Genomic DNA, 144,179 nt, shown 5'->3' on the forward strand with positions numbered 1-144,179 from the left:
GTGGAGTTACGGAATTTTGATTATTCTCGGCCTATGTTGCATACTTAAACATTGGCTGTATTCCTTCGGGGAACGCGGCTGAGAAGTTTAAATCCATCATATTTTAATGTGCCCACTCGAGTAGGGAATGCTGTCTGTGTTGATTTCTTATGTCATTTTAGTATTTTCCGTCGTTAAGGGATTTTGGGAGTTCATTGATGTTTCTTGTTGTTATCAACTTTTACTGAATATAATGATTATAAGGGGTTCGAGTGTTCCTTAGTTTTCTATGTTGTGTTATGTGTTCTATTGTTGTCTTTTTTATTTTTAGCCATGGCGTTGTCAGTTTATTTTCGATTTATGAGTTTGACTGTCCCTCTTGTATCTTTTGTCCCTCTTTTATACCATAACTAATTCATAGGCTCCTGTCTCCTGCTCTATACCGACGGTATATTGCTATCAAGGTCTGTTCTCGTCATTTTTTTCGTAATGCTATTCTTATTGGTGTTGACCCTATATTTCCCTTTTTAATACATTCTGTGTGTTTGTGCCTGTCCCATCCCGAGAGCATGTAATTCAGTGGTTGTTGTTTGTTGCTGTGATACATATTCTTGTTTCGTTCATATTTTTGAACATAAAATTAATAAGGCCTTTAGTTTCTTTGTTTGAATTGTTTTACATTTGTCGTTTCGGGGTCTTTTACAGCTGACTATGCGGTATGTGCTTTGTTCCGTGTTGTCCACCGTTCAGTGACCTAACTTCTGTGTAATTTGGTCTTTTGTGAAGAGTTGTCTCATTGGCAATCACACAAGCAACTTTTTAGAAAAGCCTGTATATGAAAATGAATCTCTTTGTTGACACAAAAATCCAGTTATAGCGGATAGCAGCTAAAAGGAAGCTACTGAACAAAAGTTTCCATTTGGTAAGATTGAGGGTCATCCATTCAAATGTTTACGAACACCATTACTAATTCGTTGATCGTTATTGAATATATGTACCACAGATAACCAGCCACACAATGTTTCAATTGGTCTAATCACTCTCCAGTCCAATGGCGTAGTTAGTTTTTCTTCGATATATATCTTTAAATATTTCATCGGTATGTTCAACACCGTTTCATTCGTAGAATTACTGAATTTTGATAATTCTCTGCCTATGTAGCATACTCAAACCTTGGCTGTATTCCTTCGGGGAACACGGCAGAGGTGTTTAAATCCATCATATTATAAATGCCGACTCGATTAGGAAATCTTGTCTGTATTGATTTCTTATGTCATTTTAGTATTTGTCGTCATTTGTGTGTGGATTTATTATGTCATTTTAGTATTTGTCGTCATTTGTGTGTGGATTTATGATGTCATTTTAGTATTTGTCGTCATTTGTGTGTGGATTTCTTATGTCATTTTAGTATTTGTCGTCATTTGTGTGTGGATTTCTTATGTCATTTTAGTATTTGTCGTCATTTGTGTGTGGATTTCTTATGTCATTTTAGTATTTGTCGTCATTTGTGTGTGGATTTCTTATGTCTTTTTAGTATTTGTCGTCATTTGTGTGTGGATTTAATTTCTTATGTCATTTTAGTATTTGTAGTCATTTGTTTATTGATTTCTTATGTCAGTTTAGTTTTTGCCGTCGTTAAGGGTTTTGAGAGATCTTTGATAATCTCTTGTTGTAACCATCTTTTACTGAATATAAAGACTCATATTATAACTTATTCATAGGCACCTGTGTTTTGCTCTAACCAACGGTATATTGCTATCAAGGTGTTGGTGTTTACCCTATATTTCCCTATTTAATTTTTTATTCGTGGAATGAAAGTATTAAATGTTAATAGCCTTATTTGTAATTTTTATAAACACAATACCTTTAAATATTGCAGTCATTCAATTAGAAGTAAACATAAACCAGGTGTTTTACAGTTGGGATACTTACAGGTACTTTTTAAATTTTCTTTTTTCATCTCATGGTCTTAATAAAAAAAAATGTTATCGCAATAACAATCATGAATAGCTTACAACAGCACAACTAGTACTACAAACTTATTTTTTTGTTGTATTTTTAAGGGAAATGTTGCGTCCTATATATTATCTCATATAAAAAAGAAGATGTGGTATGATTGTCAATGAGACAACTATCCACAAAAGACCAAAATGACACAAACATTAACAGCTATAGGTCACCGTACGGCCTTCAACAATGAGCAAAGCCCATACCGCATAGTCAGCTATAAAAGGCCCTGATAAGACAATGTAAAACAATTGGAATGGAATATCCTTTCTTATATAATGTTGTTACCTAAAAAAAAGGCTCTTAACATCCCATAAACAAGAACTTAAATGCAAAATGTATGAACTCCCTATTCACAAATCCAGAGAAGTACCTCTCAAACAAAAAGTGCATCTGTTGCTTTTTTGGCTTCGATTTCCAACAGACCAGATTGATATAATAAAGTATTACATACATATGTGTTGGAAAAAATATAACACTCTTTAATAGATAAATAGATATAGCAATATTATGAATATAAGTATGTTTCAAAAATAGGTCACAATAATTAATAAATATTTACAATTCGATATATCACATTTTGCATATAGCTGAAGGACATGTACAGTGATGCATTCAAGGTCAATCCTATTTAAACACATTTAGAGGAAAAACAGAAGGGTAATATAAAACATTTAATTATCAGAAATATTCGATTTCGCAGATATAATATATACAACGAGTGACATGTCATATTTCGTCAATTGAAAAAAAATTGCATAGCTTCCGAAGTCTCTTCATGAAGGAAATTTAAAGTATACTTACTGTGATGAAAATTAAATAATGTTTAATTCTATATAAAATACAAGAGAGCAGCAATGATATATGTAAGCTACTCTCAGCTTCATGTGTTCCTTTGAAAACTATTTCTTTCTTATTTTAATATTTAAATATTTACACGAGGAATTACAAATATAACAAGTTAGAAATAAGGGACAATAATGTTTCATTTGAAAAATATCTCAAATACATGTAATATATATTCATATATATGCATGGGTGTCGTTTTTAAGCAACTAGACAAACACACAAGAACAATAAAATCATTTAAGAATCAATTACAATTTTAAAACTTTTAAAATACTATACAAACACAGCCCAACCTCCAAACAAAAATACACAACGTGATTAGAGCAAATAAACCTAAATATTTTACCACACATTCCTGGATTAGGAAAGAGGACACACTAGACAACGTTATAGGAGAGGAACCATAAGGGGTCTCGTTCACCCATATCCCACAGTTGTCTTTCCATTAATTCGCCTCTGTAATACACGGATAATCACATAGTTGTAATGGAACTGTGGCTTAGATATGTGAATCTTTTACCTTTCCCAAAGTCATTTTTATAAATCTTATGTCTCTAAATCAACTTTGCTAAAAATGTAGATGTTGTTAAACTAAATTTGCGCAGTTATGTATTATGTATATAAGGTTCTTATGCAAAAGGTTAATGGATTGATATGTCCTGTGGCAGATATAGCACATATCAATACTTTTTTATATAAATTTTAAACCTTGCTTTGTATAGGAAACGATATGATTAATCGAAGTGTTTTAAACTACTAAGATGGAATATGTTGTCCACTCCCATTGATACAATATAAGCTGAATGATTCCGTACGTTCATTAAACAGTGATAAAACACGGGTGTCAATCGGTTTATCGAGAGAAATGATCGTGAAAGAATATCTAACGGTGGTCAAGTATTGAGAGACGATCGTGAAAGTTCTAGTAACAGATCGTGAAAGACATTTAATCGAGAAGACATATGAAAGGTCAGTAAATATTCTAATTTAATTAATTACACAGACACATTTACGACAAAATAAAACTGTCTGTCAAAATGGTTCAACATTATGATTAGTATGTCAGAATATCAAGTTTCAAAAGTACATAGTTATTACAAAACGACAAAAGGCAGATTGCTTCTCGACATTTCAATGACATAAAAATTGTAAACAAACACGATTTTTTTTACAAATTCGACTAGATAAACTACGTTTATCAGAATAAGGGCATTGTATTTGAATTAATTAAACGGTTCTCATAGTTATTTTGTATAAATATAATCTGAAACTTGGTAAATAAAGAACTATTTACACAAAATTGATTTTTTGGATCTTGAAAGATCACGTACCGCATTTTTGAAGATCGTGAAAAGGATCGTGAAAGATCTGATGCTACGAAGACGTTCAAATCATTATTCCATTATATGATAATTGATATTTGTTATTGATATTGAGAAAGGCTAGTTAGGTCAACATCCTCAATAGGTTTAAGCATTTCAAAGTATTAATATTTTCAGAAAATGAAAAGAACACATTTATTTGGTGTACGGGATATTTGTTGAGATCTGTATGGCATGGTTCATCTGACCTTGACCTTTTTTTATGAAACATTGACAATCTTAAGCGCATTTGACACTTCTAGTGAAACCCTTGATATTATAGACGTTCAACACATATACTATCATATGTAAAGCAAACACGACATTATAGCATTTGCGCTTTGGTATTCTATAGTATGTTGTTTATAAAGAACTTAAAAAGTTCTGTTGCACAAAATGTTGGTTATCGTTCAATCCCAAATTACACATGAAATGTGCTGTTTTTGCTATGATTTTTTGTTTGATGGATAACATTTTGGTTTATATCCATATTATTGGTTAACTAGTGTCAGTCTGCCTGAAGTGCACTAGACCGATTCACAGAGCTGAATCTTTCACACTTATTTAGACACGTTATTAGTTTGTTTTTTTTAACTTTGAGGTAAAGTATGAATAGAAAAAAAGATAATAGCTTTAATGTTCATCCTTGTCAAAATAGTTACAGGCTTCAACCACTTGCAGAAGTTATCAAATGGTAAAAGAAATGCTGATTTCTGATTACTAGTATTAAGTCTGGTCACGCATTTTCTTTCACGATCGAATTAATAAGTTGCCTGATCTTTCACGATCACGTTTGATTGATATTCAACAAATTCAAGGTTTCCATAAACAAATTAACGCTTTTAATGGAAGAACATACTTTAATTTTACTGTACTATCAGATACACCAAAGATTAAATTTCAAATATTTCATGATATTCTGAAATATGACCATTATAGGTACAAAAAGCGTGTTATTTGTAATTAATTTCATAGACATGCATTGCGCCTTTTGTGTTTTTTCAAAAAGTGCTTCATATTTTCTTTATCTTCTTTCACAGTTATGTTGAGGAAGTTAAACCATTTTGACAGACATGTTTTTTTTGTTCAGATTTGTTCCGCGTTTTGAAAATTAAACGATTTTTTCAAAGATTATGAACTAGAATGTACATTAAATGTCTTTCACGATCCGTTACCAGAACTTTCACGATCGTCTCTCAATACTTGACCACCGTTAGATATTCTTTCACGATCATTTCTCTCGATAAACCGAATGATACCCGTGTAAAAGGTACATATATTTCTAATGTTATTATATAACTTAATTTTCTGTCGGCTTTCACTAAATGAGTTACAGTTACCATTACGATAATCTTTGTTATAAATACTGTTTACCTATTACATGAATATTTTTACTAACAAAAATATGTGAAGCACGTTATTTTTTAAATATTATTACTATTTAAAAGCAGTTAATTTCTTTAAACCATTCACAGTGATGATATATACAAATATATAGATAAACGAGTTATTAGATATAGATATATATATATATATAGATAAATGATGTACGGAATATTTCGAGATGGGTAAAGAAAAGAAGACATGTTGGAGTTTAAAAATACAGCATGCGGTTTGAGAAAGGGAATCACTGATTTAAAAAAAAACGGCGAATATTTTGTCGAAAGTTTGCTCGCTAAAATTGTCTTTCAACTTTTTCTACCGTCTAATATATCGAGTTTGGTTTATTTGATTCATTTTACGAGACTATTCTAAGATAATGATGTTATCAGTTTCAGTCTCTTGCTCGGATTGATTCAGATCTTCAATGTCTACCTTAGTCAATGCAAATTGAACCTTCCACCATTTATGTCGGATTTCAAATCTACTTGTTCCTGGTTGATATTTTCTAAAATCCACAAGACAAGATCTTCGTACATATGATTTTCACATGCTTTATTTATAGCTGTTTTGACGTCTATCATGTTATTGTCTACCTTCCGCAGTATTGCTTGAACAACATCTATTTCCCCATGTTTACACGCCTCAATAAGGGCGTTCCCGATATCTAATCGTGGGTGTTCGACTTTATCTAATAGCAATAAAGCTATTTCATCCCAACCTTTAACAGCAACAGCGTGCATTGCTTTGTCAACAGCGATAAGAGTACGAGTGTCAACTTTTTCTAACAAAAGTTGTGCGATTTCTAGTTCTCCATTGTCACAAGCTGCATTAAATCCAAGAGATAGATCACACAGACTAGTTAAGTCATTATCTACAATAAAAGTTGCTACGTCTTTCCAGCCAAATAAACATGCATTTGTCATAATTGTGGCTATATCTATGCTTCTGTGATCAATATTGTGCAATAAAAAAATAACTACATCTTCTTTATTTGCGCCGGCATATGTGTTCTCTGACAACGAGGAAAAACGAAAACAGTCTTTGCCAACTTTGGATATAACCTGCTTAGCTATCTCCAGATGACCATTTTCTAGAGCTTGACTTGTTGCAATTTGCATGTCAGATTCATCAAAATTGAAATGGTGAAGAAGAGAGCCAAAAATTTTAATCCATCCATTCCGACCTGCCTCCTGTAAAAGCATCGGAATATTAAAAAGTTGATAATGCACGTTTTGTAGGATCCACTCAGCTATATGAAGGCGACCGTAAGAACAAGCTTCGGTCATTGCTTCTTGCAATTTGTATTGGTTACAGTGTTTCAAAATTAAAACCAAACACTCAAGCCACCCAAAGCCACATGATTCAACCAGAACATTATCAACATCTACAAGCTGCATATCAATATTTTCTAGTGACCACTTTACGATTTTAAAAGCTCCAAATCGACAAGCGACATTTATGATTTCACCAATATTAAGACGAGCATGGTCTACCTTTTCCAGTATCCATTGGAAAATTTCTACCCAGTCATTTTCACATGTTTCTGCTAAGAGTGTGTAAATATGAATTGTACTTGAATCGGATTGTTTGATGATCATTATTAAAAGCTGTTTTTTAGTTTTATTTACATGGTCTTTTTTCTGCGCAGGGTAATCCATATCAAGTATACAGGTGACTGCCTGGTCCATGTCGACACGATGTTTGTCAAAACTTTTAATGAAATGCTTGTGTCCGTCACTTGTTTTAAAAACAGTTATATTTTTATCACATGTTTCAATTATCCATTGTATAAAATCAGTCCTATAGTATTTACATGCTTCTGATAATACAGCATTCATATCTAAATTTGATTTATTCGCGCGTCTGTATAACAGTTTTGCATTGCGTAAACAACTGTGATCATTCCGGCACGATAGAGTTAATGCAGATTGAATATCAAGCATGTTTATACCAGCTTGATTCAATAACATCTGTAATGTATCTTCGTTTCCATGTTCAGAAGCACAGAGCACTGCAGCATCAATATCATATAATTCCGTGTCAACATCTGTAAGGATCCATTTCACATTTTCAGTATTGTCATATTTACTTGCATTATTTAGGGCTGCCTTTATATCGAACATACTACGGTCGATGTTTCTCCATAACCATTTACAAACATCTAATGTGTTGCACTGTGCATGTCGACAAGCCTTTATCATTGCAGTTTTATAATCAAAATCTACTGCACTGTATTTTTGAAAAAGATAATCGACAAGTTCAAGATCACCATGAAAGCAGGCATTGTTCATGACTTTTCTAATATCGAAGACAAATGAAGGTTTATTTTCAAGTAACCACTGAATTGCTGGTGAATGACCAATATGACATACGTCATTCATAATACTGTTTAAATCAATGAGTTTTGTGTTATTCTTTTGTAAAAGTAACAAAAGTATCTTTCCATGGTCGCTTTCAAATATTTTAAAACCATGACTAAGCTGTTGATGCCGCAATTTATCTAAGGTAATATCAAGAAGATAAGAAATATTGTCCACTTTTTTTAACAATAGTTCTTCGACAACACTATGACATCCAACATCAACTGCTTTCTCCATCAGAATATTAACATTAATATAATCTAGATAGTATTTCATTATATGTCGAATAGTTTTCTCACAATGCATACCATTGCCCAATAGTTTCAATATATGTTCCCTTACTTTATCTTTATGAAACGATTTGTCAACGTCATGTTTAAATAATAAATCTAAAACATTTAGCCATCCACTCTCAGAGGCCACACATACAAGTTGGTTTAAATCGTGATATTGTATCCCATTTGTCTGTAACAATTGTTCAACAATTTTTTCATTTTTTTCTTCTTGTTCTCCATGCATGTATATGTATCTCTTCTGTTTATTATTATCAATCATTATGTCGATTAGTTCTTCTTCATCCAATATTTTATTATCAACATCCTGCAGCACCCGTTGAACTATCTCTGTCCCCCTATAAATGCACCACATTTGTACTGCTTTGCTGACGTCAAACAATTTTCTGTTTACCTTATTTCGAATATACAGGATCAAGTTAAAGTATTCCTCTAAATCGAAACCTTCAGTAAATATGACGCTTTTAAACAGGGTATCATTATTTATTAAAGAATTATTGATATTGTCCATCATCCAATCTAGTATATGATTTTCTTTATTGAAACAATATATGCATACGTACGAGAGTAAAGTCGTCATATCAAACTGATCATGATCAAAATTCTGTAATAGCAACAATAAAGGTTCTATACAAGTATCAATAATGTATTCATTCACCACCATTTCAAGAGCGAGTAAGGAATGGTCGGTATTTTTTGCCAACCAGATAATAATTTGTTCATTTTTCTCCTGCAATGCACATAACAGAGATTCACATGGGTCTACGACAAAGGGAATAGTTTGGTCTTCAATGACCATTGATATTAACAATTGATCTTGAGTATGATTTGCAGTCAATTTATTATCATCAAGTTTTCCTATGTTTTGTAGTAAACATAAAGGAAAGTAATGTAATAACTCATGATTAATTGATTTAAGCAACAGTGAAGTCTCACTTTTATCATTAAAACAAAGAAGCAATTGGTATATAAAGTCTATATCGTTTTTTGCAAATGTGCTGCAGTCCATCAGTTTAATACCATATTTATGACATAATGAAATGAAGTGTATAGCAAGATCATAATAATACTTTTTTTGTATTTTTACAAATATCTCATTTTCTTGTTCAATGTAATCGTGTAGTCTAACTAGATCCATCATATGGTCGAAACTCAGCAACGGTATGATTGCTTTTGTGTTTATCTTGCTATACGAAACGAGGATGGTGTCCTCTAAAGCAGGGTGTTGAAAGTAGTACGTTCCATTTTTCTTAACCAGATAACAACCTGCCATTAGTTCGTCCAAAGCATATTTTATTTTATGCTCATACACTTCTGAGTTTTTGTTGCAACATTCTTTTAAAATTTCTTTACACACCTTCACATCAATATTCTTTTCCTGTAACGAACAAATAGGTTCAGAATTATACGCCAGGTTATATTCGTTAATACCATCGGATCTTCCAATTGTTAGAATATAAACCAATGCTACGTACTTAAGTCCTTTAGTAAAATCATGTTCACCTTCAAATCTCCATTTCTCAATATCTTTAACTAAATTAGGAGACGGCCATTTAAAAATTGTGGCATCTAACGTAGTATTGTTTCTATTCTCGGTAAAAAGCCGACAGCATTCTGGATATCCAAGAAAGGGGTCTGTTTTTATGATTTCATTTTTTATTTCTATATTGACAAATACAGAAACTTGATCAGATACTGTTTGAATAGTCTCTTTATCATCAATTCCAGCCTCATGGAACACCGACTGATTCGTTTTGTCCCCAACCCTGTCACATATTTTAATTTTGTTTATGTCGCAATAATTTGTAAGAATTTTTTCTTTTTCTACCTTAGTCAGCTTAAATTTTTCTGAATTTAGGTCAATATCAAGCAAATCATGAAATAGTCTGTGAGTTGACAATAACCTATGGCATGCATGTCTCACAGTATTTCTCATTGTGAAAATTAACTTGACCTTATTAAGTGTCATGTAAGAGTATAAGTGATCAAGAATATGTTTATCGTTAGAAAATGGTTCAAAGGTTTTATCAAAAGCATTGTCAAAAAGTACAATACTTGTCACATTATTTTTAACAATGTCAGATACATAAGTTAGTCCGATCAATTTAAAAACATCAACGTCTTTTCTGTTTTCCTTGACCTGTCTCAGTATTTCTAACCCATTTCTACTTTTACCGCTACCCTCTCTGCCAGACAATATCACAACATTTCTGCTTTGTAATAACTGGATACAGTGTCTAACTGCTTCTATCTCTACGTATGTGACGTCTTTTTCGTGGGTCTCAATCTCAGCAGAAGTTTGATCTAAATCAAGAACGTCACATTTAATAAAGTATAATTTTTCATTATGTACATAAAAGTAAGCGGTGTTGTAATGCATGATATGATATCCATATTACACTGAAGAAGCATAAGACGTATAATTGGTTATTGTATAATAATTAAACACAGGATTACACATTTATATGTTTTTAAATCATCTATTTTGAACATTGACATTAATATGTCAATAGTCTTACTTAATTACCTTAACAAGATTTGATAAAAATGATAGACTGCAGCACGTGATAATAATTATGTTTCAGGAATTTGTCTCAATCGTGATTAAATGTATAGCTTATCGGTATTTAAAAATAACCATTTCCAACAGAGAAGAAAATGGATATAAAGAAAAACACTATTTCCTATATCAACGACAGTGTTTATTCTATAGACAGAATCAACAAACCCTTCCAAAGGTAAGAAGGTTTCCACCTTAATTATTTTATCAATCAATCAAATAAATCACACTACACCCTTTTGTATTTAATTTTTGACACATGATGTCGCAGAACTACAACGAAAAGTATCTTCATAGCAAAATCTGTAATTTCAGAAAAGGCCTACGCAACCGTCAATACGCATTAGCTTACTTATATGTAGGAATTGATATATTTATCCTGATTTCGGTTCATTAAAAATTAAGCACATTGAGGTTATATCTTCCGATGTCTTACAACTGTGATGATGGGGAAACCACATTCTTATCACACAGAAGAAACTATCATTAAAAAGGAAAATCGAAAGTCATCAGACAAATAAAAACTGACTGATCTATGGCAAAGAAGAATGAAATGTTGTGGGGCACAGGATGATACTATCGCGGAAGTAGAACCTTGAACAATTGGAGGAAATATATGGACATTACATACAAACTTGATACAGCTGAGAATGTGGATTGTGATTAATCATTTTACACAACATAAGTTTCGGATACATAATGAAAAAGGTCAAATAATTTACGAATTTTAGAAACTAAATAATAATAGGTAGCATACCTATAATAGGACCCCAAGAATTCAATTTGTAATAAAATCTATCGAGTTGAGTTTCGGAATCTTAGAATTTTAATGCTAACCAATATGGTAGTGGTGACCAACATTCAAAATCTAAATACAAAGTTAGAATCAGGATATAACAAAACCTTCAATTTACCTCTTGTTAAAAGCAAAAAAGTGTGTTGGGGACAATTTTGATTTTAACCATGGTCAATTAAAAAACGGGAATCAAAATCCAAAATATAAATCCATGGAAGGATTGAGCATATTAAGGACCTCCAAATATTCAAGACTTTAAATCAAAACACGTTGAAATTTGTCATGAAATAAGCAATTTATAGAAAGTATTGGAAAAGTACTGTTTGTTGATTCTTTTTCCAAATGAGTAAGAGTCATAACCCCAAAATTAGTTCCGACCTTCCTGTTTTGGTATGTAACATGGTGTGGTTTTATTTCAAAGCAATCGATTGACTTAGACCCACACTATTACCTAGCTAATATTTTTTTATTTGCCCCTCATTAATAAACTATTCCTCCGAAAATCTCCAAAATCAATTACATTTTTTTCTTATGAGGTATTTAACGTTGTTGGACATTTTCATAGAGATCCATATATTTATTCTCAATTATAATTGTCTGAACACCAAATGTCTTCGAACGACGACGACGTCATCGTGACTGAAAACGACATTACCAAATTTTGCGGTCGTATGAATTCGACGATAAAACCAACTCCAGTAACAAACAACAAACCAGAAAAACCGCATTTTTACCACCACACAACAAACCAGGTACTCCGGAAAGGTGAACAGTTGTTGCAGATGTCGTAACAAATAAGTACAAGCTATTAAGTTGAATCGAATAAACCGTGACGGGATTGGGGTTACGACAAATCGTATTGACTGATACATGGTCATCTGTGACACAAATATTTCTTAACTATCAATCAAATTATAGTCCAGCAAAAGTCTAATATTTTGGGACAATTGATCACTTTAGTGTAAAAGCATGAAACTTTGTACTGTGTTTGTTATGATGCTTATAAACATTTTTGGATATGGAGCCAAATAAAAAATATCAACAATGGCCGCCAATTTCAAAATGGCCGCCAACAGTCATGAGGCATAGTCCAAAAAAAATGGTCTGATTGATCATTTGGATATAAAGGCACGCAACTTTACATATTGCTATTTATGATACTAATTAATCTTTTCCGAATATGGAACAATAAAAAATAATTCCATATTGGCCGACAAATTCAAAAGGGCCGCAAAAAATCCAAAGGAAGAGTCCAAAAATATGTTATAACTGATCACTTTATAAAGTCTAGCTGACAATATGACGAAGTTTCATGAATTACGATTTATGCCTGAAGGCATTTATGTGTTTATTGAAAACTTAGTTGAGGGATCTGGAATAGCACAGTCTTTTATTGATGACAAAGTATGTTGGCACAAATCTTGCAACTTTAATAAAAATCAACAAGACAAAGTTGAATAGAGTTGAAAAACTAACTTCACATGAGAGAATAGATGATAAAGCAACGTCATCTAAAACGAAAGATATAGACATAGATTTTTGCGTTCAGTCCACCAATAACCCGTCTGTGTGCGTCTTCTTTAATGAAAATGAGCAAGAAGCCCTTCATGAGTCTTCAACGTTTGGACAAGATACACGTGTGAAAGAATGAGCACTTAATAAAATGACACGTTGCTACTTGCAAAGTAAATGCACTGGTGATCTAATTGGACAGGAAGCAAAGTATCACTCTAAATGTTTAGTTTCCTTATATAATCGAGCATCTCGAATTGAAATTAAAAATGATATTGTCGAATCTAAGAAGGAAAGGCAAATCCATGGTATTGCATTTTCAGAACTAGTCTCTTATATAAATGAAACAAGGTCATGCGATGAGACCATAAGTGTTTACAAGTTGTCAGATCTATGTAAACTGTATATGGAAAGAATAACATGTCTAGGTGCAGATGTTTCATTTCAAGTTTATAGTTCTCGACTAAAAGACAGAATTGTATCTAATTTCCTTGCTAACAAACAAAGCCGTGAAAACATTCTTACTTTCAAAGATGACATTGGTCCTGCATTGAAGAGAATCAGTTCAATCCACCATTTTCTATATTTGAGAATGCCTGTACCAAGTCAGGAATATGACAGTTGTTGTCCATTTGTTTGATGTGTTTTATCATTTGATTTTGCCGTTTGGTTAGGCACTTTCCGTTTGAATTTTCCTCGGAGTTAAGTATTTTTGTTATTTTACTCTAAGAAGACTTTGATAATGAGTTTGTCAACATATCAAAAGCAGGTACGTTTATTCGTAAATATGTTTTCGAAATAAATTCGGAATTTAAAGGAACTTTTCCAAAGGAATGTCAGGAACCTTCTGTACCTCAGTCATTGCTTTCTTTATTCAGTATGATTCAGTTTAGACCCAACATCCAGGATCGTTCATATTCTCAGTCACATGAAAGATCATGAACCTCCAGATTGTGCTTACTAGTATTTGGGAATCATGATCCACTTTAAGACTAGAAAACGTGATTTAGTAGATACTTTCTTCAAACTTGGACTATTTGTCTCCTACGATCGAGTTTCAGAAATGTCTACTTCCATGGCCAATGAGGTATTGTTTGCCCTGTCAATCTACTACGAAATATATTTACGTCATCTGCTGAAGACATCTTTGACCAAGCAGTAGCCAGCACTTCGGTGTTGACATGAGTATCAATTATCAATAAATTTCCGTAGAAATATTGATGTGCTATCCCGTTTGAAATAAGTTTTCTACAGGTACAAACAAACTTCGAAACCAAATCTAAATATCTATGGAAAACATAGTAAAGGTTTTAAGTAATTTATGGTAGTGATATCCCTGGTTTAATAATTTACCATTTATACATAGATTACGTTCGATAAGATAATAAAAAACACGTCACAACAGACACAAGCATAGCGAACGAGCTGTGAAATATAATCACCGTAAGATGGTGACAAAGGAACATCACTATCTAAAAATGGAAAAATTAACAATAGGGAACGAAAAATCGTCCCTTTTGTCGTTAATTTTAGTGCTGAGTTTCCCGTTTAAAATCGAAATATCTAAATCTAGGAAAGGACAGTTTGAAGGAGTAGGTTCGGTAAGGTCCTAAAATGGCCTCTCTTTTTAGCTAAAATTTCAAATTAGGATTTATTGTACAATATCACAATGAATCATAGCTTATACATGTATAGTGACTAGATAGGAAATAAGCCCCGTTTGCTGAAAAGTTAAGTGCCTGTGTTTACTCTTTGACGTCATAAATTTTTCATTTTGAAGAAAATGTCAATGAAAATGGGTAAATTTCCACCGATTATTCAACAGGAAACATAGAGCGCATACGTCGACAACAAAGATCTTTTAAAATAATGTTTGTAAAGACATTTCACATGTCCTAAATGTTGTTGAAATTCGGCCGATTTTGTCAAATTTTTCAAAAATCTCTTATCTAGACCTATTTTGGATGTAAAAATCAACGTTTTAGAATAAAAGTTAGACAAAAATAGTTCTATTTAAAATTCTCAAAAGTTTTAAAGTCAACTTAAAACACTTTTCATATTGTTGCAATTAACTTTATAATCGGAGCCAAATATGGGCCTTAATGAACTTACGCCTTTGATTTCTGTAAAGTAAATTCTTTGGGGTAAATATCAGCAGTATTCAGCACCTGTTGTCAGAAAAACTAAACATTCAAAGTCAATTGTTTTGGCAACACATATTACATGTATTAAAAATGTTTCTTGGCTTATAATGAATCCCACCGAAAACTTTTGGCATTTCAAAGCATGAAGCTATAAGTATGGAGTATACAACTACAGTAAGTTTTCAGGTCAAAAGAATGCATGTAAATAAATGTAAGTATAATGAAGATTCGGAAGACTGGTGGATATGTAGACAGAATAGTAGACATTAAACCGTACTGGTGAATATGAAGTCAGACTAGTGGACACATAGGCAGCTATTGAAAATGTAGACGGACTAGTGGACAAATACAAACTTATGGAAACATATCCAGAATGTTGAGAATGTAGACAGACTATTATAAACGCTTTGTGAAAAAAGACAAACTATTTGACACACAGACAGAATTATGAACATGTAAAGACAAAAAATGTTTGTCAGCGTAAACATCTAATTCTAACTATGTTGGGTTTAATGTTCAGACTTGTATTAATATGTTGAAATATATACTATAAGGGGAGGGGGGAGATTGGCATAGGGGAAAAGTGACTATATGTATAATTATTGCCAATTTAAATTTCTGCGGGGGAAGAATAACAATGATCCAAAATTTCCCCGGGGGGAAAGATTGGCACATGCTTGTTCCCCGTGGGGACTGGTATGGGGGAAGAATAGCTGTAACAGGAGACCATACGTTCCTCTATTTTAATGTATAGTTCATCGTGGGACTTTTCTATGAAATTAAAAATACGTCATATGTTTTATTTTCCCCTTGCTTCAACTATTATGTTTAGGATTATTGATATCAAATTTGCAGATATATGTTTTGTAAATGCGTGAAATCAGTTGATATGGAGGTATTGTAAGATTTAAATAATGCAAGGGCGACTATAGATACAATTGCAAGATTTACTGGTTGATTTTCAAAGACTCCGAGAGAAAACGTTACGCAACATATGTTACCGTTAAAATCGACCTAAATTAATATATAGAATGATAGAAATATATTTTCCCAGCAGTAAGTCAGTATTCCTATAGTTTTGTTTTGTTTCGTTTTTGCATTTGTTTTGACTCGATGTTTCTACTGGAAGTATCCTTGAAATAAAATTGCCCCATGACATTTGATCCTGATTAAAAAAAATTGCACCATAATTTCTTTTGACGACCGGGATATTTAGAATGTACACATTCTTAGCTTTCCAGTGATATATAATTCAGCCGTAGGTAGGTGCTTTAAAAATGTAAATTTGCCTCTCATTTAACTCGCCTATAGGCTAGTCAAAAGACAATTGCTGACTCTCATGCATCGCCGAGCTCGACATTAGTGGTCACGTCACACCGCAATTGGACTTTAAGTCAGTGGCGTCGAGTCCATTGGTCTGACGAGAGCTGATTTATCCTGTTTCATATTGATGGGCGCATGCGCGTATGGCGTCTTCGGAATACAGTATATAGGGAACAGCACATCCTTGGAACTACATCATTTGGTGGTTGGGGTTTGATAGTTTGGGGATGCTTTTCATTTGACTGCAAAATGGACCTCTATGTTCTGGTTGGGACGTGTACAAAATATCGCGATAACATCCGGGATATCGTTGTGCCACATTTTGACAATCATAATATAGCAACTAATCCAATATTCATTGACGATAATGCTAGGCCACACAGAGCACGCACTGTTGCAGATTCTTTACGTCAGGTCACAAATAACACTCTTCCTTGGCCACCCATGTCACCGAATATAAATACAATCGAGCATGTCTGGGATGATATGGCACAGGCACTTGTTTCTATCCATACGAAGGTCGACTATCCATATAAATAGAAGAAGGTGGCTAACGAAATTTTGTTTAGGTCACGACAGTCTCCGCTTGGGACGCTTTTTCTACCCTTCAACTTAATGCTAAAAATCTCTACCTTATATGAACCGATTCAGTGAATATTTTCCTTTAACACTAAACTAATTTCATAATCCCCACAGTGTTCCTCTTCACGGTAATCTACTCTCAATTCACTAAACCATGCCCAAAAGTTAAACTACCATCTTTTCAATGTATCTACATTACGACTACTACCCAACTACGCTTCCACTACGACTTTACCACGCTGTTCACGACCATAGTACGATTCTAGCACGCCCTTGCCGTCCTCATCACGCTCGTCTGACAACCTTACTACGTTCACACTACGACCATCATTTTTATTGTCATTTTCACATAAAATATATAAAAATAACTCTGTATTTTGTTTGTCTGAATGTATTTATCCATTTGCTCTAACGGCTCAACCATGCCTCTCGTTTTTATATAGATTAGACCGTTGAAATGGTTCAACATTAGTATTTTTTTGGGCCCTTTATAGCGTGCTGTTCGGTGTGAGCCAAGGCTCCGTATTGAAGGCCGTACCTTGGCCTATAATGGTTTACCTTTATAGATTTTTACGTTGATGGAGAGTTGTCTCATTTGCACTCATACCACATCTTCCTATATATATTGACACATCTGTGTCATCTCTGCTATCATGCACTAAAATATCGTCATTTGAGCTTTATGGACCAGCAATAGGTTGTAATTTAGGTTTGATTGGTCGTTCCGACATCTCTTGGTGACAAAGTATTATACTACTTATGTGTAAAGTATCAGTTTAATTGAAGTCTGGAGCTGGCATGTCAGTTAACTGCTAGTAGTCATTGTTGTTATTTATGTATTATTGTCATTTTGTTTATTTTCTTTTGTCATATCTTCTGACATCAGACTTGGACTTCTCTTGAACTGGATTGTAATGTGCGTATTGTTATGCGTTTACTTTTCATCATTGGATAGAGGTATAGGGGGAGGGTTGAGATCTCACAAACATGTTTACCCCACTATTTTTGCGCCTGTCCCAAGTCAGGAGCCTCTGGCCTTTGTTAGTCTTGTACTATTTTTAATTTTAGTTTCTTGTGTACTATTTGGAGTTTAGTATTGCGTTCATACTTTGCTCCCTCTGCCTCTACATCAACCCCTACCACCCTATTTGGGTGGCATGACTGTATTGTTTCCGAGAAATCTCCGTTTTAATCAGAAATAGAAGGAATGGAACTATATTGATATGAAACACGATATTGACGGTATTGCTGAGAACGTAGTAAGATCGCGGTATGAACGTAGTAAAATCGTGGTAAGAACGTGCTATAATCGCAGTAAGATCGTGTTGCAATCGGATAACTCGTGGTATGGTCGTAGTGAGAACGTAAAGAGCGTAGAAAGATCTTTATAAGTGTAGTGAGGTCGCAGAATAAGCGCGGTGAGAACGTGGTTTAATCGTAGTGGGATCGTTGTAGAAGCGTAATAAGAACGTAGTAGCATCGTGAAAGTAACGAAAATTAACATTTTCATGCCGCTTATACCGCGACCTCACCACGATCTAAATTTATTTTAGATCGCGATGAGCGTGGTGCGATCGTGGTCTAGTGGGACTGGGGCTTTAGTTTCATAACGTTTGGTTGAGGCAACAAGAATCAAACGTGATCTGTGATTTGGAATGATAAGCATTTTGAATAACATGTATACTATGAATGGACGGACATTTATTAACCTAATGATCTCCTCTACGGTGGGGGCATGAAAAAAAGGGGAGGGGAGAATTCTAACAAATAAAAAAAAAATCCGTCTTCGTTTTGTTCATCCTTTTGATAATTTCAATAAGAATCTATCACACACCCTTCCCCCTCCCAAACACACACCTTTTATTGATATTTCAGGACAAAGGTAACTGTTATTTCGATCGTTTGCTCATTATCAAATATCATTTAAATTCTGTGCTGACCAGTCTTTGCAGTTACCTAAATTATTTGTGCTTAGAAGCAGTAAATACAAATATTATTTGTATTGACTTGGGAACCAACCACCTTGTACCCTATTTGAATCTAAACGTCCAGAGTCAAAATTACATTATTCAGCCGAAGTGTTACATAAATCACCTGTAAATGCCCTAGATATAACCTTTATAGAAAAAATAGTTTTGACTCCATGAAAATTCATTCTGAGTGGAATGATAATGCTATAGATGACATGCTAAAACTTAAACTATTACTAAACCACAAATCTCACAGTCAAATTAAAAATACAGTTTCCTTAAAAAGAAGGTCAGTATAGAACTGGTTCTTATGTGGGCCGGATTGCAAAACGGCACAAAATCAAAATTAGAAACACTGTTAGATCGCACACATTAAAGAACACCAATGATTTGATTATTAAAAAAATCAAACAAATCATAATTTTGATCGCACATTTGAACCAACTTAGAAAACCAAGCACATAATCTTTTTTTTATATAAATGTTCCAGACCATATGAGTATTTGGACCGTACGTGTACGGTCCGACCATACGTACAGTCGGACCGTATTAGTACACGCGTATGGTCCAGTACGAGCTGACCATACATGTTATTGAATCATATGAGTTAAACATTTATCACAATCTTTATTTTTAGTTTTACAAATGTTTATTTTACAATTAGATGAATTAAATGAACAAAATAACCAATAAAATTAAACGTGTGTTTACTTATAAAAAAGAAGATGTGGTATGATTGCAAATAAGACAACTGTCCACAAGAGACCAAAATGACACAGACGTTAACAATTATAGGTTACTTTTTTTTATCTGAATCCTATTTTGGTACTCTCGCTCAAGGCGACACTTACGACCACAAGTAACGTAATATTTGTTTTACATTTACATGTTGCAGTTCATGTATGTTCATTGCTTTTGCAATATTTTTTGTAAAGTTGCTAATTATTCTAAAACAATTGTCATCCCAAATTATGTTTACTTCCGATATCTTCAATTTCAGTAAGCATAATTCTCATATTTCAATTAATGTATTAGTGATCGACATGCTAAATACAAGTGATTAACATATTTAATGAGCTTTTATTTTATTTTAAATTTAGAATATAAAGTTTTTATTTCAATTGCAATTAAACTTTTTAACTATTAATTTGAGTAAAGTTATGTAGATCTGTTTTATGCATTTGTATCTAGTAAACTTGACCAACTTCTTAATACTAGTCAGACCATACCGCGTACGGTCCGACCGTATGAGTATTTTGAAAAAGTACACATACGGTTCAGAGCGTATGCGCACGGTCTAAATACTCATACGGTCTAAAACATAAACACTGTTTGATTGACCATATCACATAATCAATTAAATTTGTGATTAAATAAAAAAATGTTCAATTTTGGACCCCGATATACATGTAGTCCATCTTGAATACTGTGAATTCCTTGCCATATGTACCTCTGGGCATAATAAGGACTAGGAAGGCAGGTAGGTTGAATACTGTGCCCAAAATCAAATATCTCAATACACGCTTATATTCAGCAGCCATCCTTTTGTCTTAAAAATCACACTCAGTTTGATTTTGACCCATTGTGCCTTAATGTTGACCGACCATACTCCTAATTAAAATTTTGGTACACTCTTTTATTCAGCTGTATATCAAGGAACTATAAGAATTATTTTTATTTTAAATAAAAATTATATTGTATTTAGGACCCTTTTTACCTTTATGTAGACCAATTTGAAGGTAAGCCTCAGTTGCAAAAAAATACACAATTGAATTCAGCTTATTCACGGAAGCCATCACGAGTTGGTTGATCGTTATGGAATGTCTGTTTCACATATTATATCGGATACGATCCTTATGTCGTATTAACAATCCCGCTCCCTTTTTGTGAATATGGACTACCGAATAAGACATTTTACCGGGTTTGTAACAACATGAGCAACAAGACAAGTGCAACATGTGGAGCAGAAACTGCTTACCTTTTCGGAACACCTTAGATCGTTCCGAGTTTTTTGTTGGGTTCGTATTGCTTAGTCTTGATAAAAATAATATATCATACTTCACTGCTGGTGGACGTTTCGTCCCCGAGGGTATCACCAGCCCAGTAGTCAACACTTCGGTGTTGACATGAATATCAATAATGTGGTCATTTAAATAAATTTCCTGTTTACCAAACTTTGAAATTTTCGAAAAACTAAGGATTTTCTTATTCCAGGCATAGATTACCTTAGCCGTATTTGGCACAACTTTTTGGAATTTTGGATCCTCAATGCTCTTCAACTTTGTACTTGTTTGGCTGTATAAATATTTTGATATGAGCGTCACTGATGAGTCTTATGTAGACGAAACGCGCGTCTGGCGTACTAAATTATAATCCTGGTACCTTTGATAACTATTTACACCACTGGGTCGATGCCACTGCTGGTGGACGTTTCGTCCCCGAGGGTATCACCAGCCCAGTAGTCAACACTTTGGTGTTGACATGAATATCAATAATGTGGTCATTTAAATAAATTTCCTGTTTACCAAACTTTGAAATTTTCGAAAAACTAAGGATTTTCTTATTCCAGGCATAGATTACCTTAGCCGTATTTGGCACAACTTTTTGGAATTTTGGATCCTCAATGCTCTTCAACTTTGTACTTGTTTGGCTTTATAAATATTTTGATATGAGCGTCACTGATGAGTCTTATGTAGACGAAACGCGCGTCTGGCGTACTAAATTATAATCCTGGTACCTTTGATAACTAATTACAACAAAAAGAAAATTCAATATGTCAAAAACCTTTTTGATAATCTTAGGTAAATAGATATTTCTTGTGCTATATTTAAAGTATATATACAATAATACAAGGTAAAATCCATATCGCATGATATATTACCACGAGAAACCAATATTAATCCCGAGGTGTGTTTCCAAGGGCTGATATTGGTCGATTTGTGATACAGCATGCGAGAAGGATTTTTCCATGTAGTGATCTTTTTATCATATATTTATTTAAAAATCAGATTCATGATATGCAAGATGACAATTCTTTGATTCTGAGATGGGGGCCTGCCAGATTTAAGAAATGAATAATCAGGCCCCTATTTAGATGAAAATAGATAAAAGTGTTATTAGACAAGTAAATTATATGTTCTGCTTCTAAATATACTTTTGTAATCATTTACAAAGAGATCACAGAATACCCAGAAAGAGGTATAATTAGTTGTTGTTTTATTAAGATGTGCAGTGAACCTTTTCAACTAAATAAATATAATTTCGTTCTTAAAATCTATTATAACTTGAATCGCTAATTTTACCATTTGGGATGATGATATTCCTCTTTTTGGTGGACCCACCTTCAATTGTAATGATATATATATATACTTCGAAGAACAAAAACTAGTGGAGAGAGAATGGATATAATGATCATTCCCAAAATTTTGTAGTCTGAATCGGTGTCATAAATGACCCATTCTGTTTAGGGACTACTATTCAGAAATGCCAGCTAAATAAGGTTACATCTTGAATCATACCGTGAAATACAGCAACTGAACGTCATATGTCAAACTCTGTCGTCATTCGATATATGACGTCTTGCCAGGTAAGCGATACGGGTTAAGCTTTGCGATACAGGATATGCGATACATGTATAGCTATGCGATGCGGGTTTAGCTATGCAATACCGGATATGCGATACAGGTTTATCTTTGAGATACGGGGTATACGATACGGGTTTAGCTATACGTTACGGGATATGCGATACAAGGTAGGTGATACAGATTTGAATAAAATGCCCTTACTAGATATGCAAAATTGCTGTACATTAGTATTTAGTACAAGATATATAAAAAATCCAATTATAAAAGTTACAAATAAACTTTATAAAATCAATTTCAGAAATATTGAATCATAGATTGTATTGAACTATAATAAAAAGCTTCCTCTTACAGGCTCATATAAGCTCTCGACATTAAGCATTGTGTTTACTTATCTTTTAAATTTAAGAAAGCACATATTAATTTCAGTATGCATTACCGTATTTCCATGTTAAAAGACCAAAAAAAAAAAAAGAAGGTACGTTGTTCAAAATAAATAGAAACCTTCCGGAGCACCTGCGATCACCCCTAGTTTTTGGTGGGGTTCGTGTTTTTTATTCTTAAGTTTTCTATGTTATGTCATGTGTACTATTGTTTGTCTGTTTGTCTTTTTCATTTTAAGCCATGGCGTTGTCAGTTTAATTTTAGATTTATGAGTTTGACTGTCCCTTTGGTATCTTTCGTCCCTCTTTTATATCACCAAAAATTAAAAATCAAATTTTAATTAAAAAATCTTTTTTCAAATTTTTTTAATGTAAATAAAACCAATTTAAACAAAGCTGTTTACCTATATTGCTGATGCCTTAAATAAAAATTTAACGTCAGATATATCTACCAATTGGATGAAAAAATAAAATTGTTTTAGTGAACCAAATCTCATTTCAGGGCACAATATAGTGATAAACATACCGATAAGCCTCTGTCTGTTCGGTCCCTCTAGAAAAATAAAAAATAAATGAATGTTATTCAAACAATTACAAAAAAAGAGATTAAAACGAAACGGGAAAGATTTAAAGTAAATGTTATCAAACATAAATAAGATAAAGACTGATTAAACAGACACCAACAGTTAAGCAAACCTGCATGGCGTTTTACAAAATTTTGACAGAGATAGTTTTGAGACAAAATCAGGTATATAAATTTTACCATATTTTAAAGAATAAATGAATTGTTTTGCAGTTTAAATTTAGAAACAGTTTTTAAGATATAATAAAACTTTGGCAAACCGTCATTTAATTTTTTAAAGGGACAAACATTTTTTTAACCTAGAGGTAGCACCGTGAAAAAAAAATAATCGATAATTTTTCTTTTCTTTTCTTTTAATGATAATCAGGTCTTTCTTAGACCTTTTGTTTTTCTTCTGATTAGTTTTTTTTTTTTTTGCCGTCTGAGATGCTTTTTTGTCTTACAACATATCGAATGGATTTTTGGCCAATAAAGTTGTAGTAATGCAGGTTTCAAAACTCACCCTGTTTGACCGAACACTTATTCTTATAGGAGTTATCTTCCCGCGTCCCCTTTTTCTTGTTATATCTTCGCTATATCTCTTAAACCATAAAAGATTTTAGCAAACTGTTTTCACCAAATTATTTGTCTACTCTTAAGAATGATTTGATTAATTTTGACTTGAGTGATCAGAAGACATCTTATGGGAGTTATTTCCCTTTGAAAATTTAAGATAGGCGATTTGTTGGATAAATTCATACGTTATAAGTCGTAGAGGCCTACAGTTTTTTGATATGAAGTTCTTGGTTCATTTGAAGGAAATTGAGGTCAAGGTCAAAGGTCAATGTCATGTAATAAATTTTGAATTTTGCTTGTTATCGTTATTCCATAGAAACTGACAGTAAATGATATGATGTGTTTGCCAAATAACTGTTTACAAAAAGGCGCAACGTCAACCTATTTAAGTCGAAGATGCTCTTCAACTTTGTACTTGTTTGGCTTTATAAATATTTTGATATGAGCGTCACTGATGAGATTTATGTAGACGAAACGCGCGTCTGGCGTACTAAATTAACTATTTGGTTAACCCTTATAAGAGTTTTCTCCCCTTTTGTATTTGAAATCAGTATTTCTCCACAACCATACAAGTGATTGACCTGGGGTCTTTTGATTTGAGATCACTGACCTATGACCTCAAAATTGAGGTCAAGGTCAAAGGTCTTTTTGACGTCCTAGATCTTGATCTTTGCTAAAAATTCTTTCTGGTTCATTATAAAACAATTAAGTCTTCTGCATAAACCTATTAATCTTAATTGTTTTTATATCAGTTTAATTTACCACATAACATCAACACAGAGTGACATTTTCTAACATCGTTTTTTGAATTTCATTCTTATTATCGAGATGGAAAGACTTTCAATCGTTCTTTGAAGAATTGGTTTTTAATTGATATTATATCTTTGTCATCGACAATTTAGTTGAACAGCATTCATATTGCGAAACCATATACATTTGGTTTTTTTTATTATTTCGATTTCGACAACGATTCTATATTTTGTAGAAATATTGATAAATGAAAGGTGATGGCTATCCTTCGATTAATATGATGCATAGTCGTAAGTAAGGGTAGAGTGTAGCAAAACATATACATGTATGTTTGTCCAATTGATACATAACTTTAAATGTTTGTAATTGACTCAAGGATTTAAAGGCTTTGAAACCACATCTTGTTCGCACTACTGTTCAAGCATACATTTGCCAAATAATGTTAAAGGCCATCTGGTTCGATTAGAATATACTGAGAGCAAAATCGAAACCGTATGTTGGTGAAAACCTAACAACATAATACACAAGAGAAAAAGAATGAAACAGATACCAATCGATATTAAGTAAAATTACCGTTACCGTTAAGTGTCTTACAGTAAAATCATAGAACTACGTTACTTTTGATATATAACCAAGCCAGTTATATATCGTTCGTATACTGACTTTTATTAATTTACGTTATCTAATATATACTAAAGTCGACTAAAACTTTCATTCAAGGTTCTCTAAATGGCATATAGTATATTGATTCATGACTGTGTGATGGGTTCAAACATACTATATCCAACTTTCATGTCAATGTATCATGATGAATAACCGCTGTTTTCACAGCCACCTTATGATAGATCGTTGTTACATAATTAAGAATATGTATACCTTTGACTAGTTTATGAATATCGTGTATGTCCTTTTTAATCTTAGCATTTGATGCTTCTAGATCATCTATGCGTTTTTCCATTTTTCTCATCTTCAATGATTTGTCCACAAGTCCCGGAATTGATTTCCTAGTAGTTCTGTGTTGTAAATCTATATTCTGAAATTGAAATATATTTAACATAAAGATGCATATATAAAAAAATAAATGGGAAATGTGCCCATGTGACACAGTTGTTGCCTCCGTTTGCATCTAACGATGCAAAGGCACATTACTCAAGAACTGTAAGATTGACATTACCCAAATATGTACTTGATCTGAGTTTTGTGGTAATAAGCATTGTGCATGAGATTTATAACATTTGGTTGGGGCAAACTAAACATGTTTACATGAGTGTACGAAAACAAAAAATTAGACAATATTTCCATAGTAAACAGACATAATTCTTGGACAGTAACAGTGACGTCATTAAAATTTAATTTTGATTTGAGCTATTTGGTAATAGAACTTTGTATGAGTGTCTTAACATTTAGCAGATATTGGCTAAAAAAATCTTCACGATTGCCTAATTTATACACTTCCACCATATATGTTACTTATACTATCAATTATCAACTCATTGTGCTTTTAAATCTTTAGCAAAATAATAGTGGTTTATCGTGAGCATAAGTCCAACAACTTGTAGCCCAACTTCCAAATAATGATGAATTATTTCGAGGATTATGCCACAGTTCAGTTAAACGCGAGAAAAAAGACGTCTGTTACAATCATATATCCCATCAAACATGTCAAGTTAGCCTCGTATCTTGAATTACATCTTGAAAATGAGGGTCGGTTGAAAAAAAAACTTAACGACAAAAGAAATGATTTCAGTTTCTCTATTGTGCGCTTACCATTTCAATGTAGAAACATTCAAGCAGCGCCTGTATACGGAGTATATATTTCACAATTGATATGATATTCCATGGCTTGTACTTCCTATCATTATTTAAAAGAAAATAGGGGATATGTTCCAAAAATCGTAACTACAATCCCGTCCCCCTTTTTTTTTTATGAATGTTACTCACCGAATTAGGCTCATTACCGGGTTCATACTACCATAAGAAACACGACGAATGCATATGTGGAGCTCAATCTGCTCATTGTTCAAGAGCACATTGAAATTACCCCCAGTTTTTGATGGGTTGGTGTTGCTTAGTCTTTAGTGTTTTGTATTGTGTTCTGCCTGTCTTTTTTTTTAGTCATGGCGTTGTCATTTGCTTTTTACTTATGAGTTTGATTGCTTTCAGCTCTTTTTTGCATATAGTATAAGGAAAAAATGTACGTTAATATACTGTTAAAAATTGACATGAATATCAATAATGTGGTCATTTTATAAAATTCCTGTTTACAAAACGTTGAATGATTCGAAAATCTAAGGATTTTCTTATCCCAGGCATAGATTACCTTAGCCGTATTTGGCACAACTCTTTGGAATTTTGGATCTTCAATGCTCTTCAACTTTGTACTTGTTTGGTTTTAGGAATATTTTGATTTGAGCGTCACTGATGAGTCTTATGTAGACGAAACGCGCGTCTGGAGTACTAAATTATAATCCTGGTACCTTTGATAACTATAAACTGGGCAATCGGATATAAATAATACATTTGAAGTTGCTGCATACGTCAACAAACTGTTACCAGTCGAGGAGAGAAAATCGAACGATGATATCTGTTTGAGGTCCTTGAGGGATTGTTGTTTTATTAAAAATTAAACAAAATGATGTATATCTAAAGAAAAGAACAAATATCAAAAAGGACACGTAAAAATACAAACCATGTATATTAACGGCAAAGTGTTAAGCAATATTTTTTTTTCAAATATTTAGGTATGAAAGAGCAATTTGACAGATATTCTCTCATTTTTTTTTTATTAGTGACGACGTTTAGAAGTTCATTTGAATTTCACTACATCAGCGTGTATGTTTTCTCTTTTTTCCTTAAGATTTTATTATGTTTTGCATCTTTTTAGCTTTTGGTTTCGGATATTTAAATATCGTTCACCATTGAAATGGTCATAATTTAAAGAAAAAAACATCAGAAATTTACAAATGTTTCGAAAAACAAATGGCTGTCCGTCCCAAGGAATAGATGTCTCTGCTGGTGTACTGTTAGTCCCCGAAAGTATCAACAGCCCCGTAGCCAGTACTTCGTTACTGGCGTGAAAATACGGATTTCATTTTGGTGCTATTAAAATTTACTGTTACAAAATGTTAGAAATTATTATAATTTAAGGAACGTATCTCCCAAAGCTCTGATTCCTTTCACGGATTTGGCTTTACTTTTTGGACCTTTTAGATTATAAATCTTTATATAAGCTTTGGATATCAAATATTTTGGCCACGAGCATCGCTGAAGAGAAATGTATTGTCGAAATGCGCATCTAGTGCAGGAAAAGTGGTATCGTTATTGTTATTAGCTATATTTGTCAAAACATTGAGGAATTTTGGATTGTCATTGCTCTTTAACTTTGTACTTTATTTGGCCATGTAAGTTTTCGGATTCAAATGTCACTGGTAAACCTTACGAAGACACTTTCACTTCCCTATATAGGAGATTGCATATCTTGTTTTAAATTTCGAGGAAAGCTACAACACACACAAAGATAAGTCCTGTCAAATTGTTTTTTCGGTCAATTCACCATGAGAAAATTCACCTTGAAAAAATAAGAACTGAGCATATCACTCCCTTCATTTATAGTAAAATAAGTCTAAGACATGTGAAATTAATTTCAGGTGTCACTGGAAGTACGTTATTTGTTTCTTGTATCATTTAATAGAGGAATCATATTCAATTACTAAAGTGCGAACAAGGTTTGTCAAATTTTTCCTGAACCTTACACAACCTCCCAGAAGACAACGACAATTATTCTTAGAAATCAAACAATTATTACAAAGTTATAAAGTCACGAATCTTTCATTCAATTAAATCCAATAGCATGAGCATTAATAATTTGTACCTAATAATATTACCTCATATAAAGCTTCATTTCTGTTGATGTTCTCAAGGAGTACATTTTGATAGTGTGAACATAGTCTAGCATCGATAGGCCTTGAATGAAGATTGGTTAAAACATCTTTCACTATTTTGTCTTTTTTACAATAACTAGCAATATGTAGTATCCACTCCTCGGTCTTTTTAGAAAAATCTTTGAAGTTGGAATCTGACAATGTGGCGTTTGTTACATGACCATAGTTTATATTTCTAAATTCGACTAATTTGTCGACACTGTTTCTCACTGAGCAGCACCACTTTAGAATCAGTCCTTGAATCTGGGGATGGATATCTGTAACATCTATTCCGGGTCTTGCTGCAACAGAACACACACTAGTTGTTCCGGTTGATGTTCTCTTTCTGTCTTTGATACAAGGCAACAAGACGGAGTTGAACATACCCCTCCATTCATTTTCAGTGATAACTTGATAATCACGTGGGAAAATGAATCCTGCTGGACACTGGCAACACTTTTGGTTGTTTTTCCAGAGATGATAAATGATGTGCTTGTTCAAATTGAGGAATTGTTCTAATGTTTGCCCTTGAGCGGTTAAACATGTGAACCAAAATACATCTAAACAACAATTCACTAATAAACATCTTGCAAGTGATATATCTAAAACGTCTGTAGTAATACCAACTTTTGATTTACTGCAGCAGAAATCGTTACAATTTGTTGTTTTATGACATGGTAACTTGTTGTGTTTTTCCAACAACAACTCAAACTGAGAAGGATATATGATTCGTTTTCTTCTAGGTGGTGAAGTGTGACACTGACAACATTTTGAATCATAGCATAAATGGTAGATTTCATGTTGATTTTGGTTTAGGAATTCTTCGAATGAAAGATGTTTGTTTCTTAGATTTAATTCAATCAGATCTTGTAATGCCTCTTTTGAATGATCTACTATCAGGATTGCGTATCGTAAGAAATTGTCCTGCTCTTTAGCTACAGTCGACAAAGCCATATCTAAATGAAACAAATTATGACTAATGAATTATATCTCAGGTTATCATACAAGTTTTCATAGGCCCTTGAATTGGAATAAAAATATCTTTCTCATCTTATCTAACAAATTCACTTTAACATGTAGACATACAACTTTGAAACCAGTTATTTCTTATGTTCACAACATGTTTACCATGAGATGTGGGCGTCTGTTTCAGTGATTTAAAGAGGAACATGGTACGGTTTAAACCAGGTGATATGCGTACAATTAATATGTCACTGCATAGTACATTCTTTCCTGTATTTTGTATTAATGTTCTGATATTAATTCATTGGTATGTATTAAGTATGAAATTAAGATTTAAAAGCGGACAGCATGCATTTAAACATGAAATATAAGGTAATTTGAATGAATCGATTTGCGTTATCTTCATAATAACAGTAGTATAAAGTATTAATATAGTGTATTCTATATCCATTTAAAACAATTCTTTACCATAAAATGTGATTTACTTTAATTAAACTGAAAACAATTAAATGCAACATAATACTTGCTGTCTTAGAAACACTTTCTTATAGATATATTCTGCCTACTGAAATGTCAGAAATCCATAATTGTGTTATTTTTCGATATATGAATGTAAAGGAACGAAACTCACATAGCCCAACAGACCTAAAACGGCCATAACTCTGTTCTGTTTTTATTCAAATTTCAGGGATCTCTTTGGGGTTTATATTGCATATAGATATGAATATGATCAGCGAAATATGGATCGTTGCTTACCTATATTGTGTCTTAGGTGCCGATTCGAATTTAAGTGATGCAATTGACAACTTTCGAGTTCGATGCATTTCTGTCAAAACCTTTGGTTGAGTGAACATCATTCGTGCGTTACTTCCGTTCCAATATTGAGTGAATGGGTGGAAAACTATAACGCTATATTGCACGAATTATCCGGCAAATTGAATTCTCAAAGTTGACAATGAGCACTACTGTCATTAGGGAATTGTGATTAAGTTCCTACAGAGTAAATATGATTTCTATTTCATCCTACACAATGACGATTAATGAGATGCTTGATGAACGTTGATAGTGCAGGGATACAAGCAATCTGGTAAATGACGTCGTAAAGGCGCGCATATAATTAACCAGGTTTTTTTTTCGATGAAAAGAACTCGAAAGTGGTCTTTTGGAGGGAAAAGTTCAATAATGAACCGTAAGAGAAAAGACATATACATAACTGCCTCTCAGAAATCGCAAAACACTTTAAACAAGATCGTTCACAAATAAAAATACTACTGTTGTTACGCACACTAATTTATTTCGTACTGACACAGAGGTAAACAGATGTCCGAATTGAAATCTCAAATATTATATGCATGTATATTATTTCAAATATTGATAACATTCAAAATGTATCCAGACTCAATCGTTACAATGGTCTTCAAACAAGTTATTTCTACCTTTGGCTGTGTCCACAAGTGTACCAACATATAAAATAAACTTACAATTACGATTCATTTTCTCGTTACATTAATAAGGGGCAAGGTGAAAGTGGTGATACCCCTCCAAAAATTCAGTAGCAGTTTTTTTGGTCACAGAAAGGTGTACATTTATAAAAGAAATGCTCTGATTTGTATACTTTACAATGACCAGTTGTATTGAAATACAGTTAGGAAAACAACAGTACATTAGTTGGTTTTTCTCGCCTTTATATTGAATTATTTTTCACTTGCATATATATACCAAACCGAACAGGTTGAAGTTCTGGCAAATTGATCAAATGTCATTAAAACGAAGAATATGAAAATTGCTTACCTTTCCTGTAAGCATTGTCTATTGTGAATATTAAATTTCAATCCGGATTTCAAGGAGATCTTTTCTCTAACATATACCAAGCGACACATATGAAGATTTAATTTTTTTCTGTCTGCTCTCTGTGAACTATTGATTTCTAAACATATATCCTTGTAATCGTTTATTTCTGAAACTGGGGTTTTCCTATAAATATTCAACGATTATAATAGACTGGGTTTTTAAAAATCTTTATTATGTATCTACAAGGACAATCAAAATTGTCTTTAAATGTCTAATCAAATGATAAAAAGTACAGGTATCGAAAGGCAAATAGTATGGCTATTGTTAATAACCGACCGTGCGAGGGCTTAGCAGCCAGTCAAAGGCGTTAAGAATAACCCAGATAGATTGTTAATTGTCATTTTAGGTACTATTACTAAATGTTTACATTACCTTTAAGTCTTAAAAAAGTATGAGGGTAATTATCGCAACGAAATGCTTCTCCGATTATTCAGATATGTATATATGTGTTCCATAGGAAGACAAATTCGAACGCTTCGCTATACATAGAAATGATTAAGAATTAATCTAAAGGAAAGGTTTCAAGAATTTCTGTCCATTTGATTACAATGTGTGTCAAAATAGTCAGAAATATCAGAATGTAAGCTTTTCAGGAGTCTTCAGTAATCGGATGTCTCAATAATTTACATAGAGTTTAACATTTTATTCAATTCAAAACAAGATTTTGACCATACTTTATAAAATAATAGAGATACGAATGATAGTGATACAGAAAATCCAACAGATTGCTAGTATGTTTTCCATGTGAACTTCAAGTAAATAAGTTAGTTGTTTGCGATGACTTCTCTTCTTATACTATGCTTTGTTTTGAAACAAAAATGCCACTTGATTACTTTCAAAAATACATCCACAGTTATTGGAAGTTGTTAAGGAATTAACAAAAATATCGAACTCCAAGATAAATTCAAAAAGAGGAAAGTCAATAAAGCCATATAAATAAAGTTTGATACAAACTACTTGTGATACATCAATATTTTCTATAAAGTTGCAAAACTATCAGTATTTATCAGTTTGACGGCTTTTTTGAGGCCCTGTCCCCAAATTTTTTAATGTTTTAGTTCACAAGATTACAGTCCATATGAAGAGGTGTCACCGAAATTTAGACACATTATTTTTACTACAAGTTTACCATTCTTTGCTCTCACTCCTAAAAGAGGGGCGAAAAATACCAGAGGAACAGTCAAACTCATAAATCGAAAATAAACTGACAACGCCATAGCTAAAAAAGAAAAAAGACAAACAGACAAATTATAGTACAAAAGACACAACATAGAAAATGAAAGACTAAGCTGCTTTGCACCAAATACCAATTTGCTAAGCTGCTCTTTAACCTGGTAAGCAGTATAAACATTAGTAAGCTTTTAAACTAAAAGTTCCAAACTGTAAAGTTGAAATTAACTCTTCGAAAATGTTTCGGACACCATTACGAGTTGATTGACCGTTATGAAATATCTGTTTTACAGATGACGTCGGATATGTTCAACTTATGAGAGAGAACATATCCAGGTTGCAAACTAAAACCGAGGGAATCATACCAACTTAGTAAGGAAAACAAAGGAATAACAGAGACACTGAACTGCAACAAAAACAAATGCCATACCTACGTAGAAACGGACTATTTAATAACATCTGCCATATTCCTGACTTAGAACATGACATTTTAAGAAAAAGCAAAAAACATGTTTATAATTGAGTAAAAATCCTACTGCACCAAATGTCTTTATAACATGAGAATCTTTACTAATTAATATGTATTTTGGTACTTTTTGTATGTTTAGTTTGAGGGATGACCACTTCATTTTCCGGATGAGGACAAGCGAACTTATTAGCAATCAAAATATTCTTTTGCAAACAATTGAAAAGCGTACACAGGTATTATAAGCATGAGATTATATCTTGCAACCTTATACATGATTAACAAAACAGCTAACTTAATCATACGCCTGAAAATAGATCCTTGTAATGTCTATTTAATATAAAGGTTCGTCAATATACCTTTGATAAAATGGTATTTAAACTTTTCAAAAGTAGGTTCTAAGTTCACTTCGTTGTATATGTGTTATATGTGTTATATGAGTCGATGTTAATAAGTTAGGACATACAGTTGAAATCTTCAGCTGACATTGGAATAATTAAAAGTAAAATTATAAGAAAAGAAAACAAAAAAAAACCCAGTTGCAGTACATTCTTTAAAATAAGATAAGTTTAATGTTTCTGCCAAGGACTATCATAGATTATAGGCTCATAAGTGCGCTTCCTTGTGCGACACTTCGTGATGAAGTTTCAACTCCTGGGTGTCAAAAACACCTACCAGCGACTCTTTTAATAAATCAAAATATCAAATAGTTTTGTAACTACATGTAAATGGACGCGTTGACAAGGGGTAACAATCAAATCCATTCAATAGCAGCTAGTAAGAATGTTGGAAAACTAAATAAAATAAAAAGTAAAAAATTTTTTAAAAAAAATACCAAACTTCATTTAAAATTTACGACAACTGTTCACCTACAATACTGCTATTCCATGCGGGACAAATGTCACTACTTCATATGTGAAGGCATACTTTCATTATGAGAGAATAAAATCGATAGACTGCACCAATCCCTTATCGAATAAACTAATAAAACAAACAGCAAAATAAATATAGTGTAAATAAGCTTAAATCAATATGAAAAACCAACCATGGTGATATTTCTTAACTAAATGTCTCAGCTGAAATTGAAGAATGTCATGAAAACTAACTTATTTTCGTGATTGTCTTCTGTTGCGTCGAACCCTTGGTTGCTGAGTTTGCTGTATTTTTGGGATATCTTCTTTATTGTTTTTTTCATATTTAAAGTAGGCAATAGTAGTATACCACTGTTCAGTAGTCATAAATTGATTTACCTGAGTCAAATCTAGATCACAAACCAAAACAAATAAATACACTAACTTTGAGTGGAAAACAACACACAAATACTGAACTGCTTTTCAAAAGCCAACATGCATTGAAATAGACTAATTGATAACAACTGTAATTTTCCCGATGGGTTAAAAAGTCAAAAAAAAATCGAATCATGATATTTCGTGATCTTTCACAACAGTTATCTGAAGATTTTGGTTGCTAAAAGCAGTAGTTTTTTTTCCTAGAAAAATACTTAAATTCAAATTAAGTTTACAATTTAATGCTTCAAATTCTATAATTCGTTGAATTTATTTTTTTATTTTCTAAAGCTGCAAAAATCGTGGATCTGCATTAAAAGAGGAACGAAAGATACCAGAGGGACAGTCAAACTCATCAATCGAAAAAAAATGACAACGCCATGGCTAAAAATGAAAAGGACAAACAGACAAACAATAGTACACATGACACAACATAGAAAACAAAAGAAAAAACAACACGAACCCCACCAAAAACTAGGGGTAATCTCAGGTGCTCCGGAAGGGTAAGCAGATTCTTCTTCACATGTGGCACCCGTAGTGTTGCTTCTGAGATAACAAATCCGGTAAATAGTCTTATTTGGTAGGTCATATTTATGAAAGGGAAGGGGATTGTAGGTACGACGTAAGGAACGATCAACCAACTATGAAAAAGGTCAAACCGAAAAAAGTATTTATAAATATGATAATAAATGTTAAAAAAAAACATAACTTAAAAGCAAGAATACAATTGGTAGAAATAAATTGAAAACAACACGTTTAATAATTTCTTGCGTCCGAAGCGCTATTCTGGATTTACCTTTATCAGGAACGCTCAAAACCAAACATATTGAAATGCGAAGATGTATGAGTACCGAAACCGCCGAAGAGCTATATGTCAAAAATACCTAAGAAAATAGCCAAATTCATTTAAAGCCAACTTTGCCTGATGGAGTTGAAACCTTAGTTTCTAAATAATTTATAAATTGATAAACAGACGACAATATTTGTTAAGTTTGTTAAATCATGTCAGTACCGAAATACTGACTACTGAGCTGGTGATACCCTCGGGGACTGACAGTCCACCAGCAGAGGTATCGACCCAGTGATCTAAAAATTGAAAACAACACGTTTGATAATTTCTTGCGTCCGAAGCGCTTTTCTGGATTTACCTTCATCAGGAATGCTCATAGCCAAACATTTGAAATCCAAAGATGTATAAGTACCGAAACCGTTGAAGAGCTATATGTCAAAAATACATAAAAATAAATAGTCAAATTAATCAAAAGCCAACTTTGCCTAAGGGAGTTGGAACCTTAGTTTCTAAATAATTTCTAAATTGACTATTCTATTTGTATTTGTTTATGTGGTACAACCTTTATATGATTAAGATTATAACACAATGTTGACTGCTGTACCCCTATGTTTGACTTTTTTCTTTTTATGTCTGTTTGTTTTGTTCACACATCGTTGTCAATACAATCTAACACAAAACTCCGGAATTAGTGAAATTTTACAAAATATAGCATTTTTCAATTTGTAGACAACACACACATTAATATGAAATGTCATAAAAATACTGCTGTAGTTAAGCCAACAAATTCCTTTTGATTAGACATGTTAGTCCTTGCCCACATATAAACAAATATAGAAAGTTAATTTGCATCCTATTAAATACTGATAAAATTCAAAACGTATGCCGACTCAATTTTTACAACGCTCTTTATTCAGTACTATCAACTCGGAGCTGTGTACCACAGGTATACAAACCTCGTACAAGCATATAAGGGCCTTTTTAAATAAATGTGGATTTTCTTGTACAATCAATATTTCTAAAAAAGTGTAAACATTTTTATCCAATTTTTAGATACACAATTTAGTTTTTGGTGTGTGTAACAAGTTCCAGCAAATTCAATATGAAATTTAGCTACAGAAATTGCTTCCAGTGGGTTTCAAAGGGTCCAAAAAAAACCAAAATTGCTTGTACGAAATTGAAAAACTAGTCTTTTTTAAATGCTGGTTTTAATACCCAGCTGAAATTAATATTTTTCTTTAGTTATTATAAATATATAGGTATCACTGCAGGTATGTATACACAAATACAGGGAATTATTAGATTTTATTAGCATTTTTTTTTACTTTTCATTTCGTACTTAAAAAAATGTCAACTACATAACACAAATGAAATAATGTTGCCAATAAACAACTGATTATATCCCTTGTAACTAAGGAAGTGCTCTCTACTTACTCTTCATCCTCTGATGACGTGCTTAAAGTTACAGGATGACATCATTGATTCATTTCATTATAGATTAGTTTTGGTGAGTACAAATTACTCCGTAATTTTATTCTATGTCAACTTTGTAACGGCAAAAACATTGATAAATTTTGGCATAAATATTTTTTTTTACATAAATTATTCAAAGTCTGTAATACTGACTCTAATTCAATAAAAACCATTTATCTGGAAGTATTAGGGTCAAGAAAAACATCCAAAAACCACAAATAGGTCAACTACATAACGGTCAACTACATAACGCAGTGAATCGTTATGTAGTTGACAATGCTGAATTAAATTCACTTTAAAATATGTTTCTAAAAGGTGTTATTTTAACCATGTCAACTGTTTTGAAAAAAGTGTGATGATTTTTATGGAAATATATATCAAGCAAAATGTAAATATTATTAAAAAAAAATTAGGGACCGAAACTAAATCCGTTTAATATGTAGTTGACATATGTCCCATACTTGTTTCTATGTTATTTTTTTAAATATTTTTGTAGTAGCATTTAAGATTGCATATTTTTATTTCAGGTTGTATTGTTGTTAAACTATTCAATTTCATATATTAAAGTTGAAAATTGAATATTTTTTTGTATTGTTATTTCACAACTGAAATATCCACATTTTTTGAAAATGACCCATAAATAAACTAACTACGACAATGAATGTTGTCGTTACATCCATAAAGGGCCACGTTGAAAGTACTGATACTCCTCAACTTTGATAGTAGCCTTCCTTTTGAACATGGAAAGGTGTAGTTGTTTATAAGAAAATAAACTGATTTGTATTCTTTACAAGGACCTTTAAATACAGTTTGAAAAAAACCAGTACATTCGTTCATGTCGTTTATCTTGCATATTGACTTCTTTTCACAGGCATATATATATACCAAACTGAACATGTCCGGAGCAACTAGCTGAGATCATCCCTAGTTTTTGGTGGGGTTCGTGTTGTTTATTCTTTAGTTTTCTATGTTGTGTCGGGTGTACTTTTGTTTGTCTGTTTGTCCTTTTCATTTTTAGCCATGGTGTTGTTAGTTTATTTCGATTTATGAGTTTGACTGTCCCTCTGGTATCTTTCGTCCCTCTTTTGAAGTACTGGTAAATTGATTAATCATCACAAAAAAAACTAGGTAAATAGGGCTTACCTTTCTTTTTGGCCTTGTCTTTTGTTGATATTACATTTCAATCTGGATTCCAGAAGGATCTTTATATGCCACCCAACTCGTATTATTTTCTTTTCTGTCTTGTTCCTGTGAACGGTTTATTTCTTAATATATATCCTTGTAATTGTTTATTTTTATAACTGGGTTTTCCTTATTATGGTCTGACTTTAGTTATAAATAGATTTAGTTTTTAAAAAATCTACAATTATTTATTACCAATTGTATTTCAACTGATCGGGCGGAGCTTATGTTTTAATTTGCATAAGGACAGTCTATTTCAAGATGTGTATGATAAGGATGATTGTCATTATAATTATTATTGAATTCTAATTACCTATTAGTGTCACCAAACACATATACAAAAGAACTGAGTGTATTATTTGGGACGAATAACCAGACACTTCATTGATGAGTTTATCCCAAAACCCATATCTATAGATGAACTGGTCTTAAAAACCGAGCTTCTTAAACCCCGCCCAGTCAAGTGAAATAAATTAAGTAATAATTGTCTGACAATGATATAAAATACAGATCAAAAAAGGCAATTAATTAACCATTGCAAAAAGCCATTTAGATAACAAAACAGGTATTAAGTTATCTTTAATTCTTAAGAAATTATAGGGTATAATTGACAATTGACTTGGTACGAATTGTCTAAATCGGGAACGAACTGGTTTGGAACGAATCGGACTTGGAACGAATTGACTAGCATTCTTTAAGAATCATACAGAGTATATTTTTCTCTATAAATCTAATATTTTAGATATTCTATCTCATCATATGGTGTTGGTAATATGTTCTTAAATCTACATTTGTATTCATAGTATTTAAATAAAAAAACAAAATATTATTAACTGTTTTACTGCTAGTAAAATCCCCAGCCACGCATAAAATGACTTCTTTTGTCCTGAATACTAGAACATGTTACAGTTTCTAATCAAGTCTATAATGGATAGCCCGAAATTTTTGTATAACATTACATTATTTCTTAACAATGTGTGTTCCAAGTTGTGAAGTTGAAATTATCCCTTCGTAAATTTTATGTACGCCATCACGAGTTGGTTGACCGATGAACTGATGGATTGTTTTCCCAATAAAGTATTTTGTAATTTAGTAGTTAACGTTCATTTAAATGTAGCATGAGTTTTATTTGACGAGCAACTTTTATATTCAGAATCTACATTACTATTGGAATGGGTTTTTCTTCTGAATACGAAATGGGATAAATGTGATTTAATTCTGTTAAAACAATTATCAGAAAATATCAAGACTTTCATAATAAAAAGCCAACAATTCTAAGGTGAAATCTATCATCATTACGCAAATAAATTAAGTGTATGTTGTGCCTTTTTTAAGAGCAGATTAATTCATTCCTGGGACGGCAAGAATGTTAAGCGAGCATTCATTTTTTAACTGTTGGTTCAAGATTGGATATGCTAGAAAAAAAACTATCTAAGGGAGCTACCATTTGATTTTTTTTTTGGGGGGGGGGGGGGGGGCTAGGATGATATTTGAAAAAAATAGGCAGGACAGGATTTTTGAGTTAAAAAAAAAGGCAGGATATGACACTTGCAAAAAAAAAAAAGTCAGGACGACAATTTAGGTAAAAAAAAGTCAGGATAAACTAAAAAAAAAAGACAGGACCGATTAGAGTGAAAAATAAAAAGGCAGGACAGAGATTACAGCTAAAAAAAATGCAGGACAACATTTTTCATCCTAGCCCCCCCATAAAAATCAAATGGTAGCTCCCTAAATGTAGTCAGAGATAACAAATCACAATAAAAAGCATAACTTATAAGACGATGTTTGGGTAAAAGGTATTGTAATATCAATCTAGGAACCAGTTTATACTTTTTTAAGAGATTGTTGTGTATGTGATGCAACCATTCCAAAGCAATAACTTCTATCCAAAGTTATATGTTCACTTTACACTTAAGAAATTGACAATGAAGGTCGGTTGAAAACAAAACTTTTAAGACAACAGAGAAAATTGCAGTTTCCCATTTGAAAACTTTATGTAGCAACATTCCAGCAGCACCTTCATATGGATTATATATCTCCCAATTGATCCGATATTCCCGTATTTCATATCATCAGTTCCTTGTTACAGGGTTGCTGCTCACAAGGAAGCTATTAATCCAAGAGTTCAAAATGGTGAAGTTGAAATCATTCCTTTGTAAATTTTACGAACGCCATCACAAGTTGCTCGACTGTTAAGGAATATCCATTTCACAGATGATATCGGATATAACTACAATCACGTTCCCTTTTCACAAATGTGACCTACCGAATCAACTATTTACCGGGATTTGTAATAACATGAGCAAAACGATGGGTGCCACAGGTGGTGCAGGATCTTCTTATCCTTCAGAACACCTGAGATCGCCCCAAGTTTTTGGTGGGGTTCGTGTTGCTTAGTCATTAGTTTTCTTTGTTGTGTCATTTGTACTAATATTTATCTATTGGTCTTTTTATTTTTAGCCATGGCATTGTCAGTTTATTTTCAATCTATAATCTCTAGTCCCTCTTTTTATACGCATTGCAAAATCTCACTTTTTTATGGTGTAGCCTTTTCATAAATCAAATTAATCAATCTTAAATTTTCCTAGGTCATTCATCAATTACATCAAAATATTCCTACGATTACATGTTAAAAAGTTTATAACATGTCATGTGTGCTGCATGAAGTTTATTTGTATTATAGTAATCAATGCAACAAAAGAAATGTCAGACATTGCATAGAAGCGCAATTAACGCCCTTTAGTGTTTGTAATTTTTTGTAAAAATAGAAACGAAGAAGAGTTTGATATTTTGAACTTTTTCTCCACTAATATCATCTGTATTTTTCATGGTTTCAAAACTGACATCTCAGAACTATTTTACCTTGACTGAGACTAATAAATATATACAAAATGACAATTTCAATAGACAAATAATATTTTATAAAATTTATTATAAATACTGACATTTGTGAAGCATATGATAAGGTTAGTGATTCAATAACAATTTTGTACCTGACAAGTACATATGCACCAAAAAACTAGAGGCCCTAGAAAGGGTTAATATTTCATTGTTTAGATAATGTTGTTCTTATAATTAAAAGTAGGACATCCATTTGTTTACAACAAATATCCTTGATAACAAAATAGGAATAATAATAAAAGCTTTACCAGAAAGACATTTTAATGGATTTTGAATAAAGTTTAACAATGGCGTAACTTTTTCAGTTTGGGTAGATTCTACCTTCTTTACAAATAAATGTGTGCTCACCAAATTAAAGACAGTGATAGTGAAAACAGTCTAGGTCCAAATGGTTATAAAATTTTACATTGTTTTTAATATTAACAGATTACCATTGATTTGGAAGATGTGACTAATTTTGTTCTAAATTAGAAAGTCAATTTATGTTCTACATAACTTTTGCAGTCGGTCTCATTTTTTGATGACAGTAATTGTGACCTAGTGAACTAATAATCCTTTCCAGTGCCTCTTTAACATTTAACAAGCACAAACAAAAAATATGGACTGTGTATCCATCACCTCTGAAACCATTTGCAGTACTTTCAAACCCACCGAACTGTGTAGTTTAATTAATATGGTGAAAAATAATAATAAAAAGAAAATACCCCAACTTCTCTCTCAAATTTGTCTTTACCGAGTTGGAACAAAGCTTTTACAACAAATCATAATTAGAATTAAATATTTTTCTTACATATATGTCTATTTATCTATCAATACATAAGGTCAAGAGAAAAGGCCATTGGCATTATTTAACTTGCAGTTTAACACATGGATGAGTCATTCATCATTCATTAAGAATTTATTTTGTATTGTAAGAAAACAGGTTACATGATATTATTTTAAATTCTATATGTATTATTAAGTCACAAAACTCATAGACATCTAAGTTTTAAAATAGTGTTCTTGTATTTAACTATAATGATAAGAAGAAAAAAATCCCACAACATTTCCCCTTCAAAATATAAATGATATTCTAAAAACTGTAAAATAAAAAAAAACTTCCATTTTTTTTTTTTATTAAATTGATATAATTTTTTATTAAATTGGTATAGAGATGATTTTGTTAGACCTCTATTTTTTATCACCCATTTTTTCCTAAATAATCCAACAAAAATAACACAATACAGACACATTCTATATTGGAGCTATACCTCAACAATTCAAATAGACTTTACCGTTAAATATAACGTCATTCTAAGATAACCACTACTTTGTTCAACAGAAATTTTTTGATGTGAAGGATTTATATAAACTATTTTATTACATAAACTATTGCAACAAATACCAGTTATACAGAAAAAGGTAAAATATCAAGTTTTGTTCATTTTTAAAATAACAACATTATGATCATCCAAGTAATCAAAGGGAGGCAACTGCCAAATTTTTATAAAACATTGAACATAGTACTGAAAACTACACATGAATTATCATATGTGTAAACATCCGAATACATGCACAGACGAACCTTTTGCTTCTCTTCTTTCAAACTCATGCAAGTCAAGATGAAAGGAAACAAATATTGCATATCCCATACTTAACTATTAGTTTTATGTAGCACTCAATAATTGCATTCTTAAAGGTTTCACATGTTTTATTACAAAAGCTTGACAAGGTATAGGTGCAACGGTAGTTAAGCTATAAAGTATAAAAAAATCTGTAAAAATGTTATCCTTGTGCTCTGGTAATATCAATTTAGTCATGATACTTTTATACATACAAACTTTAGTTTAATACATTTTGTTATCTAGTTAAAGATTTTTGTTTTTCGAAAAAAAAATAAGTAACGTTCACTTTCCCATACGAATTGTTTTTTTAAGGATACTCTCCCGAAAAACGACATCATTAATTAGAATGCTGTTATTATAGTATATTTTATTTTGTGCACTTAAAAATTTCTCATATAAATTAAGTCTTTTAGTTCATAAAGTAAATTAAGTCTTTTAGTTCATAAAGTAAATTAAAACAATGTTGATGTTGAATAATAAATATGCAATAACTAATAATTTTCAGTCTCTCAACATAATAAAGGCTGGAGAAAATAGAGCACAGCTTCTCAACGATAAAACACTTGTTAACCAATTTGACAAGATCTTTAACAAATAGATTGTTTGAAAAAGTTGAATATTTAGGTATAAATATGATTGTCATTTGAAATTTAGATTCAAACAGTGTATAATCAATCTAGACATGCTAGACCAAATGTCTATTAAATGATTCTTTGCAAACTTATGAAAGATGGTTTTTACTTCCCTCAATCTGATATTTTAAAACATAATTTCAGAGTAATATAAATTCTTTAATTTAATTTTGTTGTAATGTTTTCCAATAGATATTCTTATAATTGCATTAATGTGATGGCAGTATACAAACACATTTCTGTCACAAACCTTCTTTTTATGAAGATTCAAAATTATTTTTAATGACCTTGATTATGACCTATGAAAACAGCTTCAAGCTCTCACAATATTATTATAAAAATAATTGACATTGGTTTTTGTTCAGTCATTGTAATAGCTGCTTAATTTCGTCTTTTTCTGCACATTCTAAATAGGACATCCCATCAGGTGAACTACCTTTTTTACTAGCGCCCTGTAAAATAATTATTTCAATTAAAAGTTATCTGAACACAATAATAAACTATATGTATATATATGTAAATATTGAAAATAAATAATATCATAAAATAATAAACATAATCTTAACACCAAATATTTTTACACTTCATCAGACTTTAGTTGACCATAAATATCTTAAGGCTTAAGCTCCTCTTTAATTTTTTTTTTTACCCCATTCTTGAAATTTTCTTGGAAAAACCTTTAATTTTTCTGAATCTCAAATTCATTCTAATACTCCCTTAAATTCCCACTTCCATTTACGGAAACTAACAACAAGAAAGGATGAAGTGTTTTCCCCATGTCCAAACTTCTCCTTTATTATTATTAATTTTTTTCACTATGAATTACATTTAAAGTGTCAAATGTGAAGCATCAATTGGTTTTGATTTGAGGTCCATGCATTGGGATTCTGTGTTACATTGTAAGTTTCTGGTCTGTCACCCAATTGATTTTTCAGCCAATCTCAAATTTGTTTGTGGTATAATATCCTCTCAGTAAACATCTACTTTTATTGGGAGTTATATAAATTCAGTTTACAACATCATAAAGACATTAATCAATAAACATATATGCATTGTTCAGAAGGCTACAAGTAGCTCCTAGAATTTTTCTTGTGTCACATACATATGTAATTGGAAGATTTTGAAGAACTAAAACTTCAGTGATAAGGTTCAAAATAAACTTGCAGTGAGGTGTCAGACTTTGCTCTATATTAATGGCTTTTGTGTTATGCATTTGAGATGAAGAACAACATTAATCCAGTTTTAACTTAGATTTTTTCATGTAGAAACTTTTCTCTCCAAGTGAATCTATCTTATCCTTTATTTCCTATAAAATGAACAATTATCTAAAACTCTTTTGTCATTTAACGTACCTTTTGTAAAAGAATTTTAACACTATTTGTATGACCTTCCCATATTGCTGCTAATATAGGAGTTATTCCATGTTTATCTTTAATCTGAAAATATTAAACAAATCATAAAATTATATCATTGTATATGGTACTGTAAAGTCAGAAATTATTGTGTGCTTTTATTATTGTGATTTTTCAAGAATTGACAAAAATGTGGAGTTCAATTATCTGCAATTTCCAAAAAAAAATGTGCATACAGCATGTACATGATGTATAGGTCTATATGTCTATGTTGCAATTATCTGAATGCAAGTTCTTATTATTGCACTACATGTGCTTACCAAGTCCCATTATTCGCATTGGCCAAAGCCTGGTACATTGTATTAATTTTTCAATTTACAGTAATTATATTGTATCTTTATTTTGTAACATAACATTCATGTACATGACATTATAAGAAACCTGGTTACCATTTGCACAAGGTTTAAAATATTGTGGAACCATTTTTTTCTTTCTAGAATACATACAAATTTTGGTTCATTGAAGAAAACTTGTAACTTCATGGATATTTGATTTTCTGGTTTTGCCAAAGTTTGCATACAAGCCTATGGAGAGTTGTCTCATTGGCACTAACACCACATCTTCCTATATCTATATATAAAAGCTGAACTGTATTGAATTTGAATATTACAATTTTTGACTTTAAAGAACTATCTATAGATTCTATACCATATTGGTGGTCTCATGATAGCTTGCTAGACTAAGTGGGGGATGCCATACAGTATAGATTTGTATTCCTGTCATGTTAAAACCAGACATGACCATTTGTATCTAATCAGCAATAAATACCAATTGTCAAATCTGGTTTGACCATACGGAAGACTGGAAGGCTTTGAGCTAGAAATTCATAACATGTCCAGGTAGAGAGAAAAGACTTTCTGCTAATTGTTCATGTTAAAAATCTGCCTCCGCACTTTGGTCTAGTACAAAGTAGTGTTTATATTCAAATCAAGTTATCATTTTCTGATCCCGAAACAGCTGCATTTAATTTGCCACTGTACATAAAACAGTTGACATCAGCTATCTGTCATTGTCTATCATCATCATGTAATTTATAATGTCATGAATGTAGTTGCCTTCTTTGAAAATTTCCTTCAAATCATAACAGTTTTCAATTTGTGAGCATGTTGTGTGCATGTACCAATTCATATAATTGTATAAATAAACCAATTTTTCAAGACGTTTTGGCCATTGGCCTTCTTCAGTTTTTTACTTTTTCAGTTTTTTCAAATACATTTGTAAGGCCAGAATTTTTTAATTTGTTGGTTTACGGATCCGCCGACCCGATTTTGCCGATTTCCAGAATAAAAATAAAATTGACTTTCATGCTTTTTTATTCCCGCCGACCTTAACAAATGCATTATCCCTGGAAAATAATTAAACAATCTTTTTTTTTTATGAAATGAAATGCTTTAATCACTAACAAAATTGATAACACTTTCTGTAGTGAAAAAATAAAACTTCCAGTTTACGTTTCTAAAAATTGACAAATCAATTATAAATGACCTTGAAATGTCGTTTGCGCATATAATTTTGCGAAACGAAACCTGTGTTTAAAACCAACTACACAATGAGTTCGTTTCCCGTATTTGTAATCAGTCCGTAAGATGCATCATCTGATAGAAATAGACTTGTCCAAATGTACACAGGTGGAAGACATCAAGTTAAAGTACTGAATATTAAATAATCATTTTGAATTTTCTTGTTTTATAGATAATAAAAAAATATCGTCCATTTGGATAAAAAAACGGGAATGCATGACAACAGATTAACCCGATATTCTCGTTTTTCCAGTGGACGAGTCTATTTCGTTTTTGACACGTGTGTTGAAACTTATTTTCGTACGACGTTTTTACATTTTTTTTCTTTATCAGTTTTCGTGCTTGAAGATCATACTTCAACAAGTTTTCTGGAGTTTATAAAGAGCTATGCGAATCTGTTTTTCTTGTTTAATTTCGTCTTTTCCGTGCACCCCCCCCCTTCTTGTACGGAAAATTATTAGAATGTCATGCGATGTTTATGACAGCTGAGCAATACAATTGCATCTAACTAAAATCTAAGAAATGATGACAAAATAGCATAACAAACATATTGTCAGAAAGGTGAAATATATATTTATTTGCATATTTTTCTGTCTTGAAAGATATTTTTTTTCTTTTTTTTTCCTGACCGACCGACCCGACTTTTTCATGGGGAAAATCCGTAAACCAACAAATTAAAAAACCCTGACATAATGTCATGAAAAAAGAAAAGGTTCGAGTTATACATATTCGTGACTATTTAAATTTGCGTTATTTGTCTCCTCCAATATTTTATGTACCAATTCAGGCTGACCATGTGTTGGTTGTTGTTTGATAGTCTAAGGTTGTGCATGTAGGTTTGTGATTTCAAGTGTTATAATGTTTGTTATATGATATAAATATTGCTTGTTTGTACGGTCTGTTGTACTAAGTAATATTTCTTATCTTTTTTCAATGATTTTTTTGTATTATTCATCATGTCCATGTACAATGAACTATACATATACAATGGTCGGGCTGTTGTCTCTTTGACACATTCCCTGGGGTGATTCCCCATTTCCATTCTCAATTTTTTCATTGTTGTTTCTGTAATTTATCAAAGATTTTAAGTTTATATCTAAGAGATGACCTGTTTTGACCTGACAGTGCACCAACAAGTTGCATTGTCTTTTGACATACGTTGTTCAACCCTTATAGAACATAAACATTGGTTCCCTCCCTTATCCAACAGATATCCTATAACCTTTGAACTTACATCAACTTGTCCTCCCTTATCTACCAGAAATCCTATGACCTCTGAATGTCCATAATCTGCAGCATAATGTAATGGTGTTCTTCCTTCTATTTCTTCATTCAAATTGACTCCCTGAAATAAACAAACAAATATAATTGCAAGATAAATCTTTGAGACAGACATAAATGTCATGGAAGCTAAACAAAATAATCCTTTCAAGCCAATATCAAATTGGGTTTTTCACCACCAAGCTCCTTCGTGTATTGTTTTTTTTTATCAACATACATTTTGTACAATGTAGTTACAAGATATTGAATTTAGGCATGTTATAACAAATGACATAATATCAGGCATAGATGCTCACCCCTTTTACCTATGTTTCTTTCATTGTACATGTATATATACATGATATATGATAGCTGTTTTATTTGGTTTATTCACTGTACATTGCATGTCAGTTAATGTGTGTCCGATTTCAACTGTTCTGTCAGTTTTGTATTTTCTCGCAACTTATGTTCTTGATGAAGGTAAATCCAGAAAAGCACTTCGGACGCAACAAATTACTTTTTTTCATATTTTATACATTTTATAAATATAAACTGGTGTCACTACTGGGACAGTAGCTAATTGTCTTTCTAGAGCACATATGATTACCCTTCAGTTTATTTGGGGTAGGCATGGTACATGTACGTACATGTATACATTGTACATGTAGGTGTGGCTTTATTTGTATGTAACAAATTATAAACATAATCATTTATATACATTTCCGGTTTAAATGGTATCCATTGTTTTTCAATGATAATTTTGTCAGTCAGATACGATTTCACTCAGATTTACAAATTACTTGTTCACGATTTTCGGTATAAAGCCAGCGGTTGAACAAAATGAATATCGCTGTCATGAATAATAAAGATAAAAATATATTTTGAGATCGTTATTTGGAAATTGTACTGCACTTGCAAATAAGACAATTATTTTAAGCATACAGAACAATTGAATGTAGACCTTGAAAAAGAAAGAAAGTGGCAAGCTGCTACATATAGGTCAAAACATATTGTGTGTTCAATCATCAACAAAAATGAAAAAAAATATATACTCTTCTACAAAATAAATTTAATTTGTAAACATAAATCAGGGTTTTGTAATTCAGTACACATGCCTAATGAGAACTTTTTTCCGATGCTTTTCAGCTACATAATTGATTTGGCCTTTAATCATGTTCATTAATTTTTAAGGTCTTTCCCCTACATGGGAAAGACCTTATTGTTTTTCTAATGTTTTTTCTTTTTCTTTTTTTTCTTCCAACCTTTTTTGACAGGGCCTTCTCCCCTTTCTGTTGAAGTTATCAAGACCAAATATGGACCATCGATAGACCTCATCATGAACTTTTACCAGATGAACTTTTGTAGGATTTCATCATCCCCTTTAGAAGTTATCTCCCTTTTATTGATTTTTTTTAACATGGCCCCCCTTTAATGTTTTAAAAGATATCATGACCTTATATGGACAATAGGTAGATATCATCATGATGTATTACCACATGAGGCTGCATAGGATTTCATCATCCCCTTTGAGAGTTATATCCCCTTATAGCAATTTTTTATATTTGCATTTTTCTCAAAAAGTATTAAAGAAAGAATGTAATTGAAAATGACAGCATGTACAAGAACAGATGGCAATGTTTATAAACATAAACAATTAATTTGTTACTTACCCTTATAAGGAGTTATTTCCCTTAAAAAATTATAAATAATTTTTGAAAAAATCTATTTTTAGAACCAGAAGTCATAGATACCTTGAACCTTCACCAATAATCTTGAATTCATGTGACCTTCAATATGCACCCAAGGTCAAAGGTCACCGAGTGCAAAAAAATATTTACGCTGCAATTTCAAGCTTACATATTAGGAAAACGATAAGACTTTGCTGCATACATACAGCGTATAAAATGTTCCTCTCGACGAGCTCTACATTTTATATGATAAGTCCAAAAATGTCCGACTGTCTGTTCAAAAGTTACAACGGGATGATTCTTAAAAGTATAGTATTTTGTGTATATCTTTTTAAAGGTAACAGATATCAACCTACTATAAACTGCAAAGATGATCAGTAATTCAAGACCGTCAATTTGAGGTCAATGTCAGGTCATGATGAAATTTCACCTTGACCTTCACAGTATACTATGACCTTGACCTTGTGATATTTGAAAGGTCAAGTGGTCCTGAGTTGAATGGTGGTAGTCTCATGTCTTCACGACTTCCGGTTCTCAAGTTTGGTATTGCATCATATTATATTTGATGATTAATTGTGACCTTAGTAAGCTTTAATATTGTCCCAATTATTTTTCTGTAATGTTGTACTTTAACTGTAGATCATTAACCATTTAACAGATTTGAGATATCTATTGTTGTTTTAGAGATAATGCAGTTTGAAATTTTGCGAGCGGCGGCATGTATTTCTGAATCAACAACAGCTCACCACTTAAAATGTTCAAGAAATTGAAGAGGTTAACATAGTTATATGTTTGACCAAATATCAAAAACATTCCATTTAAAAAAAAACCAAAAAATCATTTTGAAATTTTCATGTTTTGCATTGACTTTGTAAGTTTCATAACTTCTGTTTATATCGTTGATATTGCATCATTTTTGGCACTTTGTCAACTGGGGTCATCTGATATATCAAATTGAAGGTCTCAATAAACTCTACTTAAAAATGAAAATTTTAAACCACTTTTTCATCCCAGGTGGAAAGGTGGGGTCATTTAGTGCAAACATTCAAATTTCTCAGATGGTAAGGTTGTCGCATATCAAATGAAAGAACATAAACATGATAAAGCGTACATTTCAAATTTCAAATTGACGTCCCCTAAAAATTGGTTAGATGGGGTCATTGAGTGCAAAAAATAAACTTTCTTTACGATAGGGTTGTTGTATATTTCTAACTGATTTAGTTCTTGATAAAACCCATGTTTATCGTTGAAAAAATGTTCTCATAATGCCAGACAAACATGCCATGGAGTCACCATTGAAATTGATTGAATGGACCTGTGAGTTTGAAGACTCTGCTGATAACACTAGCTACATGTAGTCTTTTTATCATCATAAATATCCCTCATTCATTGTCATCTATCAAATAGGAGCTGAAAACAAGCTTCTATTCAATATTTTTACCAGAAATTTACTTTTGTTTTATATCCATGATATCACTGCTATACATGTGCATGATGTGAAATGATAAATCTCAAACATTTACAAAAATAATCATGATCACATAACTTCCGCTACTTGAATAAACGCAGAGCAGATAGAAATCTGTTTTCTCCATCATGTGTGTTGAGCAATGGAAAATTCCAACAGGGACCTATTTTAAATGCTTGATTTAACCCTCTAACTTTAGAACGAAAGGGCATTTCAAATTATAAATATTACATAAAAAGATTTACGCAACTATAATGTATTAAATGTAGATACATCAGGGCTGCCAAGTCTAACGCATTTATGCGAGACTCACACATTTAATGTGAGACTCATGAATGTTCATGCTTTTTTGGCGGCATTTTCCTTTGATCTATTGTTTTTTGTCTTTGATTCTTTTCAATTTTGGCCAAATCTCAAGCATTTGCTTCATGAAAAGATGGCAGAACTGGATACATTGTAAGGGCAAATAATGCGTCTAAAAGAGTAAACAACATATGGTTTTGACATGTACTGTATAATTGGGGTTTCCTTTGCATGAATTGAGTTTTTGAACACTGCAATGGGCAATTGAATTGGGTTTTTAATTATTTTTGTTGCGTGGTCACACAAATATGTAGTCCAAATAATTATGACGTCTGGCAAGGCTATTTTTCTTCTTTCTGGGACGCCTTCTTACGACGTCATAACGCTGAAGACATTTTTTACGTCTGGAGTTTGAGAGCACATTTTGGGGGAACTTTGACACCTAATTTTGACAAGAAATTTTCATTGCCGGTTAGAAATTTTACGTAGTTATAAAGTCCTACCTTTTTTGTGCTTATTGATGTAAAATATTTCCGGAAATATCCAAAAGAAAGATTAAATAAGATAGGATTCCATTTCAACAATGTTCATGATGTTCAAGTGGGGAACTTTTGTTTGGAAATGATGTCCCACAATTACCAACAAAACATCACTTCCGTTGAATATAAAATATTAAAATGATTTTTTTTAAATCGGTAAATTTTAATGGATCAGAATTTCCGGAACGTTCGATTTACATTATCTGGAAATTCGGGTCTGTCAAATTTTAAAAGTGTCGTTTCGTTGGTAATTGTGGCCTTGCCTTGGACTTACTAACAAATATGCAGCTTATCTGGAGCTCTGAATTGATTTCTTGTTTTTATTTTACTCCATCACGATTGTAACAACTTCATACTCTCTCCCTTTCTCTGTCCGGAAGGGAAGGGGGAATCTCCCTTAAAACCACATGAAATAAATGCCTTAGTCGTACAAGTTAGCTCAAGCTTTGACCCTGTGCAACAACAAAATTATACTGAAGTAGGAGTGAAAAATTATCCATATCCTATCTTCACTTCACTGAGTTAATTCAAGTCAAGATTTGAAGTAAAAGGCGTATATAATGGCTGCCTTTACCTCTTGTACAAAACTCTGTACCGCGCCAAGGTCGCCATTCTTCACTGCCCACAAAAAATCAGTCATTTCGAATGAGAGATAGTTTTCCCTTTTTTTTTGGTCTGCAACCGGAAATTAATCAGTCACTCCTGATAAGGATGAAATGAGAAGATTGATTTGATTAGTCATTCTATACACAGTAGACCAATCAAAATTAGTCTAAGAAACCGGAACTTTGACATGTTAAACTTTTTATTGCGGAATATTTGAAAAGAAAAAAACATTACATGACTTGTTTTAATACAGTGCCCATGTGGTGCCAAACCCATTTAAAGTATATGTGTTTGCGGAAATAAATCTTGTCTTTGTTTCAGGACAAAAAAAGAAGGAAAAGGGGGAGGGGCGGTCCCATTGCGAGACAACTCGGCCCGGAGACAAGTCGGACCACTATAATAAAATGCTTCGCCGAGTGCAGCCTGATACGAACACAGAGGTCGAACCAGTTAGGGCAAGTTAGGACACAATATTCAAGCTTGATACTGTCTGAGTTTGGATTGAGATCAGTTTTTTTTTTAATAATTTATTATCTAATAATATAATAGATTTCTGAACAAATGTAGTCAAAGATCTACTAAGTAAAAATTTGAAATGAGACATTTGATTTGTCTAGTTTGGCAGTCTGATATCCAAAATCCAACAACATGGTTAGATTTAGGCAGGAACATATATATATTGATATACTTTTCCAAGATTCAGCATATATATATATAAAAAAAATCCAAATCCAACAACATGGTTAGTTTAGGCAGTGCGCACTTAGGAACATATATATTGATATACTGTTCCAAGATTCAGCGTATATATAAAAAAAATCACTCTCACCCCATATGGAATTTACTGACCCCATATATACCGTAGGTCACAATACCATGTAACTAATATTACACACCCTGTTTGATGTGTATCTCCTGTAATATGCATGGCAGTATTTGTTGCTTTTACCCCCCCCCCCCCCCCAAAAAAAAAATGTCAACCCCCCCCCCACACACACACACATTATAATTTGGGAAATTCGAATTATAGAGAAATCACGAAGAAGAAAAGTGAACCCTCCCCCTAAAAAAAATGACGGCCCCCTCTCACCCTTTCTTATTTTATTATGAAGATACTAAGCCCATACCGTATAGTCATCAATAAAAGGTCCCGAAATGACATATATATAATTCAAGCAATTCAATCGAGAAAACTAACGGTAAAAAAAAATGAACGAAAAATAATAACAAGCGGTGTTTTCAACCTATAGCTATGCCCTCATTTGACTACATAAGAATCATCTCGTGTAGTCCTTACTTTGTGATCAACTTTAAAAGATGTCCAACTTTAAGACTACTTTGTGAAACGACCACTTTGGACTAGAATATGTCATTGTGAAGCAAACATAAGACATGACTTACTCCTGAGACAGCTGTGTGAAACTGGCACCAGAGACTCAAGGATGAACAACATGACACCACTGTTGATATTGCAGATGCAGCATAATATCTTACAGTATGACTTTTGAGACAATCATATTAGTGAAATTTGTCTTATTCTATGTATGTGTTGGAACTAAAAGCATGAAAAGCGAACATTTAAAATAGATATTTTACATGAGTCAGCATATTTGAAATACATGAGTTTCCATAATGTTGTATGTCATTGTATTTGTATTAAGGAATCTATTTTACATTAAATCATTTTTTTTGGTCATATATTTTCATATTTACGCTAGGATTAAACTGGTTGTAAATCGATTAGTCCCTAATCAATTAAATTTTTTATAACACTTAATCTATAAAAAATATTTCAACCTATGCCAACATTAATTTTTCATACAATTTCATACATACATTTCAAAATGTTGGTAAAGGTTGAAAGAACCTAACAAACGCCAACCACTGAATAACGACTCCTGACTAGAGACAGGCACATACATACAGATTGTGGTAGGGTTAAACATATTAGCTGGATCCTTGAAAGCTAGTTCAACTTAAAAAAAAAAAAAAGAAGGAAATTACAGAGTGGTATAGACTAGTGTTCTAAAACAACGTGCTGATTTTTGCAATTAGTGAACAGTTTGTGATGGGTGCCTTGACTTGAGAGCTTACTCCAAAAATTGCGTCAGACTCAGTTAAACATGCACCCACCATGCAGCTGCAGTACATACTGGATTTGCAGAAGTTGCCATTGTAAATGAACTATGTAATAATGTTAAATTGTTGAGGTATTTATAATAAAAGTTCCTACAATTAGTGCCCAACTTTAACACTAACTTTTATGGAAACGTTTTTAACGTAATCGTAAAAAGTGCAATCTTGAAAACTATAATAGATATACAGAATCTTTTTAAAAAATCATTAGCAATACAAAATCAGAAAATTAGAGATTTTCACCATGGATGCTATTGTACTCACGCAATAATGTTACAAAGTGTCCATTGTTGAAGATTCAACCTTCAAAATATACCTAGGTGAACGACACCGGCTCTTTAGAATTATAGTAAACTGGTCCAACTCCTGTCGTTGTCTTACCGTGTAGTCCTTTATTGCAACATCCTTGGTTGGTAACTATGTCTTCTCTGGCCTGGACAAACTGATATGTTTCGACTTTCTACAAAACCAATCATTTTTCGGGCAATAACTTGAACAAAAAATCTTCAAAATATACATTGTCATCGAACATTGTTTTGTTTTTTAAATCACATAACATGAATTTCTAAGTAAAGGAAGTGAGGTATACGTATTGACAATAGTTAAATTCATATTTATGATTTGTGTCATTATTGTTTCATTATTGTAACCATTATAACAAGAATGTGACGTACGGATGCCCCACTCGCACTATCCTTTTCCATGTTCCATGGACCGTGAAATTGGATAATTATCTAATTTTGCATTAAATTAAAAAGATCATATCATAAGCAACAAGTGTACTAAGTTTCAAGTTGATTGGACTTCAGCTTCATCAAAAACTACCTTGACCAAAAACTTTAACCTGAAACTCCCACTTTCATTTTCTATGTTCAGTGGACCGTGAAATTGGGGTCAAAAGTCTAATTTGGCTTAAAAATTAGAAAGATCATCTCATAAGCAACAAATGTACTAAGTTTCAAGTTGATTGGACTTCAGCTTCATCAAAAACTACCTTGACCAAAAAAAATTAACCTGGACGGACGAACACGGACGGACGGACGAACGGACGCACAGACCAGAAAACATAATGCCCCTCTACTATCGTAGGTGGGGCATAAAAATCATTGTAATAAATTGCTTTGCTCTTCATGGACCCTTTGATTGGAATAGCAATATTTATCTTATTGACAATTAATGCACTTGGAAATCCGACATATGCTTAACTCAGATAACACTCACCAAAGGGACAATCCTGCATGATCAGCGGCATATGTCTCAGTTAAAACTTGATTACATGTCTCTCAAATCAAATCAAAACAAATCAAAAGTTTTATTTAAAAACGGCATGTCACAAAACAAACACATAATAAGTTCGTTCAACTTTTATATATCCGCGATTATATATACATTAAATGATTTAAACAATAAATATACACTATATATACTGATATTTATAAGCATAATTTAAAACACGACATAACTTAAAAAAAAAAACACATTGTCAATGTCCTGAACACATGGAACAGTTATAGGCAAGGTGAACCCGGCTGGGAACATAATGTCAATCATATGTAGTTCCTGACTGAACTTATATAGATACTATGACACGGTATATGCATACATGTGCATTCAGCTAAAAGAAGCATCACTGAAGCAGCAGCATAAAACAATTATTCATTTCTTTCTTCAAAATTTAGCAATAAATGATATGGGGGAAATCTGGATTCAGAATATTTGATTTTGTCATCGGCTTCAGTGGCGTAGCCAGGGTTGAAATGATGTGGAGCGGAGCGAGGCGAATTTTTTTTTGGACTATTTTATGCAGAAAATTATATTTTTTCAGACATTGTTCCTGTAGGCACATTTGCTCCCATAGAATCCGACACTGGTTATATAGATTTTTGTTTAATTTCAAAATACCCACCAATTCATATAATTATATTTCAAACATAATTCTAATGTTTTCTCGAAATTCTCCAAAAGGAGAAACATTAATTTTTATTAGTTATTGCTCTTGTTCATTGGTTACATAAAATATGTGCAATGCAGGGGACATAGGAACTTTGTTCTTTTATTGAAAATAAAATTAATATGTGGACCTAGATAGGAACTGGAATTTTCTGATAAGCCTAGGAATGGTCACACTCTATTACAGATTAGTTTTTTTCACGTCGTCGTTCATTTCACAGGAAACGATATCAGGATATGGTGGTTTAGTTGTCAGTTATGTTGTTAGTCAGTTGTAGAAGAATGCTCCGCTAGGCTCAATTTCAGATGAAACAATTTCATGTCCGAGGATATGTGCATCATTTTCTGCACTTGCCGTAGCCGACGACGTAGTCTTTTCACGAAAAAAATCGAGAACACTTTTCTGCGATATCTTGTTTTATTACATGAACTAAATTATCCTTAACAAAAGACCACGCACACTTCATCGGAAATAACTGGATGCTATCCTCATATCCTAACCTTTGTTACATACGGATACCTCCGAGTTTAACTGCTGCAAACATATCTTTATTTATATTTTTTTTCCCTGTCAAAATGATGTGGATGCTTGAGCATCTGAGCATACATGCAAGCTACACCACTGGGCTTGACCACAATATTTTTTGTCGTCAAATTTGGGATCAGAATATTTCTTGCCCCCTTTTTTAAAAAGTTAAACAAAGAACTGGATATTCCTTCGATGTACTGGTTAACAATGTACAAGAGTTCTATGATGCAAACAACGGCATAAAACTTGATCTAGACTAACAAACACAGAATACAAAAATAGTGGCACTTTGCCATTACGATTTGGGGAGTTGGGGCGATTAAGCGATTGTGGCGAGCCGTGATTACTTCATAAGATGTCGGTTTTTTCCCGGAATATTTGTTTATGCAGTGATCTCCCTTTGATGAATGTTAGTAAATTTTGTGGCAACTTACCGTGCAGGTACTTTAATAGCTTAAGTATTAATGTTTGGATGATTGAAAATCTATGTGTAAAGTCAGGGAATTTCTTTACTTACACAGAATGGACTGTCCCCGTTTAAGTTGAATTTGCGGAATGAGGACAAAACTTCAAAAGAGGGGCGAAAGTTACCAGAGTGACCACAGGAGGCAGGCCCGTAGCCAGGAATTTCCAAAGGGGGGTTCGTTTGACTCACAAACTCGACTTTAACAGTCACAATTCGAACAGAACATCGACTTTAACAGTGCTTAATAGTTTTCAAGGGGGGGGGTTCGTCCGAACCCCCCGAACCCCCCCTGGCTACGGGTATGGGAGGTTGAAATCCTATCAATGAGGGTCTATAAATATGTCAACTCGACTATCACAGTAGAGCTTCTCTCTACTGTGATAGTCGAGTTGACATAGCTTCTCTCTACTGTGATAGTCGAGTTGACATATTTATAGACCCTCATTGATAGGATTTCAACCTCCTGTGGAGTGACAGAGCCAGGGCAGAGGAACATTCAAACTCATAGATTAAAATAAACTGACACGTTAGTCCTATAACATATGAGACGCAGTGGCGGATCCAGGGGGTGGTCCCACGGCGCACCGGACCACCCCCATGACGAATCTCATTTTTTTTAAAGTGTCTATTTTTTCAATAACTAGCTAATTAACAAATTAACACTTAAGATTAATCCTTTCATCGCACTAATTTGTTATGGATCACCTGGATACCCGGAGGTGTCACAATGATAGAATACGGATCAATGCGTTTCACCTGTATACATGTAATTAAATTGTCAAAACAGCTCGTCAATATGAAGATTAGAAGTTGACTTCTTATTTTGAAAGGTAAATATGAAATTTCCATATTTAATTGCATTGTCCAACTAATGGAGTCTCGGTTTTAAATTTCATTTATGTACATATTGAAAAAACAATCATTATGAATGAATTAAATTTGTTTATCTATCTCTTTGGGCCCCCCCCCCCTTCCCCCTCCCTTCCCCCAACATCAACAGCAATTCAAGCACTGAAGTTGGTACCGGCATTTGTACAAAGCGCAACATTTGATGAAATTAAACATTTTGTAGACTTTTACCATACTGATTTGCCGAGTCCATCTACAATGCCGTCCGAACTGCGTTTGTGGCAAAAGACTTGCGAGTCAATGCTTTCAAAACCAGAAATTGTAGCCGGTGCTCTGAAAATATGGTGCAAAACAAACTTTCCAAATATTTCTGTTATCTTAAAAATCATAGCTACCATGGGGGTGACGAGTTGCGAATGTGAGCGATCCAACAGTGAGTTATGACTTTTAAAAACCTACCTGAGAACAACTATGGGACAACCGCGTTTAAACGGACTTGCGTTGATGCATGTGCACTACAGTTTGGAACTAAACATAAAACAAATTATAGATAACTTTGCAAGGAAACACCCGCGACGCATGATGTTGAATGACCTGATAAACGACTCTTTGTTAAATTAGTAAATTTTGAACAATTTTACGTAGAACTATTTTTACTGATTCGGAACATTTTAGCTAAACTTTTTTTACAGCTTGCCTAATTCAGATGACAGTTGTATGTTGTGCTATTTTAGATTGCAAGATATTGTATAGAGTCTTTAATAAAAATCAGTTTTACATGTCTTTAAATTCCTTTACCTAGGAATATGTGCATTGCATGGTGTTGTCCAAATTCATGATCTTCCATAATGTCGAAGGTATTTTTTAACCTTTTTCATACCATTCAATATTCATTTGGGACCACCCCCAAATTTTTTTCTGGATCCGCCACTGAGACGGGGGCATTATTTACTATTTTTATTTGCTGTTCTGATATCTTATTTTTACTATCAATGTGCCACCCACATTCAAAAAAATAAATAAAATGAAAATATCAGTAGAGTGGGATGCTCATTTTCGGTATCAGGTCCGTTCGCGCCCAATATACTTTCGCACCCTACACGTTCGCACCTCGCACGTTTGCACTCAAGGTCCGTTCGCACTCTACACATTCGCGCCCAATTTTAATTCAAATTCCAGTTGAATAATTGGAAAATCATCATTGTTGTTTTTTGTAAATACTGAATGTATTTATAGCTTGGTATGAGTAAAAGATTGAAGATTATAAATGAAAAACACAAAAGATAATTGTTTTTAACAGCTTGGTCCCTTTGATCTGAAACAATGAAACAATAAAATATAGCAATACACTATTATAACCAAAACATGATAAAATTTATTCAAGGCTAAAAAAAAACGTAGTCAGAATCTCACTTCATTTTGAAACAAGTCAATGAAACAAAGTTATACATGTTATAGTAATACACTAACCAAAACATGATAAAGAGTTATTCAACACAAAATAAAACGTTGACAGAATCCCACTTTATTTAGAACATGTAGAAAGGAATATTATTTTTTTTTAACAAATTACACTATCCAAAACATGATTAAGATTTATTCAACACAAAAAAATGCTGTATCACTTTATTTTGAGACAATGAAACCAATAATACTTATAAGAATACTACTTGATTACAAAGTTAAAATTGGGCGCGAACATGATGGGTGCGAACATGTAGAGTGCGAAAGTGAAAGGGGGCGAACATGAGTGGGTGCGAACGTGAATGGGCGCGAATGGACCCGGATTCCTCATTTTCGCCATCTCTTTCCATGTTTTCCACAGTTTATGTTCAGGTCTATATGTTTTTGAAGTATACTGATATTTCTATATGAAGATAACTTCAAATGCAAAATATTCGTAAGCTTGAAAACATGTTTATTTTAATATAATCATCTGAAAAGTTAGATTAAAGGGTGTTTGAAATTGCCTGATGTTTTGTCAATGGGGGACACATATTCGCCGTTTTTATACATCTATTTAAACCCAAATAACTGCAGCTTTAAACAATATTTTTCAAATCAATTTCATTATAGATGGCAATAGCAGACATTTTAAAGGTGTACAGAACTGAAATTTAGGGCAATCAGTCAAAGATTTACTAAGAAACTTCTTTGAAATCGTGTTATTCATTCAGAAAATTGGCCGAAAATCGTTATCCGTTTTTCGGTCCTTTCCGGTAAGTGCGGCAATTTTGTCGTAGTTTAAAATAAAATCATATTTGTTATAAAAATCTTAGTTACCGGCATATTTCTTCCATTTCAGCAATCTTTTGAAGTATTTACAACTCAAAATTATAAAACGGCGAAATTGTGTCCTCGGCGAATATGCGCACCCCACTCTATATATAGATATAGGAAGATATAAAAAGTTAAAACGTTAAAAATTGAATAAGAATGCGAAGTCATATGTTATAGGACTAACTGACACATCAATGTCATGGATATAAAAGAAAAAGACAGACAAACAAAAGTTAATAAGACACAACATAGAAAATTAAAAACTAAGCAACACGAACCCCACCAAAAAAAGTTAAACTGGGGGTGATCTCATGTGCTCGAGTAAGTACAACAAATGTAGATCTTGCTCTAGTCCAAATATATATAATGTCTTGCAAGGCTTAATTTTTTTTTCTATGACAACTTCCTAACATTGAAAAATGCCATAATTATTTGGACTAATCCTGGCATCCGTCGAGTTCATCATGATATTACAAACCAGGTAAAAAAACTAATTAGGTAGGTCACATTCGTGGAAAGGAAATAGAATTGTAGTTACAACACAAGGAAAATATATCAGATATCAGCCCCCCCCCTCCCCCTGATTGAAACATACCAGCATACCACTAGTCCAAATAACACTGGACGCAGCACCAAACTTTACTAATCCTCACATGTTTACATCTGTAGGTGGCAGTTGCATGGAAGTATCTCCAGGCCGATAGGGCTAATGATAACCTTTTTAGAATAGTCATGATAGTCACCACTTTCTAACACTGCCCAAAATTCCACAAAGTTACAAAAGTTATCTAACATGTCTAAAGTACTGAAGTACTGTAACTTCAGAAATTATTTATTATTGCGATTATGTCATTTTAGACTAAAACACAATTTTAATTTTTGCAATATATTCAAAAAAATCCTGTTTCACAGTTTGATTCAAAGAAACAAAAATAAAGTGCAGTAGTTAGTACTTTTTAAATTATTTATAATATTCAGAAATAAATTTGAATATATATTTTATTGTTTTTTTATCATGCAGCATGTGCAGTATGTGTCATTGTATGTACTCGAGATTCCGTCAATTTAGACGCACCCCTTGATTGACTGCAAGGGTACAGCGGATCCATGTACACTCCCTAAGGATTAATGGAGATGTGTCCTTTACAATATTATCCCACCACCAGAACAATCCCCACCCAACACCGCCCAAGGGAGCGTGTAGGACACCGGGAAGTCTGTCAGTGAATATTAAATAAAAAAAAAATCTCAAAAATTCATTTCACTTGTTAAAGTTGTTTGTAAAATTATTTCGTTTTTTCTGCACCTAATTCATCTCTCAGTTTGGGAAAGTATGTTCAGTAGATACATGTAGGTGACTTTATTTTTGTCCAATCACACTGTTCAGATTCATTGACATAAGTATAGGGTGCACAAAATATCAACGTTAATTCCAGAATGTAAATAATACTACTATGCCAGGGGGAGATCTAGCCATTAGAACAGGGGTGTTCCCAACCCAGGATAAAGGGGGTTTCCAACTGTATGTCTCCATTCAAATGCGTTTAATGTCCAAATAAAAGGGGAGGTTCCAACCTGGAACCCCCCACCTTGGATCCGCCACAGAGTGCCACCTGTATATTAAATCCTGTAAAGGATTATAATTGTTAGTAAAACCTGTATGTCAATACCTATCTTCCACTAAGTAACTGATATATACATGTGTTCAAAACAAACAAACATATTTTTAGAAGGGAACAACCATTTTATTTTAAAAAATGAGGGGCTTTAGGATTATCTTTTCTTTATTGTCTTTTCTAAAAAAAATAATATTCTGGTCAACAGTTGACAAATAAAATATATTCTTAATCCATATTTTCCCCATACTTTAAACTTTAATTATCATGTTTGTAGTGTTAAATATTGAAAAAAATAATTTGATTGATAATGTTTAAAAACTATATAAGATTGATCATCTTTTTTTCCCTGACCTAGTCTAAAAAACATAACACCACCCCACCACCCTTTTGAAGTTACATTGTAAATGGTTTCTGCCTGATATAGGTTAAAATTTCAAAATAGGTGTAATAATTCAAATAATTTTGAACAATTTTTCTAAAAGTTTGTTTCAAGAGTCGGTGAGAGTAGGTATGAAGTGCTGATTACCATGATTACTGCTGAATGTAACAGAGTTTGAAATTTCATAAAACAGGAAATAATTAACAGTAATTGATCAGCATTTTTTTTTTACAAATTATGAACTGTACTAGTACTGTATGTACTATTTTCATATCAGATAAACTTTCTTCTTGCTTCAGGCTAATAATTAATTTGTGGATTAAGGGAAACTTACCTTTCGTTGACCATGTTGTAACCACAGCTAGAACTTAAAATTTGGTATCCAACAAATAATAACCTGATCCACAGTAATATGTATTGACTGGATCCGCCCCTCATTGGTACATGTATTTCGTATGTATTGGCTGGATCCGCCCCTGATTGGTATTTCATATGTATTGGCTGGATCCGCCCCTGATTGGTATTTCATATGTATTGGCTGGAACCGCCCCTGATTGGTATTTCATATGTATTGGCTGGAATCCGCCCCTGATTGGTATTTCTTATGTATTGGCTGGAATCCGCCCCTGATTGGTATTTTGTATGTATTGGCTGGATCCGCCCCTGATTGGTATTTCATATGTATTGGCTGGAATCCGCCCCTGATTGGTATTTCGTATGTATTGGCTGGATCCGCCCCTGATTGGTATTTCATATGTATTGGCTGGATCCGCCCCTGTTTGGTATTTCGTATCTGTATTTTTTCTTTTCTTTTACAGATATTGACTGAAAGTATAAACACAGCTACTAAATCACAGCATGGTAAGTCTAAATAAAGTTGAGGTGACCATCTTGTAGCTACAGGTTATATAAAATAGGCTAAGAGTATACAGCTTTGTCACTTTACTGCTTAAAAAACCTACAGTGATGACATTGAGCTGTTATATATTATCACTGGTTATCATATGAAAGACAAAGTCACTCAGGCTATAGGACTGCAATAATTGTTTGGAATGCTACATGTTTGTCTGCTCCATTACCCACTAGTCCCAGGCCCTAGACTTTTATTCACACTCCTGTGCAGATCAAGCCATTTTGAAACGGTAGGTTCAACACCTGGAGCACTATGAAGCTGTTGCATGATTTTTAAAAAAAATAACCAATAAGACTATTTAACTTTATTTTATAACCAGATAAGAAAAATAGTCTTCTATTGGTGCAGACTAGCAGGGATGATCCCCTGCTATAAACTAACAACAACTTTAAGACTTGTATTTGCTATTTCTGTGCTATATTACATGCAACATTCATGACATTTAGGAATATTATAAATTCAGAAATTATTGTATGCATTTATCATTACAATTTTGTTATTTTAAGACTAAAATGCGATTTTAATTTTGCAATATTGTGAAAAATCCTGTTTAATTCATATGAAAAAATCAAAATGCGAGTTTAAATTATTGCGATTATAACCCTGTCATATTTTTTGCAATAATAAAAACATCACAATAATTTCTGAGTTTACAGAAAAGCAAAGACTGGTTAATAGCGAAATATTTGCTGAACATGCTAATTAGAGTCGATGTGATGTGTATGGGACCTGTGATTATTGTTACAATATTCATGATATTGTTAGTTGGGATGCTTAAAATGTCTCATTGTTTTAGTCTAGCACAAAGTAGGGCACATTTTATATCTCATTTATATTTTCTCACTCTGAATATTTGCTGCTGAACCTTAAACAACCAAATAGTTTTCTTGGTCAATAATTTTCTGAGCATTTTCTTCTGTTTTCAGGAACCAGACATAGAGGACAGATTTGAGGAAGAGATTCTGAGAATTGCAGAGACAGATGAACATTTTCTGACGTATAAAACATATGCAAGGAATTTAAAAGACAAATGTTTTATCAAAACCAAATTCCATAATCATTTTTTGGAAGTTTTAAAAGCTGTAAGAAAAGGTGGTTTTCAAAAAGAAAGAATTGTAGGGATATCAGGCATTGGAAAATCTTCATCCGTGATGTATTACATTCTTAGTTGTAGAAAAAATGGAGATGGAGGCATTCATTATGTTGACTTGAGAGTTATTCAAAAGAGGGATAAGAATTTAGAAAAGTTCTCTCAATATATTGCCAGTGTTAAAAATGGTGATTGTTTGGTCATTGATCATGTGACTTTATTTAACGGGAAGTTAGTCGAAAAAATTGAAGAACTCGCATCTTTTGTAAAAATAATAGTAATAGAATCTGGAAACACTGCATGTGTTCGTACAACTAACCTTGACTTCAATAAGGACTTTCAACTAGATCTAAATGACTTTGAAAAGATTTGGAACGGAATGTTGTCAGTTAAACGTACAGATTTCCCAAGTCGGCATGAATTACTTGACTCTTTACTCAAATTAGGTGATAAGGTATATCATGAGTTGAAGGATAAATTCATAGTTACACCAAGATTATTACAAGACACATTTGATGAAATGTTCATATTTGGTAAAAAAATTCATGAAATTTCGTACTGTGCAGAAATAAAATTAAGAGAAGAGATTGCAATGTTTAAAGATGAATTGAAAACGACTTATTGCGAAACTTTTTTACTTGATACTAAACTACTTTTGGACTGCCTAGATGGGCAGGGTAAAAGCATTGTTTGTACACTTTCTCAGTTTTCTGATTTTAAGGTAGCTATTAATATATTTGACGTTAGAATGCTTGAAGTAACCAAGCACGATTTTGAGGATAATTGCAAATTTTACGAGCTTGAGCTGGAAGAAGGGGATCGATATGTAACTATCAGCCATTTAGTGCCCTTTATTAGTCGACATTGGATAGAAAAGTTCCCTTTCAAGTTAGAAGAGGTATTTAACCGTGAAGATGCAAATAGAATTTTGGATTTTAGTCTACAAAATGGTAGTTTAAGGAAAATGTTCAAGGATTGTCTTGTAAATTGTCAAGTGAAAAATAATTTTGTTATTATTCCGGATAAGCCTAAATTTGTTGATACAATTAGTTCAGAAGGTTTAGGTTCACATGAGAATATTCTGTGTGATGGCGTCATGAAGCCCAGAAAGTTGTACTGTTTAAAACCAAAAAGTGAAGTTTTAAAAGATACAATAATACAGGAGAAATATAAAGGTCATTTAGCAAATGTGTGCAGAGCTGCAGTTTATGTGAAAAGAGAAATAGAAAATTGTAATGATCAGTCCTTCATTATTTATCCTGATGTTACAAATTTTATGGGCTTTGATTATTTTCTATTCACTCAACCTTTGTCTGATTCTGAAATAAGCGATGAATCCAGTAGCAGTCCACCATCAAAGAAATCTAAAAATAGAGGGATGCTATTTTTAGTACAAGTTGCAACAGGATCCTCACACACTGGAATTACAATGAACCGAACATTGTCAGTCTTTAAAGACATCATAGATGAAGTGACACTCCATGTGGTAGTTCTTATCGCCACAAAACAAAGTGATACATTTACTTTTACAGGAAATTACATTTTTAAAGACATTTCCATTGTCAACATAGGTGCTCAGCACATACTAAATTCATTGCAGAATTATGATGAAAAATTTCATAGTCTGTTAGAAGCACTTGTAAGAACCTCGGCTGTTTCAAGCAGTTAATTTAAATAATCTGTGGGTTGAAATAACATCACCCAACCACGACCATGAAAACTATATTTATAGTATTATGTCAGGAACCCATTAACAGAATATTTAGGGATGAGCTTTTCCATATATTTTGGTATGTTGGTTAATTGATTATTGCGCTTGTAATCAGTGAACTGTAAACTTGAGTTATGCAGAACCAACAGTTAAAATAAGTGTTTTATTTTATAAAGTTATCCATTAGCAATCTGGCATTTTATTATTACATGACAAAATAAAGTCCTATGGATGCATGTCGTAATTATACAAATTTGGAATTTATTTCTTGTTTCCCTGTCCTTGTGTAATTTTTAATTAAAGCTTCTTAGTACCCATGTATTAGAAAATAAGTTGATGTTTTGCACTTTGATGGCTTGCCAGATCGTTTCTGAAAAAAAGCCTAAAACTGTGTTTTATTTCGCTAACTTAGTGTTTCTGGTCCTAGATTAAAGAGAACAAAAGTTGAGAAAAAATTGCTAGGAATTTTCTATACCATGTAGTTTTTGTACCAAGATATTTTTACTACAATTGAAATATAATTATAAACCATTGTGCCCTTGTGAGAGTAGATTACGTTGTAGATACTTATGAATTGAATTTGGTATATTTTGGATTTATATGTTGACATATTTTTTGCTGAATCTGGTCATGCCTGTTAAAGGAATGTTTTACTTCTTCATTATAGATTGACTGAATGCATGTTATTGGTTTCAATATAAACATAATAAAGACATGTATCAGTTTTATTACACCTTGTTTTTCAATCTTTAGTTTTATGTGTAGTGTTTTTCTGCTATAATGTTGTCTATATAAAAATAAGAAGATGTGGTATGATTGCCAAAATACAAACCTCCACCAGAGATCAAATGGCATAGAAGTTTACAAATATAAATAATTGTACAGGCTTCTTCAATGAGCAAAACTTATACCTGTACTTCATTTTAAGCTGATTTATGTCATGTATGTACAAAAATATAAATAAAACACAAAAAGTGAGACCTTCTTTCTTGTCCCTTTGGAGTCTTCTCACATATAACTTGAATAATAAATCATTGTGTGGGTTATTAATCTTTTAATCTAATTTCATTATTCCTACATTTCTTTATATAAAATATAAAAAGATGGTGTATGATTGACAATTAGACATATATTCACAACAGACCAAAGAACATGAGTACAGGTTTAACCCACAATTTTTTCTTAAAATGTCCTGTATCAAGTTAGGAATATGGCAGCTGATATCCATTAGTCCATTTCTATGTTTATTGGCGTAAGTTTTCGAAGCAGTTCATTGTTTCTGTTATTCTGTTGTTTTCCTCAGTTTTGGTTTGTGGCCCGATATTTGTTTCAGTTAAATTGATTTATGACTATTGAACTGGTATACTACTTTTACCTTTATTTGAATCTTTGTTCAATATAAGAAGATGTGGTATAAGTGCCAATGAGATCATATTAATAGAGTATAAAATTACATCTCAAAAGTAAGGAGGGCTTTTTTGTCAGTAGTCTAATAAGTCGAACTACTGTATAACTAGCCTGTCAACAGTTGCAAGTGGGAATCCAACACATGGCAGGAGGGCTCAACTCCCATCTTAAATTGACAAGGATCATCAGTTTTCCTACTGAAGGTATAGGTGGTTAATGCCGCTAATAAAAATGGTTGCCATAAATTAGTATAATAGTGCTGAAAAAGACGTGGAACACCAACTAACCAACCAAAAGTAAAGGTGGTAATGTATTTTAAGCCACAAATGCCACATTCAATTTGATCCATGACTATAGTTGTTGTTTTCTTCACATCTATTTGATGGCAATTATTTCATCCATATTCCCATCAGTCCCTTTCAAGAAGTTGCAGTTCACATATTTATATAGACTGTGTGTATTTGACTCTGTCAAAATCACAATTATAAAGGTTTAAACATAAGACATCAAAACTTTTATCTCTGCAAAAAGAGATACAGAAATGGATCAGACACTCTAATGGTTGGGTTGGTTAGATTATTTCTTAAACAAATGGTAATTATGGTCTATACTGAACATTTAAATATATGGAAATTTGACTGGAAATGAAGTGTGGAATAGTTGAAATATCGAAAGTCTTGATGTAACTTTGAATATAAAAAAGAAGACATTGTATGACTGCCAATGAGAAAACTCCCCAGAAGAGACAAAATGACACAGAAATGAACAACTATAGATCACTGTACAGACTTCAAAAATAAGCAAAACCCATACTGCATAGTCGGCCATAAAAGGCCCAAAAATGACAATGTAAAATAATTCAAACGAGAACACCGAGGGCCTTATTTATGAAACATGGTTCAGCAGTTTATGCTGTAAATTTTGACAATGTAGAGACTATCTCAAAGATTAATACAACATATCTTTTCTTTTACAATTATGGAGTTAAATAACCAGTACTGCAGTAGCTCATATAAATTCATTGAAGAGAATAAAAGGGATGGCACATTCTATCCCTTGAAAAAATAAGGAATGAGTCCAAGGGACACAGATAATGCCCCTGTTTGCATATAATACAAAAAAAGGGACATAACTCAAGAACAGTTAAAAGTGAAGCTACCAAAATTTAATTTGATCTGTGTTTTATGGTAATAAGTAATGTGTATAAGATTTAACATTTGGTTGAGAAAAACTGAAGTAAGAGAATGGAAACTGCTAATTTGGCAATATTTCCATTTGTAAAGGGGCATAACAATAAAAAAAAACCAATACAAAATCATATTTTTTTAATCTTTTTTTACTTTTTAAATATCAAGTTTGTATAATTTTTATATATAGTTTTATTTTTATATAAAATCAAAATACATGTACAATTTAATGTGATACTTGGGAAAAATATAATACAAAAATATATAAATATCACAATTTTCACATAAAGAATAAACACACTTTTAACATTGATCAATACCAGACCTTTTGCAGTAGGTGTTGAATTTTAAGTGTCTCACAAAATTTGATTAATAGCAGATGAGATAAAATTGAAATATAACCGGTCTATGCATTGTCAAGTATTCTCCACAAGTCTTGAAAACGTCAGGTTCTAAACTTGCTTGTTAAAGGCATGAAATGATTTTTTTAAATTGCTACAAAAACTCAAATCAATTGAATAGAGCAGTGATATATTTCTCAGCACAATATAGTTTATTAATGAGCAGTTTTTGAAAATCTGAACCTGAATTGATGGCAAGAGTGGCAATTTTTCATTCAAACTAAAAAGTTCTTAACCATATTCTTTCCAATCTTAAAAAATAGAGATGTGGCATAATATGTCACTAAGACAAAATCCACCATGCAAATTACCGTACAATATATCTAAAACAATTTTCCTCCTTAACATCCGTTTTATTGCTTCTTTGGTAAATAGGGCTAAAAAGAAAGTGAGACTTTTTAGAAAATTTGTCATGAATAAATTCAACAAAAAAGAATTCATATCATATTTGTTATAGCAAGATCTTGAAAATTTTCAAATACAATAGAAAGCTCGGCTATAAATAGGTTTGAATTACCAATAATTCAGAAAAAAAAGTTTTTATTATACAGAAAATGCTACATGATTTATTTGTTACCTAAAAAACTTTAATTTCTGATTTTAACAATTGTATGAAATCCAATCCAATACTGGTAATAAAACATGTTGGTCCATTTTTGAAGGATCTACCAGTATTTAATAAATGTACACAAAAATTTCTAAGTTTACATTTGTATAGGTAGTCATCCTTCTGCAATGATATAAATATCACATAACTTTCTGAATGATAATTAACTCATTTCTAAGTTTTATAGTTACACATAAAATTACAATTTAAAGTCCACACTGTAATATATTGTTCAAAAGTATGGATGCACAGTTCCAATCTCATAACTTTTGAATTCCACTACCAAAGTTTCCAGCAGAACGTCTTCTGTAATCCTTGTAACTCTTTTCCTTTCGTATAAAACAAATAAGGGCAAGGGAGACAATTACAAGTAATAACTGAAATAAAGAATAAAACAACATTTGATTGATAAAAGCACATAAAATTAATTGTATATTATGGTAGACAATGCAATTATCAGCAATCACTTCAAAAAGATGTTTAAAATAAAACAAAACATACGTTAGGTGACAATTATCAATGATAACAAATAAAAATAAAAAACTTTTCCATAAAACAAGGGAGATCATTTCACAATTTAGATTTCATTAAATAAACAGCAATCACATAAAGGGATTCAATTAAATGAATTTAACTACCTGTTATAACTAAGAAAAAGAAAACAATGTTTTCAAAAACGGTTTCATATTCATATCTTTGTCTTACATCATTGTCCTGTATTCACTAACTTATAAAGTGGAAAAAAGCCTTTTATGAAATCATTAAGTAGATGTGGTATCAATGGCAATCCCACCACATCTTTTTTTTTATATTTACTGCAGGATTTATCATTCTTGCTCTGTGGATGCAGAAGAATGTGTCTAATTTCTGTAGTGTATGCCCTTATATTTTTACAGTTAGGGTTTTTTGCTTTCTTGTGAAGAGTTGTCTCATTGGCAATTACACCACATCTTCTTTTTTATATTGGTTCCATTTACAGGAAAAGACTTGTAATAAAGTATAAGGTTGAACAAGGCAACAGGAGACATTTATTGAAAAGAAGAGATCAAGGTCTTCAATCTCTCCTAATTCATTAATGTCTCCTAATTCATTAATGTATCAATATTTATAAAAAAATTCAAAATGATTTAGCAAAGGCTATAATTAGTAGTCAAATAGACAAAAGACAATTTTTTTTATAATAAGGATTGTATCAAATCTTTACTTCATTGGATTTTCCTTAATAAAATAGGAAAGTAATATTTGAAAATTCTTTATCAACAAACACAATATTATTTCATTTAATATGCTCCTTACCTGAAGTACACCTATAGCTACTCCTGCAGCTCCAATCAGGTAGAAATTGTCTATAATCCATTCTTTGGCATCTTCATAACAACTCTGAAAAATAAATCATTAAAAATAAAATATGGATCAGGTGAATAAGATTGTCACTCCCATATTTCTATTGTAGGATTTGCCACAGAGAGGACAAATTTCTAAAAATGTCCCAGTTTCTATTGGCTCTCTTCAACCTGATATATTTTTCAGTAAAATTTAGGCTTCTAAATTTTCAGTATCTATAAAAAAAAAATAGGATACATTTGAGGTGGTACAGGTTAGCAGACCATGGCGGCCATGTTGTAAATTAGGGTCTACTAAAATAATGCATGGTGTCCTGAGTTGTTCAATTTAAGATGATTGATTAGTTTGTTGGTTGCTAAACCTCCAGTGGCTAATCAGGTTTATTGAATAACTTTCTTCAATTTGTATGAATCTTCCTACATTTTAGCTTTTTGAAACATATATAACTGTAGATATATTTATATAGTCATTGTTCTCAATTTTTTATTGATTGAGGAAAAAAAGAATTCCCTCCCAAATCCTGGACATTTGATTCTAAGGTTTGCCAAAAATCTTCATTCAAACCTATAGAAAATTTGTAATTTGTCTTTATTCATGGGTTATCTTTACCCATGAAATTGAGGAAATTGTTATCCCGCCAATGATAATAAATAAGGTGAAGAATAACAGAAGTACTCACAATACGATATGCCACCACACCACCAGACTGTCCACATCCTGTGTAACCACAACACGAGTCCGGTAAAGTGTTGTAATTATGGATGTCATATACTCCATACCAGTCAGTGTAATTGTTTACTCCACAACATAAGTACTTCAAATATATATAGATAGTAAGGTTAAGTCTAATACTGGTAAGTACTTCAGTAAGACAGATAACAAAAGATTGCATCAAAATGTGCAAAAAAAAACCTCAGGGGCTCGTGTTCATTTATAATCCAAAGAGTACTTGAAATGTGTACTGAACCCAGGGCTTCCAAAAAATATTTGAGCCAGCCGGACATTTTATATCTGATCCCGATTTTAATCCCTAAGACTAAGTCACAAAGGGCAATTTAAATAAATTATAGTAATCAGATGGTCATCCCAATGATTGACATTAGATTAAAATAAACGTTATTAAACTTTACTTTGATATAAATTTGATGTTCTGATGTAAACTGTTAAATTGACAGTGCATCATTCAAAGTGTGCACATCAGCGTGCTCATATCTGCCTTAGACTCTTTATTTGTGCAAAATGATGTTGTCAAAAACTTTATTTTCGTTTTTAAACCGGATGTTGACATGACAATGGTAACACATGGACCATATACGGATAAGTAAAATCCGTGTACGTTTTCAAAGCATGACTGAGTGAAGAAGCTCTTTCCACGTTATTTCTTGAACAAAATACTTCAAATGAACTTTAGATACAGGTTTCAATGATAATTTTAGCATTTTTGAAGAAATGTAGGATGCATAATTAAACTTCCCACCTGTGCACATACGCACATGTGTTCTAGTTCATACTACGTAGTTCTGACGATTTTTCATTTAAAACCTCTTTAAATTTTTCATTAAATCATGTTTATAAATGTATTTCTTATAATTTTAATCTTTTAGACTAAATCAATTAGATACAAACCGCTGAAATGATAAAAATGATTCTTAATAGACCAATCAATTTATTTATACGATGTCCGGTACTGAAAATAGTTTACTTGTCACCCGAACAGGTAGATTTCAGGGTTCACCGATTTCAGCTGTCCAACAACTAATTAGCCTTGATTAAAATTAGAAAATATTGAAGTAGGGGTTGTTTTGATAGTAATTAATCATCATGTCACTTTTATGACCGGAAATGTGTGGCTGTTGAAGGCAAAATATTGGGTCAAAAAGATCGTGAATTAAGTAAAAACAAGGATTTGTATAGTATACAAATCCTTGGTAAAAATGACCGAAAAAGCCTTGATATCTAAAAAGTAAAAGACCGTTTCATGCTTTTCTCAGCTGGACTTTTACCGGACATTATACAATTGTCCGGAATATATGACCGTTTTGGAAGCCTTGACTGAACCAAAAACAATTGTTGCACAATTTTAAAACTTTCAATTACCAATAGTTATCAAACGTACCAGGATTATAATTTAATATGCCAGACGTGTGTTGGGTCTACATAAGGAGAAAAACTTATCCATATCAAGATCTCTAGATGTGTGCCTTTGTCCAAAAACCTCCCTAAATGATGAAAATACTGTTTAAAAGATGAATTTGCAGACAAGGAAATAAATTTATCCCGTTTACCTAAATAACTGGTTATATTTAGGCACTTAAATGTAATTGCTGTCATGTGTTGCCTGACAATACCATACATTACCTTTTCCTGTAATTTATCCCATGCACTTCTAGTTTCGTCTTTCTTGACACCTTCTAATAACTCTCTCCTAATAACTATTTCAATCTACAAAATATGTTTACTTTATTTTACTTCAAATAATGAAATTAATAATTGATTTGACAAATGCTAAAAAAATGTCAGTGGTTAAATTTCACCTTTACAGTATAAAGCTTTTCACAAAATTAAATTTATTACTTTAGAAACTAAGTGTAAAAGATATTGTTGGTTGATGCAAAGTGACTAAATATCTATTTTGTTGCATAACTACATATACTACTACTCACTTTCAATAATCAATACATCCTTTAAAAATGATTCAGGTCCATAGTACATGGATGCCCCACTCGCACTAGCATTTTCCATGATGAATGGACCGTGAAATTGGGTAAAAAATCTAATTTGGCATTAAAATTAGAAAGATCATACCATAAGGAACATGCATACTAAGTTTCAAGTTGATTGGACTTCAATTTGATCAAAAACTACCTTGACCAAAAACTTTAACCTGAGGTCGAACGAAAGGATGAACGAACGGACGAACAAACAGACAAACGGACGCACAGACCAGAAAACAAAATGCCCCCTCTACTATTGTAGGTGGGGCATATCAGGTTAACAATTGGTTGTAAATTTATCAATCTATCAGATTCTCTAGTTTATGTAAAGAAAGAATATGTGGTATGATTGCCAATGAAACAACTCTCCACAAGACACCAAATGACACAGAAATTTACAGCTATAGGTCACTTTACCGATTATTAGCTCAATGATATACTACACAAATTGTGTTATTTTCAGACTTCTTTAAAACAATACTCAGTATAACATGTATTACAGACAGACTAATAGGTTTCTGCTTAACTTCAAGCAGGAAATATTTCAAATTTATTCTGGATAATAATATGTTATAAATAAGACATGAATAAAACTTGCTATGTATTAGAAAGATATACTGAACCTGATTAGCTATTCCAAACTTACATCTTTTCTGTATATGAAAGCTATTATTCCTGCGGCTAATTCCATGGCAAAAATAACAATTACGAAAATAAAATACTGAAAGGAGAAAATAAACAAAGTTAAAATCTGCAAATAATTTAATACATGTACTCACAACATTAGTATCAGTTTAAACTTTTAGTTTTATATTCAGTTTATTTTATCATTCCAATTTTCCACAAATTTGAAATTTCTTGTAACAGTTATCTCCCATAGGCCATGCAATTTTTTGTAACATTTTTGTGTTTATCTGAGTGACTTTTTTACTTTATTTTATTTAATTTCCATACGGATAATTTGATTAATGTATTTAAATATGAAATGTGATATAAATTCATTAAAATTTAAAAAAACATTACACAAAAATAACTAACAAGTAGATTGACAGTAAAAAATAATATGAAGCAAAATTTATGAAGATTTGATCTGACATGCCATATACCATGTATACATAAATGTCTTTTTATTTTTTTTTTTGTAGTATACATAGTTTTGTTGTTTCATAGTTTTTTCTTGTATTCATATACACCATTCATATGACTGTTTTGGTTGTGTAAAATGACATCGAATAAACTAGCAAAACCAGGACCAAGTCCATGATAGTTTTGAGATCATATAATATGGTTTCAGGTAAGATCATCTAGAACAAACTAGAGGCTCTAAAGAGCCTGTGTCGCTCACCTTGGTCTATGTGAATATTAAACAATGGACACAGATGGATTCATGACAAAATTGTGTTTTGGTGATGGTGATGTGTTTGTAGATCTTACTTTACTAAACATTCTTGCTGCTTACAATTATCTCTATCTATAACAGTACCTTCTGTGGAAAATGTTATTGAAAATCTTCAAATTCTAAGAAAATTGTTAAAAATTGACTATGAAGGGCAATAACTCCTTAGGGGGTCAATTGACTATTTTGGTCATAGTGACTTATTTTTAGTTCTTACTTTGCTGTACATTATTGCTGTTTACAGTTTATCTCTATCTATAATAATATTCAAGATAATAACAAAACTAGAGGCTCTAAAGAGCCTGTGTCGCTCACCTTGGTATATGTGAATATTAAACAAAGGACGCAGATAGATTCATGAAAAATTGTGTTTTGGTGATGGTGAAGTGTTTGTACATCTTACTTTACTGAACATTCTTGCTGCTTACAATTATCTTTCTCTATAATGAACTTGGCCAAGTAGTTTCAGTGGAAAATGTTAGTAAAAATTTACAAATTTTATGAAAATTTAAAAAAATTGACTATAAAGGACAATAACTCCTTAGGGGGTCAATTGACCATTTCAGTCACGTTGACTTATTTGTAAATCTTACTTTTCTGAACATTATTGCTGTTTACAGATTATCTCTATCTATAATAGTATTCAAGATAATAACAAAAAACAGCAAAATTTCCTTAAAATTACCAATTCAGGGGCAGCAACCTAACAACCAGTTGTCCAATTCATCTGAAAATTTTAGAGCAGATAGATCTGGACTTGATAAACAATTTCTTCCACTGTCAGATTTGCTCTAAATGCTTTGGTTTTTAAGTTATAAGCCCAAAACTGCATTTTACCCCTATGTTCTATTTTTAGCCATGGCGGCCATCTTGGTTGGTTGGCTGGGTCACTGGACACAATTTTTAAACTAGATACCCCAATGATGATTGTGGCCAAGTTTGCTTTTATTTGGCCCAGTAGTTTCAGAGGAGAAGATTTTTGTAAAATATAACTAAGGTTTACGAAAAAAATGGTTAAAAATTGACTATAAAGGACAATAACTCCTAAAGGGGTCAACTGACCATTTTGGACCTGTTGACTTATTTGTAAATCTTACTTTGCTAAACATTTTTTTTATTTACAGTTTATCTCTATCTATAATAATATTCAAGAAAATAACCAAAAATAGCAAAAATTTCCTTAAAATGACCAATTCAGGGGCAGCAACCTAACAAAGGGTTGTCCGATTCATCTGAAAATTTCAGGACAGTTAGATCTTGACCTAATAAACAACTTTTATCCTTGTCAGATTTGCTTTAATTGCTTTAGTTTTTGAGTTATAAGCCAAAAACTGCATTTTACCCCTATGTTCTATTTTTAGCCATGGTGGCCATCTTGGTTGGTTGTGTGGGTCACCGGACACAATTTTTAAACTAGATACCCTAATTATGATTTTGGCCATATTTGGTTAAATTTGGCCCAGTAGTTTCAGAGGAGAAGATTTTTGTAAAAGATAACTAAGATTTACGAAAAATGGTTAAAAATTGACTTTAAAGGGCAGTAACTCCTAAAGGGGTCAACTGACCATTTTGGACCTGCTGACTTATTTGTAAATCTTACTTTGTTTAACATTTTTTCTATTTACAGTTTATCTCTATCTATAATAATATTCTAGATAATAACCAAAAACAGCAAAAATTTTCTTAAAATTGCCAATTCAGGGGCAGCAACCTAACAACGGGTTGTCCGATTCATCTGAAAATTTTAGGGCAGTTAGATCTTGACCTGATAAACAATTTTACTCCTGTCAGATTTGCTCTAAATGCTTTGGTTTTTGAGTTATAAGCCAAAAACTGCATTTTACCCCCATGTTCTATTTTTAGCCATGGCGGCCATCTTGGTTGGTTGGCGGGGTCACCGAACACAATTTTTAAACTAGATACCCCAATGATGATTGTAACCAAGTTTGGTTGAAATTAGCCCAGTAGTTTCAGAGGAGAAGATTTTTGTAAAAGTTAACGACGGACGACGACGACGCCGGACGCCGGACGACGGACGCCGGACGCCAAGTGATGAGAAAAGCTCACTTGGCCCTTCGGGCCAGGTGAGCTAAAAACGGCAAAATTTCCTCAAAATTACCAATTCAGGGGCAGCAACCTAACAACCGATTATCCGATTCATCTGAAAATTCCAGGGCAGATAGATCGTGACCTGATCAACAATTTTACTTCCTGTCAGATTTGCTCTTAATGCTTTGGTTTTTGAGTTATAAGCCAAAAACTGCATTTTACCCCCATGTTTTATTTTTAGCCATGGCGGCCATCTTGGTTTGTTTGCCGATTTACCGGACACATTTTTTTAACTAAATACCCCAATGATGATTATGGCGAAGTTTGGTTAAATTTGGCCCAGTAGTTTCAGAGGAGAAGATTTTTCTAAAAGATTACTAAGATTTACGAAAAATGGTTAAAAATTGACTATAAAGGGCAATAACTCCTAAAGTGGTCATCTGACCATTTTGGTCTTGTTGACTTATTTGTAGATCTTACTTTGCTGAACATTATTGCTGTTTACAGTTTATCTCTATCTATAATAATATTCAAGATAATAACCATAAACAGCAAAATTTCCTTAAAATTACCATTTCAGGGGCAGTAATCCAACAACGGAATGTCCGATTCATCTGAAAATTTCAGGGCAGATAGATCTTAACCTGATAAACAATTTAACCCCTGTCAGATTTGCTCTAAATGCTTTGGTTTTTGAGTTATAAGCCAAAAACTGCATTTTACCCCTATGTTCTATTTTTAGCCATGGCGGCCATCTTGGTTGGTTGGCGGGGTCACGCCACACATTTTTTAAACTAGATACCCCAATGATGATTGTGGCCAAGTTTGGTTTAATTTGGCTCAGCAGTTTCAGAGGAGAAGATTTTTGTAAAAGTTAACGACGACGGACGACGACGGACGACAGACGACTGACGACGACGACGATGGACGCCGGACGCAAAGTGATGGGAAAAGCTCACTTGGCCCTTCGGGCCAGGTGAGCTAAAAATGTATAAACCAAGCTTATGTTGTCAAAAATTTAGGTAATTTCAGGATACAGATACATATATATATATATCCAAAGTTCAATTTATTTCCTTAAATATGATTTTTTTAATTTCTTTAATAAAGGCCAAATTGTAACTATTTTTAAGCCAGTTTGTCTGGTCCACCAGTGGTTAAGAGTGTAAAGTTTGAAAGTGCCTGAGATCGCACATTAGGGTTTGTGTTGCTCGGAACAGTCTTTAGTTTTCTCTGTTGTTTTATGTATATTGTTTTTTTGTGTTTTTTTTTTTTTTGCTATGAGTTGTCAGTTTATTTTTGACTTTTGAGTTTGAATGTTCTTTATTAGTATCTTTCCCCTTTCACATCTCGTTTCAAAAGTTTTAGAAAGAGTGAATTATTCAACATACCAGTCCCAGCATGCACTGGTTATTCATCCATGCTCCTATAAAACCGACAAGGGCCACAACTATTACAATGATACCAGCAGATATCAACAATGCAGAGGATGTCTCAAATTCTTTACTCTGGAGGATCTCAACGAAATCTGATCTTGACACTTTCAAATATATCCCAATACACATTGCAGCTATGCCCATTATCTGCAAATATAAGATAGATCTAAGTGAAATATTAAATAACAATTGCATTAATTTGAATATAAAATAATTTTTTTTAATCAGAATTAAACATGAACAAAAATATACAAGAATATATTATTTCAACATTCATGACATTTAAAATCGATTAAAAAATATAACAACTTTACCTTTCACACTCACACATATCAGTGCATTTCTTTTTTACAATCTATGAACATGATGAACCTTTTTTTAAGCCGGTCTATTTTTTAAGCTTTTACTTGTATTTATTATTTTCATTCTAAAAATTCTAAAAGACATTTTTTGTTATAAGAATACTTTTTTGTGTGTATAATTTACCCTTTGATCACAATATAGTTAATAATGCAAAGAACAATTACCCTACTTTTGTGAAATATCAGATTTGATCTTATGTTTTTTCAAAGTTAATTAGCTCACTCTTACACTTAAGTTTTAACTAGTTCTTTTATTTAGCTTGATGTATGTAAGTCATGTTTTTACACGTAGAAATGATTTTTTGCTGTTATTGTTACCGTACATATAACTATTTCCTTGTTTTGAGAAAAAAATGCTATTTTCTGATCTCCTTTTTAATGTGTTCAATTCAAATTGATTTCCTATCAATGATTCATTAACAAATACTTACAAAGAATAGTATATTGCATATTGCAAAGGTTGTCTTCATACATTTAATACCATTCATCCTGAGGCTTGTCGTGGATTCTCAAACTCCACTCAACCTTTGACCAATGCTTTATAAACGACAATCAAAACCCTGAGTAAAAGTAATGTGGATTAATTACTTACGCACAATTGGCAGTATTATAAATATGCTGTCTTTGTAAAGGGTCCTGGTATGATGATTGCTTTATTTTGTTTAGCTGTTTAGTTATATTCAGTGTGACATCCATATTTGTGGAACTGTTCCAAACGAGTACACATTTCTGTTTAGTTGGCAGCTTAAACCCCCCTCTGGGTGCAGGATTTTCTCACCGTGTTGAAGACCCATTGGTTGGCTTGTGACGTTTTAAGCTCTTTAATCGGGTTGTTGTGTCTTTGACACATTAACCATTTCCAACTCAATTTTAATTATAGTGAAATATAAACATATATGAGAACAGTTTTATTGTCTCCCAACTTCTACAACATATACAAACAATAGAGAAAGGAAAAAATTATGAGTCAAAGAAACTTTAACCTAACCAAAGAGCAGAAAACAGCAAGCATAAGGCCATCAAGAATATTCTGCACAATACATACTTAATAATATAATACTAGTTCAGCAAAATGGAAGCCACACTTAACTCTGAAACATGCAAATGAACCAGAACTGCTGTCATTTTTTAATTTGTTTTGCTTCTTTCATGAGGGGGGATAGGAGGGGTCCTGATCCCGAAATCCCGGACTTAAAAAAACGAATTCCCGAGGTCCCGAATTTAAATAAAGTAAATCCCGATGTCCCGAAATCCGAAAAAAACGATTCCCGGATCCCAAAGGGTCAATCCCGAAATCCCGAGCTTAAAAACACCCGATCCCGGAGTCCCGATAAAGGTTCTATCCCCCCTCTATCATGTCTGTAAGCCTTTCTTATTGTAAGCTTTATCATTGTTTATCATGTTTATTGTCCAAATTTACTGTTTTGACTGGAAAAATTGTTAAGGATGATAATGTCTTTCATCCTTAATATAATAATACAAATGACATGCATACACCTTGTAGTCCTATAATACATGTATAATAATTCAGAGTTTAGTATGACATCCATTATCACTGTATACTAGTATACATATTTTTAGGGGCCAGCTGAAGGATACCTACAGGTGCGGGGAATTCTCGCTACATTGAAGACCCATTGGTGGCCTTCGGCTATTGTCTGCTCTATGGTCGGGTTGTTGTCGCTTTGACACATTCCCCATTTCCTTTCTCAATTTTAATATATTTTTTATATACATGATATATGTATAAGACTTTCAGGCAGTGATTTTCTTACTTTTTTTCAAATGTGGCCTGGGCCCTAGGCAAATGGGAAAAAATGTGTCAAATATCGTGTGAATTGTGGGGAAAATAAATCACTGTTTTTAATGATGTTACAATGTATTTAAGACTATAGTCCATGGCCTGGCATATTCATGTAATTATGACGTCTTGCTAAGAAGGTGTCCTAGAAAAAAATCAAAATAGCCTTGCACGACGTCTTAATTATTTGAACTAGTGAAAGACATGATTTGAGAAAAGACGTATTGATCAACAGTAAAAAAATAAAATCCAAGAAAAAAAAGTTGAATGTTAATTATACATGTTATATGAACCTTCAAAGATTTTCAAAGTTTTATGCTAGAGGACTTATACATCATGTACATTTAGTTAGGTTTTTGTTTGCTTTGACTGCAATAATAGTCTTTTGTAACAGAACCTGTTAACATTGTGTTTTCTGTTTTAGCATGTTTTAATAGTATTAAAATGTATAAAATATATATAACATTTGTGTATTGTTGTACAAGCAAATAAATAAAATCAAACATTTAGACTGAAGAAAGACTGACAGTGTCAGTGACAGTGTGTATTACCTTTTGCTTATAAACAGAACCTCCTTTCTAATAATAGTGCCATGGTGTCTATTTTTAGACTCAAGCAAACTTGTCAAACCAGTTTTAAAAAGAATTGAACTTTTCCAAGTTTCAAGTGTTTTCTTGTTTTTCTGTGATAATAAAGAGTTTAAATGTAAAGACATCTCATTGATGTGAAGATTTCTCATTTTGTTATGCCAATTTGTCCCCAATTTGACAAATATTGTGCTAAAACTGTTAATTTGATATTCTTTGATTTCGGTTATAGGTCGAACCTTGCAAAATAAACTGCTAAATTTTGGAAATAAAGCCCCGATCCCTTTAAAATCATATGAAGATTATTTTCAGTGTTTATATGTGTCAGTCATATGCAAAAAATATATATGAATTTATTAGTAAAAAAGTATTTTATTGTCACATTTAGACAAGTTCCAATCCCAATTTCAATTTGGCATGACATAATTTGTCTCCATTTCGCTCAAACCGGAAGCAGCATTGTTATTGTCGCTTTTTAATGCGAAGTGGTTTCGTAGGTGTTAAACTCTTATTCTCTGAGATCTGTAAATCAACAAGGTTAATAGTTCAATTTAAAATGTGTCAAAAGACTATACATACGTTATATGTGTTTCCTAAAAGTCACTAATGAATCATACTATAAAATTTCAATATTTGATTTTAATATTAGGGAGCTACCATTTCATTTTTATGGGGGGGCTAGGATGAAATTTGAAAAAAATAGGCAGGACAGGAGTTTTGAGTAAAAAAAAAGGCAGGATCATAGACACTTGCAAAAAAAAAAGTCAGGACGACAATTTAGGTAAAAAAAAGTCAGGATAAACTAAAAAAAAAAAGGCAGGACCGAACAGAGTGAAAAATAAAAAGGCAGGACAGAGATTACAGCTAAAAAAAAATGCAGGACAAAATTTTTCATCCTAGCCCCCCCATAAAAATCAAATGGTATCTCCCTTAGATTTCCGCTCAGGGCTACAGACAACACATTAATACCAGACTGGACGATTGTACATAATTTTAACCGTAACAACCTGATTTATTGTAAATACTGTATATAGCCTTAGGGGACTAGATATGTAATGTCACCATGCGTAGTCCCGCAGAGTTTAAACGTTTCATTCAAGGAACCCAACTCTTATATGGAAGAAGAAGAAGAAGTGTTAAATACGTAGTATATCTAAAATAATTTCCTGCGATTGTGGCTGCAGGTCTTTTCCTAGAAATTGGAGTAGTAGGCTAAATTAAAATTACAGGGGGCTGTCACATATATGCATGCATTTGGTGCTTTAAGCTGATTTTTCATCTTTGTTTTTCGTGACTGCGTCTTTGCGACATATGATCAGATGATAACCATAATAACGTCTCTCAACTACCTGTACATAATTTTTCAAACAATTTTTTTCTTTTTTTTGAATTTATATTTTTGATAGTGAAGTATCCAGCACTTGAAGGCTGAAGCCAACTGTGTTTTTCAGCCGTCGATTAGTCCTAAGATTACTCTGACGTCCAACTGCTGTTTTGCCAGACAAGCTGGGGCCGTGGGACGTCAGAGCTCATCCCATATCAAAAAGTGGATATTTGCCCACCCAAAATAGATGCGCTGCTTCGTCGCTTCTAATGCCGACTGACGGCCTTGGAATTATATAAATCGGGCATCAATCTGTTCATTTTTCATTTATCTCTTCATTTATGCAAGTTTCACCTACCTGCCAACCTTTATTTTTCCATATTTTAACAGTTCTTTGGAAAGCCCTGGTGGCTCTACTGCCTGAACATTGTTAATTGGATTAGAATGTTGCTTTAGTACTTATATTGAGGGGGGACTTGAAGTGTTCTTTACCCACATACTGGCCTTTACTGGGGTGGGTTTTTTTTGGTAAATTTTTCCCAGTTTTATCATTTTATGAGGGTAGTAATATCCTTTCCTGTCAGGCGTCAACTGGTTATTTTTGGTTACCATAAAGCATGTAAGGGTCAAATTGGTTAGAATTTTACCGTGATTCGTGAAAATATCTTTACAGTGATTCACCAGAGGTCTCAAATAATTATCGTGACTGTCATTTTTGAGAAAAAAATCAGTCAATTGTTTTACCCTCTAAAAGAAAGTGAACATTTTATTGCCATGCACCAAAAATTACTGTTAACATCAGTTAGCAATTTTTTTCCCATTGTTAGTCATAAAGGTACCCTCATTACCACCCTCTCTTATTATTTTTGCTTTTTCCCCAGATCCTAATTTCGTACCCCTTGACCTAGTCCAAATAATTATGATAAGCTACACTGTAGGAAGGCTGTTACATGTATCTCTTTATGAGGGCCACAGACGCATGCATGTCCCTACCACAGTCAAAGGACAAGGGGCTACATATTTGGCAGCCTTTTTGAATGCAATGTTTTAAAATCTTCTCAAGAAATAATATCTTATATCTCCTTCTTTCAAAAAAAGCTTTTTCATAATATTCATCATGTTCATACATTTTTATGTTGTTTTTTTTTATGATAAGCCAATATAAAGCCTTTGTCTACATTTTATATGCATCATTCCAGCTGTATTTATTTATTTGTGTAGACCAAAATGAAGTTCTGATCAATTTCTTAATTAAATATCTATCATCTATGATCCTCATGATATTAATACATGTATGTTCTTTGTATATAATCATGATAATAATAACAGTATAATTGATTCATACATGTACATTTTAGGTTAACCTCTGAAAATGATAATACCTGTCCGTTGTTTTACCTGTGGTAAAGTAATTGGAAACAAATGGGAAGCTTACTTAGGACTGCTGCAAGTGGAATATACAGAAGGGTGAGTAAGACTTGGAAAATATTTATGTTTCTGCAAATCCTGTTGAACTTGGATTTAATATTTGTGTAATTGACACCATTTAATGATATAGGAAGATGTGGTATGAGTGCCAATGAGACATCTCTCCACCCAAGTAAAAATTTATAAAAGTAAACCATTAGAGGTCAAGGTGTTTTTTCATGACATCACAATTGGAATATCTGAAAAAAGCAAGAAAATGTAGACGTTATAATTGAATTTTGACCAATGGCAAATTGGGATCAAAAGAACTACACGGTCATTAAATGAAAATAATCAACAGGTCAGGAAAAGTATAAATTGAGTAAGAACATTAAAGAAGAATTAGAGAAATATTTATACATACCAATTTAGGGAATATGTGGGATATGAATGAGACAAAGACTTTACAATGCAAAAAATCTCAAAGTCAACTAGAGTTCACCACACAGTTATAATTATGTTGTTGTTGTGCTAGTTTTCATAAATTTCTCATCAATTTTTACAGAATTCCAAATTACTTCAGATTCAAATAATTCCCTTTTTGATCTTCAATAGAAAGAATATCACATGATCTTGATGGTTGCTAAATCAGAGCGTTACAAGTTCATCACCAGCAATTACCTTATTCACAGCATTCACTGAACACCAGCAAGAGTAATTTTGACTGAATATCAGGTGTGCTCTGTTCGCACAACTTCATATTTATATGACTGCAAAAATTGAAAAAAATTTGGTTGTATATTGGAATGACGTTGTCGTTGTCGTCGTCTTAAGGTAATACGATACCGAATGGCATATCTCCCGATTTCCAAACTTTTTGGCACACATGTTCTTTGAATCGAGTAACATCAGAATATGTAATAAAAAATAGGGGTCACCATTTTTGTTTTCTTGCTATTTTCATAAGAAAACGTCAATTTTTGAGACAAATTTACTTAAGTATATGGGCCATTTAAAAAAAAATGAGGCTTTTTACTTTTTGTGATATATTTTTATATTAGTTAAGTTTATAATTATAACACAGGTGTTATAAAATGCAGGATAGTCAGGGCTAGCTTGCTCCCAAGTTTCATGAAGATATTTCAAACCACTTCAGAGAAATGTTAAAAAAACAGGCCATTCTTGTCAGGAGTGTGACGCTTTTAGTGTGACATTTAAAAAAATAAAAATTTTCAAAGTAGTAATATTGCAATACTAAAATATTTCTGGTAGTTGCTACATTATTAGTCTTAAATATTTTGGCAATTTTGTTCAATAAAATTGTAAAATAAGTAAACACTGACCTTTATTGTGAAGGTATGTACAGAAAAAAAAATCTTCTAAAAAATTACACTTTTAAAATTAAAGCTTCCTTGTAACCAAGTTTTGAAGTCCAATAATGTCAGTATGTGAGATAAGTTTGTATTGGTATATTCGCACTATAATTAAGGGTATGTTGGTGCTCTAAATTACATATTTTATTGTTTTAATGGACACCAAAGAGAGGCACCCAAAAATGTCAGGAGTGTGACAACTGCCTTTAAACATCTACCAAAAAATACATAGGACTTAAATGTTTATTTCTTCTTTATTTTTCAGAAGTGGCTATTCCAAAGAGAAGAAAAAAATGTATTACAACTGTGATATGTTTATATTATAGATGTGGGAGTGCATTATATATGTCAGGAGTGTGACTCTTTTTTTAAGGCATTTTCTGTCAATTCATAATTTCACTAGGACAAGTTCCATAAGTTTCTTTATGTTAGAAATGTTGAAACCAAGTAATATTCATATCATTTACCTCTTAAATGTGTTATTTATCATGATTGTTTTGGCACAATCAGTTTTAATCAGTCATTTTACTATTTTTTGTGCACAGTAATGCAAATTTATCAAAGGAAATAATTATGTACAACTATAATATCATATAGTAAAGTGAGGAAATGAATTTTGTACAAAATAGAACAATTATTTTGATTTAAAATGGTATACTTACAGATGTTTCAAGGATTAACCATTCAGATGTAATTTGTCACACTCCTGACATGAATTTAACAATTTCAGAAAAATATGAAAATAAGCTTTATTTTAAGGACAGATAATTGAAAGACAGCTAGTAAAACAAAGAATCATTTTGTAAAACTTCCATTCCTTAAAACATCCACTAGACTTGCTGACATAAGCAGGGCAAAATTCTCTAGAAGAAATGATTAAAAGAAAGAGACTTGGAAAGAGAGAACCCTCAAATACTGGCAGAATCTAAAATTGAAAATGATCAGAGGAAGTTGGACAATCTTAAACAAAAGAAAAAACTACAAAACCTAGCTAACAAAAAAGGCTTAAAGTAAGAAGAACTTTGAATTCCAAATTTGATAAACAATATAAAGAAAAACAAAGGCAGTGGCAGAGAAACAGTAGAAAAAAGGAAGAAAAGATAAAAAAAAGAAGTTGGCTTGAATAAGGACTTAAAATCGAACAAAAACAGCTCAGATTTAAATGAGAACAGATCTGTGACTGTGTCAGATTTCAGATCTACAGTGAGAAAACCTGCACAACACACAAGAAATCAACTACCACAAAACCCAAATGCTTGGACGAGTACTTTGAAACACATCATAAAAAATGCTAGGAAAAAAGGGCCTTCTAGATGAGATCATTTATAAGCATTTGGGTTTTGTGGTAGTTGATTTCTTGTGTGTTGTGCAGGTTTTCTCATTGTAGATCTGGAATCTGACACAGTCACAGATCTGTTCTCATTTGAATCTGAGGTGTTTTTGTTCGATTCTAAGTCCTTATTCAAGCCAACTTCTTTTTTGATCTTTCTTCCTTTTTTTCTACTGTTTCTCTGCCACTGCCTTTGTTTTTCTTTATATTGTTTATCAAATTTGGAATTCAAAGTTCTTCTTACATTTTAAGCCTTTTTTTGTTAGCTTCGTTTTATAGGTTTTTATTTTGTTTAAGATTGTCCAACTTCCTCTGATCATGTTTAAATTTCAGATTCAGCCAGTATTTACAGGTTTGCTCTTTCCAAGTCTCCTTCTTTTATTTATTTCTTCTAGAGAACTTTTCCCTGCTTATTTCAGCAAATCTAGTGGATGTTTTGAGGAATGGAAGTTTTACCAAAATTTGTTTCTATTTACTAGCTGTCTTTCAATTATCTTTCCTAAAACTAAAGCTAATTTTCATATTTTTCTTAAATTGTCAAATTCATGTCAGGAGTGTGACAAATTACATCTGAATGGTTAATCCTTGAAACATCTGTAAGTATACCATTTTAAATCAAAATAATTGTTCTATTTTGTACAAAATTCATTTCCTCACTTTACTATATGATATTATAGTTGTACACACTTATTTCCTCTGATAAATTTGCATTACTGTGCACAAAAAATAGAAAAATGACTAATTAAAACTGATTGTGCCAAAACAATCATGATAAATAACACATTTAAGAGGTAAATGATATGAATATTACTTGGTTTTAACATTTCTAACACAAAGAAACTTGTGGAACTTAATCTTGTGAAATTATGAATTGACAGAAAATGCCTTAAAAAAGCGTCACACTCCTGACATATATATAATGCACTCCCACATCTATGATATAAACATATCACAGTGGTAATAATTTTTTTTCTTCTCTTTAAAATAGCCACTTCTGAAAAATAAAAAGAAATAAAACATTTAAGTCCTTTGTGTGTTTTGGTAGATGTTTAAAGACAGTTGTCACACTCCTGACATTTTGGGGTGCCTCTCTTCGTTTTTTTATAAATGGTCCTAAAAAGAAAGTCCTGTTCTATGGGAATAGATACCAAAAATTGAAATCAATGATTTAGCAATGAGTTTAGATATTTTTTGTGAAAGTTTAAAGCATTTTTCAATCTTTATAAAATATGTCAGGAGTGTGACAAAATACTGAAAGTAGAAGGCTTTTTCTACATACAATTACATTAAAACGGTACGATGAAATGACATTTTGCTTTTTGCAAATGGTCACAAAAACTCAGGGCTTTCAAAGTTTACTATTGTAACTGAAATATATTAAGATTCTTTTTATTGGTAAAAACTTCAATCACTAGTTACTATTATTTTTTTCAAATTAAGCTATTCAATTTGATTGTTATTATATGATTTAGCAGAAAAGATGGAAATTTTGGTGTTAAAATGTTCCTTTTTATATTGACTTTCATTTGGAAAAGGTCTGAGCAATGTTTTCTTGACTGTTTTATTACAAAACTTGTTTTAAAGTAGTATGGTTTCTGTTAAAAAAATTTGAGATGTATGTTATTAAAATTTAAGATTATTCAATGTGTCTGTTTCGTTCTGCCTGAAACTTTGGAATTATAAAATTTAAAGTATTGGTAATAGGGCAAGACAAAAAGAAATACAAAATATTAAGTTTGAAATTGGACCCCCCATGTCACACTTTTGCTTCATTTTTAGGCAGTTAAGCTGCCTTATGCGAGCACCCTTGATTTGTGTGCTACCCAATAAATGCTGAAATACGTGCCATTGTTATCATGTAGCTGGCTACTATATTATTTGTGACTTATTGGACAGTTTTTTTTATACTTTTCATTCTGGATTACAAAAAATATGACCAGAAAAACCTTAAATGATCGTCGATTTCCCAAAAGTTTTGAAGTTGCACATAGGAAGTAGAGCACATTAGGAATCCTTATGTAGTTTATTATCCCCTGAGCTTTTGGCTAAGATGTCAAAGAACAAATGTATGAAATATCTAATCGCCGAAAATCTCTAATGACAAGTAGTTAAGATTTCCCAAATTGCAAAAGTCGTAGGAATCTTGTTTGTCGTCAATACGTAATCAACTACGTATATAAGTTCAACTGATCACGCTAATGGCGGCAATTTTGAATGTAAAAGAAGACGAAATTTTCATATCTTTATAATTTGGACGCAGGAGTTCAAATAAGCGAGGTCTGCGACCTTCCACTTTTGCTGTCGGACTTTCTACTTGGTTACTAGCTACGCACATGCCCGAGGGACCTTGAAAGAATATAAAAAAATAACTTTGCAAACATTTTTACCACAGTTTACTAATAAACGATCTCACACTTATTTTCATCATTACTATTCATGACAGTGATGTTCAATTTGTTCAACCGCTAGCTTTATACATAAAATCGCCGAGATATAATGTGTAAATCCGAGTAAAATCGTATCTCTCCACTATCTGTCAAAAAACAACATTGAAACCAAAATGGCTGCCACGAGATTACAATATCGGATTCGATTCTGGAAGCGGATAAGGGTAATCCCGGATTTGGCTACTAAAAAAAACCAGACAGGTGACAAAATACATCTATGCATGGTAAATAAATACAAACACTAGAATTGAAAACCAAAAGACATAGTGTAAAAGAAAGAAAAAGCAGAAAATATTTTGTACACCAATTTTAATGTGAAAATCCAATACATTGTTACAGCTGGGAACAGTTTATCTAACAATATAGCTGGTAACAGTATAATTTTTTTTTATCAGTGATAGATGTTGGTAATGCGTGTTAAATGCTTTTCAAGTTGAACATATTACTGCAAATTTTCAAGGGGTATTTTCAAGTCTCCCAAACAAAGTTTAACTTAGGCTTTCATAGAATGTTAGACTAATATGTCTAGGTGAGCCATCAATCTTTTGTTTGTGAATTGGGGTCTATTTAGGGGTATTTTTGGGGTCAGAAAGAAGGGTGGGGTTTACTAAGAACCCTATGGGATTTTATTTTCTAAAATTTTTAAATGAATATAACTTGAAAACTGTAAGTGATAGATACATGTAGTCTTCAGAAATGATTAAAGGACAATAAAACAAATCACATGAAATATAGGGGGAGTCCCTGGGGGTCATCCCCACCCCATTCAATTTGAGAATATGCTTTTATCTTGTAAATGGTCCAGATCCCCACCCCTAAACCTCATATATTCTTGAATGGGATGATAAAACAAATCAAATGAAATTAAAGGGAAGTCCCCTGGGGTCCTCCCCAACCCGTCCAATTTGAGTATGTGCTATTATCTTGTAAATGGTCCAGATCCCCACCCCTAAACCATATATATTCTTGTAGGGGACAATAAAACAAATGAAATGAAATAAAAGGGAAGTCTGTGGGGGGTCACCTCACCCCTCTTGTTTGAAAACTTGTAAACGGTCAACATCCCCACCCCTAAACCATATATATTCTTGTATGGGACAATAAAACTAATTAAATGAAATTAAATGGAACTTCCTGGGGGTCACCCCCACCCCGTTCAATTTGAGAATGTACTATTATCTTGTAAACGGTCCAGATCCCCACCCCTAAACCATACATATTCTTGTAGGGGACAATAAAACAAATGAAAATAAAATAAAAGGGAAGTCCTGAGAGGGTCATCCCATCCCCTCTTGTTTGAAATCTTGTAAACGGTCTAGATCCCCACCCTTAAACCATATATATTCTTGTGGGGGACAATAAAACAAATGAAATGAAATAAAAGGGAAGTCCCTAGGGGGTCACCCCACCCCCTCTTGTCTGAAAATTTGTAAACGGTCAACATCCCTCCCCCTGAACCATATATATTCTTGTATGGGACAATATGGCTAATCAAATGAAATTAAAGGGAAGTTCCTGGGGGTCGCCCCCACTCTGTTCAATTTGAGAATGTGTTTTTATCTTGTAAATGGTCCAGATCCCCACCCCTAAACCATATATATTCTTGTAGGGGATAATAAAACAAATGAAATGATATAAAAGGGAAGTCCTGAGGGGGTCACCCCACCCCCTCTTGTTTGAAAACTTGCAAACGCTCAACATCCCCACCCCTAAACCATATATATTCTTGTATGGGACAATAAAACAAATCAAATGATATATAGGTAAAGTCCCTGGGGGTCATCCCCTCCCCCTCTTGTTTGAATACTTGTAAATGGTGGAGATCCCAACCCGTAAGCCATATATATTCTTGTATGGGACAAAAAATCAAATCAAATGAACATGGGACCATATGAATGGCGAGTTATGGGAGCTTTGTTTGGGAGACTTCGTAATAGCATCCTGTTATAATTACTTCTTGTTTTCTTCTCAATTTTGATAGGTCAGTTAAAATAGCTGGAAGCTATAGTATGATTGCCAATGAGACAACTATCCACAAGAGACAAAAATTACCTAAACTTGGTAACGGTCAAGATCCCCACCCCTAAACCATATATATTCATGTATGGGACAATATAACAAATCATATGAAATATAGGTGGAGTTCGTGGGGCTACGTTATTGAAAACCTTGATAAAATATGAATTATTTGCCTTATAGATTAATTCATCAAATGAACATAAATGTACAATTATATATGAATGTTTAATGTTTGTTCTTTTAAATCTTTAAAAAAAGTTGAAGCAACATTGCCACAGTTTTCATAATTATGTTTGCCTTGGTTTTTGGTTAACTGCCTACAGTGCTTACAGCGCTTTGATTTTTAAAATGGCCCATATAGGGGAAATGCCTATTTTTCAGCTTACTTTTTTAGATTTTCCAATGGATGGCTATGTTCTGATATACGGAGAATAACAAAAAACTAACATAATATCCAGGATTGCATACTGAATCCATACCCGTACAGAAACTTATATGCCACCATCCTTGTTTTTGAGATAAATGGCTTGAAAGTTGATTGATACCCTTAGAATTTGAACGAAAACGTGTGACGTTATTGAATACAGAATATAACGTTATTCCTACTCAGAAAAATGGAAAACAAAATATGTGTCGGAATCTGTATGGTGTTTATTTTATTTTCATTTCCCCTGTCGGGTGTCGTAAATTTCCTAGTAATGCAATATCAAATATTTCGTCCCGCTCAAAGAAATTTCATTAAAATGAATTGACATTAATTTTGTCTGATTTTCACAACTAACGAGCATAATGTAATTCAGTGGTTGTGGTTTGTTTATGTGTAGTCTGTTTCCCGGCCGTTATTGAAATTCTTGGTTATTATTTGTATATTCCGAATGCATACTGAATGTTTTACGGAGGGGACCAACCTAGTTTATGTGTTTCATATTTGTTTTTAGTTCATTGTTTTATATAAATAAGGCCGTTAGTTTTTTCGTTTGAATTGTTTTACATTGTCATTTTGGGGCCGGTTTTTATAGCTGACTATGCGGTATAGGCTTTTTCTCATTATTAAAGGCCGTACGATGACCTATAGTTGTTAATTTCTGTGTCATTTAGGTCTCTTGTGGAGTGTTGTCTCATTGGCAGTCATACCACATCTTCTTTTTTATATATACTTGAAACTTGCTTGAACTGGTTGGTTCCACGTATATCTTATAATAGACTAGTTCATGAATAAATCACCGGAAGTAGGTACAAGTTAAGTTCACGTTTTTTTTTTAAATAAGATTATTCAAATAATAGCTAATTCTAAAATTTAATTAAAATCATGAAAAATACCTTCATATTTTGGAAAGCTCACGCGGAAATAACATGAAAAATTTGACGTGTGATTCATTTGAATAACTGAGTTTTTAACTCCATCCTGATGGTGTTGTCTTCGCTTCACCCATGCAGAAATAGAGTACTTTAAAAATTTGATCCAGTTAACAGTTTTATAATTGCTCGGTTTTTGGTGGTTGTTTAACGTTCAGTGGCAAATAGTTCATGCATGTTCGGGACGATACAATACAATTTTGAAAACTGTTGTTTATTAAAGACACATTTGATGCACCAGTCAAAAAAGGTTGAACATTCTGTTATTTGTGAAAATTATGAGTGAAAATTATGATCCTGATAAAATACACATTCTAAAAAATAAAATAATAAAACTCAAAGGAAATTTCTGAACTCGATCATATTCTAAATTTGCTACATTCATAAGTATAGCGTACTCTGCGTGGTGTAAATGTGTCAGTTGGTTGCTCAGCAAGCAACACAAACATTGCAAACTGTACGCAACATTTCACAAAATGTCTGTCGTTTGTCGAAAATTATTTCAAAACAAATCTTGAGATCAGATATGTGTTCTTTATAAGTAAGACAAACTGCGAAATATAAAGGTTTCAGCGTGAAATTCCACATTTAGGAGATGGAAGCTGGAGTCTGAATTCTGCGTGCCTTTTATATTTTATCAAAATGCCTAATCAGGCAACCTGTCATTAGCCGTATACACCCTATATACCAAGTGCGGCATTGACCGTTGAACGGACACAAGTGACACAATATGATGATACGTGCCTATTAGGATTTTGGTGACAAAACATATTTTCGAATATCTAGTTCATATGATGGAATAGTTATTTGGAGATCTAAAATGAAGTAGCAATGTAATTAAACTAATATTTCCGTCATTTTGTCTTTGGGGGAAAGTTGATAAATTGGCAATTTAACCGAACCACCTTAGGGAGATACCATTTGATTTTTATGGGGGGGCTAGGATGAAAAATTTTGTCCTGCATTTTTTTTTAGCTGTAATCTCTGTCCTGCCTTTTTATTTTTCACTCTGTTCGGTCCTGCCTTTTTTTTTTTAGTTTATCCTGACTTTTTTTTACCTAAATTGTCGTCCTGACTTTTTTTTTTGCAAGTGTCTATGATCCTGCCTTTTTTTTTACTCAAAACTCCTGTCCTGCCTATTTTTTTCAAATTTCATCCTAGCCCCCCCATAAAAATGAAATGGTAGCTCCCTTATTTCATTATGGTTTGAATTTTCTACCAAAGAATAAAAGTTTTAAGACTTAAACAAATATGTACTAGAGACTGAAATGTTAGTGTGATACTTATACTACAAATACTTTGATGTTTTGATGTTGTTAAGTAGATACATGTATAGGAAGATGTGGTGTGAGTGACAATGAGACAACTCTCAATTCAAATAACAGTTTAAAAAAGTAAACCATAGTTCAGTGTACGGTCTTCAACAGTGAGCCTTGGTTCCATATGTTGCTTTCTTATAAATTGCATATCCCATATCTCCATTTACCATTATAACAGCCAACTGTTGTACAAATAAAATGTTCCATATAATTGTTTGCTTTATCTATACTTGTACTTTTACTTTTCTCATGTTACCCCACTTCCATAATGAGCAAGCGGTAACGTAGATATTTCTTTTTGTGTGAATGTTCGTAAACTGGGCTTTGTCGATTTCTTTAAAATAGTAAAAAATAGAGGCAATGATTTGAATTTTAACAACTAAAGTTTCAAGTGACGGTTGAAGGATTGATTGCAGTTTTCTTTACGTCCAGTGACAAATAGACCATGCATGTTACATGTATGGGCGAGAACAAAATAACAATAACAATCGGTTATGTAATAGAGGCGTTCCGGGATTATGGTTGAGTAAATTTGGAATGACACTGGAAAATGAGGGTATATTGGATAGGGACAGAAATGTTATCCTGCAACAGGCCACATACGGATCGACCACTCAAAGAGTTGTTGCAAAGATGTTTGATTTTCAAAGAGCATAGCACTCTCTTCATTCGAGGCATCGGATCTAATGTCCCCATTCTGACCGGATGTGGCTGCAAAGTTGACACATCCCGCACAGCCAAATGGAATAAAAAGTTAGTCAGTCGTTTGCTTGTAAATTTTGAAAGAAAAAAATGTCACGGAACCAGTCTGACTACAGCCAGTCCTGACTATCAACTTGCGTTTATATACGCAAGTGGATACATGGGGCTGTCTTTAATCACACTTTAACTGGACCTGAATTGATTTTAATTTCATTTTCGCCGAATCAAGTTCTCATGTAGTTCTCAGTCTATGTTAACTTTCTCAGGCCTCATTCCGAATTTGCTGGCTGTCCCATGTAGATTTGGTCTATTGGATTACAAAGCTAGCACTTTAATTTATAAATGTTTCAGAAACTATATCGGATTTACTCTCTACAGACCAATGAATTTTAGAGACTGTTTATACTTGAAACACAGGGAAAGTTTTTCGGCAAATTAACCCACTTTTTTACATTCCATAGAATCCATACTAACAAACTATTTTCTGTATGGGTTTCAATGTCTGATTGTACAATGTATTGTTCTTTTTCGCCTTATTCTATTCAAATTTTCATTCAGAAGATAAACTTTTTTTTCATTTTGGCCAAGCGGTGTTTTTGACGACCATTTTTATACGATTATATAGTTGTACAATTTCTGTTTTTTTACACATCATCCTAAGTTTCTATAGATTAGAATTCTACGTTCAAAAGGAAAATTCAAGGGCATCATGAATAAATATTTATTGCAAAAATAAACCAAGAATAAAATAAAGTGACAAAACTCAGTCTTTTATGCATAAGAACAAAATAAAATAGTTAAATCGTGCAGATGATTAAAAATATTCAAGGAACAGAATATTTAAAAGTAAAGTAATACATTTTTAAAGGTTAACAATGAACAGAAGAATTGCCGGAAAAAGATAAAGCAATCTATGTCAAATAACCTGCTGCATTGGCTTGTAAACATGTGTGAACGTTATTCGATAACTTCAGGAACGATAACTCGTGGCGTAACGTCATTCGGTATCGTGTTACCTTAATACATTTGGTTATTGCACTATAACTTTAGTATAAGTAAAAAGAAATCTATGAAATTTAAACACAAGGTTGATGACCATAAAAGGAAGGTTGTGATTGATTTTGGTAGTTTTGGTGCAAACAGTCTAGGAATTAGGAGCCAAAAAAAGGTCCCAAATAAGCATTTTTCTAGGTTTTTGCACAATAACTTTATTATAAGAAAATAGAAATCTATGAAATTTTAACACAAGGTTTATGACCAAAAAAAGGAAGGTTGGGATTGATTTTGGGAGTTTTGGTCCTAACAGTTTACGAATTAGGGTCTAAAAGGGTCCCAAATTAAGATTTGTTTGATTTCAACAAAAATTAAATATATGGGGTTCTTCAATATACTGAATGTATTTAGATTTTTAATATTTGGGCCTGATTATCAAATTGGTCCACATTGAGGTCTAAAGGGTCTAAAATGGAACATTATTTGATTTCATCAAACATTGAATTCTTGGAGTTCTATGATATGCTAAATCTAACCATGTATTTATATTTTGGATATTGGACCATAAAGATAAATGTCCAATATAAAATTTTTAAGTTTTTAAGTTTAAGTTCTTAGACCAAGTAGTTCATTCTGTGTCAGAAACCTATTTTGTGTCAACTTATTAATCACAATCCAAATTCAGAGCTGTATCAAGCTTAAATGTTGTGTTCATACATGTACTTGTCCCAACTGTTCAGGGTTCGACCTCTGGGGTCGTATAAAGCTGCACCCTGCAGAGCATCTGGTCTAATTTCAGTTTTTGAACTGCTCCAAAACTTGATTTCTCATGTTGTCATTGTGTACATGTTGTAAGGAAGTGTTAAAATTTGTTTCGTTCACATGTATTTCATTTGTGATTTTATTGAAATTTTATAGTTCACTGAAACTAAAATGTTATAGTGTGTGCTACATATATTTTTACTTGTACATGTATTACATGGTATATACATACATGACATATACTATTAAATATATAAATTTTTCTATATTTCAGTGATGCATTAGATGCTTTAGGACTGAAGAGATACTGCTGCAGAAGGATGTTATTGGCCCACGTTGATCTGATTGAAAAACTATTGAACTATGCTCCATTGGAAAAGTGAACAAGATTTTGGACCGGGAACCAGTGCATATTTGTCACACTTAACCATTGTAAAAAGCAAACTGAGGACCATTTTATTATTCTTTTTTTTTATTCATTTTTGCAAACAAGCACATATGGATCAAAAGTGCTATGCCAAGGAAAATGGTAAATCCAGTATGTTAAAACGCAATTTGTAATATGTCTATACAAATGTACATATAGTTGTAATAAAAAAAAATAATTTTAGTTTATTTGGTTCAGATTTTTTTTCATCTTGTGAGAAACAACACTATCAGTTAGATTTGACAATTATTGTGGGTGTAAAAAAGTTCCAAAATTGTGATATTAAATGATATAAAAAATATGATGTGGTATGATTGCCAATGAGACAACTCTTTCTCAAAGAGACCAAATGGCACAGAAATAAACATGATAGGTGTACAGTCTTCAATAATGAGCAGTTCTCATCATACATCATCATAAACCATTGTACATTGTAGCTACCAGACTTAAATTTTGTACACTTTTTTTTCACTGTTTAATTTTGATGATACATACAGCAGTCAGGGGCATTACTTAAACAAGTAACAATTAAAATTACCTATACAAGTAATGTTGAAAACGAGGCTAATTTAAATATAACTTATAGGAGTTATTTTTCTGAATATTATTTTTATAGGTGTCCAAGAATACAGATTTTACTAGCTTTAAATAATTTTCACAGTTATCTGGCTATTTTTCCCTTAATATATAAGAACTAATTCTTCAGAAACACTAAATAGCTTTCCGACGCACTTATCTTTCATACCGACGCTTCTGGGTCAAAGATTGGTCTCTTGGGACTATTAAATTATCATTTTCCTCTAAAATCTTGAAGGTAGACTGATATAGATAGATATATACTTGTGAATTAATCAAGACCTGAAGTTATTTATAATTTGTAACCTAAATCAATTACATATGTGCCTTAGATAAGTGTGGTTGTTATTTTTTTCAAAAATGTTAAAAAAAACTTATTCAAGTAATATTTTTGTCATTATTTGCAATGTAACCTTTTATCTCTATACTCCGCTCAAATCTGATAAATTCTTTATTTTATGATATAAAATGTTGTTTAAAATCATGAAAACTACATTTAGTCTATGCTTCTATTGAAAATCAAAATAACTCTATTAAGTAATTTTATCATTTTTAAAATAAATAATTACTTATATAAGTAATTAAAAAAAATAACTTGTTTAAGTAACGCCCCTGACTGTACAGTAAGATGAAACTTTTTTAAATGATTTTAAATCTTAGAAAAAAAATTATAGTGTTTAAACTTTTGCATCAGAAGATAAGTCACAAATGAATCAATTTTTCAAAAAAGGCTGAATTTGCATCAGAAGAAAGGTCACAAACCAATCAGAGAAAGGGTCAAGTATTTAGGATCAAACCAAGAAAGGGTTTCATGTTCAAAGATATGTAAAAGCTTCAGTTTTTGGTGTTTAATATAGTCAAAGAGAAACTCTTCCTGATTTTGTGTCTCTTCCCAAAAGGTTTGGTATCAGAGAGACAAAACTAATTAGTCCTGTAAACATGTTAAATATCTTAAAAGGTATAGAAAGCTTATTAGAAACCATGCCATAGAATATAAACTTTTGGATCAGATATCAATCTTAACCTAACACCAATCTATGCTGATCTTCAAAATAAAAGGACATTTGACCATAAGTCTTTACTTAAAGGATCATCAAATTCAAATGTTTTGGAAATTCAAATGGTTTTATACCAGGATTAACGGCTTCTCCTTTTGGAATAACTTCAACAGAATCTATAGTGGGGATTTTGAAAGCCATCAATTTCCTGTATATATTTTCATGGAATTAGCCTGTTTCTATAACAATTGGCCAGTCTTTGGTCATGGGGGATCTGGGATTGATAATGATATCAACAACTTCATGTGATTCTTTCTCAATGTATTTAATATCTTTGGGTACAGTTTCATCTGCAGAAAGATTGATATCATATGCAAAAAGTCATTTGAACAATGAATAGAAAACTGGCAGTTCCAGCAAAACTTATAGTGACTTATATGACCTATTGGATTTTTGACATCTAGAAGAGACACAGCATCTTACACGCATTTTGAGGGGAAAGCAATTTGAAATGCTCTGGCCAAAATATAAATATAATTTCAGTCGGTTGATTTTATGAATTAGAATGAAATTATTTTCTTCTGAATTGTCTGCCCATATAGGTGGCGTTTATGTTAAGTGGTTTGTGTGCTTTGGCGGTTAAATCATTCGGCACGACAGGGTCTACTCGATAGGTCACGTTAATTGTTCTAGCTGTGTTAGTCGATTAGTACGTTCGAATTTAGTCTTGGATTATGAAGGTGAACCCGATATTTCATTGAGAACTGTTTTAACTGCTTTAAATCAACAAAGTAGAGGTACTGAGTCGGCAATTATTGGTGGTAGAGAGAAATTTGGTGGACTTGGATAAGTTACAGTGTGCTAATCAGTTGATGGAGTACCACTGCCAGGTGAAGAGAAAAGAAAAAGGGAACATACTACTCTTGTGGGTCCTACACACACTTCAGGTCCAGCAGTCCGTATGTGAACAGTAGTAAATCACCCACCAAACCTGGCCTCAGTGAAATTTTGAAAGATGAGTATTTAAATTATCTATAAATTTTAGCTATAATAGATAATTGTATTGGTTATAATTTGACCAATGATTTTATTGAATATCAAGTAGGTCAATCTGATATTATTGTTAAGGATAGACTTAGCAGAAACATTCAATTTTAAATGGATATTGATACGCCTATATTTATTATAGATACTATAAGAGATGGTTGTATATTACCTTTCTATTCAAATACAATATCGATTATTGTTTGTCAAATAATTTATTATTTTTAAGATACCTCTTTTGTTAAATCAGCGATTACTAATTTATAAGCTATGATTTAATTGTAGAGATGTCAAATATTCACTTTGTCGTGAATCCGTTAACTGTTTCTGTTCAGTTAAACAACACGTTAAAAATCAGATTTGAGACAGAATATGACAGGTATTTGCGGAAGCCAAGTGTAAACTTTGAAGATATGCGTATTGCAAAACATTACATTTATACCAATTCATATACGTTTAAGTATGTTATATATAAGTCTATATGTTTCCACCTCATGCTAAATATCTATGATTTGTATGGGACTTTAACGATCTTTAACGGTGTTTCTGCTTGTTATAGTTTTACTAGAATATCTCATTAAAATGGAGAGAAGAAAATAAGCAGATTATTATGTACTTAGACGATGCATTCGGTACACATGACGATGAGGAATTATGTAATACAACAAGTAGCGGTTTTATACCCAAGGCTGAGACGTCTGTGGACTACTATTAAAACCTTATAATTTCAGGGGCTAAGATAAAGGAGTTTTTACTATTCCTGACAATTGTATACACAATATAATGAATATCATTTCATACATTGCACCTGTCCTAAGTCAGGAATCTGATGTACAGTAGTTGTCGTTTGTTTATGTAATATATTCGTGTTTCTCGTTTCTCGTTTTGTTTATATAGATTAGACCGTTGGTTTTCCCGTTTGAATGGTTTTACACTAGTAATTTTGGGGCCCTTTATAGCTTGTTGTTCGGTGTGAGCCAAAGCTCCGTGTTGAAGGCCGTACTTTAACCTATAATGGTTTAATTTTTAAATTGTTATTTGGATGGAGAGTTGTCTCATTGGCACTCACACCACATCTTCCTATATCTATTGATTTGTGTTTAGCTAAAACGGAAAGTATTTGTTAGGGAGATATAGCTTCTTTGGTAGCCAGGACAGCTTAATATATATATTTCTCAAGTTATAGGCAATATTGTATATTTATTGACAAAACATTTGTCTAATGATATAAATAGTGTTCATTCATACCGGAGCAGTAATATACATTTATCTGTAGACAGTATTGGTCTTATTAATAAAAAGATTTAAGGTTTTAAATGCACATGAAGCCAATATTAAACCTTTTAAATCTGAAGTTCTTGGCAGACTATAGCGTACAGTGAAAACCCATGTAATATTGTTCACGATATGTGGTTTATAGAATGTGAGGTTTCTACAAGTTCCAAATGGAGTAGTGAAAAATGTATTTTTGTCGTTGATACACTTTTTAGCTTGCAACAATATAAGATTACTAGTAACCACATTTAAAAATGTTGTTAGTGAAAGGAGCACGACATCAGTATTGCAAAAGTTGATTTTAGACATTTTAGCACATGTATATATATTGCACAATGTTTATATTGACATGGTAGTGAGTCTACGTACTGAGGATAAGAGAGCAGATTATCTTAGTCGGATTGTTGATTAACATCATTGGCTACAGGCTAATTCTGAATTTGTATTTCAGATACATGTAGTTGATGATTGGCTACAGGCTAATTCTGAATTTGTATTTCAGATAGTTGAATCCCTTAGGGGACCTCATGAGGTTGACTAGTTTACCGCTGGTTACAATTTTTAAATTGATAGTTTTTATTCCAGATTTTGGAATGTGAATTTGTCAGGTATTGACGCTTTCACGGTTGATTGGCGAGGGATTAACGGGTTGCTCGTTTCACCTATTTCTTTGTTCCCACAAGAATTAATGTATTTTCGACAGTGAAAATTAAACTTTTACTCTATACTGGCTCTCTGCTGGTTTTTTGGCTAAATCTTTTTCTATATGGTGATGGTTTTTCTATATGGTGATGGTTTCTTTTCTGAAGTGACAAAATTTATGGATCTTTCTACTTACAGACATGCTTATATAGCTGGTAGAGTAAAAAGACCATATTTGGCAAATGTTGATTTACCATTTGCATATTTAATAGCATTAATGATGGATTTTTCATCCAGTCATATATCACTTTGATGTGAGCATGTATTATAGATCACTTTGATGTGAGCATGTATACTATCACTTTGATGTGAGCATGTATATGATAGATCTCTCTTGATCTCTTGCATGTATATGATAGATCTCTCTTGATCTCTAGGTATAGATTACTAGCTTTACTAGATTTGAATCTCAGTTTTTGATTTGAGATTTCATTTGAATTTTGTGGATAATTAGATGCATACTACTTAGCTGAAAGTTATAATTTTAGATTGCTTTTATTAGTTATGTTTTATTTTTTAATTACAAATATATTTTTGCAGGCACTCACCGGAAGAATTGCAGAATTAACCTGCTTCACTAGTTAGCAAAGTGAATTTTCTCTCAGAACTAATGTAGGAATCTTAGCAGTTTCGACTATAAAGGATATTATCTGAGTATTTAACGCTGGATCAAACAGAATTGAAAATGGTTATACTGTACCAGCAAAAGCTTTTTACGTTGGTTTATATTTAGCTGTATTGACACATTCGAGAAATACTGTTAGTCCAGTTGAACAACCGTTTTACCGTGGATACATTCTCTTATTGGATCATCATGTTTTCCGACGAATTCGTCTTTAGTAATTAACCTACTAGAAGATGTGAGGCGTAGCTTGCCTGCTCCTACGAATATAAAGGAGCCTGTTTCGTTAGAATTACTGCATGTAATGTGGGTTGTTATGTTTTCTTTTGGTGACTTGTATAATCAGCGTATTTGATATTTGTACGTGTTTTCAGTGCTTTTGTGAGTTGAGTTGCTATCTATTCGACGAAGTGATTATTTTAAGTTATTTTAGATCATTATATGTCTATTGTCATTTAACGTTTCAAAACAAGCGTATACAGATTGAGAGAGGGCGATTCAGTGTCATTCGTATAAGTGTCAGTGAAACATTTGATTTATTTCTGCATTGGGCTGATTTTTCTAGCTATTTTGATGGGGTTACTTATTTATTTATTTTATTCTACTTTTTGTTTGGATTTTTTCCAAATGTTTAGATGTTGATGTTTTACGTAAAAGAATACGCCAGTGTCATACTATAGGATGCGCGAGCTCTTTATTGAAGTTTTCTGTCGTATGTTCTTGATATTAAGTGTTATGGGTTTCACAGTTTTAGGTCTGAAGGTGCTAGTGCTTGTGCTAATTTAGGTTTTAAGTTTATAGAGACACGGTAGATGGTGTTCCGAAACGGTAAACGATATCATCGTGAAGGATTCTTTGGATAATTTCTAGCATTATTTTCAGATCTTTATAACATAATATAGATCACCTTTTTAAAATTTTCCCGTTCTTTGTGTTTTCGGCCCTCGGCTCTGTCGTGTGGTATTGCACTTTACTATTTTTTGTTATTTATTAGTATGATTATTATCAGTGGTTTTGGTATATGGGTATTAACGGAAGAAGAAATATAATTTCAGTCGGTTGATTTTATGAATTAGAATGAAATTATTTTCTTCTGAATTGTCTGCCCATATAGGTGGCGTTTATGTTAAGTGGTTTGTGTGCTTTGGCGGTTAAATCATTCGGCACGACAGGGTCTACTCGATAGGTCACGTTAATTTTTACATCCATGCTATTTGATATTAGTTTGTATCATGCATTAAGAGATCGATTGTTTACAAATGTTTGTGTGTATTGAAATACTAATACATATATATATATATATATCTAGCGGGAAGGCTAGAGTGTGGGCGATTTGGTGTCACGATATCTCAGTAGCATAGGTTCGTATCCCGGCGAGGGAAGAACAAGAATTTGCGGAAGCAAATTTACAGATCTAATTTGGTTGATGTTTAGACGAGTTGTATATATATCTATATAAATGATGACTTTTCGTACTGATTCGAAATTTGTATACAATAAATATCATTTAATGGTTGTTATTAAACCAGCCCTCGGCTCTGTCGTGTGGTATTGCACTTTACTATTTTTTGTTATTTATTAGTATGATTATTATCAGTGGTTGTGGTATATGGGTGTTAACGGAGAAGAACACTAAGTTCAGGGTTAAAAAGTTTATGCGAATGCAACAGTAGGGGTTTATAACAACTAACTAGTTGTGTAGGAGGGACACAGTCTCCTAGACAGTTTTCTACTTTGGGACATGTTGCACGACTGTGTTTTTCGCAGCTCATATATCAAAAATTTGTTCTCGGTGTTAAAATCTTATGAGGATAACTGAATGGAATCCGCAATCTCCAAAATATTTGAATACTGGAAACTGCAAAAACTGACTTGTTTGCTACCAGAAACGATCTCAAAATTAAGATGTTTATAAGCCCATCCCTATCGATATGTAAAAAAAAAAGAAATCAGTGCCTGGTGGTCCCCTATAGAATATATTTCATATTTTATCATCTGATTCAAAGGATGTAAAGGTACTACCATTTAAAGGTACACTCATAAAGTTGGTAAATTGACCACAAATTCTTTGTGTTTATACGACCTCCAAAAATTTTTTTGGGATCGTATAATGGTATGATGTCGTCGTCGTCTGCGTCGTCCCAAGACACATTTGGTTTCTGGACAATAACTTTAGTTTAAGTGAATGGATCTCTATGAAATATAATAAGAAGGTTCAATACCACGAACAGAAGGTTGGGATTGATTTGGGGGATGATGGTCCCAACAGTTTAGGAACTAGGGGCCCAGAACAAGCATTTTTCTACTTTAAGGATACTAACTTGTGTATAAGTTTTTCAATTGCTCTGAAATTGTATCACAATATTTAATACCAGAAGTAATAGGTTTGGATTCATATTGTGGGTAAGGGTGCTAACAGTTTATGAATTAAGGGCCAAAAACAAGCATTTTTGTAGTTTCTGGACAATAACTTGTGTGTTAAGGTATTGATCTCTCTGACATTGTACCACAAGGTTCCATATCACAAAAGGAAGGCTGGGAATGAGTTTGGGGGTAATTGCCCCATTCATGGAGGAATTAGGGGCCAAAAATTATTTTTTTTCTAGTTTCCAGACAATAACTTTTGTTTAAGTGTATGGATCTCTCTGAAATTGTACTACAAGGTTCCATACTACAAAGGAAAGGCTGGGATTGAGTGTGGGGGTAATGACTCCAATAGGGGATTCAAAACATTTGGGGGGGGGGGGGGTTCAAATTTTTTTTTCTCAAAATTTTTGAAAAGTTTCAAGAAGAAATCTTTAATTGCACAGTAGTCTTGACATTTGTTTTGTGTAAGAAACCTATATTTTGTCAAAATTTTTATCACAATCCAAATGCAGACAGTTACAAGCTTGAATATTGTGTCCAAATTAGCCCCAACTGTTCAGGGTTCAACCTCTGCGGTCGTATCAGGCTGCGCTCAGCGAAGCATTTTATTGACTTATCAAAAGGACTTGTAAAGATGTATAGTTTCTTTATCCAATACGCATAGTCTTATCTAGTTGTTGACTCTGTTCAAATATTGAGAGTTAAAGATACAGGAATATTCTCAAATGTCCGGTTTAAAGGACCGATTTCTGAAATCACGTAAGAGCTCGATGGGCGATAGACAACACTTCCATTTCGTTTTGTTTGAAAGTTGTTTTTACAAAATTTGCTGTTTTGGTCAAAAGACAACTATGGACCATTTAAGAGACTGTAATAATTTAAAGGTTGTTTCTTTTTATAACATTTAAACATTTTTAGACGTGACATGCCAATCAATAAGCTACAGTTGTAAAGCAAAATAATAGATGCAGGTATAAGTACATAACGTAATATAAGTTGTGTATTTTTGTCGAACCTGCGACTATAAGTTCGACACAGGGATAGTGATCGGGCGGCGGCGTTAGCTAACATCTTAATAGCTTTATATTTTAGAAGATGGCAGACCTGGATGCTTCATACTTTGTATGTAGATGCCTCCTGTTACTAAGTTTCGGCCTGTCACATGTCTATGTCCTTGACCTCACTTTCATGGTTTAGTGACTACTTGAAAAAAAAATAAGATTTATTTTAATGTTATTTTTTTCCTAATAATGAGTTATAGGATAACTATATTTTATATGTGGGTACCTTGCAAGGTCCTAATACCCGTCAGACAGTTTTCACTTGATCTCAACCTCATTTCATGGATCAGTGAACAAGGTTAAGTTTTGGTGGTCAAGTCCATATCTCAGATACTATAAGCAATAGGTCTACTATATTCGGTGTATTGAAGGACTGTAAGGCGTAGTACATGTCCAACTGGTAGGTGTCATCTGACCTTGACTTCATTTTCATGGTTCAGTGGTTATAGTTAAGTTTTTGTGTTTTGGTCTTTTTTTCTTATACAATGTGTAAAAGGTCTACTATATTTGGTGTGTGGAATGATTGTAAGGTGTACATGTCTATCTGGCAGGTGTCGTCTGACTTTGATCTCATCAGTTTATAGGTTCAGTGGTCAAAGTTAAATTTTTGAGTATGGTCTTTTTTTCCAATACTTTATACAATATTTGGTGTATATGTGGACATATTTTATGATGTACATGCGATCTTGCGGGTTTTATTTGACCTTGACCTCATTTTCATGGTTCATTGCTCAGAGTAAAGTTTTTGTGTTTTGGTCTTAAATTTAAATCAGTTGGTCCACTATATTTGTTGTATGGAAGAATTGTAAGCTCTACATGTCTGCCTGGCATGGTTAATCTTACCTTGATCTCATTTTCATGGTTCATTGGTCAATGTTTAGATTTCTTGGTTAAGTCTGTTTCTTATAAACTATAAGCAACAGGTCTTCTATATTTAGCGTATTGAACTTGTTTGCTTTATATGACCTTGACCTCATTTTCTTGGATAATGTTAAGATTATGAGATAGTTGTAGTAAAGCTTTTTGTTTCGGAAGATCATTAAATTTCAATAATTTGTAAAGAAGGCGAGACATTTCAGCATGTACACTCTTGTTTAATATATACAGCTATTGGTAAACCAACATGTACACAACAAAGAGCAAAATGAATACAATATTCTACCTTATACAGGATTCGGCATGATGACATTTCATTTGTTTGTTCCATATGAGAAAACCGATTGTCTGATTTTTGACACACAACATTCAATGTCAACAATCGAATTACAGACTCATGACACGTGACAGGCAATGAATGATGACCTGGATGTTTTGGTCTGTTGGAATATGTCATAAGTCTCTTCTGACAAGTGTGTTAATCTCTTAACCCTCTGATTAACCTTATATGATAGTGTATTAACACAATATCAGAATGATTTGTACAAAACAGTTGAACATGTTGAAAGGGTATGACTCAACATTTGAAAGGAAATACTGGAAAACAACTAACGAAATCAAAAGTACCAATAAAAGAACTCACAATTAAATAAAGTCAGTCCAAAGATCTAAAACCTATTTAACAATTAGTACACATCTAACGAGGTTGAGTTATAGATCTCGACGTCTTAACAAGTATAAGAAGATCACGAAATTGTACACTGCCAAAAAGGATGTAGGGCTTTTAGCTGTTCATAAATGTATAGCTATACATATTCAGTTGTTACAATTCATCAAAAACAAAATCACATTGTACCAGAATTATAATTTAATATTACTCCAGACGAGTGTTTTGTCTTCATAAGACTCATCAGGGACACTCAGATCAAAATATATAATTATAAAGCCATACAAGTACAAAGTAAAAGATCATTGAGGACCAAAAATCCAAAAAAAGGTTGTGCCAATATGCAGGAGTTGCAGCACGTGTCCGTGGAACTAAGTTATTTTTATAACATTTTTAAGATTCTCAGATGTATCAGTTTGTAATTTGTTTAAAGAAAAAGGTTCCAACTCAATCCATCAATTTGAAAAAAAGTCTGTTACTGTCAGATCCCTGTTTTCAGATCATATATTACCTCCCCACGTATTAATGAACTGTATTACATACCCTTGGCTTTAAACCTTCATCGTTGCTACTGAATATAAGGTGATTCGGACGCAACAAAAAGATACAAATGTTATATCTTAATTCTTCCATCATTATATATATATATATAAGTCTACTGCGCTAGGTTAAATACATTTAATTTAACCATACATGCATAACTGATAATATTTAAATTCTGACTTTTTATTTACAATGTTTTATCTATATATACCATGTATACGTAATAGCAGTTAAAATACCGGAAGGAAAACTTTTCGTCATTGATTATATTTAGATCAATATCGAAACGGAAAGAGGAAATCATAATTCACCAAATACTAGATATAATTTATTTCAAATTTGTTTGAACATTGCTGTTAACCGAAAAGAATTTTGTTATATTTAAAAAAGATAGTTTCAAAGTTCATTTGTAATTAGGGTAAGTATGCCTCAGTATTGCTAGAAAGACTAGTGTTTAGACATGTACAAGAGTTGTGATCTGTATCTAATCTCTTATTATCAATGTTTATCAGTTTCGTCATTGATATGCATAAACGATATAATATAAATACTCGCATATTGTACACGGTATTCACTTTGAATAAAAAGTAAAAAACTAAAATACTGAACTCCGAGGAAAATTCAAAAAGGAATGTCCAAAATCAAAAGGCAAAATCAAAAGTCCAAACACATCAAACGAATGGATAACAACTGTCATATTCCTGACTTGGTACCGGCATTTTCTAATGAAGAAAATGGTGGATTGAACATGGTTTTATAGCTAGCTAAACCGTTCACTTGTATGACAGTCGCATCAAATTCCATTACATTGTCAACGATGTATGAACAAAACAAACATACTCAAAGAGAACAAATGTCAAAAATAGGGATACAGCAGTCAATATTGTGTTATCATCTTAATCACTATAAAAACAACAAATGTAACAAAGAAGCACAAACAAGCATACATCAAATTTAACATACTGATTTTGCGTATCTTATACGACTTTATTTATCTATGTAAAGTCTACCCGAAAAGGATGGAAGGTACTGGTGTAAAATATGACTGCAGAGTCACGTAAAGTAGATGTAACTAAAAACAGATATAACATGTTTTCATCTATATAGATCTATGTAATAACAATATTAAACTACCGGAAAAGAAAACTTACCGTCATTGATTATGTTTAGATTGATATCAAAATCACAATTCACTTTATACTAGGAGCTACCCCTGTTATATCAAAGAAAACATTTGAGGCATAATGGAACACATTTGAGTATGTTATACTTATTCAATGACAATTTACAATTTTGAAATAAAGCTTCGAAAATTATTATTCATGTTTCACTGTATATTGTTATCCTTTTTTCTTTTTTCTTCTTCAGAAAATGCACAAAATCTTGGAATGTCAAAGAGCAAAATAATTCAACAGAAATGAAAACGTGATGTCATGGATGTTATAGGCAATCCAAAATCAAAGTATCTAACCAAAGTCATAGCTAACCCATTCATAAACGCAAGTAATGCAGAATTATACACAAAATCCTAAAAAAGTATTCTAATTTTACAAATCAACATCAGCATGACAGCTGTTTCTTTGTCACAGGAGGAAGAACACTATGTGAGAATGAGTTTGTTACTTACTGGCATTGCTCCACATGGAGTAAGAACTTTGTTTGATCGTGAATTTTCTCCATCATGTCTGAATGTCTCAATGAAGAAAGAGTATAACAAACTGAAAGACCTTCAATTGAAACGCGTAATAAATCAATCTCAGTGGAATCGTTTGTTTCCAAGAAATCCTGGTAAGTTAATAGATTGAAATTTAATTTTTATTACAGTGAATATTTCTGTCTTTAAGATATCTTCGTAAACTCAACGATTATTCAAGTTAACCCAAGTAACAAGGGAACAATTCTGTTCTCATTATAACAAGGTAAATACATAGGACCATTTTTTTCTGTTAAAAGTTAGATCTCCTCTTCCCTGGATTACTTAGAATGTATATAAATCTTATTTCCAGTAACATCAGATATTTTTGTATATTTATATAAAGTCGTTTTAGTCATTTTACATATCCCAGTTTTCGAATATAGCCAAAACACCTGTTTCGAGGATATCCTGTACAAGTTTTATTCTAGACTCAGTTGAATTTCCTAATCTCAAAATACCTAGCTAGTACAGATTTTCAAGATTTATTTCAGGAACAGTTAAATCTACTGTTCGCTTAATCTCAGGTATGTACAGGAATGAATATTCTATATCAGTGACAGTGGACTCTTTCTTTTCTTTCTCAGAATATGCAATTAAGTACAGAGAAAGAAATTTTATAACACAAGCCCAGAAAGAGTATAATCTCTTGTTCCCAAGATTTCTTGTAAAGTACAGCAATGCATGCTTTATTTAAGTAACAGTCCATTATCCTCATCCGAAGATTACCTAGCTTTATGTACAGAGAGTCATGTTTTATTCTATAAACAGTGGTATCTTCTGTTCCTATGACCTGTATGATACACTCAGGCTGTTTAGAAACATGATTCGTGTTTATTTCTACCACAACATCTCTTTTGACTGGATATTCTCAGTTACAAGCTGGTAAGTTTAAAGATATGATAGAAGCAGTTAACTCTCCCGACCTCAATATACCATATTTTAACTATCAAGAAGCATGTTGATAAATTTTTGATAAAACAGCATACAAATGACATGATAACGGAAACGCACGTATATTTATGATTGTTAAATAAGATAGATACAAATATATAAGCAAAATATGAATAAACACTTAAAACTTTTTTTTAATAATGTCAACAGTTACTCGTAACAGCAATCTACAAGTGATTAACTGCCTGTCTGAATGTTGAACCCGTTTCTTTGATATCAGCGTTATTTAGCTACATGCACACTTTGCTATTATAGAAGGTTACAATCAGTGTCTGCTATAGAAATAATATAATATCTGGTCTTTTAAAAAACGCATCCATGTATATTTATATAGATGTTTATTTGTTTTGAATGGTTGAACTTAAGCTAGCTCACAGTGGATGATTAGGATCATATTGGTGTGGAATAAAACTTATTCTAAAACTTGTTTGTCAAAAACGATGTGACACTGCCATACGAAAAAGGACCAAAATACGGAGTTACGGTATACAAAACACAACTTTTAAGAATTGAATGCTTCTTTTTGTAAATTCATTGGGGTGTAAAAGCGTTGACCGAAGTACATTTTGTATGAAGCGCGGAAGCGCTTCATTCTAAAATTGTGCGCACGGTCAACGCTTTTACAACACTATGAAGTTACAAAAAGGAGCATTCAATACTTATTATTACATTTTTGAGCTATGATCATGAAAACATGATTTTTATAATTTTTTTATTCAATTCACTTGTGCACTTTATTGTGGGACCACGTGTTATCATGAATGAAAAGTTTTATTGAGTGATGCAATTGCTTGAGGAATAATATGTGATGTGCAGTTAGCCAAACAGAATACACTATTATAATGAAACATACATCAAATGTAATTATAGAAAAATAAAGACTAAGTAGCAGGAACCTCTTCAAAACGTGGGTTGATATCATGTTCGCCAGATGGATAAACAGATCTAGCGTCACAGGAAATTTTTTAACGTGGTCTTGCAAGAATATTAACTGTTTTTACTTGTTTCATTCGCCAAAACGAAAAACGATTGACTTAGTATGAGTGTTTATCTTGCATGCATATGTTTTAATGTTTGCAGGTGTTCCTGATTCCAAAACATTTGACGTGACGTTGATGATAACAATACTTCGTCACCTAACTTCCATGACTCCTCCTGCTAGTGGATATGACTGTTTACCACAACCAGTAGAAGTCACACAAGGTGCGGATTTGGCGAGAATCAAATATTACAGGAACTACTTGGCTCACCTAGATGATGGTAAAATAGACACTGCATTCTTCAATACTGCCTGGACAGATATAACTGATGTATGTATTTCTAATCAGTTTTCTTGAAAATCTATATTTACGTTATCGATTTAAAATAAATAATAAAGCTGCAACGATCTTAGGTGAATCCTGGTATCTATGATTAGTATATTGTGAACACTTGATTTTTCTTATTCATAAAGTGTTTTTTTTTTTAATATATTCTCTACTACCAGTAGGCCACTAGCGATCATGCATTGCATCATTTTGATATGTTTCGTTAAGGTTTTCATCAGAAACTATATTCCTGGGCTTGATCTCCTTTCATGATTTCCTTGATATCGTGTTGCTGCTCACAAGGAAGCTATTAAACCGATAGTTCCAAATGTTGAAATCATCCTTTCGTAAATTTTACGGATGACATCACAAGTTGGTTGACCATTATGGAATCACCGTTTCACAGATAAAATCGGATAGGTTCCTTATGTCGTAACTACAATCCCCTTTCCTCTCACGAATTATACTTTTTACATTCACACTCTTAAGGTCTAAAATGAAATGACAATGCCATGGCTTAAAAAAGAAAAGAAAACAAACAAACAATAGTACACAAAAATCTACATAGAAAACTAAAGACTGAGCAACACGAGCCCCAACAAAAATAATTTTATTGTTGTTATGTATTTTACCGGAACATGCATAGACGACTCTCTAAACTCTACAACTTTTAACCATAACATTTTAAAATCATACACAGTATACACTTTGTGTAGCATATGCATTTTCGAGTACTAATATTTATGTTACAGGCCATTGATAGACTAGGAGGACACACAATGGAACAGGAATGTTATCAGTTGAAAACCAAATTTTTAGATTATTCCAACCAAGAAATAGTAATGAACATCAAACATTCTGAGGATGAAATTAAAGAAATAAAAGAATCATTGGAAGAATTTAAATCGTCTCATTTAAAACTTAAGAAATCACACGAACTAATGCAGAAAAATTACGAAGAAGAAACTAAACGCTTTTCATTGCTTCAAGAATACCATAAAGAAATACAGAATTCCTATGCATCGCTCCAACAAAAACTTGCAAAATCTCAGCAGGATACAGTACCATGGAATGTAAGAGGTAAACATTTGAAACGTAAATCATTGAACATAGAAAAATAATCAATTATGGGAGGTCATACTTAACTTTTTGTATATATATAATCAAGGATAAATTCGAAAAGGGACACATTCACAAATACTCTCAGTATAAACAACGCACAACTTTATCTTCCAATGTAACGAAAAAGTAAAATCACAAAAATACTGAACTCAGAGGAAAATCAATACGGAAAGTCCATAATCACATGGCAAAATCAAATAACAAAACGCATCAAAAACGAATAGACAAGAACTGTCACATTCTTGACTTGATACAGGCATTTTCAAATGTAGAAAGTGGTGGATTAAACCTGGTTCTATAGCGGTAACCCTCTCTCTTAAATAACAGTCTCATCAAATTCCGTTATATTTACATGATGCGTTAAATAAACAGTCACAATTAATAAAATAGTCAAAATATGGGTACATCAGTCATCATCGCATAACGACTGAACACAACGGTTATATTCTCGACTTGGTATCGGTAATTCCAAAATGGAAGATTAAATCTAGTTTTATTACTACCTATACTTTCAAATTTTATGACAGCTGTGTTAAGTTATAAAAATGTGTAGGCAGGCTAAACAAACCTAATTTGTTATTATTACCGAAATTGTGATCCATGAACGAAAGTAATTTAAACATTCATAAGATGTGCTACACAATTCAAAATAATCAAACAAACATGCAAGAAAACAAGTCAAATGAGTTATGATGTAAATGTTCCAGACCATATATGAGTATTTGGACCTTATACGTATACTCGTACGATCAGACCATACGCGTACGGTCGGACCGTATGACAATGTATGAGTATGCGCATACGATCCAGCTGATGTTTTGGGATCATATGGGCTAAATTTAAACAAATATTCATCAAAATCATTATTTTTAGCTATACAAATTGTTATTATTACAAATATATGGATAAAATCATTAAGCCAACAATTGAAATTAAATATGTGTTTATTTGTATATCCGAGAAACCTAGTTTGTTACTGAAGGTGACATTGATTTCCACAGAGAACGTCATATTTTTTTTTACAGTAACATAATTTGTTCATGCACGTACCTTTGCATTTTTTTTGGTTATGTCCCTAAATATTCTAAAACAATTGTCCTCCCACTCTTAGTTAACTCCCGAAAACTTCAATTTCATTTAGCATATTTGGCTCCAGTTTATGAATAACTGACATGCTGAATACAGGAGATTAACAGATTAAATAAACGTGATTTTTTTAAATAGATATAATATTATTATTTTTTCTATTTCAATTACAATTGAACTTTTAACATTAATTTGAGATAAGTTATGTTGATCTGTTATATACATTTGTATCTGATAAACGTGACCAACTTCTTAATATTAGTCCGACCGTACGCGTACGGTCCGACCGTATGAGTATTTTGAAAATGTATGCCTACGGTCCAAATACTCATACGGTCTGGAACATAAACACATGGTAAAGTTTTGATGGGGTTTTACAACTGAATATTTGAAGATTAGATTAAAATTATTGTTTCTGGCAAAAGACAATTATAAACAATGGTATATTGAACCTTTTTTGTATTATTTGAAACGTTAACATCACTAACCTCCGTACACACAAATGGATTTGCCAGGTATTTTATTTTGTTGAAAATATATCGAAGATAAAACAGTACATTGCAAAACAGTAGATTTGTATAGGTTTAAGTTTATTAGCCTTATAACGGTATTTCGGTTTATATATTTTATATTTAAAAGTAAAGTATTTCTATAGCAGCATTAGTGGACAAATTAAAATTATCCACAGAGGTGATTGAATAATTCGTTTGAGTGTAATTAGTTATCAAAGGTACCATGATTATAAATTAGTACGCTTGATCGCGTTTCGTCTACATGCGACTCGTCAGTGACGCTCATATCAAACTATTTATAAAGCCAAACAAGTACAAAATTGAAATTTTAGAAACAATTGAAATCATTTATTTCTGATATATTGTATAAGTCCATCCAATGAATTGATATTTATATAGATATTCTTAGAGCATTTTGAAGTTTGTATTTAATTTCATTGTAGCACAAATCAACAAAATTCATGAAAAATGGAAAAACACTGATAAGATGTTTGTAAGCACAAGAGCTGCCAAACACGTACTGAAACTTATACAAGACAATAGCTGTGTTACCATAACTGCTAGTTCTGGGGTAGGAAAGACTGCAACCCTGCAACACGTGGCTTTACAGATGAATGCAAATGATTACGACATACTTCCAGTGACAGATCCACGGGACATTATCCAATATTACAATCCAAACCAGAAAACATTGTTTGTTATAGATGATTTATTCGGGGGGTTAACATTGAGCCAGAATGATATCAAACTTTGGGAATCCGTTAGTGGGCGTATAAAAGAGATAATTGAAGATAAAAAAACAAAAATAGTGGTAGCATGTAGATTGCAAGTCTACCAAGATAACAATTTTGAGACATTATCAATGTTTAATTCATCTGTGTGTAATTTATTGTCACTTGATATGTGTCTGACAAAAAAAGAAAAACAATCAATAGCTGAAGTATACCTCGAGACAAAAGCTATTGAGATTTCAGATTATTATGATTTATACGATTGTTTTCCACTTTTATGTCAATTGTATTATACTAATCCTACACAAAACATAAAGCATTTTTTCCAGCATCCTTATTCAGTTTATGAAGCACAGGTTGACCAACTACAAAAGAGATGTTTTGGTAAATACTGTGCTTTGGTTTTATGTGTCATGTTCAATAACAAACTGAACGAAGATGTGTTAACGACAGAGATTGATGAAGAAACACAATCTATCATAGAGAACACGTGTGAAACGTGTAAACTGGACAAAGGAACATCAAGACTTGTTTTGAAAGATGAAATGGATTCCCTTGTAAATACGTTATTAACAAAACAAGACAAAGTTTTTCCAACAACAGAAAACAATAAAGTTATATTAAAAACCAAAACCTTCTACTCAGCTATTCATGATAAAATATTCCACTTTCTAGTTAAATACTTTGGACAGAAAATCATCGACTGTCTGATCAAGAATGCTGACAGCTGCTTGATACGGGAGACATTTTTACTGGCAAGAGGAGACACCATTGATCAGTTGATCACTATTGTGCCCTCTCAGTACCACCAACTCTACATGCAGAGGATGACTGACGACTGGTCAAAAGGAAAACTACAAGATGTATTTAACAACAAAAACATGAAAATGCATAATTTCAGACAAAGGTTTCTGTGTTATTTGAATACATTAGATGCAGTTTACCAAAAGCAATTGGTACATACCCGTGATACTAATGATAAAAAGTGTAAACGAGATATGCTTTACTACAGGGATGTTATTTGTGACACCGTTATGCTACATTGCTGTTCGATTGGAGACATGCAAATGATTCAGTGGTGTTGCAATCATGGTGTTGATGTAAACGAAAGTGGAATTTGTGGTCAGTCGCCTCTGATGGTTGTTTGTAGATATGGCCATACAGACATAGTAAGAATGTTGTTAAACAAAGCAGCCGATTGTAATAAATGTGACGAGATTGGTCAGTCACCAGTACTTATTGCTTGCATACATGGTCATTCAACCATTGTAAGGATACTAATAGACAACGGTGCAGATTACAGTGCATGCGACAATCTTGAACAATCACCGCTGTTTATGGCTTGTAAACATGAGCAAACAGACATAGTTAAAATGTTGCTAGATAGAGAAGCAGATTATAAAAAATGTGACATGACAGGTCAATCGCCTGCCATTATAACATGCGTATATGGTCATTTAGAAATATTAAAGATGATGTTGGAGACAGAATCAGGTGATAGCAAATGCGACGATACTATTGATTTACTTTTCATGATGGCATGTAAATACGGTCATACAGACATAGTTAAAATGTTGTTAGGCAAAGGAGCAAATAAAAATACAAGTGATATACTTGGCCAGGTCCCTTTATTGATTGCTTGTAAACATGGTCATACAAATATAGTAAAAATTCTTTTAGACATTGGAGCAAATTATAAAAAATGTGACAACGATGGAATGTCATCAGTAATGATTGCTTGTATGCATGGTCATACACAAATAGTAAGTATGCTGTTGGACAATGGTGCAAATTATAATGCGTGTAACAATAATGGTCAGTCATCTTTAATGCTAGCTTGTATACAGGGTCAAACAGAAATAGTGAGAATGTTATTTGAGAAATTCGTAGATTATGATAAATGTGACATTGATGAACAGTCACCAATAATGATGGCTTGTATGTATGGTCACCCAGAAATAGTAATGATGTTGTTGGACAATGGAGCAGATTATAATAAATGTGACAAACAAGGTCAGTCACTTGGAATGTTGGCTTGTATGCATGGTCATACAGAAATAGCAAAACGATTATTAGACAAAGGAGCATACTATAATGTTGGTGGCAGAAGGGATTGGTTACCTTTAAATATGGCTTGTAAATATGGTCACACAGAAATAGTGAGGATGTTGATTAACAACGGGGTAGACCATGAAATGTGTGACTTAAGGGGCCAGTCACCTTTAATGAATGCGTGTGGACGTGGTCATATCGATGTAGTAAGAATATTGTTAGACGAAGGTGTTGATTATGATAAATGTGACTTAGACGGCCAGTCATCTTTAATGAAGGCGAGTAGACATGGTCATATAGATATAGTAAGAATGTTGTTAGATAAAGGAGCAGATTATGATAAATGTGATGCTTATTGCCAGTCATCCTTAATGAAAGCATGCAGACGAGGTCATTCAGATGTAGTAAAGATGTTGATAGACAGAGGTGCATATCATAATTATCACTATGACAAATGGAACCAGTCACCTGTATTGTTGGCTAGTAGAACTCGTCAAATAGAAACAGTCCAAATGTTATTGGACAAAGGAGCAGATCATAATACGTGTGACCATCTTGGGCAAACACCTATACTGATGGCCTGTAAAACTGGCCAAACAGAAGTAGTAAGACTATTATTGGACCAAGGAGCAGATTATAATGCATGTGACAGTTTTGGGCAGACACCGATTCTGATGGCTTGTAAAACTGGTAAAACAGGACTAGTAAAAATGTTGTTGGACAAAGAAGTAGATTTTAGAATATTTGACAAGTATGGACGCACGCCTATAAAGATGGCTGTCAAATACTGTCATTTAGCAGTTTTGCGGATGTTGTTAGACAAAGTTAATGTGCAAGATTTTTAAGCTTCATTTGCTATGGAAAAGAAATGAAAAATTGCTATATTTGTCATATTAAAAATGAAAAAAACGTAGATATCATTAACGGTACAAATTAGATGTCAATGTCTGCCCTTATATCTAATACAAACGTCATTCCACTCCCAAAAAAACTGAAAAATAAAAAAGAGATCAAGCGTACCAAAAAACCGGACAAGGAACCAGAGCTATGCAAGAGGGGATGAATCCTTTATTGTTTGACTATAATATTCATAGAACTAAAGCAGATAAGGAATAGTCACATCGTTGACATAGTATTTCTGTTCAAGGAAACTATGAATTTATAATCAATGATCATCAATGCCTGACAGTAAAAGTAGAATCATGAAACAATGTCATTTTATTTTACTTTATATAAGATTTACAATATAAGTAGTGCTGATACAATGACGAAATAATGATTGTATTTTGTTTCACATCTATAATGTTGCTTTACTTTCAATGTTATTGTTGTTCTGTAATGACTGTCGTTGGTTAGAAAATATGATACATGCTTTTTAAAAAAAATTATAATCATTAAATATGTTGATTTGGATATACATGTCTGTGTTTAAGTACGTCTATGATATTTATGGAAATTACAAAAAAAAGAATGTTTTGTAGTATAACACCTTTCATGTGATTCTTAATATATGATTTCGTATGTTTTATTTGTTCTTATATTTAAGTTATTTTCTTATAAATGATTTTACCCCAACACCTAACTAACGCCGACCTGTTCTGACCAAATCTAGTTTTGTACAGGCTCAGATAATTGGTACCTCCCTGATTCCGTTAGTCATAGACCATCATTCAATATTGAAAAATACATATAGGAAATGTATCAGCCGTTGATACTGTTTTCATAGGTCAAGTGATTTTGTTGTAGTTAATATTTCTAATTTCCTGAAAGATGAAGCGACTCTAGTGCCTGATTTACAATTATTTTGCGACACTATTTATCACTTTGGTACTGACTCAATAATCAATTTTAATTTCTTTAGTTTTATTCTTTAGTTTTCTTTGTTGTGTCATGTATAATATTGTTTCTCTTTTTGTTGTTTTTTCATTTTTAGCCATGACGTTGTCAGTTTGTTTTAGATTTATGAGTTTGACTGTCCCTTTGGTATCTTTCATCCCTCTTTTATAACCACTGGGTCGATGTCTCTGCTGGTGGAAATTTTGTCCCCGAGGACACTACCGCCCAGTAGCAAAACTACAATTGCATGACTTTACGAAGATTGAACAGGAAACTGGCTCGGACGTCGCCCAGTATAAAAAAGTCCGAAACAGACGTCACCAGGGACACGGTGTCGTCTGATACGGCAGGTGTCCCCTCATCACCAGACATGACAAATATCTCTAAAATGACTCATTTAGATCATCGTCCTAGTGACAATAGCAATATTACACATATACAGCCATGTTCAGTTCTCCTTAAAGACATTTTGGTTTTTGATGACACAGTACAACACTGTTGCATTTTAAAATGTGAGACCAAAGGCTGCAAAACTTGTGCAATTTTAATTACAGATGTTGAATTCACTAGCAATTTGACATAGAAGTCATATTTTACCAGAAGTAACGATAATCTGAATTGTAAATCGATAAATGAAGTCTACGGATTAGTGTGCAACCTTTGCGGATTGGTATACGTCGGTGAAAGGAAAGGAAGGCTAAACAAACGTATTTGCGGTCATATATCAGACATTAACCTCAATGCTAACGACATTCTATACCAGCATTTCAATCAGCCCGATCATCCCATCGTTTCTATGACAGTTCGTATTATCGAAAAAATATGCCATAGCTCTAACAATCCTAATCTTTCAACGACTCTCCGTAGACAAAAAGAAGACTACTGGATTAGACAATTGGGAACTGCGACACCTTATGGCTGCAATGACAAAATTGATGGTATAGGTATTCTATCTAGTCCTTCGTGTAACTCGGTGAATGTGATGAATATTTTCAACTCGACTCCTCGACGTAGACGCAGTCAAGGTCATCGGCATTATACATCCCCTTCTCTGCATGATGTCTATATTAATGACTTGTTGCCATTTATACAAAAGCCGTTAGGTAGTCATCACATTCGCACGAAACTTTATTCATTACCCCTTTCAAAACTTCATTCTCTGTTCAATTTATGTTCGGAATCCACTGGGACAAACCCATCATTTAAACCAATACAAACTTGAAGCTATAATTCCGGATATTGCAAGTAACAGACTTTTCAAGCCAGTCCGCATTGGAAAAGATGAAAAAGAGAAAAGATCTTTCCTTAATCTTTCCTTTGCCAAGAAAGGTCTTGATGGCGTCAACTTAGGCAATATCCTTCATCATAAATTAGTTCAATCGAAAATACCTCCTTATTTTAAAGACCATTCTGTACCAATCATTTCTTATACCTATACCACACCACTAAAATTTTGAATTACAAACACGTTTTGCAGGATCTCGATATTGACGACTTCAAGTGTAAACCTCCTGACTGTACTTGTGCTAATTCCCAATTTACATATAATCCTGCTGGCCACGTTATTATCGGTGACCTAAACATTGTTAATAACACTTCTCTACGAAATGTGTTATCGAAAGTTCCGAAATATCGTGAGCCTAAATCCATCAATTGGAAATACAACTTTAAAATTTTGATGAATTCAGTCGAGGATTATGCCAGCGTGAGAAGGAAGACGTAGACACTATTTCCAAATGAATTAAGGCAGTGAGATCGTTGATACATATAGGAATTAAGAAACTGAATGGGTCCAATAATGCCCATGTTACGTCAATCTTTAAAAAACTCAAATGTTGCAAAACACCTATCCGACCTCCATGACAAATATGTTGCTGTCCCCGCGGACAAAGCCCCAAATACCATCGTTTTTGTGTGTAAAAGTCATTACATAAAACTGCTTGATAAACGAAAAAAAACATGTCGATCAACCATTTACTATGTCATGAATATATTTTTCACGAGAAAGATCTAGGCATATATGAGTGGTGGGGTGTTTAAGGACAACAATATTTAACAAGATGGGTTGCGCGAGCGTAGCAAAATCTGTTTACACTTATCACAACTTTTCTTTAAGCGTGGTTTGTGTTTTCAATTTCCTGGTTTCTAGTGTTTGGTTGTGTGATTTGTGTTGGTCAACTTTTATTGTGTATTGTTTCATGGACTGCTGTCTTTGTATTTGGTGCTATTCACCTCCATTGCAGAATTACAACATGAAATACGATTTTGTTTTATAGCCAATACAACAACCCTCTATCAGAGATTACAATGAAATAGACATTAAAAACTATAGGTCATTGTACGACGGCCTTCATCAATGACAAAATTTGTACAATTAAGTCATTTATAAAAGTCCTCGAAATAAAAAAAAAATAATATGTAAATCAATTTCAGATTTTGTTCCTCAAATGCTTATTTAGGAACTGACATGTTCAGTTGCCCTTTTTTCCAGTAAGCTCTGCGAGACTAGCTGGCATACAATATTTTAATCCTGGCATCTATCGATTATAAAGTGAATTTACTCTACAATCTTGCAAAATCACGAAAAATAAAGATAGTCATATATGCATGTTGATACAAGTGGTTATATAAGAATAAAGTCATGGACAAATGACAAAAAAATGTGGACTATTTATTCATTTCACTTCTGTCACCATGGACTTGTCTTACTCCATTATGATTTATAAATGATACTAGTCCCCCTTATCCCAATTGGCTTCTTTTAAATACCAAAATTTCAAAGTATCTCTCAGATGTAAATGAAAACAACACTTTGTACGTTTGGTGCGTATTGAAATCTTTGTGAATTGACTTTTTTATGAATGCTAAAACAAACACATTTTAAGGTCAGGGTTGTAAACATATTTGAATAAGCGAAGAGTTGTATTGCCAAGCAAAGACACCAATTGGATCTAATGTCAGTTTTACCAGTGGAGTTTTAGTAACAAAGACATTAACTTGAAAATCCAAAATTAACACACACCTCATGAAACATTATGGTGTACTTTCACAAAGGAATATTCTAACTTATGAGTCGAACATAAACAGATAAAGCTAAGGCAAAAAACGAAAAACTATCTAACCCTTAGGGTATGATATGCTGAAGTAACCTCTTCGCCATAGAAATTGTTCCCACTGATTTCATGAAAAGGCTTAATTGAATTGTGCAATATGTTTGTCCTTTTATAATTTTACAATTATTCATAATTTCTTTAATCTCTTGATATAACTTCCTTGTGCAAAATTTATATAAACATTTCTTTTCAAATTTTAAAACTTCCTCCATGTGTATAATGATATCCATTATTGTTTGTTTAACGGACAGTTTATATTGATACATTTCCTATGTATGTTTCTTATATTTATCATAAAAGCCTTTAATTATATTCTTCTATCTGCAATATTACATATAATTGAATGCACATAACTAGTTCATGTGTTAGATTAATTGACAGTGAGGATCAGCTGAGAACCGCCGACAAAAGAGATGATACTAGCTTTCAAATCTCTGAACTGATATTACCAAGAGGCTTGATTCTTTATTGATAACACACTTGTTATGTGAAGAGGACGTGTTCGTCACCAAATAATCGGCATGCCCATGGGAAATATCAGTGCTTCGCTCTTGCCGACGTGGTCTTTTATTCACATGAAGCAAACTTCGTACAGCAACGTCTAAGAAAGTTAATAAAACAAAGTAACAGTATCCTTAAAGTTCTATTTATACTAAACAAATGATGCTCTCCAACTACATAATTAAAACGGTAATGACTATGTTCAAATATAAAAAAGAAGATGTGGTATGATTGCCAATGAGACAACTCTCCACAAGAGACCAAATGACACTGAAATTAACAACTATAGGTCACCGTGCGGCCTTCAACAATGAACAAAGCATATATAATATAGAGCTTGAAATAAAGGATACAACATACACAGTTTAATCTGTCTCATATCTTGACTTAAATCTAGAAATTGACAATAAGGGTCGGTTGAAAACAAAAAATTACGTTAAAAGGAATATTTTTTTTTTATGTCTATGTAGTATCATTCTTGCAACTCCTGCATGTGGAATATGTATCTCTCAGCTGCATGATACGACATTTTAGGGATTGTATTTCCTATAATGGTTTTCTGTGTAGACGCTTGTTGCTTACAAGAAAGCAGTCTAACCAAGATTTTCAAGTACAGAAGTTGAAATTTTTGTCTTAAAAAAGCTTGTAATTTTTTCGAACGCAATCTTCAGCTAATTGACCGTTATGGAACATTTGTTTCGCAGATGACAATGAAAGTGTTCGTTATGTCGTAACTAAAATTTCGTCCCCTATTTTCCAGAATGTGACCTACCGAATTACTTTTATAACCGGGGTCATACTTAAATGAATAAAGCACGGATGCCACATGTGGGGCAGGATCTGTTTAACCTCATGGAGCACCAAAGAGCACACCAGTTTGTGTTGTTAAGTCGTTAATTTTCTATGTTGTGTTTTTATGCTGTTGTTTGTCTTTTCTCTTTTAGCCATGACGTTATCAGTTCATTTTCGACTTATTAGTTTGAATGTTACTTGAATGGTATCTTTTGCAACTTTTTTCAAATTCTATTAATAAAATCAACGGTACCAATTTTGTTGCACCAGATGCGCATTTCGACAAAATATTAAAATATTCGATATGGTTGGTTAGTATTTGGTTTTTTAACGATATTTCCAAGACTTTTTTTTATTGTTGGAGGCAGTCAGAGAATCAAGAGAACTAGCCACCTTCGGCAGGAATATAAGAATTCATAGTCAATTAAAACAGGAGTAAAACTCACCTGCCACGAACCAGGTTGGAGCTCGTAACCTATGTGTTTACAGGCTAGTGACAACTTTAGAAGAACTACTTATAACACTCTACAAACAGGATCCCCAAGAAACAAGTACGTGGTAAACTCAATATCACTTCGTTAAAATTCAAAAATAAACAATAACACAGTCAGACTCCTTTCTTAGACAAAACTGAGTTCATCAGCGGAAAAATTGAGACACCGGGCCTCAAAGAAGGCAGCTAATTTGGTATTTGATCCTTATTCTATCTTTACTTAGTAATAAGAAACTACCAGTTCCGATTTGTTGCTCATACTTGTACAATTAAAAGCTCATAAAAACACGTAATACACACATAACGGATGTTTTGCTATCAGAACTGTTGGGGAGAATGACTGCGAATGCAGATTCTTTATAAGGCGGACAAAAGAAATACCGCGGATACATAAGCAATAGATTAATGTATGTTTTTAGCCTATAGAATTGAAAATAAATTTACTCTCAACCAACATATGCAGCTCAATTATTTAGTCCCATAAATCAGGCACACACAACTTTATTCTATTCCCTCAATGGACGACGTCCTATTCGACGTAATAATTCAATTGATGACGTCACATGAGTGTGACTTGATTTTTGTTTAAATCTATCTCTATGTTAAATTTTGCATTGCAGTTAATGCAATCATAGTGGCTTTTATTCTATTTTAAGTTGTCTTTTCATTTGTTTAAATTGTGTATGACATATTGATATTGTCATTTGATTACGGGCCTTCTGTTTGAATTTTCTAAGAAGTTTGGTATTTTGTTATTTTACTTAATGATTTCATATTGAATTTCTCTATTCATAAGTATTATTTCACATAAACTGTGTCATTTTAATTATTTGATTGTTTTTCTCATTGTATTCCATTTTGTTTCTCACTAGCACTGACTACATGATAAATATATAAAAACAAATGGAAGGTCTAAATTGAAAAAAAGGTTAAGAAATTTTCAGTTAATTACAAAAAAAAATCTTTTTCGTAACTTTCAATTATTTTCTTTGTAAAATAACGGTTTAAATTATGACACTTATTTTTCTAGTCGATCCGTTGGTTGATATAGTCGGGTGTTTTGTTTTTTTAGCTTATATATATATACGTTCAATTGATGAATTTTCCTTGAAGTTCGGTTGGTTTTTTTTAGTATGTATTTGTCTGTATCTTCTGTTTAAACCCTTTTTATACAATTTGGTTATTTAAAAGACATTTTTATTTTTTGTAAATTTTTAAGATATAAATGGTTTCTTTTACAGCAATTTGGTGACCATATACAGCATGGGATTGGTAATCTTTTTTGCACTACTGTTGACGAAACCATATATTTGTCAAACCATTGAACAGCAAGTCTGTACTTTCAACACTAAGTGTAGATGTTGGACTGAACATAATTTTCGGCATGTTAATTGCGCAAATGATAACAAGACAGATATACCAAACATTCCACCAGAAACAGATCTTCTCAATATAAATTCTAACCATATTGAAGTTCTGGAGAAAGACACATTTGACACTGTTACTAGAAGCCAATGCTTAAATTATATCAAAGAATCGCTTGACTTAACTGTATTTATTCCTTTGCAATCGCTCCTGTTTTTAAATTTGAAACATCAAGAAATTCTAAACATTCTACCTGGAAAAATGATCCGAAAACTTTATTATTTACGAAATTTGGAAGACGATCTCTTATCATCAACAGACGGCATTGCCTTCGGGACAGAGTTTTCTTCTCTTACACATCTAACACTATTGAAGGCAGGGATATGCAAACTGGAAGTGGTCAACAATGATACGTTTAACCACTCACCTAACTTGGAACTAATACATTAGTATATTTACCTTACTTGGAACTAATACAGTTGTCCGGGTGTATAATAACGTATAATAACGTAGTTTGGAAAGGGGTGTATTTTCTGTCACTTTTTTCATTTTCAAATATCTTGATATATCCAAAGTTGCATGTGATTTCTACTACTTCAGATATTAAAAACTTGATTTCAAAGACACGAAAATAAAAAAGATAAATATGTCAGAAACATTTTATAACACAGCTCATCCTCCTTTCCATATTTTTGACTACTTAGAAAAATGTGACATCACAGAAATTTATATGAGCAGCAGTGTCTTTGTTGGTACACATAGAGGTATTACTGGAATTCTACCACGTTCGCTAAAAATTCTATATTTTTCTAATAATTTTCTATCACAAGTATTATTTTATATGCGTGATTTGCAAAAGTTGAATTTAAGACAAAACCAACTGGGGATAATGTTGGATAAAGGTGGCTACAAAACTCCAGGACCAATCGCGTTGCAAAACGTTGACCTATCACAAAACGGTATTCACCTTTGTTATTTCAAGTATTTGATATTGCTATACCGATACCGTTGGAGGCTGCGTTATGTGTACTATATGACAAGAAATAGGTACAAAAGATACAAGCAAATTGAAGAAAATGATGTTTACAAATATAATGCTTTCATTTCCTATGCATAAGAGAAACAGCTTTTATTAAAAACGAATGCATTCCTGAATTAGAAGGGAACAGAAACCTAAGTCTGTGTATACATCAGAGTGACTTTGTGCTGGAGAAGATATCACCCAAAGTACTACGAATGGAATACACGATAGTAATAAGACAATCTGCATTGTCACGCAACCTTTTTTAGATTCATATTATTGCATGTTTGAATTTAACATGGCTAAAATGGAGAGTATTTATTCGAGAGAAGGATAAACCATTTTATTTCTGGTATTTTGTGAATATATACCGTCGAAAAGTCTTTCTTGGTTATGCTGGAGATAGTACAACAGCTGTCTTACATTTAATATCCGAGCGACGCTAACGAAATAGTTGTGTTTTGGGAGAACATCAAACAAGCAATCGAATAGATTTATTAACACAATTGTTTGTGATCATTGTCTGAGTTTAATGATCATAATAATTATGTAAATATAGCTTTGTCTTTTTGAGATTATACACCACGTGCAAGAACGATAATTTATTGTCTTATACCTGCATTGTAACATCTTTTGAAATCAAATGAAGTCTTGCCGATTGGATGATTGATAACATAAAGTTTCGATAACTTTAACTTTTCAGTTAATATACTTTCGCGCAAATATTCGAGTTATCTCACACTCTCGTTTGTTGCATTCCTGTATAAAATTTATATATTTTCATATGCGTAAAAATAAAATATGTTCTAAACCTAATGTGGGAAGAAAAGTTTTTTTTAATATTTAGGAACTTTACTAAATAGTGCAAATGAAAACGATTATGCATGAACAAAACATGTAAATGTAAAAAATATAATGTTCCCTGTGGACGAGAGTGCCAAAAAAACATACATAATTCATTTTATATGATTTAATGTTCGCTATTCACTTTATTAATGTTATTGCAACACTATCAGTTAAAGTTTTTAAAAAAAGAGAATGTCTGTCTAAATGCTATACTTTTTGGACCTTTTGGATTATAGCTCGTCATCTTTTATATAAGCTTTGAATTTCAAATATTTTGGCCACGAGCATCACTGAAGAGACATGTATTGTCGAAATGCGCATCTGGTGCAAGAAAATTGGTACCGTTTACTTTATTACTCCACCCATCTGGTCTAAATACATGTGTATGATCGAGCTCTTAGTACGCCATACGAGTATACTTATACGGTCGGACCGTACGAGCATACTTATACGTTCCGGACCGTATGCATACCGGCCAAATACTCATATGGATATAGGAAGATGTGGTGTGAGTGCCAATGAGACAACTCTCCATCCAAATAACAATTTAAAAATTAAACCATTATAGGTTAAAGTACGGCCTTCAACACGGAGCCTTGGCTCACACCGAACAACAAGCTGGAACATATAGATGGTCTGGAACATATACATGTAGCATTGTTAAAACCAAATCTTTCGTACTCATCATGGTAATACACAATACAGAACCGCTGCCGCGTATGATTTATTCAGTTCATCTTCAACGCATTCTGACAGAAATACATTTGCCTTTTTGAAAACGAAACAAACATGCAAACCAATGCTTAGCATTACTAAGAATTCTTTATCATTATTTTGATTGTAAACAAGAACATTAAGGTTTAAAATCTTTTTTTCGTGACTTGCAGGCCGTTTTGGCTACTATGGAGCATAACAGATACTGAATCGATTTATTTCTTATGTTTTATAGATATTTGCAAAAGAAATGTGAAATATAGGCTCCAGCATTAATCAATATCTCCAGCATATGCATAAAGAGAAAATACAAAAAGAGCACCATAGCTAGAAAATCTTTCAAAAATGTTGTCTGTTTCAATGATATAAAAGTGAATACAAAGATCAAATTTATGGGTGCCGAAATAATACACTATAATCTTTTCATTTATCAAAAATAAAATTAAAGCTGATAAAAAATACTTTCAAAGAAAAAAAATCCGTGATTTTTATTAGATCTCTATGAAATCAGGAGTAGAGATATCGAAATGATTATTCGATAACATTAAAAAATGTTTGGACTTTATCGGTGTTTTTGTGAACTTGAACGGTGTTTTTTGTGAACTTTAGCGGGTGTAATCTTGTGGCTTTAGCAAAAAAATGTGGTCTTTACCGGACTAAAGCAGAACATACATGTTTCTCTTTTTCTATATATAGATTAGACCGTTGTTTTTCCCATTTGAATGGTTTTAAACTAATAATTTTGGGGTCCTTTATAGCTTGTTGTTCGGTGTGAACCAATGCTCCGTGTTGAAGGCCGTACATTGACTTATAATGGTTTACTTTTTTAAATTGTTATTTGGATGGAGAGTTGTCTCATTGGCACTCACACCACATCTTCATATATCTTTATGTTTCTGATAAAAATCCTTTCTGCTATCCCTCCACATCTGTTTTCTCAGCATTTTGGCTAATGGCTTGATTTATATAACAATTTCAAAAAACAAATTACAACAAAACAACTTATTGTAAATACGCATTTTTTTCACAGAGTCAAGCTTGTTATCAAATTTTTAAAAATCATTGATGTTTTCCGCATGTATCACGTAATTTTGAAATAATTCAAAAAAAAAATTTCAACAATAAAAACTGTGCATTCTTACTCCTCGATCGAGTCATTATAAGCACGGTCCATAAATGTTCAAATTAAAGTTCAAAGAGTTGGAGAGTACTACTCTTATCAATAATAGACGTCTCCGAATTTTGTATCTTCTTACCCTTCCGCAGCACTTGGGTTTTGGTCGGGTTCGTATTGCTTAGTTTTTAGTTTTCTATGTTTTGTCTTCTGTACTATTATTTGTCTGTTTGTCTTTTTTATATTTTTTTTCATAGCGTTGTCAGTTTATTTTCAATCAGTGAGTTTGACTGTCCCTTGGTATCGTTCGTTCCTCTTTTGTATACCTTTCATTTCTTTTTCATGAAATTAACCTTCTTTTGAAATATTTGGCGATCGAGATAAACAAATGACATGTGTTTAGCATTTGCTGTAATTAATATAACTACATTTTACAATAGACTTCAGAGACAAAATATACCATTGAAATATATATAGGAAAACATGGTCTGTAACAAATCATGATCACATTCCTTGTCAGTTCAAAATATACCATTGAAATATATATAGGAAAACAAGGTCTGTAACAAATCATGATCACATTCCTTGTCAGTACAAAATATACCATTGAAATATATATAGGAATACAAGGTCTGTAACAAATCATGACTGCATACCTTGTCATTATCATTTACGCATTCTAATTTGCGAGTACCCAAAAAAATCAAGACCGAATGACGTATTAATAAATACAAGAACTATTACTGTTTCCGTAAACTATTTTCGATATCTTTACCAGGCAAAATTATTTGTTTTGATGTTTAGATATATAAAAAAAAATAATCACAAGTGCTGTAAACCTTATACATATCATTTTCTAGACAAAATGTTGTATTAATGAATAAAGGAAAGATCATAGTTTCTGTAAACATACTTCATGTGTATTGCAGACTAACATGTTTATATCAACAGGTAAATTCGTCAGAAGAAAGATCTCAACTTTTATAAGCCACATATCCAATGACTCCAAGGACAACATATGATATTACCAATTAAAAAAAGAATCACAGGTTCAGAAATCTGTCGTTTATACCAAGCATCATCAACAGACAATTTGTTTTATAATCAAATAATGAAGTATTAAAAATTGTATGAAGCACTACGTGGACAAACGTATTAAGATTTTCACATTTCAGTCTTGACTACAAAGAAAATATATAATTATACTTTACATATACATTATATGTACTCTTTAAAGGAAACATGTAAAAATTTGCTGATAAAATCACGCAATGATTATGTTGATCAAGAAGTAATTTAGAAAGTTTGTATAAGATATTCGAGATGCAACAAGTGTGACATCCTGATGTATATAATTTGCATAATCAATTTGATAAACGAAGAAAAACACAGTCTGTTGCAAATCATTGTTGTATAACTCGTGATTTAAGTAATTTAATTAGCCTTTACTTGCAATTACAACGAAAAAGTACCTTTATAAAAATATCATAACAAAATGATATACTACCAAATTATTGAACGAACAGAGTTTCTGTTAACGAACCTCAACGTCAGTTTCAAGCAAATTTTGTAATAAAGATAACTTGATCAGTGATAATGTAAAATCCACTGTACATTAAATTCAGCTGATTACAAATACATTTCGACAAAAAAATGTATCAATGTCAGGAATAAAAATATACCTGCATTTTCACACAACCCATGAGCAACAAAACTGTGACCGTTCTCTGATATGTGAAATATAGAGAAACACTACTTTATCACACACTTTATGTCTTCATATTTAATTCTAGACTAAGCAGTAAATATATTTGCGCTATATATAAAAGTAAGAACAAATAGGTCTTCAACACAGATAGACAATTCCGCTTCCGTCGGCAGGCTTTAGTTGGCCCCTCAACAAAATGTGTACCAGTTAAATAAAAACGGACGTAGTACTAAACTACAAAACATATAAATCATGTGTTTTGTTATGCTATTGTTTCAGAAAAAGGGAGAAGGTTTGGATCCATTAAAACGATTTATCCCGCTGCAAATGTTTGCACCTGTCCTAAGTTAGGAATCTGATGTACAGAAGTTGTCGTTTGTTTATGTAATTTATACGTGTTTCCCGTTTCTCGTTTTTTTATATAGATTAGACCGTTGGTTTTCCCGTTTGAATGGTTTTACACTAGTAGTTTTTTGGCCCTTTATAGCTTGTTGTTCGGTGTGAGCCAAGGCTCCGTGTTGAAGGCCGTACATTGACCTATAATGGTTTACTTTTTTTAAATTGTTACTTGGTCGGAGAGTTGTCTCATTGGCACTCACACCACATCTTCCTCTATCTAAAAGAACTAAAATTAAAAAAAACTTCAAGAGTAAGAGAGACCAGAGGCTCCTTACTTGCAAAAGAGGGACGAAAGATACCAAGGGGACAGTCAAACTCATAAATCTAAAACAACCTGACAGCGCCATGGCTAAAAATGAAAAAGACAAACAGACAAACAATAGTACACATGACACAACATAGAAAACCAAAGAATAAACAACACGAACCCTACAAAAAACTAGCGGTGATCTCATGTGCTCCGGAAGGGTAAGCAGATCCTGCTTCACATGTGGCACCCGTCGTTTTGCTTATGTGATATCAAATCCGGTAAATAGTCTAATTCGGTAGGTCACATTCATGAAAGGGAAGGGGTTGTAGTTACGACGTAAGGAACATATCCGATATCATTTGTGAAACGGTTATTCCATAAGGGTAAACCAACTCGTGATGGCGTCCGTAAAATTTACGAAGGGATGATTTCAACTTTACCATTTGAAACTCTTGGTTTAATAGCTTCCTTGTGAGCAGCAACCCTCTATCAAGAAAATCATGATAGGAAATGCAAGCACGGGAAAATCGTATCAATTGGGAGATATATACCCAGTATGCACAAATGCAACGGGTTTGATATGTTTTGTGAAATCTCAATCCCCTCTTTAAAAGAGACATGTAATATTTTGCTGACATTTGCCTTCTTCATTTTCTTCATCTTCTTCTATAATGATATTAAGAGACTTTTTATAACTTTCAAATGCAAATTTCAAAAGATTTCTGTAATCATCACAATTTTAATAACTTTATATAAAAACAATCAGTGATATTCTAAAGTGTTAACACTTTTTCTTGCATTAAATGAATATTTCAAAGATTCCATGACAATCTATTTCTATTCAAATCCTATAAAGTTTGAATGGTCTTGGGAGTTTAAGCATTACAAAATCCAATAAACAACACCACATATTTGATCGTAATTGTATACCCTGAAAGTTGACAATCAGTATTAATGTTTTAGAACTTTCTGAAATTTCCCAAAATCGCCGATCAGAAGACAAAACAGAAATACTAATTGAGGAGAGACATGTGAGCTTACAGTCGGTAGAATTTGCCAATTCATCAGACAACACATTTGTGTGTCCACACTTGTTATCAAGTAACTGAAAACGTAATTACAATTGATTTTTTTGTTTAATGTAATCAAGGAAATTGAAGTTGCAACAGATTTGGAAAAAAACATCGCTCAATTAAGGTATATATCTATAGATAACACGTTGTCTTTATTTACGTGTTCACTGAATTTATGTGATACAGACGTACTGTAAGGAGCAAGCAACATGCACACAAAAATGTTTTTATATTTGATGTTCTTCATTTTTGAAATTTCTGCAGGTAAGACATTAGTTTATATTTCTTCATTTCAAATGAAAAATTTGTTTGTGAAATATATGTACATAAAAATACTCAATGTGTGATGTGTTTAATCTTAGTTCTTGGATGGTTAAAATTTAATTTTGATGACAAATTATTATGCTTTACTCTGAATTTGCATCTGTGTCCATGCCCGGTGACATCACATATATAACTTACTATTTTTTTTCGGCAGATCATTGAATTTGGTGAATGGTTAAGATTAACCGTTTCACAAATGATATCGGATATGTTCCTTACGTCGTTTCTACAATCCACTCCGCTTTCATGAATGTGGCCTACCGAATAAGATTACTTAACAGATTTGTTATCATATGAGCAAAACGACGAGTTACACATGTGGAGCAGGATCTGCTTACCTTTCCGGAGCACCACAGATCACCCCTAGTTTTTGTCGGGGTTCGTGTTGTTTATTCTTTAGTTTTCTATGTTGTGTCATTTGTAATATTGTTTGTCTGTTTGTCTTTTTAATTTTTAGCCATGGCGTTGTCAGTTTATTTTCGATTTATGAGTTTAAGATTAAGTTTGTCTTCACCTCGCAAATAAACCAATAGAGAAACAGATTTCACCAAGTATATATATTTATTCTACCACTATATCTCGTGTAAAACGATCTTTTACTCTCACGACATTAACATTTCAATATTTAAAATACTCGGCAAGCCTCGCATTTGTTCAATATCAACATTTAACTGTCTTCGAGTGAAGAAATGTTATTTCACACTCGATTAAGTTTTAGAATCTTAAGTATATCTCAAATGTACCTTAATTATTCCCTGATGTAATGTTATCTTTTACTCAAAAGATGCTTAACATGACAAGTATAATATCAAGCATTTGGTTATTGATAATCCAAGTAAGCGTGTGAAGGTAGAGGCGATAGATAAAATGCAAATTTCATTTGATATATCAGAGTACTACCATATGAAATAATGGTATGAATATTCCAATGTACCTAGAAAAATATCTAAACCCTTTGTTGAAAAAATTATTTTAATAAAATTCAATGATTTTGTGGAATTCGTTCCAAATACCGTATAAAACTATTTTCCAAACATCGTCAGCTGTTAGTAATAACTAGAGGCTCTAAAGAGCCTGTGTCGCTCACCTTGGTCTATGTGAATATTAAACAAAGGAAGCAGATGGATTCATGACAAAATTGTGTTTTGGTGATGGTGATATGTTTGTACATCTTACTTTACTGAACATTCCTGCTGCTTACAATTATCACTATCTATAATGAACTTGACCCAGTAGTTTCTGTGGAAAATGTTACCGGTAGTAAAAATTTACAAATTTTATGAAAATTGTTTAAAATTGACTATAAAGGACAATTACTCCTTAGGGGGTCAATTGACCATTTTGGTCATGTTGACTTATTTGTAAATCTTACTTTGCTGAACATTATTGCTGTTTACAGTTTATCTCTATCTATAATAATATTCAAGATAATAACCAAAAACAGCAAAATTTCCTTAAAATTACCAATTCAGGAACAGCAACCCAACAACGGGTTCTCTGATTCATCTGAAAATTTCAGGGCAGATAGATCTTGACCTGATAAACAAGTTTACCGCGTGTCAGATTTGCTCTAAATGCTTTGGTTTTTGAGATATAAGTAAAAAACTGTGTTTAACCTCTATGTTCTATTTTTAGCCATGGTGGCCATCTTGGTTGGTCTGGGGGGTCATGCCACACAATTTTTTAAACTAGATACCCCAAAGATGATTGTAGCCAAGTTTGGATTAATTTGGCCCAGCAGTTTCAGAGGAGATTATTTTTGTAAATGATATATAAAATTTACGAAAAATGGTTAAACATTGACTTAAAAGGGCAATAACTCCTAAAGGGGTCAACTGACCATTTTGGTTATGTTGACTTATTTGTAAATCTTACTTTGCTTAACATTATTGCTGTTAACAGTTTATCTCTATCTATAATAATATTCAAGATAATAACCAAAAACAGCAAAATTTCCCTAAAATTACCAATTCAGTGGCAGCAACCCAACAACGGGTTGTCCGATTCATCGGAAAATTTCAGGGCAGATAGATCTTGACCTTATAAACAATTTTACTTCATGTCAGATTTGCTCTGAATGCTTTGGTTTTTGAGTTATAAGTAAAAAACTGCATTTTACCCCTATGTTCTATTTTTAGCCATGGTGGCCATCTTGGTTTGTTTGGCGGGTCACGCCACACATTTTATAAACAAGATACCCCAATGATGATTGTGGCCAAGTTTGGTTTAATTTGGCCCAGCAGTTTCAGAGGAGAAGATTTTTGTAAAAGATATATAAAATTTACGAAAAATGGTTAAAAATTGACTTAAAAGGGCAATAACTCCTAAAGGGGTCAACTGACCATTTTGGTCATGTTGACTTATTTGTAAATCTTACTTTGCTTAACATTATTGCTGTCTACAGTTTATCTCTATCTATAACAATATTCAAGATAATAACCAAAAACAGCAAAATTTCCCTAAAATTACCAATTCAGTGGCAGCAACCCAACAACGGGTTGTCCGATTCATCTGAAAATTTCAGGGCAGATAGATCTTGACCTGATAAACAATTTTACCCCATGTCAGATTTGCTCTAAATGCTTTAGTTTTTGAGTTATAAGCCAAAAACTGCATTTTACCCCTATGTTCTATTTTTAGCCATGGCGGCCATCTTGGTTTGTTTGGCGGGTCACGCCACACATTTTTTAAACTAGATACCCCAATGATGATTGTGGCCAAGTTTGGTTTAATTTGGCTCAGTAGTTTCAGAGGAGAAGATTTTTGTAAAAGTTAACGACGACGACGACAGACGACAACGGACGACGGACGCCAAGTGATGAGAAAAGCTCACTTGGCCCTTCGGGCCAGGTGAGCTAAAAAGGTGAAAGGATAATTGCAGTTTTCATAGAGTTTGAAAGAGTTTTGGTACTTTTTCATGGCATTTGCTATGGATTATGTGCTTATCGAAGCATTAACATAGGATAATATATAATGTTATAATGTATTTACTAATTGCATGGAAATCAAATAATGTGTATTAAAGTTTTGTGCCAGGGTTCTTAAGTTATTTCATGGATGCTTGACAAGGCTATATGTATATATATATATATATATATATATATGTCAGATGCTGCTCTTATTTATAGAAAAACAATGGTAACAACTCTCTCAAGCATGTTTGACAGTAGAATTATTTTGCTATTACTAATTATATTCGGGCACACGAACTATATAAATAGTTATTTCAATTAACGATCATTTTGTTGTTGGGAAGGCGTATATTCCTTATTCTTATCAGGTTCGTGTATGATAAACCTATTTGTAACGGCAAGATTTTTATAACATCATCCGATTTTTTTATATTGAGGTTTTACAAATTGAGTATTTATCCGTCGTTGATCACATTTTATATTGAAAGTTGAATATAGTATTCTTAGGGATGTGCTGTCATATTTCAGCCAGGAAATACATATAAGAAATGAAAGATTTTTCCTTGTTCATATATTTCATTTTTTTCGAATTATAAATTTCATATTCCAGGTGCGACTGAATTTCCCTGCAAATTTCCTTCTCCATGGCGCAATAAATTATTTAAGTTATACACGAGCGGATTCAATCCAGACTTCATTTTTAGTGCTGATGGTCTAACAAATAATATTACTTTCCATGGTTCTTTAGTAGTACAACAGCAATGCTATCAAATAACAGAACGCTTTATAATTGCCAGGTATGTAAATTATTCAGTTATGTGCTCCTTGAATTTAGTTTAAAGATATTTATTAATAGTGGATTGGGAAACAAGTTTTGCAACTAATATTAGTCCTTTTTCACTTTGCGGGTGCAAGTGCTGCCTTGTAGTGGCATTACCCTGCTCTTTTTTCGAAATCTACAAAGGTGTCTTTAACGTGCAATATATACATGATATATGGCTCTATCTTAACACGGGTCAGTCATTTATCGTGCCTTTAAGACGGACCATCATCGTTTCTGCCAACCCATATTCGCAAACGGTTTTTTGACGCTGTGGTTACATTTACTCATCTTAATAGTCCAATCAATCGAGCATAAATTTCACCCTGACCTTAAAGAAATTGCAACAGAAGATTTTATAGTTTAAATCTTTAGCATTATAACCTAAATATACACAGAAAAAAGTCCCATACAATCTTACTTGAGGAAGACTAGAAACAACATCACCATTTAAACTTTCTATGGAGATTTGCATTGAAAAGGGAGATAACTCTGCAAAAAAAGGCAGAAATATCAATAAAGATTGATACAAAATTATAACTTTACCTCTTCTATTCATCATAATGTATTGATATTTGATTTTTAAGCCGTCTTTAGAGTAAAACAAACAACTCGAAAGGTGTTTTCATATCCTTTATCATGCTATAATATAGATTTCGTCATTCATTAGATGAGCACTTTTTGAATTTTTCAATATATCAACGTAAAGAAACTCAAATTTAATAAAACTTATTAACCATGTATTCTTCTATTTTGTGGTGTAAAGTTTCCTTAAACAAGTAAGATGCTGAAAAAATATAATAAACAGCTATAAACCATACCAAATTTTCACATTGTTTTTTCAAAATGGTCCCAAAGCCACAAATTAAACCCCATCAAAATAAAACGAATCTTTCCCTTTATATTTAAACCCAAATTGACGACTTTGTTGTACACATCCTGAATGTTTTCACCATTGTGAATGCCAAATCATATCTGAATTTAATATCAAAGATAACACAATGAAACTATTGAGGCAAATGTATAAAAAATATAAGATATTTAATATCCAGAAGCTAATAGTTAAGACTAGATTTGAATATTGATTAGTAATAATAAATGACACAGTATATTCATTTGGGGAGACGACAGTTTTTTATTAATATATTAACTTTTGAAACATAATGGAAAATTGCTGTTGACAAAACGCAAAAAATACAATTTTAAAAGACAAAAAAGTTAACAGTTCATAAAATATTTCGCAGAATATGTCATAATAATTGCCATTGTTTTACTAGTTTAATATAACTCATTGCCTTTAGCTCTACATGTTGTTTCTATTGTTATGCTCGTACATATTTATACTACGTGGAATGCATGTACAGGAGTATCCTTACGCTGGTACTGCTCCAACAGAGATACGAGGAGATTAATAATCACACTTGGTAAATTTTAAGAACACCATCACGATTTGTCTGTGTCTAAACTAACTAATGTTTTTACCACGTCTAAGATTGTTGTTTAACATCTACATGATATATGTTAATTGTCTGCTTAGTACCTAACGTGACACAGTTCCGAACATAACTGTTTTAACGAGTGTGAATTTGAATTGCTATACGACGTGTCCCAGTATTTTATACATCAAACATTTATGTATTTATTTGTTTTGTGTTTCTGTTGTGGTTTCAGTAGGATAATGTGATATATGTGTAGTCCAAATAATTATAAAGTAGCTTTTCAATACGGTCATTGTCTTCATTGTTGTTTTGACTGGTTTTGTGAATTTTTTTACAAGAAGTTCAAGATTCGTTTATTATGCGAGTCACTGTTGTGATTTCCTGTTCTGTATGTCTGTATGTCTTTGGTGGAAGATATTCGTTGCTGTTGGGCGGTTTTGCATTTTGTGTTGACTGTTATATTATTTGTTTGTGCGCATCTTGGTGAGGAGTATTTGTGCTGTATAATTTCATCTAGATAAACATTGTCATATCAGCGGGATATTTGGCTACCATTAAAACCAGGTTCAACCCACCATTATTGTCTTAAAATGTCACGTACCAAGTCAGGAATATGACAGTTTTACTAATAGTTCGTTTCTTTGTATGTTGTCGTTTGTTTTTCTTGCACTTCATTGTCCCTGCTGTTATATCCCTCTTATAGTTGATGTGTTTTCCTCTGTATTAGTTTGTTACCCGGATTTGTTTTCTTTCAATCGATTGATGCGTTTTAATAATTGGTATACTACTGTTGCCTTTATCTAAAAATTTTTTAACAGTAATGCAAAAACAATCATGCTCGAGGGAGGAAACCATTATTCCAAATAAACAGAGTAGTTTAGTTCTCTTTACATCTTAATACCTCTTGTCAGCAGTTGTTGTTTTAAATTGTTTTATTTCTATATGTACATCTGTACTTTTCGTATAGGCGGTGAGAATGATAAACAATTAATTATGTTAGTTAATATACATGAATTAAAGACAAAAATTATGACTATTGATCGTTATTAATGTTATTCTGAACCAAAAAAATAACGATTTTTACAAATTTCAGGAATTATGTTACTCACAATTATCAATGTTACGTGATCTTTTATGATATTGAAAATCCTCTGAAGTTTACTTTTGAAACCAAAGGTACGTGTTTATATTGTGTTGATCATCTTAATATATTATAAGATTTTTAAAGACTTAAGATTACATGTAACATATGGGTTCTGTTTATTCCAACGAATAATGAAGTTAATCTCCAGTAGGATATACATGACAATACAATTCATTAGATTTTCGTGTTGATGTATTGTAATAGATTGATATATACTGAACGGCTTTAGAAACGCAACACTCGTTTTGTTGATTTTTTTAACCAAATCTTGTTTGATTCTCTGATAACTTCTGTCCATGCTTATCATACTTCTTTCTCCTTACAAAAAATCAAAATCTGACTTACCTGTGGTTATTGAACATACCGAATTTTTAAGTCGCACGAATTTCTTAAAGCGAAATTTTGGACCCATGAAAGATTGTTTCAGGTTTTTTTGCTTTGTCAAACAGTTCCTTAAATCCTTTGCCTCACTTAATTCAGTTTAAAAATGTTGCATCCCCATTTTGCCAAGACTGAGAAATAAAAAACTGAATTATCCCTTAAAAATACTGCAAACATGAAAACATAAACGTGCTGCAACCATACTTTATGACTTCAGAAACTCGTCTTACTGTCCTTCCGACAACGAAACAAATAGACTAGATTTGTTTCTAGCCATCAATGAACAAATCAACGTGTAGTGACAATGAAACGTCAACAGAATTTGAATACGCAACGTCATTTGCAAGACATGTTTACGGCCGCAACGTCAACTGATAATCAAATTGCCGAGTGTCATTGAGTACAGATTCATGCCATAAATGTTTCCCATAAACTGAATTACCAAAGAATCGACTGAAGGAAAACCTTTAAAGCCCTCAAGTTCCAACCGCATAATTGCCAAAAGCAATTAATGGGTCGAACAAATGTAAAATCAGAAGGTGTAAAACAGAACCTAAAACATGTCAGACAGTATTTGTTGACCTTTCTGACAATCATTTTGGCGTTTGTAACAGGCAGTCATTGCTTTTGACGGTGACAAATTCATTCAAAAACAACACAAAAATAATCTAGTGTTGCGTTTCTAAAGCCGGTCAGTATACTAAGAGGTCTGTCAATGGTGCAACTATCCACTATAGCCCATACATGTTAATTTAAGCATCAGCAATTTGTTCAACAATGCAAAAATCAAATCATATGCATTGAAAATTCAGCTATAAAAGGAACTGGATACCTAAAAAATGAAAATCTCATCAAAGAAAACCCAAGCACAAGATCAGTATTGCCAAAGATGTCTAGGTACATGACACTTGCAGAGCATATGTTACAGTGAAATGTGTATCAATAATACTATAAGTAGCAAAATACAATATAGAATATAGAACTAAAACAATAATGTGTAAGGTAAAAAAAACAAGTAGAACTAAATTTGTAAGTAAATAAAGGTGCAATGTATACCAAGGAACATTTCTATAAAGGTTGAAAGATTTGGATTTTTGTTTTACATTTTTACCGTTTCCATAGAAGCAGTGGCAATCTTGGACCATTCCATAGCAAGGCACACAACTTCACATAGGGGTCCTCATTATACTAGAGTTCCATTCACATAGCTCCATTGCATTTCGAGAACAAGCGCAGACAATATGTATGGGAAAAAAAAAGGAAAAATAAGAAAAAAACATACATGTATAAAAAGAAAAGAAAATAGATGTTATATTTATAACTTGGTACAGACATTTATTTAAGTAAAAAATGGTGGATTAAACCTAGTTTTATAGCTAGGTAAACCTCTAACTTGTATGACAGTCGTATTCGTCATAATAAGCATTACAAAACAAACAAAATACATCTTACTTGTGTCTATTCTGTGTTGGTCTTAGCATTATGTATTCGGGTTTAGTTTTTTGTAATTAGTTAATACTTCAGTTTCATTATGTATATCTCTTTCATATTCATTTGATAAAATTTACTGTTTGCAATAGCATTAATTGTTCTAAATAATGAGGATGTTCTTATCACAAGCATAAAAACAACACCGTATTTGGCACAACCTTTTTCATTTTTTATCTTCAGTTCTGTACAACTTTGTACTTTTGTTTTCACTTTTGATCTTTTATATCTGGGCGTCACTGGTGAGTCTTGTGTGGACGAGGCGCGTTTTTGGCGTATTGAATTTTAAACCTGATGCTTTTTGTTATCTATCAATCCTGTGTTTCTTTGTCATATATGTTCTCCTATTTATTTGTATTGTAGTCCTGTAATATTGTGTTGTCATTTCAATGTTATATTTAACTTTGCCATTAAAGTGCGACGTTTGGCATGCCACAAAACCAGGTTCAACCCACCATTTTCCCCCTTTAAAAATGTCATGTACCAAGTCAGGAAGATGGCCATTGTTATATTATTGTTCGTTTCTGTGTGTGTTGCATTTTAACGTTGTTTCGGTTGTTTTCTCTTATTTTTGAGATATCAAGATAAGACGTGGCACGGTACTTGTCTATCCCAAATTCATGTATTTGGTTTTGATGTTATATTTTTTATTCTCGTAGGATTTTGTCTGATGCTTGGTCCGTTTCTGTGTGTGTTGTGTTTCTGTGTTGTGTCGTTGTTCTCCTATTATATTTGATGCCTTTCCCTCGGTTCTGGTTTGTTACCCCGATTTTGTTTTTTGTCCATGGAATTATGAGTTTTGAACAGCGGTATACTACTGTTGCCTTTGTTTACTTAATAACGATAATAATGCTAGAACGAACCAAAATAATTTCCAATACCCTTTAGATGTTAATTTGATGATTTCATTTTCTCTCTCATTAAAACAAACATACATGTATAATTTCTCTGGGTTTTATGTCTAAACGTTGATCATTAGCACCCAGAATTAAAAGAAGTAGTCTGAAATAACAGTTAACATTTTTGTATAAGATGTATAAAACAAAAGAAAAAATATCTATGTACCAATTCATAAAAGGATAATTTCAAGTGAGGACTAATGTCAGCACATTGTGCAGGTAGGACGTCTGGAGGGATACCTTACCTATGTATCTAACATATTTTATGAATACATATTATGTTTTTGTACTGTTAAGATATGTTTTTGTACTGTTAAGAGATGTTTTTCTACTTAACTAGTGTCATTCCTTTTTGAACCAGGTTTATTCACCAATGACAGATTAATAAATAAGGCCGTTAGTTTTCTCAATTGAATTGTTTCACATTTTCATTTCGGAACCTTTTATAGCTGACTATGCGGTATGGTCTTTGCTTATTGTTTTAGGCCGTACGGTGACTTATATTTGTTAATGTCTGTGTTATATTGGTCTCTTGTGGAGAGTTGTCTTGTTGGCAATCTTCGTTTTTTATAATCAGTAACGTCAGATACCTGCGGCGTTATTTATTAGTGATGAAATTGTTATGTTGAAAGTCATCTCTATTTAATGAATTATACTCTTTAAAAACATAAAATACACGATGATAGTTATAGGGTGAAAACGTGAACAAATATAATAATACATGATTCAGTTGATTAAGTGTGTATTTAGTTTCTTTCTTCAAGCTCATTTACAAAAATACAGTGTTAAAGCGTGTTAAATAAAAGTATTGAAACTCTTTCAGCTTTAGTTCAATACCCAAACCAGTCAGGAGAATTTGAAGATATATGTACCGTTTGTGGAGGAGATGGTGGTATAAGCGAAGCTGTAGGTGAGAACAACCCTCATAAAATGTCTTAAACATTTAATTGAATAAGATTACAAAGATGAAAAAAACAGATACCAATAAAGCAATCAAAAGCATAATTTATCTTTAATTAAAAGACCGACAAAGAAATATCCATCTTACCCGATTGCAGAACATTATTATGGCAGCACAAAATGAAATTGAAAATAAATCTAACCTTGATCCATGATAATCCTGATTGTGACGCATTTAAAGTATGTTTGTAGCATGACATATCTTTATATGATATGATTGAATTATTCATAAAACAAGATAAGATTACATTTGATAACCATTCTTTTCTTAAAGAAACAAATCTGTATTTATTCTTTCAATCTTTCATTCAGTTTATAAGAAGTAAAATTGAGAATGGTAATGGGGAATGTGTCAAAGAGACAACAACCCAGCCATATAAACAAGAACTATCTTTAAAAAAGATATCCGACGTATTTAAATTGGAGTATATGTTTAAAACTTAAAATCATTTCGATAACCTTCGGAAGCACAATGACTTAATGATGCAGGACCTCTTTAATAAAATCTCCATCTGAAAGTAACTACAAGAAATTCTTTACTAAGTCTGGTTATATTAAGGCAATAATATATAAGAATAATGATTGTGATGACACCTAAAAAAATTATTTGTCAAAAAATCCAGTGCAAATAACAAAAAACAAATATACATTTACTACTGTTTACATTAAACTTAATTAATGGTTAACAAAGCTAGAAACTATTCACAATCAGGATTATCATGGATCAAGGAAAACTAGAATTAAGGTGAAATGATTCGAGTGATTTTCTTGTTTGACTGCATAGATTCTTCTTTACTGTTTTGACCAAAGAATTTATTGGGATTTGTTATCCATTTTCGTGGTTTTCAAAAATATAGGTGTCTGTATAGTAACTTAAGTCATGTAAGTGCCTGCAAGTGTTTAAACAGTTGGCATGAACCTTATGGTTTTCATTGAAATGACATGCCATTTTATGTATGTGCGGCAAAGTTCAAAACTGTACATGTTGATTTGTTTCAGTAATTAACGGTTTATAGTAAGAACATAAAAACATATTTTACAACCAAAGCAATATATCTAAGTACAAACCTACCCGTGAACTTTCCATTTTATATTATATATCCAATCAACTTTATTCATAATTACTTCAGCATGAAATTCAGCCAATACCATTTCTGTTATTTGTAATGAGCCACACTAATGTCACTAATATTCAAGCTTTGAAACGGATTTGTTGGGTCTATGCTCTAAGATTTCTGCGAAATATTTGTGAAATTTGTTTTGTTGTTTCGTTATTGAATGGCAAGAATATATACCTACCTTTTTGTTGAGAATAAACTGTTTACAGGAATATGGAGACACTGCCGTTCTAAAACATTATTGTGTGTTAATCCCAAATACAGAAGACACACATAAATAACTCCTAACGCGTGGTAAATTACGTTACAAAAAAGAATTTCTAAAATTAGATGCATCATTTTTGCCTTCAGAAAATTTATCTGATTTCTTTTGTAGCTTCAGGAGCAGTGCAAACATGTAGGTACATTCAATTTTGTCATTAGATTAAAAAATAAATGTGAATTGTTTTACTTCGTTAATTTTTATAAATTGATTTAAATAAGCACGTTAAATGCATTTTTCTTTAGGATTGTTGATATTTATATTTTCTTTATTAATGTATTTATTATGTTTCCATGAGCATACGCCGCATAGAATATTATTTTCTGGAAAAGCCGAAATGGG

At 32.5% G+C, this 144,179-nt stretch overlaps 5 protein-coding genes and 2 long non-coding RNA genes across 9 annotated transcripts in view; 4 read left to right on the forward strand and 3 right to left on the reverse strand.

The window, feature by feature from the left end:
* Nucleotides 1-10,390: 10,390 nt before the first annotated feature.
* Nucleotides 10,391-38,161, reverse strand: LOC143083871 (uncharacterized). Of its 2 annotated transcripts, XR_012980917.1 has the most exons (6): nt 38,034-38,147; nt 31,646-31,828; nt 28,856-29,847; nt 25,848-26,004; nt 23,610-23,636; nt 10,391-10,536 (listed from the first exon to the last, which is right to left on the reverse strand). It is a non-coding gene; the product is annotated as an uncharacterized LOC143083871 (long non-coding RNA). The 2 variants fall into 2 exon arrangements; XR_012980916.1 differs by lacking the exon at nt 31,646-31,828 and having other exon boundaries at nt 38,034-38,161.
* Nucleotides 38,162-43,046: 4,885 nt separating this feature from the next.
* LOC143083872 (myotrophin-like) lies at nt 43,047-52,132 on the reverse strand. The gene is made up of 4 exons (XM_076260249.1): nt 51,974-52,132; nt 47,376-47,486; nt 44,562-44,645; nt 43,047-43,661 (listed from the first exon to the last, which is right to left on the reverse strand). The coding sequence occupies exons 1-4, from the start codon at nt 52,037-52,039 to the stop codon at nt 43,575-43,577; spliced, it is 348 nt and encodes a 115-aa protein (XP_076116364.1). The 5' UTR covers nt 52,040-52,132; the 3' UTR covers nt 43,047-43,574.
* Nucleotides 52,133-56,995: 4,863 nt separating this feature from the next.
* Nucleotides 56,996-66,498, forward strand: LOC143083875 (uncharacterized). Its single transcript, XR_012980918.1, has 3 exons — nt 56,996-57,061; nt 63,032-63,074; nt 64,053-66,498. It is a non-coding gene; the product is annotated as an uncharacterized LOC143083875 (long non-coding RNA).
* A 2,146-nt stretch (nt 66,499-68,644) lies between these two features.
* LOC143083876 (tetraspanin-9-like) lies at nt 68,645-81,370 on the reverse strand. Its single transcript, XM_076260251.1, has 8 exons — nt 81,183-81,370; nt 79,262-79,390; nt 78,424-78,615; nt 74,234-74,308; nt 73,232-73,315; nt 71,553-71,687; nt 70,826-70,909; nt 68,645-69,906 (listed from the first exon to the last, which is right to left on the reverse strand). Exons 2-8 carry the CDS (start codon nt 79,316-79,318, stop codon nt 69,790-69,792), a joined length of 744 nt encoding a protein of 247 aa, XP_076116366.1. The 5' UTR covers nt 79,319-79,390; nt 81,183-81,370; the 3' UTR covers nt 68,645-69,789.
* Nucleotides 81,371-81,648: 278 nt separating this feature from the next.
* On the forward strand, nt 81,649-96,861 carry LOC143083877 (DNA-directed RNA polymerases I, II, and III subunit RPABC5). 2 transcript variants are annotated; one of them, XM_076260252.1, is made up of 3 exons: nt 81,649-81,755; nt 83,901-84,009; nt 96,525-96,861. In XM_076260252.1, exons 2-3 carry the CDS (start codon nt 83,915-83,917, stop codon nt 96,631-96,633), a joined length of 204 nt encoding a protein of 67 aa, XP_076116367.1. In that variant the 5' UTR covers nt 81,649-81,755; nt 83,901-83,914; the 3' UTR covers nt 96,634-96,861. The 2 variants fall into 2 exon arrangements, with proteins under 2 accessions (XP_076116367.1, XP_076116368.1); XM_076260253.1 differs by having other exon boundaries at nt 81,649-81,711.
* Nucleotides 96,862-107,712: 10,851 nt separating this feature from the next.
* On the forward strand, nt 107,713-118,318 carry LOC143083878 (uncharacterized). Its single transcript, XM_076260254.1, has 5 exons — nt 107,713-107,826; nt 108,777-109,196; nt 111,136-111,365; nt 112,115-112,442; nt 114,526-118,318. Exons 2-5 carry the CDS (start codon nt 108,974-108,976, stop codon nt 117,708-117,710), a joined length of 3,966 nt encoding a protein of 1,321 aa, XP_076116369.1. The 5' UTR covers nt 107,713-107,826; nt 108,777-108,973; the 3' UTR covers nt 117,711-118,318.
* Nucleotides 118,319-132,271: 13,953 nt separating this feature from the next.
* LOC143082016 (uncharacterized) overlaps nt 132,272-144,179 on the forward strand; it is a 14,216-nt gene continuing 2,308 nt past the window's right edge. Inside the window, exons 1-5 of the mRNA XM_076257604.1 lie at nt 132,272-132,354; nt 135,937-136,123; nt 138,679-138,761; nt 142,321-142,407; nt 143,952-143,972. Coding sequence (XP_076113719.1) covers nt 132,300-132,354; nt 135,937-136,123; nt 138,679-138,761; nt 142,321-142,407; nt 143,952-143,972 — 433 coding nt within the window. The 5' untranslated portion in view covers nt 132,272-132,299. The remainder of the gene's footprint in view (nt 132,355-135,936; nt 136,124-138,678; nt 138,762-142,320; nt 142,408-143,951; nt 143,973-144,179) is intronic.

This window comes from Mytilus galloprovincialis, chromosome 7 (genome assembly GCF_965363235.1).
Source record: "Mytilus galloprovincialis chromosome 7, xbMytGall1.hap1.1, whole genome shotgun sequence".
Classification (NCBI taxonomy): Eukaryota; Metazoa; Mollusca; class Bivalvia; order Mytilida; family Mytilidae; genus Mytilus; species Mytilus galloprovincialis.

Excerpts from the sequence above, each read along its gene's own strand:
- LOC143083877 (XM_076260252.1), top strand. The coding sequence starts at position 83,915 with ATGATAATACCTGTCCGTTGTTTTACCTGTGGTAAAGTAATTGGAAAC. Across the intron at positions 84,010-96,524 it reads CAAGTGGAATATACAGAAGG|TGATGCATTAGATGCTTTAG; the intron begins GTGAGTAAGACT and ends TCTATATTTCAG.
- LOC143083876 (XM_076260251.1), bottom strand. The coding sequence starts at position 79,318 with ATGAATGGTATTAAATGTATGAAGACAACCTTTGCAATATGCAATATA. Across the intron at positions 73,316-74,233 it reads CTTTCATATACAGAAAAGAT|ATTGAAATAGTTATTAGGAG; the intron begins GTAAGTTTGGAA and ends CATATTTTGTAG. Across the intron at positions 69,907-70,825 it reads TAGCTATAGGTGTACTTCAG|TTATTACTTGTAATTGTCTC; the intron begins GTAAGGAGCATA and ends TCTTTATTTCAG.
- LOC143083872 (XM_076260249.1), bottom strand. The coding sequence starts at position 52,039 with ATGACTGATTTTTTGTGGGCAGTGAAGAATGGCGACCTTGGCGCGGTA. Across the intron at positions 44,646-47,375 it reads ATAAGGGAGGACAAGTTGAT|ATTAAAGATAAACATGGAAT; the intron begins GTAAGTTCAAAG and ends TAATATTTTCAG. Across the intron at positions 43,662-44,561 it reads TTAAAATTCTTTTACAAAAG|GGCGCTAGTAAAAAAGGTAG; the intron begins GTACGTTAAATG and ends ATTATTTTACAG.
- LOC143083878 (XM_076260254.1), top strand. The coding sequence starts at position 108,974 with ATGACAGCTGTTTCTTTGTCACAGGAGGAAGAACACTATGTGAGAATG. Across the intron at positions 109,197-111,135 it reads TTTGTTTCCAAGAAATCCTG|GTGTTCCTGATTCCAAAACA; the intron begins GTAAGTTAATAG and ends TAATGTTTGCAG. Across the intron at positions 112,443-114,525 it reads AGTACCATGGAATGTAAGAG|CACAAATCAACAAAATTCAT; the intron begins GTAAACATTTGA and ends ATTTCATTGTAG.